Source organism: Cuculus canorus, chromosome Z (assembly GCF_017976375.1).
Source record: "Cuculus canorus isolate bCucCan1 chromosome Z, bCucCan1.pri, whole genome shotgun sequence".
In the NCBI taxonomy this organism is placed as follows: Eukaryota; Metazoa; Chordata; class Aves; order Cuculiformes; family Cuculidae; genus Cuculus; species Cuculus canorus.
Window position 1 is genome coordinate 48,605,405 of NC_071441.1, and position 144,179 is coordinate 48,749,583.

The window sequence follows — 144,179 nt, forward strand, 5'->3', positions numbered from 1 at the left end:
TTTAAAGAATAACACAATATACCCACATATGGCAATACCATTTTCAAGGATAATCCATAGTTTCATTTACATTGTACTCTTTGTAGATTCTTGTTACATACAGCAAGCAGATATATATAAACAATTATAGACTGAGTAGATAGTTTCTGCTCTTTTTGCGTCATCTTCCCAATGTTTCTTTAATGAAGACAAACCACTTCTTGCTGAGATTGCAGACCTTTAAAACTACACCTTCTAAATTTTTAAACACTTAGCTATAACAACTACCACAATTTCCAGGCAGAAAAGAGTGATGAATTACAACACATTACTGTGCATGTAATGATTGAGCATAGCCATGGTTTTGTAAACACCAGATTTTAAAACGCTAGAAGAAAATCATCCACTAGCTTCCCAGTTTACATAAATTATTAAGCATTTTAATGCACGATGTTGGAAGTTAATTTTGTGAACTCCTCTATACTTTCGCCTCAGTATTCTTCATTCTCAAACCTCCAAAGTTTAATATTTTCTCCCAGGTCACTCCAAATACATTGTCCGTCCCTTTTTTTTGAAATTATTTTAAGTATTATGCCAACAGAAATGCCAATGACAGCATTTCTGGGAAAACCCATCTCTCACAAAATTTAAAATATTATGTTTTAAAGAATATCCATACTGATATGATTTAACATTAAGACAAATATTTTAAAGTTTTAAGTTATTCAACCAGACACCAGGATACAAAAGCTACTGCAACTGCCTATTTAAAAAAAAAAAAAAAAAGGAACCAGACATGCTTTCAAGCAAATGCTTAGATTTTGCTGATTTGCTAGTGAGTTAATGAGATTCCTTTCCAGATGGGTAAAAATGAAAGTACAAAAAGAATCAAAGGTGCAATGCCACCACGTCTTTTCAAATTCTTGAAGAACATGGAGAATTCTCAATTTTGGTGTTCTTCCTCTGTTTGAAAGGAGCTAGTAGTTACATTAAATCTGAATGGCTAGAGCTATTATGGATTCACACAAGATATTTCCTCAAAGATAACTTATTATGAAGCAAAGTATAGAACATCAAGGCAGAACGTACATGTTGTTTGTGTGAATAACCCCTAAGGGAAACTTAAGTTTCCCACATGGTATCTTGTTGCAGTTTGCTGCTGCAAAGCACAGGGTCATGAACAGTAAATATGTTTGCCTGTTTTCTGCATTGGACATAAGCACACTGATACCAGAGGTCAGGAGACTAAAACAACACTATGGTTTTCTATTCACTCTATTGTCCAACCCTTCATAAACGAAATATATACTACCAACCAATGCTCATGTTTGGCTCATTCCACGTGAGAAGAAGACACATCTGTTACTACAGAAAAGCCTTGTATATAAATGTCTTTTTTATATATGTAAGGGAAAAAGGAGATGATGCAATACCACTGTTCACCTGGCCTAGTGGGCATTCAGATTTTTTCTGTCAAAACCATACATCGTCCAGATGTACAGAGTATGAAATCTAGGAAATTCACACAGGTCAATCTGTGTGTTCATTTGGTGGTTTATTTGTGCACACACCAAATTGGATTATGCAGCAAGACGCCAGCTGTCCAAATGAAAACTAAAAGCACAAGTTTATCTCATTTCTTTCTAAGCACCCACCAACTGCCAAAAGCACTCCCTGATGTAAACTACTCCAGACTCACTGGTTTCCAAACAGAACCTAAATGCACACAAGACCTTGATGATCTTTGCTGGAACTCAAGACTACCTAACAGCTGCAAGTGACTGCTCTAAGTAATTACTCCCAGCAACACGAGAATAAACAGTCTCTACAGGAAGAAGGCGCTCTGCCAGTGAAATATTAATGCATTTTTAGGCAGCTGCTGTTTGCCCTGAATCTTGGTTCAAATTTTCTTCAAAGTAAGACTCCTTCTGAAGGTTCTGTACCTCTACCTGTTTTTACAGATTAGCAACTAGAGTGGCACGATCTAGAAACGATTTCCTAAATCTTCAGCACTTATTCAGCTAAAGCTCATAATAGAAAACATCTTTACATTTTTCCTGTTTCAGAGAGTATTGCTTATCTATGGCTATTTACTTTTGTAGAACACCACCTGTTCATAGAAATATGTTACAATTTCGTACAGAAATCTGTTCATAACCATAACTTCTTAAGAATTACTCTTCACTGAGCTTATGAGCAGATTTTCCACAACATCATGGTATTCCTCATCCCAGATGAATGCAGCTACTTTAGTGATTCTCCAGCACGTATCTGCTCTTCAACAGTCACTGATTAGGCATTTCAAAACAGAGGCATCTAGCATCACACAAACTGGTATAGCAATTTGAAAGGCACTAGCAAAGATCCTCCCTGCAGCTTTAGCAGCATAAGCCATGAAGAAAAGCACCCAATTACGTACAAAATCACACACTACGGTATGTCTCCAGCTAAGTGAATACAGAGACATAACCCAGCAGTGGAGCAAATATGAAATCATCATAGACAAGCCCTTGTTCATAGACTGGACAAAGTATCTGGAGCTAGTTTAAGGCAGTATTTTTACATTTCTAATGTCGTTTCAGTGAAACAACTCTAATGTTAAGAGCTTTTTAAGTAGAGATTATTCTCACCAAGGGAAGCAATTTCTTCAGAAGAATTTTCCTTTTGACCAACATTTACTATAGTACTGCTTGTGTTCAAATTGAACCAAATAGTCTTCACTTAAGAAATGTTTCAAAGCAGCCTTTCAAAATAGCAGAACTTCTATCTGAAGCAACGATAAAATGTGACGGACCTAGCTGCAGTCACAGTATGGCAAGCATACTAAAAACAATGGTTGCAATAAGACCCTCTAGAGTTTAACATATATGAAGATCGGGGGAAACTGGTTCACTATTTCAGTGGCGCACTCCTTTTCTGCACAGATGCAAGGGTATCATGCTTCCCCATGGGTCACATGCATGCAGCCTGTCTGCATTTGTGACCATGTTCATGGGAAGTCACTGGGGTCAGACGTGTGTTGTGGCATTATCTGAACTATCAGGGCAGATCAGTGTTACAGTTTGAGAATGGAAAGTCATTTTGGTCTTGATTAGGAAATAGAGACAGAAGGCTTTCTGAGAACAAAGTCTTCCAAAAAATCTGGCATATCCATTTGTTCTCAAGCATCATTTCCATGAATGGGTGGGCCTCTAGTTGCTTTTACCAATCTCCCTTCATTTCATGCAACAGACCAATTGTCCAGTGAAAGAATGAATTTGTTTGTAACACCCGGATAAAGATTTTGTTTTCTTAATCCCTTCGTTTTTTTTCTGTCCTTCCTGTTCAATTTATAGAAATATTTGTTGCAGTGCTCCCTGACTACAGAATTTAGCACCAAACTCAACTGTCTCAGCCAACTACCCAGCTTATCACATAACACCTCTTGCTACGTGCAAAACTACTGTTTTGACAGCGTAGAACTGGAAGGCTCATTTTGCCTTTGATCTTGCGATTCCAACAAAAGTGCATATAGATTCACTTACAAATGGTAGAGCAGAAATCAGTATGAAGTCTGGTTTTCCTCTCCACAGTGACAATGTGCAACAAACAAATCTCACTAGCAGTGGAATTTACATAACAGAACTCAAACTAAACGGTGGTTTGTTCTTGCAGTTTATTTTCCTACAGTAGACAGGGTCAAAATACTTTTTCCCTTGATCATGCTGGGAAAAATGGAATCCTCTTAGCTCTACTCAAGAGAACAATTGATAATCATCCTTACTGAATGGCAATGAAATATTAGCATTTCCAAACACCTAATACTAAGCCGAGGCAGCTCCACTTGATCCCGGGTCTCGGGCAAAGAGGAAGTATTTTCATATACACAGGCCTTTAAAGACTAGTTTAACCTTAAGCATTGTTCTAAATAAATTTTTGCATGAAAATCAGCTTTTTGATTTCACAATGGGCTCTATGCTCATTAAACATTTACATAAATCCTGAACACCACCACCACAACAGCTAGTAGCTTATATAATCAGAGATCTGACCTTAACCCTTCAGATACAACTTCTTACATCTTCAGTAAAACAGAGTAAGTGGCCTACTTTTAGGAAAAATAATGACTTAACAGCTTCCAAAAATTTCAATATATTTACTAAGTCAATCTGAAAGGCAGAGAGAAGTGTGAATAGCTACAGAAACAAAGGATTAAGGTCAGTGAAAAATGAGCATCATTAGAATTACTTCTGTTCTAGAAAAAGTAGAGCAATTCTGTCTCGGTGCTATTCTCCTCTTTTGAACTCAACATTATCACATAATTCTCTACGATTTCTAAATTTTAACAGTGAATTAAATTTAACAGCGAATTTCTAAACTTCCCTAGGACAAAGTCTCCTTAAAAATAACCAAACCCCAAAACTATTCCAGTAAGTTCTATTAACTTTTATGATTCAATATTTAAGTGTCTGTTTCCAAAAAAAACCCTCAACATTTTCTGATGTAGTAGTTTGACTCTGGTACATGCAGGCACATGGTACGCTGCACAGACCAAGCAAACTCTGAACCATCAAGCACATATGAAATGCTCCCAATCTACACCTGAAGCTGGGTTTTGTCTCGCTTTCACTTCAGATCTGAGGTAAGGCAAGGACAAGGGGTGACACAGTCAGGACAACATCTTAACTCTCACATGCAAAGAACAAGAGACCCGTTTTACTCTTCCTGTGAAGCTGTTTTTGCATAACTTTGGCACCGTACACCAGCTTATGATTTCTTGATGTCAGCTTTTAGGGAGGCATTAATCCTGCTAAAAATTCTCTATATTATTTACAAGAGTACACATGCCAGAAATACATTTTGGGGGAAGAGTGGCATGAAAAACGCCATGTTTACATGCAAATATGTAATTGCTGTTCACACACACACAAAAGTAAATGGAGGATTTGCCTACCTTATGAAGGAACTCTGACTCTGTAAGCTAAACATGTAGAAGCATCAATACTCCATTTGATATTTAAAACCACTTGGGCTGCTGGTCCTACTTTCCTTCCAAATCTTCCTTTCAATTCTGAAGTGAAACGAAAAGTGAAGAGATTGTGCTTCTATGCACAGAAAAAGATTACACTGCAGTTATCAACAATGCAAGCTTTTCTTACCTGTAAAGACATTTGCTGACGGGAATTCAGATGAGCTTCCAGTTGCTTAAGAAAGTGTGTTTCCACTCTCCCCAGTCAACGAGGCCACTGGATCTTTTCTTTCGGTCTCCTCCTTAACAGCACCTTGTCAACTGCAACCATACACCTTGCAGCAACAGAAAAATGCACCATCTGAAGTAAAGGAAAAAAGCCAGTTAGCATTTACATATCAAGGTAAATTCATCCTTTCCTAAACCTTCTCACCCAAGGGATTGCTCCCTCATATTTGAAGAGAATTATTTTTATTTTGTTTGTGTACCAGAGCAACCTATAACTTATTTGTAGTAGTGAGAATTTATGATCTTCTGAATTTATTCAGTAGGGTGCTGCTATAATTTTAGGACAGAAAAAAATTAAGAATACAGACTTGTTTGAGCTCCATTTCAGATCAGACAGCAGAAAAGAGCACACAGCCTTGGTGAAAAACGCTTAGCTTGCAAGCTGATGTTAGTAGTCAAAAGGAGAGAGAAACGTACCAGTGTTCAAAGCAAAATGATATTCTCTTATCCTTCTGCTCCCCTCTTTTTCTTGGAGTCTGAAAACATCATACAGGCAATGCTGATATACTAATGTAACGTTAAGAATTCTGAATGTGAAGTAATGTTTCTTCCATGAACCATTGCACACAAAATATCAGGTCCAAGCTGGAACCGACAGTACATAGGCAGGTAAAGCTGAGGAGGTGTAAATCCAAAAAACTTCCCCTAAACCAGCTTTGCTTCATTTACTAAGAAAAATCTTGATTTTTAAGATGGCTGATAGAGCTCAGCTCTTGAGCAGCTGTCTGGATTTACAAAGGACATTGCAGAATGTGTAACATTTGGCAGCACCCAAAAACATTTAAGGGAAACTAACAAGAAACTCCATGACCTTCAAAGTGAACGGCCATTCAGTGTGAGCACAACACACCTGCTCATCTATAGACAAAGGCACCTGAACAGACAGCAAGAATAGATAGATAGATAGATAACAGATGATACTTCTATGGCAGCTTGGAGTTACTCAAAGTAGAGAAATGACAGTATGAACACGAAGAAAGATGTAGCTATCTTCCCAAAGCTTTGGTGTGCAAGTAGGCTTATTCAGGTAGAAAACAGGCTGTCAGGAAGTCTGATGGAAGACTCACATTGGATATCTCTATTTCCTACACTTCACAGCCAGACTGAGCTGTTTATAGACCTGAAGAGCATATCTTCTGGCTAAATAAGCTTCTATAACCAAGTGCAGACCTGCTCAATTAATCCCATTTGTTACCATCATTTTGGTGACTTCCACAGCATAAAGCGTGCATTCCTGGAGAAACAGTAGAAGCATTCAAAGTAACTTTCTGAATCTGGACTCAACTCTTGATGTTCCATCTGTCCCGGTGGCTAAATGAAAGCAGATGACGACAGGATAGGTCACTCCCAGAGCTTTCTCTCAGCTGTGGACTCTCAGACTGCTTTGCCTGAAAGCATGTAAAATCCCAAATCAGCTTCTGGTCCAAAATCCTGCTGGTACATGTTACCATAAGTACTGCTGGATTCTACCAAACATTTGAATACGTAAGCTCACCCAACTCTCCAAAGCCCTTTCTTTTAAAGGGAAACTTGACACAGTAGATTCATCAGATTACAGGACGGTTTTCCAAATGGAGTAATAGGAGCAAGACAAAAATTTTTTTCTGCTCTCCATGCTTTGCACACATTTCAAAGAAGCCCTCTATCAACTCATGGAACTGCTGAAATTTGTCATCACAACTTGAAAACTATTTTAGGCTTCTGCTACCTTTGCTTTTAGTATTTTCACATCCTTTTTTTGCTTTGCTTCTGCTTTTCTGGAGAAGCTATCTTCATAGCAGGAAATTAAATACTCATGTTCCCTGAAAATGCAAGAACAAGCCAAAGGACTAAGAGTAATCTTTGAAACAAGAGCTAATCAAGCTCTTGATTAGCTTCAGACATAACCTGAATTTTCAACAAGTTTAACTCTCCTTTTTAGTCCAGACATGACCCTTCTGTGGTTCCCTCTTCTCTTACCCCAGTTGTTTGAGGGGTTGGCCATAAAATCCCTAAGGTACCAGCTTCTGGGTTATAACAGATATTTGTTACGCTATTTAGAATGTGGAAGACTGTATTCAATCAGGAAAGTAAGCAGCAGTATTCAGGAATGAGTTTTCACTAGAAAGTATTCTCTTGTTAATCAGCTATGGATCTGTTTAGGTAAGTCCTGTATAGGCAACTTAATGGAAGTAATTTGAAAATTAATTTTGCCCTTTCTGGTCTTGTCTGAAGTCTGTAAAACATACAGCCTACATTCCTGTTCTGAAGCTTCTTCTCTGTAACTTGCACAGATCTATTTGCATGGCTTGGATGCACAATGAATGGGTCGGTTAATAAGAGATCAGATCGGTAGGATGGGGCACAATACACCTCACCGCATATGTGGCTGCTGAGCGTTAGCAAAATGGATGGGAATCTGAGAAAGCCTAAAAGTCATTTTACTAAATATCTTGCCCACACAAAAGTGCCCATCATCCTTCACAGCGAGCATTACACTTACTTACAAAATTCACATTTATAACATATCTGAGTTTGTGGCAACAGAAATGGACACTGCAGCTGTCTGCAATACAATCACAAAGTCTGCGGAATCATTACTTCTCAGAAAATATGAACTGCTGAACAGGGAATACAGGCATCTTGTAGTGAAGGGTACAACTGAGCTGGTTTGGATCCATTAGAATAGTGCCAGTTTTAGTCAAGGACAGAAAAAAATAGTTTGCCACCACCTTTATTTTGTATGATGGCACGAAGCACAGATACCAGTAAGAAATTGTTTCACTTTGACCTATCTCCACCTTCTTTACGACAGAATAGGCTGCTATGGAACACCCTGCAGTTCTAAAAGTTAATGCCAAACTTCTGAGACAGGGAGACATCAAGGAACTGTGAACTAGCTTTCAGGGTTGCCTAATCTTTTATTGCAGAATATTGTCTTTCATACATGTTGGAAAATAGCCCTGCTGTATCAGCAGCTGGGTGACCTGCAGCAGCTTTTATCATCAGGACATCTATGTAAACACTGCGACTTAGAAAATCCTTGTGCTCAGAAATACACGTGCTGTACTAAGCAAGGGTCCTACTGCATAAATGAAAACAATTTAGTAGGAGTTGTTTCAAATTAAAATTCAGTGCTTCTAAGGTTTTTATATAGTACATAGTGTAAAATCAGTATTCTACCTGCAGTTGTAGTAGCTTTCCTTGCAGTACTACAGGGTCACGAAAAATGTCATGTCGACTTAAATTCACTAATGTATAGGAGCCACATGATAATAGCACATTAAAGAAGGAAAATAAATATTTTATTACCTTCCTACAGTTTTGCTTGTTTATTTTAAAGTAGCCTTAAAAATAGAAAAAACTTAAAACATTTTACCTGTTCCCATTTATGTCTCAGAGCAGAATATCGGTCAAAACTAGAAAACAGACTACTTACAAGATAAGATAGTAACACATGAGACTTCATAGCATAAACGTAGGCAACTTCTTAACCCACTGAAGTCAGCTGTCTTGCTTTGAAGGTACCTGGAAGTTTACAGCGCTTCCTCAGTTTTGGTCAGTTACTAGTGTAGGCAACAAGTTAAGCTTTTCGGATTACAACTCTTCACCTCAACAGCACATTTCCCATATTAGCAGAGTGCACCTGTTCCACCTCCTTTCACCAAAAGGTTCTATCTCTCCCTCTGCTTTGTTTTAAGCCCCTTGGTCCAGATGACCTCTGATGTGCTACCCTTATCTGATCTGCTGGCCCAAAGCATTGGTCATCACAGCAGTAGTTTTGCAGACAGATACTTTTACAGTAAAGTTTAATTAGGAAAATTTGAGCGTAAAAAACTCATAGGTGCATTCTTCTTGGTTTTCCAATGCACACACTGAAGTCCTGTAATCAAAATGCCACAACTGGACAGACAAATCCCAACGTAAAAGAAGGTACAAGCAGTCAGATGAACAGTACTGACAGGCATGAAATAGCACAATTTTACCCATGACGATTTCAAGTTGCATTAATTTCTCAAACTATTAAAAAACCCTGATACTCAATGCTAATCATAAAATAAAGCTATACTTTTTTTTTTTTTTTTACATTAAGTCCTAACTTGTTGCTGCTTTTCAAGATTTAAGTCATCATTCCTACACATTCAGCCACCTTCATGCACTGTTTGAAGTGACAATACAAAGGAAAAGAGATATTAAATATCAGTCAGACCTCCTCGGCAGTACAAGTAACAGTACCCGACTTCTTTGTATTCAATAACCCCTGGGTGTAATGCAATGAATACACACCATGTACAACCACAATGGACCGCTGTCTGCTTTAAGAAATGCATCTTTTTAATTCACACCAAGAAAACGCTTTTCTGTCAAAGGCAGGCTCTTCCAGACATCAGTGGGAAGTGCACCCATCATGGCTGGTTTCATTGCACACACCTTTCGCAAAAGACCACACAAACCTCAAGCCTGTTTCTGTGGTAACGAAGCCCTTCAACAAGTGCCCCAGCTTACACTTATGCCCCCCAGTTTACAGTTCACCCTCTACCAGGGTCATGCTCCCAGTTTATCTACTACTGTTAGTCCCACACAGAAGTACAGACTTTCAAAAGTAATTAGTCTTCCTCCAAACCACTTGAAGTAGTTGAATATTTTCTTCCTCAGCTTTATCACAGAACTTTAATATAGTAAGAGAAGTACTACCTGTACATAAATTTCCATCATATTCCCTTAACTCATGAGCTCTGACTACCTAGAAGTTCTCAGCTACATATAATCAAATCTCTATTTTTCAGTACTGACCTTTCCTCCGGGCAACTACAATTGTAACTGATAATATATATTGTAGTTCCTTGACTGCCTGCTAATCTGCAACCAACCCCCAAACTATAAGCACTTTTGATTTTAAACTGAAGCAATTATGTAAACACATTTTGTCCTCATTTCCATTTAACTAAATAATTCAATCATGGCCAGTTACACTGTCCTCAAATTGGTTTAAAGTAGAGAACTAAAACTATCCTTCCATGAAAGGGTACAAGCAGAATACATAGATGTCCCTGCTGGAATACAAACTCCAAACATAGCCCTCTTTTATGCACCTTTCCATTACTCAGGCCACCAACGAATATAACTACTTAAGAAGTCATCAGTACACACATTTTCTCTAAGTGAATATAAAGACTCGTTTTGTTAATACTGGTTGTCTTACATCTTGAGGTACTGTTATCTGTGATGTTCACTGCCTTATGATCCCATCATCCAATAAATTCAGCTATCATGATAACGTGATGGGAGATGCTCCACATAACCGATGCTACAGGGTTTTATATAAAAAAAAGAATCTCATCGTAAATATGCAAGAGAGAAAGTCAAAGAAAATAGTTAAAAATACTGCACTTTTGGAATTGAAGTCACACTAGCGGAAATTCACTCCCATTCAACTGAGCAAAGCAAATTAATTTAGGAGTATATGTACTTTAAAATGGGAAGAGACAGCTGACTAATTTTTAAAGAATTTGTTCAAGAGCTGGGGAGGCAAGTGAGCAGCAAACTAAGGTTAACTGAATATCCACTCAATTAACAGAGCCCAGAAATTAATGCAGTAATTAAAAGGCAAATGGACACTGCAATAAAGAGCAAATCCTCCCCTCTCCTCTGTATTTATCCTAACACATTAGGGCATTAACCTAGCTACACAGAACAGCAGTCTGTTAGACAGACAGCAAATTAATTTTTACTGACTGTGTGTAATGACCCTCACTTATTACATCAGCCTAAGCATTGAGTCATTCTTCTAACACCAACTGAAAAGACTTGACACTAATTCTAATACAACAAATATGGTACACGCAACTCCTTCTAGAACCCTAGGCGAAGTCAAAAGTAGCTCAGAAGCTTTGCAGGAATCTTTCAGACTGCTTACCCGTTGAAGCAGAGGACAATATGGCAAAAGACCTGCTCGTGACACTGTTTTCCCTTCAACTTTGTTTATTGATGTACTGAACATGAAAAAGTACAAAGGATCCAAACACAAAAGAAAACATGTACAACCTCTTAAATACTAAACAGAATATATTTTCTATCCCAACAGATGTGAATTAAGTCATACTATACAACTTCAAATAAATACCAGCCTTATATTTTACTAAGTGCTCTGATAAACTGTAAAGTGAAGCCCAATTTACATGCCTTCTCATCAATGCCATTAGTTGCTACAGTAGTATAGGAAAGAAGCATGTAGCTACTGTTTTCCCCACATTGGAAAGTTTGTGGTTTCTATAGTATATACAAATTAATGCAGAGGATTAGCTTTAACAACCTAAATGCACTAAGAACAAGGAATTGCTCAGGAAGCCAATTGATTTTAATAGCATTGAGTGGGTCAGCATGAAAACTCGCTTATTCACTTTAGCACGCACTTCACAGTAGATGTACTGTACTATACTGAAAAATTTATAACTACAATTTAAAAGAATATGAACCAAAAGCAACCGCAAAGATAGTGTACAACTATGTTATGCATAGAACATTGCTTTTTCTAAGGGGAAGCATATGAGCATCTCAGTTTATACAAAAAGCAGGACGTAACTACAGTTGTCAGTGCATCCTGGTGAAGGCATTGAACCCCCAGCTTTTTTTAAAAATTTAATTATAAGCTAGATGCTAATCAGAAAATATTCTGTATTTTTTCCTTAAATTTTTTCAATACATGGCAAAGACTTTTCCTATTTCCCCAAATAGTGATTTAACATTATACAAAGTCAAATTTAAACAGCATACAGGTATTTATGGGTTTTGTATGAAAAATGTAAGGAAATTTGTTCAAAACCTATGTTTATACTCATTTTTACCACAAACATATTTATAAACGAAAATGTAGCATCACCATAAACAGCTGAAGCTAGACTATGTACAGACAAAAATAGCAACAGATCTGGTGCACTGTAAATTCAAGTCCTCAGGACAACAAAAATTAATAAGCAGACCTCAAGTAACAATGTTAATGCCATTTACAAAGGAAAAACTTATACAAAAACATTCAAAATTGAACACCACTTGGCAGGTAACTTAAATAAACTGAAACTGAAATTAGCTGAAAGGTTCAAAACTCAAGGTCTTATTTACATTACACAAAGCTCAGGTGTTAGCCTTGAACATAACTTTCAAAATACCTCCAAATATACCCAACTCGGGCCACTTTTGCTGATTTGTTACTACACAAACCGTGCTCAATGTCTTATCTTAAGACAAAACAATTCTTCAAACAATAGCTAGTACATCACTAAACACCATGAGCTCTATCTGAAGGGAATTCTTTAGGAAGAACAGATTTTTTTTTTCCCCCATCTCTCAGTATTTTAAGTTTCCTGCTTGCTCTTATAGTCTTTTTTTTAATTTTCACTTGTTTCAAAATCACAAATTACGTGAGCCCCCTATCACTTAATAACCAGGATGATCTAAGACTCCACTGATGATGACAAAAATGAAACCAACAGTGTATCCCATTGACTCTACTTCTCAATACAAAGGTCTCACAAGCATTTCTACATCATAAATCTTTTCTAAATTTTCCCCAACAACTGCAAGTTTCCTGGTAAGTTTTAAAAGCTCACTGGGTGTCATATGAAGAGATTTCTCAAAGTATTCAAGTCAAAATATTTGTTCCAGGACCAGTAAAAAGTTTCTCCAAATTTTTTTTTTTTTTCTATAAAAATAGATGCTTTTTTTAAACCCACATCAAAGAGGCTTTTATCTCTTTGGCAAGGTACTGCTTTACGAAAAGTTCTCCAGTATTCTTACAATAAGCTTTTATAATGTGTACCCATTCCCCAACCCAAATGATAATTACAAAATAAATACTGCTTATAACTTTATAAATAAACGTAAACTTCAAATACTTTTCTTGAACAAGAAAACAGCAATGCATTATAATGTAAATTAAACACAAGGCAAATCAAGTAGTAACAAAAAAATCCAACTTAAGTCTAACACAAAGCCTCAATGTTTACGGATAGGTTAAAGGCAGTCATGTAAAATGAAAACTTCTTCCCTTAGCTGAAACATTTTTAAAAGGTCCACCTTCTTCAAAGAAGGCAATAGAGTATGCATTGTGACAGGCAAAAACCCTGTACCGCTTGTGAATATTCAAACACAGAAGTTATTTAAGAAGTTTTAATTCAAATATTAGCAATAAAAAAATCTCACATATTCTTAGGACGCTAAGTAGTCATTTTATCCCCATTTCCACACTGACATACAACAAAGGCATTTACTAATGCATAAAGCGTCTTGTAAATTGCCTTTGTTGTATAGTTTTCATGTATTAATGCACTGAGAATAACTTATTAGGCTTTGTGCGTTTTGTTTGTTTTGAAGGAGACCTGCAGTACTCTGTCCCCAAGGCGGTATCCATTCAGGCTGGCTATTGCCATAGCTGCCTCATCATAGTTTGTCATAGTCACAAATCCAAAACCTTTGCACTTGTTCGTGTTAAAGTCACGGATGACCTTCACGTTAGTTACTGCTCCAAAGGGTCCAAACATTTGCCAGAGGATACTCTCATCAGCATCAGGGGCTAAGTTGTACACAAAAATGCACCATCCAGTTCCTGCATGTCCAGGGATATTAATTCCAGCCAAACTGGTCATTCCATCAATGGTCATTGGAGGAAACCTACTAAAGAATGGGGGAAACAAAAGAGAATCCTGAAGTAGCTGTTCACAGAATATCCCAGCAAAAGAAAATTCAAAATATAAAAAGAAAACTATACAGGACTTTTCACATCATGTTAACATCACAAGTGTTCTTCCCACCCCCCCTCAACTGCACAAGTAGAATGCAGGAGGAACAGTGCTAAGTCCATCTGAAATGAAGCAGCATAGAAAAACAAAAGAAAACATGCTATAAAAATAGCGAGGATTACTAAGATATTTGAAACAGCAATTCTATGGAACTGCTACAAATGGTTCCTCTCCTCCATGCACAATGCACCAAAATAAACAACTTCAGTTGATATATCAAAACGCAAAAATCCAACATAAAATTTACTGAAAAATTAAAAGAGTTCATAAAATAATTAAAAATTGATTATTATGAATCTAATAGTCCTTTATTACCTCTTCACTCCATAAGCCATGTTGAGCAGATTGTCCAACCTACAATACATTTAGGAAAGTGTTCAGTCTTGAGAAACTTCCATCACTTACTACCTCATGCAAAAGTAAATTATCACCACTTAAAGAGCTGTGGCACCCTATTACACCTGATACAGCGAGTGAATACAAGACAGATGTTCTTGTGCAGTATCCACAACCATTTCAGAAAGTCAACCACTATCGCAAGTTTAGCCTAAATAAAATACTGTTAGCATAACGTTACAAGTCAGCGACCATCTCAGTTAAAATTTTCAGGTCCTTAACTTGGTTTGGGTGCTGACTGGTCTGAGGCTTCTGACAGTTAGCTGACGAGAACACTCAGACAGATGCAAGGCTTCAGAGTAGTAACGAATGTTAGAACATGAACTGCAAAAAAAGATTTTTCCTTTTCCTACTCTTCCAGAATAAAGCGTTTTTAGCATACACTCATATATTAGACACTAAGTTTACTCCATGTTTCTACCTTCACCTTCCCAGAAACTGCTAAACTGTAATATGCAACTACAACTCTAAAGTCCTTGGAATTATCTAGTGAATACCTGGAGCATGCACTGCTTACCAATACTATACATCACATCTCTTAAGTTCCTTAAAGTGCTTTTCTATGAAAATTTCTGCCCTAAAGAAGCTCTGGTTTCCTCGTGGCAAAGTCCAGACATGTGAAGAGAAAGCCTTGTTAAAGGTTCTTGGGCTCCACAAAATATGAGATTAAGTAAAAAGTTACACTTGATTTAGCTTTTAGCTTACAGCTAACTTGCAGATCTGCACCTTACCATGATTTCTCTCCAGTAATTAGCTATAGGATTCTATGAACCATTACTGGTATGCAGAACCCAAACTCAAATGCTGCAGTAGTATAACTACACTCGTGCTCAGAAAAACCCCTTGAAGTAGTATTTAGTTTTGTTTGCAGCTAAGTAAAGGTCTCGAATTACAGAGCATGATGATTCTGCAGCAAGCAGGGTCCGTAGGGTGCAGTGACAAGAAACCAAGCCAAGCTGCTGATCTCATCTCTCTGGTGACCAATGATATGACCCAAGGGAATGGCAGGAAGATGTGCTAGAGGTTTAAGGTGGATATCCAGAAAAGGTTCTTCACCCAGACGGTTGTGAAGCACTGGAACAGGCTCCCCAGGGAAGCAGTCACAGCAAAAGCTTCAAGAAGCATTTGGACAATGCCCTGAAGACACACGGTGTGAGTGTTGAGGCTGTCCTATCCGGGGACAGGAGTTGGACTTTATGACCCTTGTGGGTCCCCCCTTCCAACTCAGGACACTCTATGATTCTATGCTTCTACTTAAGTGAAAAGAACTTCAGGTCTTACCTAAATATCAACTCTAATAGAAGTCTAAGAATTTTTACAAACCACGATAAATCTACCTGAAGTATCAGTTAAATAGAGATGCTACCCCAGCCAGCATCTGAACACAGCTGAGTATCTGGGAACAAGTGAGCTGATGAGAACTCAAGGAGTCAGCAGCCCAGACTTGCCAGGATATGTTGAATGCTACAACAGGCTGTACAATAGTTCCTTCATGATCTTATTTTAAACAACGCACTTGGGTCCATACTGCAAGTGCAACTTCTGCCCCTTTGCTCTGCCTATGGAACAATGGTAAGTCTACGTTTAAACAATTTGCAGCACCCTTCAAATTAACCTTTTATTTCCTAGGGAATGGTAAGAAAATCCACCAAATAATGAATAAAATTGCTTATTCCTTCCTTAAAGGCAGAAAGCCTACTCTAGCGCTGGCCTTAAGACCTGCAGGACATTTACAATGCACAAAGCTGAAAAGCTGAAGAAAAAGAATTTTGAAGCTTTCCTAGAAATGCAGTCTAAAAACTCTGAATGTTTGGCCTAAAAGTGAGTATAACCAATGCAGAGCTTTTGAAATTTGGTTCAGGCTCTTTGAAACAAACCATCAGTTTATTTTATTGCTTGAAAAAATAAAACAGAAACTGTTTGAGTATATTACTGTTTAACACATTTCAGTCACATAGCCCAGGGTAGAAAGAAACCATCAAAATCACTGAAAAAAAAAAAATATGAAGTACTCATGAATGTAGTTAATATTTGCTTAATTTTGTTCTCACCATCTCTCCTTCTCAATACACTAAATATCACAGGAGACTGTACGGCCATAGTTTCAAAACAATGGGAACACTATGCACAAAATGCATGCGGAAAAATAATTGAATCATCTTCATTACAAAAGTCTGTAAAATGAGACGACTAAGTGTGGCATGCAGGACTCAGATAACGACTAGGAAAAAAACCTGAAAGCCATAAAGGAGAGGAAAGATAAGGGGAAGGGAAGAGGAAGCATGGCATCCCACATGGCCAAGAAGAAAATTGAATTGCCTAGGTCAACGTTAACTGAATCAATTTGCGCATTAATCAATGATAATCTAGGAAATTAAAAATAACCTTTAGAAAGGACTTTCTTTTAGTGACTGCGTAGAAGAAACTGACGTAATCTCTGTTTAACTCTACGTTTTTAGATGCTGAAATGCTATTATCAATAGGATGGAAATACATTTTTCTGCTTATAGCCATTTTGTAGGAGCATAGCTGTAGTTTAACATTTGCATGTTTCCTCCACACACAGAGATTTGGTAGTAGGGAAGGGAAAGAGTGGGAACAAAATGGCCCCTGGGAACATATGGCTTCCAGCACAGTTGCACACAAGTATCTATTTAACTTACCTAAAACGTTGAGCCTGCTGAGCTAGAGGTGCAGGATATCTTCTGTTTGGAGAATGGTACAGCTGGGAAAGGATGGCCTGATTGGTTTTTTGGCTTGGATTGTTAGCAAACTTTACAGTGATGGGCTCTGTGGCACCTGGAGGTTTCTGGCCATTCAAGCCTTTGATAGCTTCTTCTGCTTCAATTCGCTTGTCAAATCGGATAAACCCTACGCCTCTTGATACCCCTGCACAGAGTGAAGGTAGCATGTAATAATTCTATCTTGATATAGAAAAGTTAAAGACAAGATGCAAGAGGATCAGCAAGTGTCTATTGAAAGTCCTAGGAACACCACAATTCAGAAATTTATACTGTGGCTTAAATATAAGCATATTAAGGTAGCATTACTGGAACCAATTAACAAAGTTAGTACAGTCAACACTAGCTGCATGCTTTGTTGTAGTGTACCTAAATCCACTTGCAGGCCCCTTGTATTTTGGTTTGTGAATAAACAGACAAGTTAGATGATTGTGCTCACTTGAGAAAGACATTAAGAGATGTAATCTGTTCATACAGAATGGCATTTTAAACCATCAAAGTGACAATGAGCAGGCGTAAGAAAGCTTTAGAGAGTCACATGTCACAGCTTCAACTTTGCATTTTTCACATCAGTTTGTGTCACAACCTTATTATTCATACCGCTTTGAGTCTAGCTCTTCAAAATTACTACGGAGAAGGACGGAAGAAGGCTTAAACCTGAAGAACTGTCTAAGCCAGAGAACTACTATGCACATATCAGGTTCTGAGTACTGAGAACTGCAGTACATATTTAAAAGTTTACATACATTTAGTTATTTGGTCCATTAGTCGAATCCCACCATTTCTATGCATGAATACACAGGAACATACTGTAAACAGGAATTTATTGCACAAAGACTTGAAATCTGACTTGTGAATTTGGTGCTTCTACATGTCAGTATTTGGCCTTCAGCTTTCCTTCAACTGCCTCTATATGCTTTCACTAACTCACTCATTAAAAACCTTTGTATTATATGCCAATACTGAGGTTTCTGTTTGTATCACGGAATTTGAAAGGAGTACATACAAGGTCCTGTACAGGTCAGACAAACCAACCATGGCATGCACAATCCTTTTAAGACCACTTGAAAACTTTATGACCTCCTACAGCTGAAAGCTGTTTGTTACCCATGATGGCATGCAACTTTGAAATGGTGCAACTACTGAAAGAAATCAAGCTAGCTTATTGTTCAAGGAGCAATTAGTTGTGTAAATGAATTTTTACCCTACATTCCTAGTTTTTTTTGAATGATGAGAATTTGTAGAGTCCTGCTTCCTTTGTATTTTACTTTGCACACTCAATACTTCTGTCACATACTTGGCATTTTGTTCTACTGCTTACTTTTGGAACTGGTTTGCTGGAAGCAGGTGAGGCAGCAAATTAAGCTCCAAGATCAGCCATCTGATCCAGCAAAGATACATGCATTACTGACCAAGTTTGAAGAGCAATCATGGAGTGTCACTGACAACCACTCATTGATTAAGACATACCATAACAAGACGACTAATCTGCTAGAGCTTAGTTCTTTAAGGCACTGCTAAGCACAAAACCTATCTGCTCCCAAGGAACTCAAAGTTCATGTTCTTCAGTGTGCCCAAAGTTAATGAAGCAACCTTGGAAACAGTTTTAACAGCAAAAGGGTCTATTGTAATACTAACTTTGCAGAACCAGCTGTGCATTTCTGCATTAAATTGTATTTTTATAAACAAGTGTTTAATAGCATTTCATGAGGTGCACAGGGACTATTTTCACACAGCAGCTTGGAAAGGAAGATTACAGCACCTGTAAATTTATTACAAGCCATGAAACAGGCTTCAAACCTGCACCTTCAGGGTGGAAATTACTCAAGCTGGCTCAGTAAACTCCACAATCTATTTTAGTCCATGCATATTTATGAATAACTGCAGCAGAAAATTGCATTTTCTGGCCTACATACACCTTTCATACACTCTAGAGACAAGACCATTGTACTGGAAGGTGAAATATTTCATAAACTGCCAGTCCAAAAATGACAGGATGTGCAAAAATGCTCACTCACCAGTGACTTGGTCAACCAGAATACGAGAAGTGATAATGCGTCCGTATTGGGAAAAGAGCTGTTCTAGTTCCTTCTGGGTCATTGTTTTTGGAAGTCCACTAACATACAGATTCGCATCTCTGATAGAAGCGGAACTTGGTCGCGCATAGGAAACCTTAAAAAAAAGTAAAAGAAATAGAAATCAAACACTTTAAAAAACAGTTGAAACAAGACAGTATCATTTGTTCTGAGATACTGAAAGTTTTAAGAGCGGCCAGAAAAGTTACTTGCGAAGTTAGTTGGGGCTTTTTTTCGGTGTTGGCTTCTGTGAAAACACTGAAAGAATGCAACAGACCATGCAGGAGAAGCTGACTACTTATAAAGACAAACTGAAGAATACCCAAGAATGTTTTCCTTTTAAATATCAATTAAAAAAATAATTAAAAAATACAAGGGATAAAGATTTCACTTTGGAAAATAAGTAAAAAAAAAAAAAAAAAATAATCAACCACAAAATAGTCCAAAACTCTCAGAGGCTTGCAAGCATTTTTCAAGTGCTGTGCTCTTTATAAATGTGTTAAGCTTGATATCAAATGACACAATCATTCACTACGTCAAGATAAAATCTGCTACATTACTTTTACAGGCCTAAGAACGAACAGGAGAAGTCTGAATGCAACTTGCCTTTCAGCTGTTCAGGATCTTTTGCCAGCTTTTTCACCACCATAGAGTCTTACAACCAAATGTGAAGTAACTGAGTTTCTCAGGTCCTTTTGAGCAGAAGGTTTTTTACCTGCTTACCTCAAAGTGTCAGTCAGACTTTATTTATTTTTTTTTCTTTTAAGATTGTCTATTAGATTCTTCAGCCCTTAGATACATGCTACAAAACAGCAAGTCAAAGAGTTCAACACCTCCCTTTGAAGTCTGTATAACTGGTCTATCCTTATTACAGAAAAGATGAGAACAAAGTATCTGTGCTTGTGGCACAGGACACCACAAAATACTTTTATTTGAGGTTTCCACAGTACAAAACGCAAAGTTAAAAAGGAGCCTTGTGAAATGGTCAGATTTATCTCCTTTCCTCCCTGTACTGCAAGACCAGCCAACTCCTGGAAGCTGCAACTTAACTCTGTAAATCCATCTTTTCCCTAATCCTTTGACATTTCTTTTCAAATCCTCTCCCTGACTCATTTCCATGCAGACCAGCAGACCTTTAAGACTCCTGTGGAAGCAAAACAGAAGAGGCAACTGAGATACAGCACCTCTGAGACTAAACAGAATTACCATGAACATAGCTGTGATCCTTAAGATGTTCTACCATGAAGCTTTGTGCAAGTTATCTTCCAAAGCTGGCTGAAAAGACCTGACCTACAAAACTTGTAGCTAGGTTTTCAAGATAATATGCTATCCAACTCTGTAAGCCCCAGAGCTTTGCTCTTTAGCATGAGAGACACAGAAGAACTAAGGACAACTTAGTGTTGAAAGTGCTTGTCTCCTCCCACATACGCAGCTGGGCACCCCAGCCTCTGCTCCTAGCTTAGATTTTTTATTTTTTTTTTAGTGAAGATGTGCAAATTTAATACTAACAGAAAACGTGCCAGTATTCAGTTTCACAGCAGGAATGACAGAATTTCCCAGTTTCCATAGTTTCTTTCAACTCCAGTAAAGCAGCGCTGAAGAAAATTTTATTCTCCACTAGAGCTGAGCCCACTGAACTAAAGATTACTTAGTCCTCCTTCTTCTACACTCCTCTTATTTTTTTTTTTTTTACTAGAAATACGCACTAGAGAACTGTCAGCAGAATTGCTCATGAAAATTACCACCAAGGTGCCAGGCCAAAAGCCACACACTTTTTAGCAAAAATGGATTCAGTCTATATGATGCTAAACGCAATAAAACCAACCAACCTAAAAAAATACTCCACCAAATACTAAAAAATATTCCTGACATTCAGTCACAGTAAGAATTTACTGTAGACTAGCTGAGAATTGATAGACTCCATCTTCTATTATGACTTCATTTTTGTCATTTAAGACACTCAACATAAGATTACTTCTAGAAGACAATATCAACTAGTAACTGAAGTCACATTCACACAGCAGGACTTAAGTGCCTCTAACCTGCCACAGGAACCCTCTCTGTAAGAACAGGAGAAGTAAAAAGTGATTATGGACATTCTGCAGCCTCATAAGGAATCTATCCATACACTAAGCAGTCCCCTTTAAATTACAGCAGTGATGGAATCTTGTAAACTACTGGAAACAAGACACCAGATAATAAATGCCTCAAGAGTAGTAGTTGTGTTCCTGCACCTGACAGAACACTTTTATTTCCAAGAGGCTTTCACAAGGTAGATGAGATATTTAATAGGTCCTGCAGAAAAGAGAAATCCGTAATTCTGACAATTCTTGCCTATTCTTTAAACATGCATGCTCACAAGCACTTGGAACAGGTTGCAGAACATAAGCCTCAGAAACTCCTTTCAAACAGGATGAAAAAGTCCGTATGAATAGAATACACCAAAGGTCTGCCAAAACCCAAGCTGTGCCATGGTGCTACTGTTTTCCCAGGCTCCAAACCATCCAGACTTTGCTCTAGAAGTTGTACTATAGATGTTGATAAAATAGCTCCATTTTGCGAGCAACTTAATGAAGTAATTGGACTTGCCACCCATGCGAAATGTCAAAGTCATTCTGATTCAACATGTTAAACAGAATAAAACAGAAGTAGTACAATGTCAGCAGAAGTGAGAGGTGTGTTCTTTCATAAAGAAAGAGACACAGATAATCAAAGAAAAGTCTTAAGCCAAATAAGTGACCTGTGAGGCAATGCTTAATACCTGAAATTTCTTTCCCTCATGGTCAATGATGCCAACATAGGCTAGAAGCAAATAACTAATTCACAAGGTCTGCCTCATCCGCAGTTCCAGTTCAGTAGTGCCGAGAATGAAATTAAGGTTCTTCCTTCTTACCCATGTATCACCCTGATGGACCTCCCTGGTGACAACCCACAGCCCAGCAGCACAGGTTTGGTTACCACAGTTCTTAAAAAACAGGCTGATGGAACAGCTTTATAGGTCTGGAAATGATGCTAATTTCCCTGCCCACCATCTCCAACGACTGAAGGATCACCTCCAAGCCAAAGATCCATTCTAGCAAGGAAGAAATCAAGCAAAGGTGCCTGGGGGCTGTTTTGCAGAATCAAACCCTATAACCCAAAATGAGTTATAAAGCAGGTATGTTTATTTCCAGCGCTGGGGTGCAAGGGGGTTCTCCTCCTAGCTTGCACACCGTATAGCTTAACAAGCAGCTACTTATAGTGTAAAGGTATACATAGGTATAAGTGCCTACTACATATTCACCCTATCCCCGCTTCGTATTATAATTAGATCTGGAAAGTTCGTTCCAGTCTTGACCTGCATAGTGCCTCCTGATGGTCGCTGGCCAGGGTCTTAGGGATGAAGTAGGAAGTCTTCCTCGGGATGAATATATTTCTTTTTGAACTTTGCGCAGACTCAGTCTCCTCTGGCTGTTTTCAAACTCCTGAACCAAATGCAGCCAGCCTTCTGCATTCCAATGCCTACTTATCAGTAAACTGCTGCTAGCTAGTTCCTTCATTATCAACTTCCAAGGTCTTCAAGGCGAACAACGCCAAGCTCTAACGAACGCTCCCAGCCCCCTTGTCTGCTTTCACACATCAGGGCCTGCTTGGATGAAAAGTGGTTAAACTCCAACATAAAAAAAAATGTGAATAGGATGTGAAAGGAGAAATATGTAAAGTTGTGTCCAATCATGCATTGTTGATGTTAGGAAAGTTAAAGCCCACCTAGACTTGAAAATGAGAGATCTAGAGTGCAACAAAACAGATCTGCACAAATATATTGGCAGAAAGAGCAAGGCTGGGGAAAACACTAACTCTGTGCAGAACATGTCAGGGAAACTGCTGACTAGGGACACAGAAAAGGACAGGATGCTTAGCACTTTCCCTCCCTTGGTATTTACTAGTACAGTTGACTTTCAGGGTTCCCAAGCCCACAAGAGAGTAGAAAGTCTCGAACAAGGAATACTAATCCTCAGTGGAAGTTGATTACACTGAGGAATATTCAAACTGGACAAACAGAAATCCATACATCCTGAAAGGTTGCACCCACAAGTGCTGACAGAACTGACAGATGTCTTTGCAAGGCAATTCTTGGTTGTCTTTGAAAGGTCATGGGGAACAGAGGAAGTTAAGGAGTGGATGGGAACAAGTATCACTGGCAAGAAACTCTTGCTCTCTGAGAAGATGATTGAGTAACTAATCACAAAAATCTCCTCCAGACACATGAAGGACAAGAAAGTGACTGGAAGCAGTCATCACAGATTTATAGAGGGGAATGTCTGACCAATCCAAAAGTGTTCAACAATGACATGACTGCCTCGGTCGACAGAGGGAAAACAGTTTTTTATCTCAGCTTCAGTAAGACTTGAGTCTTACCCATACTATCCTCACAAAGTGCACATTAGGTACACCCACATGTACTTATGTACATACTAGATAAGTACTGAGTAAATAGCAGTTAAGTGGGACCGTGTTGTAGACTGAGTACTAGCTGAACTGCCAGGCTCAATGGGTTGCAATCAGCAGCATTAAGTCCAGTTGGAGGCTGGTCACTGGCCTCCATCAATGCTGGATCCAACACTGGTTAACATCTTCACCAGTGATCTGGATGATGGGGCAGAGCATACCCTCATAAACTCCACAGATGATAAACTTGGAGGAGTGGATGACAGGCCACAGGGTTGTACTACCACCCAGAAGGATTCAACCACAGAACTAGGCAAACAAGAATCTCAAGGAAGTTCAACAACAGGAAAAGCAGGCTCCTCTCCCTGGGAAGAAATAATATCATATATCAAAACATGGCTGGGAACTGACCGGCTGAGAAGCAGCTTAGCAGAGAACCTTGGGAGTTCTGGTAGAGACCAAGCTGATCATGAGACAGCAGAATGTATCCAGCAGAATGCACCCTCTATTCTTTAGAAGAAGAATTCAAAATAAGACACTAATTCGCAAAGCAGAATTCACAATGCTGGATGCATACTGTCACATATCAAGGACACAAACTCACTCAGAGGGGAAATCCACAAAAAATTTTTGCTAACTTACTGTAAGTTTACCTTGCATTACAGAATTGGTATCTATCAAGCTATAAAACAGTATCAGCAAAACTCCTCTCACCTTTCCTCTGTCGAATGAGTACAAATTCTTTCACACTGGTAGCCAATCCAGCAATGTCTACTGCCCAGGCCTTAGCTGGTAAATGCTACTTGGAAGAGAATTTGAAGTAGCAGTCAAGGTCTATACTAAACACAATTTAAAGACAGCAAGTAAATGAAAATATCTAATCAGTAAATACTCTAACTACAAGTTCAGCTTCAGCATCAAATCTTTTAAATTCTTCAAATGTGTTTACAAGGTATTTTTCACACCTAAGAAGATACTTTCCAGGTAGGGTAATCTGTGATCCATGCATTCTAGTAACTATTTCTGTACCTTAACCAAACCACACTGGAATCTGGGCATATTAGCCACAGGAATGACATACATCAAACTGAAATGAGTACTTTGTTACTACTATCCAAACACTGTCTCTAGCCATCTTGCTAAGCACCAGAAATTCTGGACAGACAAGAAATCTGAAAGACATACAGAACTTCAGAAACCCGAAGTAATCGAAGCCTGACTTTCTCTGGAAATGCACTAACAGTGATCTGTGATTACTGTAAGTCAGGATCATCAGAGAAAAACAAGCACACCATATAAGTTACAGAAAAAAGGGAACTAATTCCCACGCAAAAGAAGCTTGCCTGGAGTACGAGATATACGGTTTCTACTCATTATTGATGTCAAGGTCCAACTACTTCATTTGTGATAGTTTCCAAGCAGAGACTCTCCAGATTCTTCTCCCTACCTGTACTCTGTCAGTTTGCCCATTCAGTAATTACTTGCCAATAGTTCTAGATTGAGTCTCCTCAAAAACATATAGGCACTGAATTAATAGCTGTGCTAAAATATTACTTCCACAGCTACTTCATCAGGTGAATATTTAATAGATAAACATTAAGGTTACACAACGTCAAAACCACTGAACATAATGCAAGTCAAGAAGCTGCCAGAACGCCTACAGTTTTAAATATTTAATGATGACACAGTGTACAACACTGACACAGCTACTCTGTAGACACCAACTTAAAAACATTTTAACTGGAATTTTCCACTGCAGTTAGTGGGAAAGACATTTGTTTCTACAGACGTAATCACCACACCATCAAATTCAAGTATTTTCACTGCTTTAGTATTTCATTTCTTAACATCAAGATGAACTGATTTACAACTTTCTAGTCAAAACTGTGGAAGTCTGCAGAGTGAACGAAGAAGTTACAAAAAAAAGTGTCCCTGTCCCTACAAATGAATGTTTTGGTATCTCACTACGTGGTGCTATCTTGAGACATCTCAGCATCATACCTCAATCCTTATCTTACAGCTTATTAGTAGTACAGAGATCAGAGTGTTTTTATTCCCTGCAACAACCTTAGGAAAAAGTATTCTTAAATTATCTAAACACCTCTACTTAAAGTATTCATGCAAGACACTATAACTGAAATCTTTAAATGTTACAATTGGGATCTCAGTAACTGCTTACTTTCACTAACTTCCAGTGCAAACTTTCATCTTAGAACATGGTTTGCCATACCCATAATATCCAGTTTTTAGAATTAATGTTTCAATGGGAAAATAACAATCCCAACAAAACCCCAAATAAATTACCACCCAGTCAGATGAAAATGGGTTCAGACTTCGTGCAAAGCAGACAGATTTATATCAGGAAGAGGAATAAAGTAGGAATCTGTAAGCACCCTTGGCAAACACAATAAAAAAGGAGACATATTTCTTCGGTTCTGGTACAGGAATGTTAATCTACCAGTCAAGTGTCCTTAACTGGAACTTAAATTAGTATATGAGATGCCATGACTAATTCTTCTTCTTAACTCGAGTACTAGTACATAGATGCTGCAGCACACAGCAGAGTCCGGGTCTCAGCTGTCATTAGCCAGTAATAAGTGACCTGTGAAGTCAGTAAGCGCCTCACAAAAGGATCCTCCAAAACTGTAGGAAACAGGAGAGCTGCACTGACCAGGGGCAACAACTAATACAGAAGAATATTTTAAAATTTACAGTTGTAAATATCCTTGCCTCTTTAAAAATAAAGAATACTTAACTTGGAATTAAAGTACAAAGAAAAGTTAAGAAAAAAGGAGCTCAATCTCCATACGTTTTCCATTTTCTGCTTTTCACTTTGATAGCTTCAAAGTCCTTCTCTTTACACTTTGCACTCCTAATTCTGTTCCGATAAACACTCCCTCCCCACTCTGCCCCACTAGGAGCACCACAAATTTCAGACATCCAATCAAAAAACCAAGCCATACCATTTGATACTTCAGAGGACAACAGTACACAGGATAATATCCAGCTCTCCACAGGTATAATACGAACAAAAATAATCTCAAAACAGCAGCAAGTTTTAAGAGTTAAGGTGAATTTGTTGACACATTTTCCTTTCTTATGAAGGAAACAACTATACTTCAGTTTCTCCTTGTTTGTGTCTAGGGAGCCACTACCACTGACAAGAGACACTGTCAAGGACAGCATTTGGGTCTCTCCCATTACTCATTCCATAGACATACCTTATAGAAATGCACAAAGCAGATATCCATTGCCACTTAGTTATCTAAATGGACTACTTTACAACCTTTCAGGAAAAAAAACTATTACTGTATGGATGAAAGACACCCAGAAGCAGCATTTAAATAACACAAAAAAACCTTAAAAGCCACTAGGTTATTAGAGGACAGTTTTTCCACTGAGTTTTTTTGGTGCAAACCTGCTAAACAGCCTTAGGGTGGGTGAAATGCATTGGTCTAGGGATCCTCTGTCACAGGAAAGGGAGAGAACTCCTGCAAGGAACTCAGCCACAACAACACAGCATGGCTGGAATCTGAACAGAAAACAATAGTAGTTGCTAAAGGAGACGTAAGCAGATCTTGCACCTCACTGTGACACACTGCGTTACTCAGAGTGGTTAGGTATTAATGAACAAGTCTGTGGCTGTAATGCAGTTTACAGGAAATGACAGTGATATGCTTTCAGAAGTGAATCCTCCTCTCAATATTATTCAGCAACATCAACAACAAGCAGGAAGCCATAGCTAGTTAACTAACATTCGAAGTCTGAAGAGATTTGAATTTTAGTGAAGAACAAATTTTACCTGGGGCTGAAAAGGCATGTGTGGGGTAGAGAAGAGTTTAAAATGGAAATGCTGTCAAAGCTTTAACTGTAAAATAACTAAAAGATTGTATAATTACCATTTATATAACTCCTGCAGAAATTTAAGGAAAAAAACACACCTTTGCTTTTGTTCCAAGACAAATTGTTCTTCTGCCTCAGATGTGCTATAGCACTTAAATTTTACCCTAAGAATACAGTCCTGAGGTATTTAATTACCCTGTCAAGACCTCTAAATGGTCTGGCACAGTGCCGCTTCTCTCAGTCTTTGCTGATTGATGGCATCAGTATAACTCAGCAGCTTTAATTAAACTTCCAAATAGGATCCCCTTTTGCTACTCATGAGATCAATGTTCTGTAGTGCCGGGGCGAAAAAAAAGAAAAACAGAACAATTGAAAAAGAGAAGGTTAGAAAGTTTTCGCTCACCTTCACAGCTCACTTGCCTCACAGATTTTTTACACATCTGGTATATATTTCATTGCTCCCCAGGGACATTAGCTAATGAAAAAATTACTACAAAAAGTGACACTATCAAAATTTTCTTCTACAAGTATCAGTGGTGAAGGCAAGAACAATCTCAACCTTTTTCATACTGCATTAACTCAAAAATTAAACTACCATTTTTTTTTCCAGCGTTTTGTTATTTTCCATTAAGTATTTTGTTCAAGAGTACAATCACAGGTCAAAGCTGATAGAGGTAGAGATCTTGAGCAGTTAAGTTATAAGATTAATTCACCAAACTGAATTTTATTGTAATCCTAAGTACTGATTCAAGGCACTGAGTGAAACTGGACTGCATAATGCCAAGTTCTAAGAACACTGCCACAGAGGACACTAATCAAATTGCAGAATATCACTCCCAAGTCTTCCCTTGCTATGCTGCAGCTCTTTGGACATTTCTAAAGCTGATAACTCAGTATCAACTCGTCTACTGGGGTCATTAACTAGCTCTTCTCATTACACTGCTTTCTACACTAGGGCAGGTAAAGTGATGATGGCAAAGTAGGGTATCTGTCCTTGTAGCCAAATATTTTGTCAAGGTTCATTCCAACAGGAAAAGCTGGCAGAGCATTACAGGTTAAATTTGATTACTTTATATTTTAAATATATATAAAGCTATAAGGGAGTGGGAAGAAAATCTACACATTTGGTACTCTGAATAAGAAAATTTCTTAACCCTCTATTCCCCTGACAGGTGATAATTACCATGTGAACACCCTAACAGTCCAAAGAACTTAAAAGAATGAAACCTTCCTAAATGTGATTTTTAAGAAGCACTACACTAGGTGAAATACAGCTAGATAATCAACATTACCTTATAAAAAAGGAAAACTTCTAGGCCTTCAGCCTGGACAAACTATTTCTTTTCCAACATGTATGTGCATGCATGTCTATACACCTATCACCAGCATTAATGAGAAAACTATCTGCCAGATCCTCCACGCAGAGGCTCTGCCACTTCAGGCCTCCTCACACTGGGGAGCGGGAGACAAGACAGGGGGGAGCTCCCCATCCCCAGTTCACCTTGCGAGGGCTGAATGAGGACTGCATTGCTGCCATTTGGGGCGTCCCCTTGACAGCTACCATCCACAAAAGACTATTTCAGTCATTCAAGCAGTCCAGCATCCACAGTGAAAAGCCAAGCAAGTTTTCCTGTGTCCTCCTGCTGCCCCATATAACCTAGCTAAAAAGCTGCATCCTGGTCAGCATCTTGCATAGCTCAATGCCATTTGTTCGTCCACTCTCTAGACAGTGAATCTTACTACACTTTCTTGCTAATATCAAACTCTTACACCAAACTGAAAGATACTCCTGTTGAGAAAACCTTACAATAAATTGACCCATGTCTCTTTCTTAAGTTTTCCCATAACCAGGGGAGGGGAAGCCACTGAAGATTTCCCCTCCTAAACAAAACTCAAGCTAACAAATATGCACAGAATTTTCTTACCACTGTGTGTAAGTCAGTGACTCTTGCATGGTCTGCTCATGAATTTTCCACATTTGGGAAGAACTGATGTTTCTAGCACAACTCAAACAAAAAAAGTGTCATGAACAAACAGGTAAATGGAAAAATCACTGCAGGCACAGCAATACATCTTTTCACTGAGTCTTAAACAGAACAGAGCCAAAGCGTTCCCTTGTAGTAGCTTCTTCCAAAAGATAAAAAAAACCCCAGAAGATGTCTTCCCTCTAGATACAACAACTTTTCAAACTAAAGTTGTATAATTAAATAAAGGCAAAACTTCACAGGCTACCTGAAATACAAATAAGCCTGTTTATGTTGCAAATAAACTAGAAATTACAACACAGAGGGCATCAGCTAGTAAGTGTATGTATATTCCCAAGCAGAGTGGGGTTTAGGTATCTAACACATCTAAACATGCTTTCAACATCAATGCATACCACCCCACAGTTTAAATATTCAGGTCAAAACAGAAGGTAACACACTTGGCATCATGTGAGATAAGACTAAGCCTGCTATATCTTACTTCGGAAGTACAGATCTGAAATTTGGCTAAGATACTTTGCAAATAGTTCAATATAAAGTATTCCATACAGCATTCCACTGCATTATTCTTTTTAAAAAAGGTACCAAGTAATAGGTTTTAATATTACTATTTGTGCAGAAGAACTTATGCCAGCATTTTGCAAATTCGCCTTTTCCAATATATTTTTATTTCAAGAAAATAGTAGGTGGCATCCCCTTCTAGGAATCACAGAAATATATCCAATGGCTAATAGCCTAGTACAGCAGCAGCGGATCAGAGGTATGCATCACGGCCCCAGTCTAGAACATCACACATCAGGATCGGGACAATTCCCTCCAAGTGGGAATGCTCTCAGTTCAGCCATAATGCGAGTGTCCATCACTTAACCAACAAGGTTCCTTCTAGGTTTGCAGACCAACAGGAAACAAAATACTTTCAATCATCCATTCTAGTGAAGTACTAAGCTTTTCTGCAGAAGTCCCAGAACAGTGCAGAGAGAAGAAACACACTTTCTTTTAAGGTCAGAATATCCACTAACATTATTGCATCATTTTTTCATATGAAAGTATATACAAAAATTTCCATAACATCCGTTTTCTAAAGGTGAACGCAAATGCAAAGGTTGGGGTTTGCAAAACAGATTTATTAGATTTTTTCAATCTGAACTTTCAAGTCTGGACAAATAGGAACACTGTGGTCTGTAAACTTTAAGTAGTGTCTGTAAAGGTTCTAGAAATGAGATTTTATAAATGACTCCCTCCACCCTAGATGTTGTGCCCTGGGGCAACAAAAGCCTCAGATATCTACTTTACTTCTGCTCAGTATTGCCTCCAGGCTGATCTAAGGAATACATAGAAAAGTACTTCACAGTAGACTGGGCCATTCTGTTGGTTGACAGATAAAGACAGATGCTCTTGGTAAGTCTTTTAAATCACTGCCATACAGGCACTTAAGTTCTTTTGGCACTAGAATCAACTGTTCGATGTACAAATGCCAGAGTCTCAAAACACTGGGGGCTCCCCTAGCCTTTTCCCCTTCTGTAGCATGAAAGGAGATACATCAGCCTCTTTAAGCAGCATCTCAGAAGAATTCAGTCATGAAAACATGGCCTGAAACCCAGCTTGTGTCTAAGAAGGAAGAACAAGTAAAGAAGGGAGTAAAGCAGCTTTTCCCCTCAAATCATACATGCTAACTGAGAAAGATGCTGCTAAAGTTAAGTAAGGCTGAATGGGGGTAGCTAGAGTTTGTATTTTACCTGTAACAAGAACAAGCAACATTCACAGATACTTTCTTTTCAAACTAAACAGATGTTGTCTTTACTTTGGTGATGAGGTTATCATTTTGGCTTGTGTCAACTCTAATGTTTGAGACTATCTTTAGCTAAGGAAATCTAAAGTACAAATTCCTGTAAACTTACACATGAACTTTAGCCTCACTGGGTCACTGTCTTGATATTGCGTATAAATTACAATTGTTCTTTCATGTCCTGGGAAGGCAGGGAAGGGAAAACACCAATGTCATCACCCAGATCTGTCTACTCCATTTTCACTTTTTCTCTTGACTTTTTTTTTTCTAATCAGTTTTTAGTTGCAGAAATACAGTGACTGTTTGCATTAATCACTTAGCAAGGTTAAAGAAGATTAAGAATTCATGTGTTGGCAGTATAAAGTCAGTCACCCAATAGTCCCATGAGGAATCACTTTGATTTGGGAAACCTAGCTTGATTCTCTATCACAACATTCTTTTTTGCCTGGCTATGTTGTCACTGAAAGTTCAACTTACCACCCTGGACAGACGTTTTTTTATTTATCCACTTAAGGTAGTAAATGCAAAGCTACAGTGTACCTGCAGTCTACTATAATGCAAACCCATCCTCTTTCCTCCTACCACCCAAAAGACAGCTTCAAAAATCACAGAGCAGGGAATGACTTTCCTTAATTTTTCCACAAAGAAGAAAACAGGATAGACCTCCTGTGGACAAGATGTCTGCCAGAAGCACACAAGAAGCCTTCTGCAGCAAAACATCCATCTATCCATGCCATTCATCCATTATTACAGTGAGCCATGATTCACCTTTTGTTAAAGGCCAGTATTTGTTTCGAAGTGTGCATTTCACTTCATTAAATCTAACGAAGCTAGAAGAGGCAAGGCATTCTAACCATAATTACTGCCATCTTATTTTCATTTCAGTCATTCTTAAGTAACTCTGCACTGCTTTTTAGGTTCAACCTTTTTAGAGATGAGCTTTATCTTATGGTTCAAACATGGTCCTAGTTAGAGGGCAGTCAGTATCTGAGTGATCAGCTAGTAAACCCTGCTGTTTAACGAGAAAGAATGAACTGGTTGGAACAAGGATCGCCTTCAGGCACCAACACCTGTAAAACATGTTCAAAAGCCTGCATTCCCTGAAAAACTTTATTTTATATCCTTTCTCTCAAGATCTCAGAGCCCAGAAAATTGCTTAAATGGAGTATCCTCACTCTTCTGATAATGGAATAAGATGGTAGATGAGAAGAAGTAATTCTTCAGATTTCTGTTTCTAGACATTCAAGAAACAGAATGTAGTAAACAAGATGTGCAGGAGTTACAAAGCAAAAAAAATCCTCATGAATCCCAAACATTAGCGACCTAGAGACTAGAGCCCCAGGAATCCAATAATTCATAGGTAACCAAAGTAGGTTTTTCACCATTCGATTTCAAGGATTTTTAAGAAGAACAAGACACTAGCAACCTAAAAAAGGTACTATTAATAAGCAAGTTATACCATCTTCTTCAAGAAAGTAATGAGGAAGCACATACTGCAGTGTTCAGATGATATGCAATATTACATACAAGGCAATTTTCTCTGTTAAAACAATCCAAGTTCTCATCTAAATTATTCTCGAGTGCATTAAAATAATAAAATTTTTCTGTACTTAATCATAATCTACCTCTCTAGATCAAAACAGACTGCAAAGCACTAACCAGCTGCTTATGGGGAAGCCAGTCTCTTCTACTGACATTAGCAGAATACTCAAGTTACACTTGGAAAGGGAAAAGAAATCGTACATCTTACCAAGAAGCCAAAACATATCAGTTTCATTAAATCATCATTAACACTACATACTTTTATGGTTTTAGTTTGAAGTCTCAGTCCATTCAGTGTGTTGATAGCTTTTTCTGCGTCCTTTGGGTCAACGTAGTTCACAAAACCGTAACCCAAGCTCTGTCCTGGTTGAAAAGAGGAAGAAAAATGATCATTAGTACTACAGTCCTGTGCAATGGAGAACTATTAAAAACCTATACAGACACAAGGAGCAAAACTTGCTTATATTAAAGAACAGCATCTGCCCTAAATAAAGTTAAGGATCAACATCTATTTTTTTCCAGTATATTTAGTGTTTAACTAGCTTCCCCCTCTTCCCATGGACTGCAGTAAGTTCAACACAGAACTCATAATCAGCGCAATGAAAGGACTTAAGAACTGCTGTACAAAACATATTCAGAAGTTTTTATGATCTGTTAGACTAGAGGAAGTGCAGCAGCTTTGAAGTTTAAATTTCAGGACCAGTGCTTGAAAAGTTAAGTGTGTTTCAAATACACTTCAATATCACAATTTGGTCCAAATTTGAAGCTAAACATTTCTACAGATGTCACTCACACACCAAATAAAGCCTATCAGTAATAAGTTTAAAGGCTCAATTTGTTCTTGTATTGAAGACAAATGGTTATTCAGATGACAGATGGACAAAAAAGCATTTTAAGTAGCTCTTAATCACTGAACCAGAGCCCATTTCTAATAGTGTATTCCTTCCAAGCATTTCTTTAATTAAACACCTGAAAGTTTAGCAGTAGTCATCTCTTGATAACTTTAAAACCTGAAGTAAACCACCCTTAACTAGCTGCCTTCAGCACACTCCTTTAGAAACATTTTTGGTACATAATAATGCAAATAGGTAGAAAAATTTAACACAGCAAAAGGATACCATTTAGTAAGAATACTATCCTTCATTAACTTCGCCATTTTCAAAAACATTCTCCGTAGACCTTGACAACTCTCTTTTAGAAACAAAAATAAGGTCCAAAAACCAGGTAACAGGCCAAAAGAAAGCATCTAATAAATCTAATTCATAAAATACTACTTTGAAAGATTAGCTTGGAGAAAGAACAATATAAAAGGATAAAAAAAAATTACATAAACCACAAATGATAAATTCTTTTATTGCCAAAAATAAAAGAACCTATGCTCTTTTGTGTTCTTGTATTGTAACTAAAGATGCATGTATTAGATAGCATATGAAGCAAATAAAAAAAAAAACCTGATGCAAGGTTTTTAATTCATGAAGACAAGACTGGGCTTAGTAACAAGCCCATCACTGCTAGGATTCACAATTTTGCACATATCAGTCTACCACAGCACCAGAATTCAGAGGATATTGTTACCCCCATTCTTCTCAATCTCCTCCTCAAAAGAGCACAAATACAAATAAATTGGCTAGATGAAGCTGTAGAACAGGTTAATATACGCAAAGTTATTAACAAAAGAAGAAAAAAAACATCCAAGACCCAACTGGACAAAGCCCTGAGCAATCTGCTCTAGATAAACCTACTGTAAGTAGGAGGTTGGACTAAAAGTGCCTCCAACCTCAGCAATCCCGTTTCTGTAACTAATAATATGTAAATATGCAAAAGCATTTATATTTATTTGCAGCTCCACCTTGATATACCTAAGTTCCTTATCCTAAAAATACCTTTTACCTTATTAGTTTGATTACAGTAAAGCAATTTCTATACCTGTCACCTTCATCACTCCCACTGTCTGCAGAAACTCTTCCCAACATCTTTAAAAAAAAGGAAATTAAAGGAATATCTCCTTCCGTGCACATCTTTTATTTTAGTCTTACCTCCTAATACAGAAATGCTGATTTTTGGTGTTATTATTCATCTTGTAGGAAGAAATCCATTTAAAGCACAAGACATCAAAATCTTTAAGAGAAAGCTATTTCGTGTAAGGTGCTCCAATACACTATTCACTAATTCCAGAGTGAAGAGCAAAAGATGCGCACAAATTATTTCTACTACACCTTTGTTCGTGTGATCTGTTTTTGACACTGTGAACATCCAGACCACTGCAGCCAAAGAGCAAACCAGCTGTTTCAAAGGATATCATTCATGGCCAGTTCTTCTGCAGGCATTGTCTTAGTTAAGCTTGATGAATATTAGTAGACTAACCTGGGGAGCAGTACAAACAAAATCTAGCAATTTATTCAGGATAACCTTTAACTCATTTTTGAAGGTTTGTTCTGCAATTTTGCAATAAAAAGCTTTCACTGTGGGGTTGGTGAAACATTGACACAGGCCATCCTGAGGTGTTGGGAAATCTCCATTCCTGGAGATACGAAAAATGTGACTGGACATGGTCCTAGGCAACCTCCTCAGGGAGAACCTGCTTGAGGAGAGGGAGCCGACTAAATTAGCTCCAGAAGTCTCTTCTGCCCTCAGTGATTCTGTGAATGATTTTTTTATTTAATTCAGTGTTGTTTAATTTGGCCTATCACCTAAAATTCAAAGTTGTTCAGAGCTGACATCCCAAATGCCTTATGTATTTGAAGAAGTTAAGAAAACGTAAAACTTCTTGGAGATCAAAATTTTGCCTGAAGATTAATGGTTCTGTTATACATTATTAATAATTTAGAGTAAAACAAAATATCACTTTCTCCACAGAAGCATGTAAGAAAGATGAATCTCTGCTCTCAACAATTCAATTGGAAATTGAACATGATTTCTGGAATCAGTTGCTTGCTTCAGGGACCACTCCTAACCCTACTTGCTTGCTTAAAGGAAAAGCTTAAGAGGTTTGCCAGTTCACACACAGATAGCTGAGTTTTAGAAAATTCAGACAAGCATTTGACAAAATGCAGGAGGAGCAGCTATTTCAAACAACCCATCAGATATCCCAATTATTGCCAAGCATCTCTGACAGCTGGTAGCTTTTCTCACTTGGTGGGAAAGTGTCAGCTGGGTTACAAGAACTTAGAAGCTCAGTTCTTCCTAGGTGTTTCACTAAGGTACAGGACTTGGGTCCAAAATTATGCTTGTACTACTGCAGCTGTAGAAGCCAGAGAGAAGTCCCTTGTGATTGTCCACTTCAGATGAAGAAAGAACAGTGTACCCAGTGCACACTAATTTTACTCAAATAAGATTTGAGATGCATGGCCATTATAATTCAAACAAGCTATGCTTCTGTGCAGCTTTTTCCCCTCCTCAATGTCTAAACCTGTCACTTTCAAGATAAACCAAGTAGAAGCTAGATGCAATCACACCAGATCAGCCAACAATTAGATAGCTACAAAGAGGAACTTTGTTATTTAATAACTCTAATGACTAATTTGTATTGCCTGAAGCCAAAGATGAAACTGAACACTGCCAGAAAATAGTACCTCTTCTACACCAAACTCCATTTATCAAGACAGAAGTCTCCTGCAGAACACACACTTCTTTCCAAGTTCTGTAACACACTAGAAGTAGATCATGCAACCGAGTCCACAATGGAATGGTGAAAGAAAGTGAATACATAGCTGTCCACATGTTAAAATAGTCCTCAGATTTAACTTAACATCAAAAAGTAGCTTAGTCTCCTGCTGGTTTATGACAGAGGCAGCTACATCTGGCTCTTGCTGCAGCTTCATTTTTCCAACTTAACACCATTGTCTGAAAAATCTCTGACAACTCTCCAGGTTGGCTGTCTCGGTGCTCTGTCTGTATGTGTTAAGGTATTCTGAATACCCAGTTTCACCTTTCCTAGAGCTTCACAATTATGACCTACTCAACCTCAACATAGAAAGAGACCACCAGTACACATCAGATATTTACTCTATAACTCAGGTCGATAAACAGTATTCAAATTATCTTATCCTATGGAAAGCAGTGACTTACTTTTCTGAGTTATTACTTGTGCCAGTAAGAAGGATATACTCACCCCCCCTTAACGGGAATAATCTGCTCATTTGCAGAACTGAGCAATAATTCAGAAGTTACATGCTCGAACTACCAGTTGAGCTCTTCCTCAGTAGTTCTTGCAGCCATTTCATAGCACCGTTTAAAGCTCCTTCTATAAGCTTTCTACTAAATTTTATGCTTGAGACACTATAAATATTAGGCAATATTGAGGACAACAAAACAAGTTAGTGAAGTGACTGGTAAAAGAAAACACCTGAAAAGTCAAAATGACAAACGGATTTGGAAGGAACGGGGAAAAGAATGAAGAAAAGCAATTTGACTTTAATTTTACTTCAATAAACTAAAAAACACCCCAAAACTCATACAGCAGCAAAAGTGCATCTCAAAAGCCTGTATGACAGCAAAGGTCTTAAAGCAAAGGTTATCATGTGAAAGTTTATATTGTTAATTATGTTTTGTTTAACTGGCACTTGCAACAAACTTGGAATTCAAGTTTAAGTGGCAAAAAATCCTTTTATTCAAGCACCTCTTTAAACCCAGGCAAGCTATATCCATGACTAAGCAGGTCACTGATCAGTTTCCCACCTCTAAGTACACAGCCTAGGAGAAAGTATGAGCTGGAAAGCAGTATGCTTTAATAAGGGAAACTGTTCCATTTATGTTTCCATTTATGAGCTTCGTAAATATTATTTGACCACCATGTATAATAACGCAAATTAGAATAATTACCTAGATAAGAGCAAGATACCTTTTGACATAGTCAATACATGGAAAGGATTTTGAGTGCAGAGGCACAAAAAGTAGTTTCAAGCAATTTAATCCTGACGACCCTTTCAAACAGCTACTGAAAAGACCAAGCGGAGATCCACACACTCACTAGAAAAGTGTAAAATGAGGCAATTTTAACATTAAAGAAGCAAACACAGAACACAATGATTCAGTATTCAGGAAATAAAAGTAGACAGACTGCACAGTTCAGCAAAAGACAACGTTTCAAGTGGGAAGAGAAAACTAAACAAGTAGGAATGTATAGCCATGGTCATAGTGCTCCCACTGTGGCCTTGAAAAGTCACTTTTTTCTTTAAAAATGCGCATGCTATAATTGACAACACTCATCAGAGGAAGAATCACAAGCTAGTTCTACCCTGCTCAAGTTTTCACAAGTGTTTACTATCAACAAAGCCTACACTGCACAGAGCTGTAAAAGCCCCAAAAAATTCTGTGCTATATAACAGAGAAAGTCCTGAATGGATGCTATCCACAGAAGAAACCGTCATATAAAGTAGACATGGCAGAAGTGACAGCTGTTGTCCATTCCTTATGCTCAAAAGTAGCAGCACTATTCTTTAAAGCAGAATACAGCCCTTTTAATATGATCGGTAAGCCAACATTTTCCTCTTCCTGACAACAAAAACATCTAACTTTAATAGGAATACTCTTACCCTAGAACTCTTCCTACCTGAAAAGATTCCTTTTATTATTTCCAGTAACTGCTGCAACATTTCTACGGAGAAAGATTATAAAAATATTATAACTGAGTGGTGCTGCAAGAACCAAATTTTCAAAGTATAGATTCTGATGAAGACTTAGGTTGGACTACAGAAGGTGTGACACAAGTGAAAAAATGACAAACGGATCAAGAAACTTAAATAGATGCTTATCAAAATCCAAGACAAGTTTAATTTTTCCCCTAAAGTAACTCAGAAGGATTGTGGGATTAAAAAAAATGCATCACTACACTGTGTTGTACATTTCCACGAAGCACAACTATTTACATCATCTAAAAGAGGTTACTGCTGAATTACTGAACGCTTAAAAGCTATTACAAGCTAGCTCACTTCCCTTCATCACCATTAATTACTTATACGAACTTGGGGAGGAACAGTGGATCTGAGAAGATGATTTTTCCCACTGCCCTGTTACTGCTCAAATTATTCATAATGGAGAGATACGCAAGAGGGTTGGTGATGAAAGAAAGAAAACCAAAATAAGTACTGAAGCTGTCTGAACACTGATGCACCTTACTACCCAGGAAAGTCCTCTGCTGGAAAAGCATTCATGCATGGAAACACCTGGTTGCACAGAACAGCCTATGTGTCCTGAGGCATCCCCCAGTTCAGTGTTCGGAGACTAGCCAGCAAGACTGGTCACATAAGAATAGATTGTTCTAGATAGGATAATTAATACAGTGTTATCAACTAGGAGTGCAGATCAACAGGTTACCCATTTTCCTGCTAGTTGCCATAGTCAAAAGGCCTCAGCATGACATCCAATTCCACAGTAAATACAACTTATCTCCTCCATTTGAAGGGGAACCCTGACATCAATTTCTTGTAGTATCTGCTGTCATTCTCAGTTGCATACACAACCCTCTCTCCTGTGTTATCAATTTATAGACCATATATTCTGATTATAAGATGAAGCACAATTCTTTTTCTAAATTCAAATGAAATGTTCAAATTCTAAAATGTGGTGGCGTCTCCTTGCTATCATCTGCCTACAGACTGACAGTTTTAAGGGCTGGACTGTTAGTGGTGATTGTCTGTCCAAGGCAGCAATTTATACCTCAACTGGACTGAAGGCAGCACTTGTGAACAGCAACAAGCAGTTACTTAAATGCAGAATAACATGACAAAGCTTTTACTCAGATAATCTATACATAATTATCACCTCTTAGTATTTTGTTCTTGTTGAGTATTTTTTACTGCATCTTCCAAGCTTCCTCTTTCTCAGGGAAATCCAGAACTTCTTTCAAAACAGTAAACAACTACACCTGAATGTAAGAAAAACTTAAAAGACATTCCAAACTGAATTATCTACCCTCACCAAGCCTGCTTTCCTCTTTCAAACAAACCTACCTTAAGATTCTCCTGTTATGCTAAGGAATCACACAAACAGTTGAACCAGACCATTTAGCCCAACCAACCCAGGCCAGTACAATTAAGGTGTTTTGAAGTCTTTTCCTTTCAATGCCCCTGGGAAGTGGTGTGCCTGACAACCTCTCTTGCAAGAAAACGTATACTCGCCAACCTTCGTTTCCTTTTCCTCTTTGAAAGCAGCTGCAACAGCCATAGACAGTAGCTTATATTCTAAAGCTTTAATATACCTGCTATGTAACAGCTAAATTCCTCCATGCTGCACCTCCAAAGAGAAGAACAGAAAAGAGCACTCAGATGAAATAGCTTCCTTGAAGGCAAAGTTGAAGAGATCATCTCCAATTACTACAACCATAAACCTGGAAAATGGGTGAAAATAATAAAAACATAGTACTACAGCACGCAACAAGAGAAAACTTCTGTAAATAGACATACGCAGGATTCTGTCTGTGTAGCTGCTCCCTTCTGCAGTGGCCAAAGAATGACTGCATATTTTACAACAGACTTTGGAGTACAGAGTGGCTGAAAAATGCTTATGTTTTCCACTTACAAGCTACCATTCTGTCTCAGGAGGAACATTCCCTAAAGCCTGTAGGCACTTCAGGACTAAGAATAAATACTATTTCAGACATAAGTGCCAAAGGCAGCTTCTTTAACAGCTCTTTACTCAATGCTATCGGGCTAGATGCGTAGTAAGAAACAGCACAGTCATCTGAACTGTGCAGTCCTGTTAACAAGACTGTGTCTGAAAGTGGTCAAGTGTCATTTACAATCTGTTACACCTTATAAGAAAAGCTTGAAAGGCAGACAGGTATAAGCTATAACTTAACATCTGTTAAGTAAGCCCTTTCTGAAATACTGTGAGAGTTTTATCACACAAGAAAAGTCCCTGTGTGGTTACAAACATACTGTGAACTCAAGTGCAGCATTTTCAGTAGTACTGCAACACTCCTGAAAAAGAATGCATATTGTTTTCTGCATAACATCATGATTGGAGAGCACCTGACTAGTGTGATAGTTTTATCCCATGACTGATTAAAGCATCTTGGTAAATTACTACATTTTCTTTGGATGTTTTTTGGGCAGAATCGTGATGTCTGAACCCCAGAAATTTCTGCCCAATATCAAACCTACTTATCTTCTGCTCTTGAAGTCTCCTGCTGTCCAGCTGTCCGCAGAATGTGTCCACATGATTCTTTTCTCTAAATAGCTATTGCTGAAGACCATTCTCCTCCATGCCTGACTGTAAGAATCTCCTTTTCCCAAGGACTTTATCTTTGCTTGAGCTCAGAGCTGACACTTTTTTCCAGCACTGCTTCATTAGCACACAATGCTATTATCACCAGATGACTAACAGGTCACCTGCAACCCTGCAACTTTGGTAGCTGAAGAGTTTCTACTGCTGCATTTCTTCCCAGGGTCAATACTTGGCATTATATCAACATGCTCTCCTTACTCGCATGAAGCAAAACACTCGCCTTTTAACAATTCGGCAAGATTCCTTTGAAAGCCTGGCACACCCACCACACGAGGGAGCCCTTGGCTGCTATTTCCCATCAGAACTATCGTACACCCAGTGCAAGTTGGGCTGAGCAAACTACCTTCTGGAGGTGATTGTTGACTGCATTACCAAAGTACCCAGCAAATGCTGCATCTTGCCTGCGATTCTTCAATATTGCTGCGAGGTCTGCGACCAGAGAGAACGGAGAACTATTTCCGGCAATTCCTTTTTTCTCCACGCAAAAACCCCACACAACACACCAGCACAATTAGAGCAAAACACTACCATTAGCTCAGCTCTGAAAACTTCTTCAGTATGTGCTCAGCTTCTTGTAAGATAAGACCTGAATGAGTTCTATGAAACAAACTAGTTCATTTTAAGGAGCAGGCTGAGCTAGGTTTTTAAGTTCCACCTTCCTTTGTCCAGTTACTGATCTAATTAACAGGTATGTAATGCAAGAAAAATGGTCCCACTTACCTGAGTGTTAGTGCTAATTCTTACAAGAAAAAACACCCAACACTGTCATTCAATTTCTAATTGTCATCCTGATATGCTTATTGAATAAGAAGCAAATAAACCTCAGAAGAACAATTACACTTTGTTACTAATACATCTGAAAACTAATACATACCACTAAGGTATAAAACTAATTTCCTAGCTTAGTACAAATATTTCCCACACACTGATCATGCTTGGGAAAATAAAAAAATCTCAATAGAAAATAATATATATTCACACATTTACCTTCCACCAAAGGCAATCAAAAAGCTATAAAGTAAGCAGGCATTTAAAAAAAATCATTTTTTTCTACAGTATTACCATTCATTTCAGTATAGCCAAGTTTTAAACTTCTCAGGCTATTTTAACTTCTGCACAAATGGTCTTATTGCAATATAAGAAATTAAAGGACTATAACCAAAAATAACTACAGCATCACACAGAAGAACATGCTAGTTTTCTGACACAAGCCATGCAAAAGCTCATTTTACATCAAAGGCTATTTTCAATAAACTAAGCAGAAGTTTGTTTAAGGCCACAGGTTTCTGTCTGTGTGTATGAATTTAATTGATAAAGGTCCACTACAGTACGGTAAGAATAAGTTAGCATTATATCTTCGTAAACTGGACCAAGTCACATTTAAAGCAACTTGACATTAGGCTTCATTCTGCCTTTCATCCTAAAGTTGCAAACACTGGTGGATGAACACTCTTAAAAGAAACACACATGACAACACTACAAGCTTATATACAAAGACTCTCATTTGAATTCACCTCATGGACTTCAGTAATTTTCCACAAGTCTTCTAAAATTTCAGAGGGGTGATGTGTTCCCCAACCAGCACACAAAAGCAGAAGTCACGTTATGTAAGACACAGCGTTATGTAAGATCAACCTAAAAACTGCAGGTAGTCACAGCCTACAATGCCCTGAAGGCAAGCCAGTTATGCCATGGGATAGATGAACAGCAGTTTTGGCCTGTAGTCCAACTTCAAGTGCAGGAAAGGTTTGGTAGTTTCAGATATAAGAGTAAGAAACGCTCAAACCTTTTGTTTATCTGGATTTGCAATTAGACAACAGAATGTTCTACAGTATGCTAGGTTGACTCTAAAAGGCAAGCTCACAGGGCATGCATGAGCCAAGATATGGGGGATAATAATTCAGCTTTTTTCAAAAAGGGTCCTGTATCTTCATAAATTGCCACTGTCAACTGCATCCAATTTAGCCACTGAGATTGCCGCAGTATTGTTTTGACGCCGTATACAGCTAAAACCACACCCCCAGACATGCAATTCAATTAACTGCAGAACTGTACCTAAAACTACCTGTACATAGCTCTAGTCTCTCTAACAAGAAGGGCTAATGGATTTAAGCACAGAATATTGTCAGTGTTGCTTTCTTCTCATTTACTTTCAATATAAATTATTGTTCAAGTATCACTCTCCTTTGAAGTCTGCATTAAGGCTTAAACTGCATTTTAAAAGCAGCTTCAGCAAAATGAGGGCAACAGCCTAAGCCACTGAGCAATCCTCAATTCAACTGCAGTTTGCTCGTAACTCCAGTAGATGGATTCTAATTACTGAACACATCATACAAACCACTGAGCTAGCGAGCTAGGCAACTTGCAAGAAAACACTTGTCAGCCATGATCACCATTAGATGTCAATATTCGATACTGCGACACCTCTCTCTCCTATAAAAACTTTCTCACCATTTTGCCAGATTCAGAGCCACAGTTAAGCTGCAAAATAAATGAAAAGGATCAAACATTGATCAAAATGCATGACAGTTTATCCTGCCATATAGTAAGAAGATTATGTCTGTAATTAAACAGCTACTAACAGAGCTGTAAGTTACTCTAAACCCCAGAAATTTCGCTATGAGAAACAAGCTTCTTTCTTCTCAGCCACGTTTAACTCTATCCTTTTATTAACTTAGGGCCATCTTCTTGCCTTACTCCTTTATATAGTTCTTCTTATGCAAGGACCACTATCATCTGCTGTTTCATCAACCCAAGCTTGTTGGTATTAGATACAAAAATGAGGGTGCAGCTCTGGTTCTTCCCCATTGCAGGCAGAGAAATTCATGGGCAGGGGGTATTGCGGATGCCAAGACTTACATGAACCTTATCAAAAATGTTCAGTAAGCCAGAAGAGACGCTAACTAAGGGTTATTAACAGATACACCACATCCAAATAGAAACCTCAACCCTAAAAAACACAGCTGGAAGCAGAGACTCCATGGGAAGCTGCATGCTTTCATACAAACAGAACTTAATAGGGAATTTGCTTATTAACACTACAGGAGGTTGAGCACTAATAAGCCTTGCCTGTTACTGCCTCTCATATTCAAATATAACTAGTGACAAACACAAACTGCTTGAAACAAACAATAACCGACCTAGAGAGTGTGCCTTCTTACAAAATAGCTTGTCATATTACAAGTAGGAGCTCCTTACTATACTAAGGTGAAAGTGTACTACAGAATTTTCTACTTCAGTTACTTTTTTAAAGCTGGCTTCACCCTTTAATTTTCACTAGTATTAGTGGCAACGTGTTCTATACAGTTGAGAAGTAATATCTCAAATTGCAGTTGCTTGTATCCTTGTCAGGAATATGGTCAGCAGTGTTAAATATTTTGCTCTATTGTACCACCTGGTCACCTTAAGTAAGAAGACAGGACAAAGCATCTTGTTCTACTGCTGGGGTGTTCAGAGGCATGCAGTAATTTGTGCATCCAAGTGAAAAACTAGCATGACTCTAATGCAACTTCCTAAACTTCACATTAACACATACTATTGTTGGGGTTTTGTTTCCTTTTTCTTTGAGACTATCTGCTACTCAATCTCAAGTGTTTTGAAATACATCCTGGAATGTGCTATGACAAAAAGTCTGCAAACGCTTTCCCCACAGGGCACATTTTGCAAAAGCTTACTTGCAGTGTTGCTTTCAGTCTGTGGGGGATTTTTTCCTGGTCTTGAACTGGTGACTAACAAAATGATAAGTTGTTGTCAAAAGGTAAATTCTTTCCCCACACTAAGTGTTAACTGTCAAGTCAAAAAATGTCCTTGCAAGTATGTCAGAGAAATATCCTCCTTTCATTTTTAATAGCTGTGACAAACAAACAAGAACAACTACTGATCTTCAGTACTGAGTAATAGAAACTAAGCCATTTCTCACAGCAAAGTTCTTCAGGAAGGAAGCTTTTTTTAAATTAAAAAAAGGAGTAGGGGGATATAATCACTGAAAATTGCTGTAGATGCAAGACCTCATAACAACCGTGCAGCGACATAAAGCTTCAAAAGCACTTCAGGAAGGGCTGCGCCTTAACCATCATGAACCCATAGGTACCAGGAAGATCAAGAGAAAAAAGCAACTTTTATCTTCGATAGCTCAAGAAACTCAGAACACAGGAAAGAAATCAGATTACAATTCTTTCTAGTTTAATCAGTTCTACCAGTCAGTTCTCAAATAAGAAAAAGCAAAACCAAATTAACTGAAACAACTGGTCAGTGGTGTGGAAGGCTTGAAGACAACATGGCTGTGCCTTTGATAACTCTGGGAGTTGATAATTTACAAACATTCTTAAAGGAATCATAAAATCAAATGCAGGATCTGAACAGTATTTGTCGGTTATTATACCTGTACAAGTGAATTCAAGCTACTATGTCAATAAAACCAGAGGCTTGCACATTTTTCTTTTGTTGCCTTTTACAACTTTCTACCTAGTTCCACTCACACTTGACATACTCCAATAAGACAAAAAATTCATAGAAAATAGTGTAATAAATAATTTTCTGTGGTTGTGCACTAAGAAACATCATGTTAGCCAGGCAAATTTGTATTGCAACAACTGCCAGGCGAAGTATACCATGACGAAAGAAAATAAAATGCAGAAATAAAGTGCTTTCACATAGCAAGATTCCATATAAATGTATGACACCAAAGGAAGTTCCTTGGACATATTTAAGGTCTTGCTTCTATAATGGCAATAGTCCATTACGCATTGAAGCAGCTAGTATAAGTGTGAACCAATTAGGACCACCCGCAGCTTGAAGTCTTCCTACTGCTCTGCTTGTGGTGGCTGAGAAACAGCACCAATTTTTGTAGGGATATCTCAGCGCTTACAACCCACAAGACATCCTTACCAATGAAAGCGCTTCAGGGCATGCAGGTCAGTAACACTGCTACCCAGACTGAGACAGACTTCACTGAAAGACACCTTGATTACTATAAATATGTTCCATTAATACCACTGCACAGTTACCCTGCATGCAGTGATGCCCATCAAAAGCCTTCAAATTACTCTTAAGTCTCTTAAGACAGTTTCTACTACAATTAACATTTATTCAAACAGCTGGCTGAGATTCACTCTGACATAACAGCAACACATACCTACAAGCACGCACCTATGAAGGAGTGAACAGTGACAGGACATGTCAAATGCAAGCTGGGGACTTCCAAGCTGGAAGCAAAAGAGTATTACTAAAGCACACAGGGCATCCCACATGAGTAGAGGACCAGTGCCAAGTTGCAAGACTCACTTTCATGGGATTCTTGAAAGCTACTTCAACCACTGCCAAGAATGAATTTTTTCTACAGAAAAATGTGAGAATGTATATTGCATTACTCCTCATCAAAATGCACAGTGCTTGCTGAAAAGCACAGTGATTTAATGATGTTCTGATTCACTACAATCGGAGATCCCTAATTATATTTAGCCTTATAAAAACAGTTTCAGTTTTAAAACATTATCCTTGCTTCCCTGCTTATGCTCTATATTGAGATCATCACATGAATTCAGGTTAATATACAGATGAATAAACTATTTAACCACTTTAAAAATAGTTTGTTTCCACAATGTTGGTAGTAAGAACAGACTAACTAGGCAACTTCACTGAATCCCCGGAACAGACCATGCAGGTTTAGTCAAACTGGTTTTTGCTACCTTTTTGTTTTTAAAAACAAATTTCTGAAAACTCAAAATGGTGTCATGCCTGCAAACGAGTGAAAGGCAAGTGGATGGAAGTGCAAAGACAATCAAGTGCTAACTTGAGTAACACAAGATGAAACAAGTTCCTTCATTTCCACTTGCTCGCATGACTCACCGTCAGGAGACATGTAACATGTAATAAATTATGCAGTTTACTATGAAAAAGCACAGTAAATGCTGTTAAGTTTTTTAATAACATTAAATAGCAATATGTAGAATCAGAGAAAAGTAACTATAGACTAGAATATTAACAGGCTTCAGACATGTCTCCATTAACAGTGTGCTGGATTCACATATAAGACTTGTTTGAACACCTAACTCCCTCAGGATTATTCCTGTAGTCCAGACAATAGGACAGTATTCCAACCACCAGCTAAATAGGGCAACGCTCTGCTGTTGCTCTTTCTTCCAACAAGCGCAGAGTTCAAAATTGCCTTATTACCTTTGTGCTACATAACACTTAGTCCTTTGGACACATCACAAACTGCATTTTAGCAGGTCCAGAGTTCAGAACATGGACTATCTTGAAAACCAAAAAGCTGATGTTAAGAACAGCCCTTCCCTGCAAATCCACCCCTACAAAACCTATATTTCAGGGTCTTAAGTATATTGCTCCAGAGAAGAGATCAGTCACCATATATTTATATAAATTTGCTCCAATCCCACTGGGTTTTTATTCTTGATTTCACGATTAGTCAAGGTCTGCAAAAGTCATTCTGCCAGCAAGATACAGTTTGCCAGGCAGTACTTTTTGTACACATCCCTTCTCAAATATGAAATTGTCAGGCTGCCAGAACCCAATTCCTTAACTCAGCACATGACTAAGCAGCAGCTAGCAAAAACACCTGCCTCTTGCAGGCTCAGCACACCACAGAAGAGCACCCACTTTTACTAAGTTCTCCTTTAGCTTCCAAACCGTTCTATTCTTCCACCAAGAATGCACAAATGCAGTAACATCTGAAGGATTAATAGTGGTATAGGACTGTAAACATTATGCATTAGGAGGAAAGGCTGAAAAAGAAAAACCTCAGGAGTTTCACAAAAAGAGCAAAACTCTTCTGGAAAGTGGCAAAACTGTAGTTGTCAGCTCATTCATGTGGTCCTTCCAGCATCAGGCACTTGTGCTGTATTCCCAAATACTTGGAACTCCCACTACCACCCTCGAAATTTTAATTGTCACGGGAGTCCTTAAAACTTTCTCCACTACAGAAAAATAAGTCAATTTGCAGACTAAGCCACTCCACAGATATGCCATACTATTTGTTTCCTCTTGCTTCTTCTGGGGACACAAAGAGAAAAAGAAAACAACTTGCCTACCTCATCTCCATATACAGTACTTTGAAGTGGCAATAAGTCTGGAGTCTCGGATTAAGGCATATTTTTTTCCCCATACTCTTCAAAGGTTAGTTTAGGTGCCCTAGAATTAGCCTTACATTAAGGCAAGTGAAAGATTTAGGTATTAAGAGTAAGCTAACATTGTTCAAAGCAACAGTGACAAGAGACTTAAAAGAAACTGCCTGCCAAGGCTCAACAGAAAAATGAAATCTTATAAGTTCATATATAGGAAAAGTCAGGAGCTTTGCAATAGCACTGGCAAGGGATAAGGTTTCCAACAGCTCTGCTCTTGCAAGACACTAGGAGTTTTTGTACTCATATGTTATAGAAGTACAGAAAATTATAAGTTAATTAATTTCACACATTGTAGCAGCCAGTCACTCTACACACCTTCCACTGTTTCCACAGAATACACACAGTAACTTTCCCTTTATTACAAGAAGATTGCTGTAGAAGTCACAGCAAACCTAAGAGATCACAAAGAGATCAGTATTTCACTCATCCTCTGCTGAGACAGAACACTTACTTCACAAAAGCAAAAACCTTCTCCATCTCATAGCCTCAGCTGTTTGGGCAGACTACAGTTCAGAACTGTCACCAAGTGTTTCCTCAGACCCTGCACTCGAGGACAGTAGCCAAGGATCTGACAGCATAGCGCCTCCTAACATTGTACTGACTATACATATACATTGCATACACTGAATCATGACAAACGTTACCAGAACTATTACTGCTGTTAACATAAGCTAAACTCTGATGACCTCATGTCCAACTCACATGATTTGTGTCTTATGACCAACAGAATCCTTTGCATTTACCATCATAGTTCAATGAAAACAAAGGACATGCATAAGAAATTTCACTGTTAACAATTAAAACTGTTTCTGTACAAACTTTAATTGCAAACACGCTGCCTATAGATGCATCAATTTCCTGGAAGTGTTACACTTCTAGGCATAGTTTTAGAACTGCAGTTCTACACATTTCCAGAGCTGCATGCTGCACTTAGCATCTCTACTATATACAAAAAAAGTAGCTAGATGACAATTCCAAATATCTGAGAAATTAGTACCTGCACAGGGCAAGATTAAACATGCACAATAAAACAAGGCAGATACACCCGTTGTCATAAGACTGAAGTTAGCAGAACAGGAGAAAATAATATCCTTCCCTTACATGCCTGATCATAACACTGTACCATTTCCAGACAGTAAAAGTATATCAAATTTAAGGATCACATAATTAGACATGAAGAATTTTACTCTGAGAGCTTATAATGTTGACCATGAAGAAATCCCACCACAATGTGACAGGTAGACTTAACGGTGATCAGCAAGAATGTACCAAAATAGATTTTCTCTTTGTCCTCAGGTTTAGAATGCAGGAAGTTTCATAGCAGGAAGCAATGAAAAAAGAAACCTTGAGGTGGGAAGCACCTGGCTCGTTACTCTAAATTGAACAACCAGGGCTTCCCAGCTACACAAGTCTATGGATGCAAAATACTGTTCCAGGCTATATCTCTGAACACGCTCAGACTTATTTTCTAGACAGTACAAGCAGGCATATTAAACTGCAAATGAAGCCTACACACATGCATTATTACCAGTTCAAACATACTCTGTCAACGACAAGAAGAATCGTCCTATCAACAAACAGGTTCTCTTTGAGAGACCCAAGTTATGAATTTTGCAAGCATATAATTATAGTTAGAGAACAACAATACAGAAGCTGTAAAGTCAAGAAATTCTCCCAAATTGACATCTCATCTCAGCTGCTCTCTGAAATGAGCATCTGAATTCCACAGTTTCAGTATAGCTAACAACTCTGTAAGCACTCCTGGGCAAATGACGAAAATGCAAAGGCTTGAAATCATAGAGATTATCCCACAATACGAAAAATAAGGATTTATCTTCCACTAGTGCAAACACAATTGTACGTAAGATAGGGCACATTAAGAAGAAGTGCAGACTTTTATATAAGGACACCATCACATCCATTGTCTTCTTTACCTAAAGAAGTGAAGTTTCAGAAAAGTATGTCTAAAAATGCAGTTTGCCATATTAAAGGCAAGTGTTCATACTTAAGTGATGGTTACTACTGTTCCTTGCATTTCGTCAACAGCTGCTAAATCCATCTGTCTTGTACAAGCAGAAAGCTTGTACTTTTAAGTGCTTGAACCGGGGCAGTTTGATAATTAAGACCTCACCCCATTTTACCCTCTTCCCTTATTTTTAACTTAGTTTTTGTATTTATACATTTAACAACAGATTAATAAAATGTCATCTACTGCTTTTAAGTATGTACATGCACTTAAACTACATTAAATAGCTACTTAGAGCAGCTGATAAAAATCCAGTTATGACGCTTTGTTGAGACCAGCCTCCGACCTACTGTACAACTGCAGTCAGTTCATGTGGTAGTTTTGTACCTTGCATTTATATACACCCTCATTAGCCTAAAGAATTTAAGAGTTAACAGACTCCAAAATATCTGGGCACAATGACTCATTCCAGGCAGATTCGCTGGTTAGCAAGTGAGGGTAAGTGACACTCATGCCCCACTTCTTAGATGCTGCTCTTGTCAATAGGATTCTCACATGAGGACACTCTTGGTCAGCACCCTTTAAAGTTTTCATTACTTTCAAAGTTTAATTCCTCAACTTCCAGTAAAACAACAGAACAGCAATCACATACTTAAATTCCTGCTGGCCACACTCTGCTTTTTTTCAATTAGCTGAGCAAGTAAACTCCCTTTCAGCTACCAATGACACCCCAAGAGCAAGTTGTGCCTATGAACTGTATGCTTGGAGATGATCAACAAGAACCTTCCGCAGTCCAGGTTTCTCCCCTACCTCCTTTACAACTCAACTGTTAAAAATCAGTAAGACAGACAAACTTCATGTTGACAGTACATTGTAAGGAACTATTAACAACTGGTTGAAACAAGTTATTTTAAGCAAATTCCACTCCATGCATTACTAAAACTACTAGAAACAAAGCTTCATCAGGCTGCTCATGTGAAATGAAAATATATAGGGCATAGAGCGCTTTCTTTCCCTCCAACAGGCTTTCCAGAGGCAGGGGAGGCCCACAACCTCAAATTGTCACAGGTGCAGAGAACTTTAAGGAACTGAGGCACTGCTATAATGCAGTCTTAAATACACTTTAGCATTGCAGGTATGACCACAAGACTGAACATTAAATAACACAATAGGAGACCATTTGGTTCAAGTCCACAGGATATTCTGACAAATATTTATGCCAAGATGGCAGCAGCTGTCCTTTATTCTCCTGAATTTCAACATATGGCATTGTGGAACCAGGATGTAGCAGGCTTCCTCATGTCAATATTTACCAGAGAATCACAAAAGCGGAGTGTGGTCTGGGACTTGGACACTACCTGCTGATAGGGATAGACAGGTTAGAATTCCTTGTTTTCTTCATCAAATGATGTTTCACTTCTGAAAAAAGGTTGACCAGCACATTCTCACTTCATTCATCCACACAGGTATTACCAGATTTCTCAGCATTCCTATACTGGAGAAGTCTCATCTGCCTGGCAAACAGCTCTCATTTCCAGCATGTCACTTCACCTTCACCTAGCCAGAGGATGCATCCAATACTGATATGGACCCAGCTTTGCCCCTTACCAATTCTCATTTGCAGCTTAGCCTGTATGAAAGTATATTTCAATTTCTATGCTCCCCTGAACTTTTCATCAATTAAACATATTCACCGAATATCTAGTACTCGTGACAGTTCACTTAAGATGAGAAAAAAGTTTTTTTAACACAAGAATTAAATATAATTCTGAAATTCATTCAAGAAAATGAAAATTTTCTTTCCAAGAACTCTGTAAAAAACTTAAAATGAATTGGAACAGAACTGGAACTAGGGCATTCTCTTCTTGGCATCCACAAACACAAGGCAATCTTGCTCCAGGCTACTTAAATGGCTCCCAAGGCAGTCACAAGGTCAGGAAACTTGTTTCTCAATCTCGTATAAATGAATTAAACTAAATAATAAACTGAAACCTTTTGGAGTAAGACTGATGCAGTGCTCTCGCTGGCAGCTGATTGCATGCCTTAAAGCTGAGGAGGTGGTCTCTGATAAAGGAGAAACATCAACTAAATCTCCAGTATTTCCAACCCTGGAGTTCTCATGTACTAAGAATGTAATTTAAATTCAGGATTCTTCTATAGGCATCACTCTATGCTATACAGAAAACATACCTTAAAATAAGAGGTCTGCAATTTTGTCTTGCTCCACTGACTCTCAGGGAAGGAGTCTTTTGACATTAAGTAGCAGCAATGTGAGCTTTGAGCACATCAAGACTATCCTGTAAGCATGAGGGCAATTCGCACATCCATCATTAAGACCTTAAGGCTCACTTCTGTGTGCCTGCAGCAGCCTTTTAATTGGGACAAGCTTGTAATCCTTAATCAATTTTGATAAGGAATGCTAAACATGTGAACTCAGACCTGCAAGACAGAGATAAACACTTTGAAAGAGCTGCCCCACTAGCTGATCAGGTACCAGTTTCATCTCTGCACTCTTGGAACAAAAGTTCAGTAAACAACTAAGTAAAGCTCCTTCTGTTTGGAGGCACTGAAGTCATTGCCTATAGAGAAGACAGGCTGAAGAGAGCAAAGCACGACATTAGACCAGTCTAGTTTCTTTGCCACCTACAACCACATTCAGTATTCTTCACAGTGAAGAGCATAGATTGCTTTGAGATTTGGTCAGCTCAGAAGGACAAAAAGCATTCGTTTATACAGTAGCCAAGGCTTCCACCATGCTGAAAGAGGTTATTTTATAGATTTAATTCTTCCACTACCTAAGGTCCTGAGAGTAAGCCACATGCTATGGGAAGAAATGCTGGTTATTCAGATCCAATGCGGAGGCAAAGCAATCTTCAAAGGCACAGAAGTCAGCCAGAGGCTATTCAATAACAAGGAGGCCAAAGGATCAGAGTTGGGTTTTAAGGAGCCTCTTAGCATGACTCATTTTGTATCACTGAATGGTCCCTACCTCAGAGAGCGTAAGTTGTTAGTAGTCACTAACTGAAGTTAGGATCAGCCATGAAGCATGGCCTAGTCAATTCAAGACAGAATTGTATGTTCTAGCAGCTTTATTTTCTTTTGTAAGATATACTCTTCAGGCAAGATTCCCTTGTTTTAGGGGAATTTGCTCTCAAATTAACGAACTGTAAATAGTCAGAAGACAAAAAGATCAAGACTCAAAAAAAATCCCCTTCTTGCAGTCCCAGGAGTACAGCATCACCTCTCTAGGTCCCAGCATGGACACTTCTCTTCACTTTGTTTGCGAGGTACCTTAAATCAAGTAGAAAACTGACTGATACTGTATACAGTTGAACAGCAAAAAGTCCAAGAAGTAGGGCTTGAGAATCTGCCTTGTGGCTAGAGACACAAGTGAAGTTTAACAACATAACTATTTAAGAGATGAGTATTCAAGGACTGTTATCAAGAGTGACAAATGACAAAAATATCCCTTTATACATAACAGGTTATGCTGACACCGTACGCAAGTAAAAAAACTTGTGTATGGTGTGACACATTTATGACACAATCACAAATGCTGTGTCCAGCACACAGAATGATGATAGAAAAAGCATCCTCAGAAAAAATGGTGATTATTCAGCATCTTCACTAATGGCGTTTTAGCAGAATGCATGTCTGAGCACTGTCAATTAAACTGCTTTCTATTACTCAAAAAAAAAGTACAGACTGTAGGAGATTAGATGGTCAAATTCGTGAGAAGAGATCCCTAACTTAGGTTAGGCTGCTCACCCTCATCAGGTGCAGATGAACTCAAGACTTAGGAAATATTCCCCTTGGTACCTTTGCGTTGTCATATTCTCATTTAAGCGTTTTCCTTGTACTGATGACACACTAGTATCTGCAGCAGTGCAGGAAAAGGTGGCACTCATTTTCTTCTTGCTAGAGGAGCAAATATGCCAACAAGACAAGAGAAGAAAGCATACACTGCATGGCAAAACCAAGTCCTGTCCACCAGTATTCACATATACAGTCAGCAAACAACTCTACAGCACACTCAAGCCATTAACACAAGCATGTGTAGGGGCAAAAGCCACACAGACTGCATTAAATAAAGCTTTTGTCTTCCCAATGCTGCTGCAGTGTAATGAAGAAGTTTTTAGTGGGAGAAACTTGTCCATGTTCTGCCACTACCTTCCTGGTAATAAATAAGTATTGGCTTTCATCTCTTAAACCAAACCATAGAGAACACAAAGCCTAGGCGAGGAGCATTTTTAACAAATGCAGAAGCTAACCATCACATTCAAGAATTGCAACAAAGAACATAAGTTAAAGATAAAGTATTCTTGACAGCTGGATATTTGAGGACTCTGTAAAAAGAAAAAAAGGCAGGAAATGAAGTACTTAAGTCAGTATTTCTGAACGACTTAATGAAATAACATAAATGGTATATCCATGTTTTTTTTAATTTCAGAGAGCTTATAGTTGAAAAACAGAGCCAAGAAACTGAACTTTGCTAGACATCCTTTCATTCTTCTTTTAAAGTGCTGGCATCCAACGGGTAGTTCTTTCGAAGTTAAACAACTTGTCTAAATACATACAATCCATTCACGAGCTGTTTTACTAAAGTACAAACAGAATCTATTACACTGCAGTTCATACTTGCACTCTCAGATAGAACACACTGATTCAAGCATACATCCCAAAGAAACTGCTCGAGTGCTGCAATGCAAAAGCAGCTTTACCTACAAAGCTGAATAAACAAAGTCTACCCTCTTCCCAAGGTACAATTTTAACTACCTACATCCCTGGAAAAGGAAGTTTTGCACTGGCTAGGGCTAATGAAGCCACAACTCAATGGAGCTGAATAAAAACCTCAAGGAAACCTTGTATAAACATCTACTTTTCCACATCTGAATCTTCTTTCCAAAGACTCTAAAGCTAAGAAGATTTAAATACCCTGTTTACATTCACAGCACTCATACAAACCTGGATGGACTGCAGATACAGACACTTAATTTTGGGGTCTAGAATCTAGGTAACGATGAACCAGCAAAATCAGCATTGGTTTATTCTGCCTTTATTCCATGATTTAAGAGAACCATAAAACACCATCTGACAGCTCCCTGCTTGGAAAATGAGAAGTTGCAGAAAATCCCGAAACAAACATACCTGTTATTTTGTCTCTAACAAGTTTGCAGGATTCTATTTCACCAATGCTGCCAAACAGACTTTTCAGTTCCTCTTGTGTCATGTTCTGTGGAAGGTAGTTGACTATTAAATTGGTCTTGCTGTCTTCTGTGTTCCCAGAATCAACTGGTGATGTGCAATTGTTTATGGTGGTTGAACCATGGGCTGTGTTATTGCAAGTTGGCCCATTAGACAGTTGTGTTTCCATGGCAGCAATTACCTGCTGAAAAAGACATAAAACAAGAACCATCAAAATTCATATTTCACCATCTATTAGGACGGTCCATGCAATAATTTAAAAGACCTCTCATTGTGCAGAAGTGGTACTGTCAGGGTCACATACTGCATCCGTATGCAAACCCTCGCCCCAGTATAAAAGGATTTTAACTGTCACTAAGGCAATATTTTAAAAACTTACAGGTAAGTAAAATTATCACTAATATTTCCAAGGAGCTATCTCAATTAAGTTAACACTCAAAGCTAGTTTTCCATCCTCCCCAATACCCTTCATTTAGGGGTATCAGTCTTTCTTAGTACAGAGATTAATCAAACAGAATTGGCCTGCTGCAAGAGTAACCAGTTCTATTAACTTCAAACTGATAACTGAAATTATATGAATTGTAGCTTTTAGAGTGATATTATTTGGTTATTTTCAAAAAGAGGGGGCTGTTAACTGAATCCTGAGTTTTTTCTCATAAGCAATAGTAGAAAGTAGGATCAGTAACTTAAAGAGATATTTAGAGATATATGAATGTGCTGAGATGGAAAACAAACTCTTAACCTGAAGGTCAACTTTCTGTTACAATAGGTTGGAAATAGGTTTCTAAACGCTTTTTTTTTTTTAATTAAAATGACAATTCCTTCTCTCCCCTGCACCCTGCAAATGGTTAAACCTGCTGCTTTAACTTGATTCACTTTTAGACATCAAAATAACAGTGATCACCACTCCAGGAACTACTGTGTTTTACCCCAAAGTAAATGACTGTATGATTGCCAGACAGAGGCAACCATTTGCAGAAGCACCAGAACCTGCCCACAAACTACCACACATCCAAAAGGCTCTTTACCATCTCAGTCAGTCAACAAACAGTTAATAGTTGAGAAATATGATGGATTTTTAATGGCAGCCTACTATTCAAGATTTGGGCAGCCTACTCTGTTTGAGACTAACTATATAGGACAACGTCCAACAGAAAATTCTATAAATTTATTCTCCAGTAACAAACATTTCAACACAGAAGCAAGACTCAAGAAGTTACATTAAAACAAACCCAGCAATCACTGAAACCCAACCTCAGACTTAAGTTTCTAGGAGTTCTCACACAAAAAACCCTATTGTAAAATCGCAGTGTAATGTCAGGACCTCTGGACATCTTCTGTCCTAACTCTCCTGTTCAAAGCAGCAGATGCAATCAACGAATACCCAAATCAGGTCAATTGTACTCTGAGTTTAAGTATGAATTTCCTAAAAACACGAGAGGGGGTAAGCTGAGTGTCTTAAACCACAATTCTGACATCACTGGGAACACATTTCTATCTGCATACAAAAGTTTTTTCCAAGGGTAACTTACTTCAGCACTGTGCAAAAAAAAAGGTCTATCTATTAAGAACATCTAACATAATGTGGGAGCTACAACTGAAACAATGTTTTCTTCTATCCTCCCAAACTCCAAGGGGTAACCTGCACCTGGCACTGTAATGAAACAATTCTGCTGAAGAGATGAGAAAGTTAGTAATCCCAATCAAGAAAAATTATTTTTCAAACACTACTAAGTATATCTTTGATATACTAGCCACAAATGCCGTGCTCTGACTGAGGCTCTCAAGGATTGCTTTTATCCCTCCCTCTTTTACTCAAATTTAAAGTGTTCATTGATCAAGATTAGCAGGATTTAGCTCGGACAACAAACAATCCTGACTTAATTGCACGTTTATTTTCTCATTCAGGTGGCAAGAATGAGATCCTAAGCCAACATTCAAGTGAACAGCTGCAGTAGCCTGTGTGTGCTGAAATTACAGCATTTATCAGCTATACAACCATCTGCTCTGTATAAAGTGATACTAATATGTTTTACAAATAATGCATATTCTATTGATAGGTTGAATGCAACTGTTCATAAAACACAAAGCACATCTTCAGCAGTTACTAAATATTTTCCACCCAGAAATAGTTTAAAAGATAAGTTTACAGTTTTCAAACAATTTCTTAGAATAAGATTTGTAAATATATTTTTAAAACAGTAATCATAAACACAAAATATACAGATTTTTAAAGTTACTGCTATTTAGTAGTCAGACCATACCAAAACCATTTTAGTATACTCTTCAATTATCCACCAGGTGTTTCAAATTAGTACTAAAATCTAATTGACATAAGAAAGGCAAGCCACTGCAGTATAATTTCTACAGGAGATCACCATATTATAGAAAAAGTTGTCATGGTACACTAGTGTGCTCTAGGCTCTCACAGAATAGGGACACAACCTACAGCCTAAAACGAAACATAGAAAAAAATTAACATTCCAAATGGGAGATTAAAGAGTTTGGTATGGCCTCAGCACAATTAGCATGTAAGAAAAGTAGCCTACAGAATTTAAGAAAAATCCCACAGACCCCAGTCCAAGGCTCTGCTGCCCACGAACCACTTCTAAGCAGAGAAGCCACATCACACAGTCTGACTGCCATGTTAGTTTGGAGTTGCCGTCTGCAATATGGACACAAAAAGTACCGTATGTTAGATTAGCAAGATAATGCAACAAATCAGTTTGTACAAATTTACAGTAATTGCATTTATATTCCCAGCACGTCCATGCAGTGGCTTAATTGGATTTGAGGCAATTCCAATCTAATCTTTCTAAACTCAGCTCTAAAATTATTTTTCTAACATGAAAAAAGATCCTTATTTTTAAGAGACGATTTAAAAGATACTGTTAGTGCAGTCTTGTATCTACCCTGGAAACTGCCCTCCAGAATCACACCACCCCTAAAACCAACTATACCACAACACAATTTTTTTAACTTTTCAGATTCGAAGGAAGAAGAAAGAAAGAAAATGTCATGAGTTGATTTTCCGTTAGCATCAAGATGACCATGCACCATTAAAAACCAGCTCCCCTTACATGCCTTTCCCAGCCCACAAGGTGACGAACTACTTTGCTAGAATCCAATCTGTTCTTAGAACCCTTGGTTTAAAAACTAAGTAAACTAAAATCTTGCACAGATGGTATTCAGTAAGGTTCCTTGCAACAGCTGTTTAATAGTACCACTGGATGTACAAGTGGCAGTAGAGTCAACGATTTCTGAAGCTGAATAACTGCAGCAAAATACACAAGAGGTACTTCTTTGTAAGGGTATTCTTTTTCCTCCAAGCACACCATTGTTTGTTTTTAAGATATCACTATGAAGTTGATTAGAGTTGAATTAAGCAGTGCTAGGAGGATACTACAAAAGCTAATAGACCATTTACACATGATTGCAAGTAGTCTAAAAGTTAAATATAACCACAACGCTGGCAAAAATAGGGAGACTCTTGACTTGTCACAGATTGAGACTGGTGTATATCCAAAGATCATTCTGTCTCCTGGTTAGCAGATGACTTAAGTCTAACCTTGATTAAAGAAAAAAAAACACGAGTCAGATTTTGGAAAGCTGCTGCATCCGGGGTATATAAACACATACTTCTGAACAACTTCCCTTGATTTATACCACTGTAAATTAGTCTTCATTTCAGTTTGCTAACAAAGTCCATACAGTCAGCTGACTTCATGTTTGGGTTTTATTTCTAATTTAGGTTGATAAAGACCTTTAGTCACCTCTTTTTAAGCAAAACACTGAGGCTTTAGTATCAGCTGCAAGCTTGTGAGCCCTTCTAGCCCTTCTCTCTGGTCTCAGCCCAAAACCAATGTCAACCCTGCACTTCTGAAGCTCTCCATTGTACAACAGGCTTGTATGTTCGATGAAATGCTTACTACTTAAAGAAACACGAAGTATGAACTGACCTTAAGTCCAGGAAAGCTTCATTAAGGAGACCGCATTAAAGTAGCAGTCTACAAAACTGTGTCCTACCGAAACTATAGAGATATGTATAATATGGTTTTCTTTGTATCTTCATGGCTTTCGGCAAAAGAGCATGATCTGATAGTTTGCTTCCTGTGAGCAATGGGCTGCAGATGGAAGACTCCAGCAGCTTACTTTGTGCACAGTTCTCTGCCCTCAAGCATCATAGCACTTCTGAAAAAAGCTAAGAGCACCTCTCAAGAAATTTTCACTGAAGTGTTACACAAGGTACTCCCAATCAATGTACCAGTCAGTTCTCCAACTATCACATCTCAAAACATCTCAAAAACATGTGTCTACCCACTTATCTTAAAATACATTGAGATTAAGAGAACAACAATTTAAGTGATGCTAGAAATCTGTTTTATTTACAGTCCTGACTGGAAGCAGAATTGAAGATAAGGCTTTCAGTTCAGCAGACTGAATGGTTTCCTTTGCTAACACGCAGTAGATGGGAGCCAATAAACTTCCTTCTAATGTGCCAAGCACAGTTAAGATTTTAAATTCAAACACTCAAAAACCGTTTGTGGCATTAACTGAATCCCAGTTGCTAATTAGCTACAGCTCAAGTAAACCATGAGTTTGCCTAGCAGAGAAGCAACTAGGCTTTTTTTTTTTTGAAAGACCAAAAACATCTGGAGTTATAAAGCCATATGGTTTATCTGATTAGCTCTAGTTGCCACAGAACAGTTCCAATTATATCAACAGTAGAGCTTTATACGAGAGCTTTAGAAAAGCAAGCAGAGCTAGCAAGATGAAGACCTGCAAAACTACAGTCACCACAGTCTACTAATTTTCCCTGCAAAAACAGGTTATTTTGGAAAGTAACACATTCAATTGCTCATGCTCAGCTGAAAACGGAACCTGAGGCTGGATACTGGCAGGGCTGAGGCAAAACCAAGGTGAGGTACAAAACAGAAAAGCCTTCAACCATTGTTACCACCTAAGGTGCATGTCCTAGAGAGACACCTTTAGTGCATCCGATTTTGGTCCAAGTCATTTCTACCACCTACTTGATTTGATTCATTTCTGTGCATACCTGTCATTGAGGAGAAAAAAATTGCATCATATTTTATATACAGTTTTACCTCTATTTACAGACATTACACCAAAAGAAATCACTGCACAGATGCCTGCCCTGGTTAAGCTATATGAAGTTTAATACAGAAAAATCACCACCTTGAATTTTACTGGCTCGACACAGACATTAAACATATGCCTCCTCCAACAGGTTACCACTGTGCAGAGGCAACTGAAGCTGGTCTCAATGGTCATGCCTGATACAATGTTCGTGAAGACCCACCTGAAGATTTACAAACCAGGAAACTCTGAGAACAGGTTTCAGAATTCAACATCTCCTCTCCTGGGTGCAGACAGTGCAATGGAAGCACAAAAGAATCATCACAGGTTGCTATTCAGATAAGCAGATGCCACACATTTTGGTTTTGTAACAGTAAACAGCACAATAAGCACAACCCCATGGCTGAGTACAACATCCTTTATCTTCTGGATATGAAGGTCTAAATCAGAACTTTAGTCTCAGCTTGTAGTAAAGTCAGTGAACGGTAATAACCCTGACATAACCTAGATGTTGAATTTTGCTTCAAAATACAGGACTCAGCAAAAAAAATTAAGCATCACCAAAAAACATGTAAGCACATGGCGATTTGTGCTTTGAAAACCTGCAATTCTTAATGCCTCCTCTTCACATATTTTTATCTTTACTGAAGTGTTAATTTGAAGGGCTCTTTTTTACTTCAAATGGTCAAATAGTCTGAGCCTGCATAAAATTTCTGCATACTCAAAAAAGCTGTAAAATCTGAGATAATGGAGGGTGTTGAATACAGAACATGCAGTAATATTACACACACTGCTAGAATGTCTTTAACTTCTTAAAACTTCTTTATAGGCGAAGGCACATATAGGCCAGAGAACATCTCTTCAGTCAACAGCTTTGCTTATCAGAACAAAACACTGCTCACCCTTTCAGTTTCCCTGTAGGAAGGATAGTTATCAAGGAGAGCCTGATGGTTACTCTGATGTCTACATGTTAGCAGCATATACAGTGCTTGCTGAGTCTGCACAAACAAGCTGAACAATGCTAAATTCATAGTCTGTTTTTTTCACTGTTATTTCAAAACAGCATAAACCAGCATTTCCCCACCAGCAGACACTTGCATGTCCATTCATTTCTATCAATCCCTGCATTACACTAGTGAAAGTATCTGTAGCACAAACTAGAATAGGGTCCAGGAGAAAACTGATTATGCCAAAGGGAAGCAACCAGAAGAGTACCTTTTGATTTATGCAAAGTTAAAAGCAAGAACTTTGTGATACAATATTGATATCAAAAACCAAAAAGCCTCACAGAAAACTCAGAATTAGCTTCTGATAATAAAAGCCTCCCAGCATATTTAAAGTAACTTAGCTAGTTGCAGCTCCTTGTGTTTACACTAAGAGGATCAGAAAGCAGACGAATCCTAAGAAACAATAAAACACAAGCACATAGCCTTTCTAAGGTGATAGGTTATAAGGGAAACCTTTTCACACTAGTTCTTCTATGAATCATTAAAGTAATAGCAGAACAATTCTATACCTGGGCCTCAACGGCACAGTGAGAAAGTAAGTGAAGAGATGGACAATGCGCATTAAGAGTCATATGGGATATAACTGAAATTATTTTATTCATCCTTGTGATTGTTGCTGCAGAAGTTCAAGCTAGACACACTTGCCCATTCCAGGTAGTCAATGAGAAGACAAAAGGACAATTACAGACATCTGTGCAAGAAACAGACATCAGTATATAGGCATGAATTCTGCTATTGGGAAAAGAGCCTGACAATCCTGCTGACTGTGCTAAAAGAAGAATAAATGGCAATTAATCAACTGAATGTAAAAATTTACAAGAAATAATAAAAATATATACACAGACTAAAAAAGTATCTCCAAACTGCATGGAATGCTTTTGGAAACACTTAGCATGCCTCCAAATGCCTTAATAACTATGCCATGCTGATGCTGCTAGTGTTTTAGGAAAGACAGCATAAAGATCCGCATACAGTTTGGGTACAGCAAGGTGAGGACATTGCTTGACAACAGCGTAATCCAGAGACCATACAGGAAATCTGTCTGACAGCAATTAGTAGTTACATCATCAGCTGGGATAAACGGAGGGAAACATACAAAGTAATTTAAGCTATCATAGAAATTATACAAAAAATAGGAACTCCTACCGTCTTATGCAAAGAAATACTCCCCCTCTCTTAAGTCATCAGTTCAATTGAGATTCCAATAAAGTAAAACTATTTTTTTGTTCCTAATTATTCGGGTCAATTTAGACACATAACCACTTCTCCCAACGTAACAACTTATTCCCTGAGCAAGAGAGAATTAACATGGAGCATTAATTAGCTTATGCACAAGATAAAAGAAACCAGCATAAAGTTATATTCTTCCTTTTCACTGTCCCCTTTAAAAAAGTTTAAGGCCAGCTTAGGGGAAATGATCTCCTTTGTTATATTTGATATCCTAGCTAACTGTCAACTTGGGCCTGTCCGAACGTAATACAGCTGATTTCAGCAAGAGTTCTACCAAAACTACCACTGGATCATACAGTCGCCTGAAACAAGTGGCAAACTTAAGTTTTGAACAATTCCAGACTTGATCAATACTTCACCACCATTGTTTAAAGGAAAGATGTGCTCAAGATTTTTCAAGTGCATCCAATCGTTCACAAAATCTCGCCAAGCTAGTTTTTGCTCTTATTCATTCAAACACTTGCACATACTGTCTCAGTCTCACATGCTATCTCCCAGCCTCCTAGCTAAGTGCTCTCCAGGCAATATACTTCTGTCAAATAGTGTATATATCCTGCAAGGAGTAACAGTATCTTACTGCAGAGTTCCCCTCCAGCCTTACACAGCTGTAGTCCTCTTGAGCCTACTGAGAATAACAAAAGAAAACAGATTCAATGGGGCTAAAGGAGACAACTTGAGGACTCTTCAAATACAGCATCTCAATAGCTTGAAGTGCTTCCAAGTCAATACCTACTTTTAAGCACACAACACCTGCTTCAATTGAACTGGCTATGATACCTACTTCAATTTTTCATCATTTACATTGCTGTTCCAGTTGGGCTGTGTAAAACTTCTCCCTCTTTCAACACTGCATTTACATCCTCCTGCCCCACTGGCATTTCCAAAAGCTGAAGTTCTACCAATAGCCAGGAAAAGGAAGCAAACCAGGTTATTCTGACTATGAAAACATGCCCACGTTTAAAATGGAAAGTTACAGAACAGCTTCCTGATGAAGAAACTTCACGTGTCAACTTCAAGGTCACCCATGACTCCATTTACTTTCCCATTTCTCTCCCTGAAAGTGAGCATAGCTAAAAGGTTTTGTCCCTCAGACATCCAGCTTTCCTCAGTGCAACAGAGGGCCCAGCAATGGACAAAAGGACTTATCTTCCAGGCTGCAGAAGACAAGGTTAGAGGAACACTTCTACTTGACTGAGTTTTCATGGCTACACTCCTCTTGCTCACAGCTCCCTGGAAAACTGGAGAGATGGTTGGGCCCAAAATCCAGCAATATCATAGACACTCCAGAAGCACTGAGTTTGCCATGAACTCAGCATTACAGCAGACATGACAGCAAACAAACTACCTGAACAGCCTGGGACATGTTGTCCAAAATTACCTCAGTTGCATAGGATCACACCTCACAGATGTTAAGCACAATTCAAATACTAAATGCCTGCCCGCCTTCATTGATGAAAGTAGCACATAAGGCAAAAAATACGTATTTGTGGCATCAAATGACTGGAGCTGATCAACGGTTTCCACAGCTGGGCGTAATGGGTCCGAAGAGCAAAAGGAGTTACATTCAAACCAAAACACTTCAGTCAGCATTTTCTGCCCTCTTTAGTCAACAGCAACTTAGACTTCACTTACAGCCCTATGAGCCTTCTACTACTTCACTTCTTAAAAAGATTAAAGGTCATCCAGGAAAGTGTGAAGACATCAACAAGTGATTCTTGTCTGACAATTCATTATGAGATCTTCCCTGCCTGCCCTATCAGAACAGTATCACTGTGGTTCTACGAAAGCAGCAGACTTCCACTACTAAATGAAGAAAACTTCTTTATCCTACTACACCATGACTAATGAATAATGCAACACAGACATAACATGACAGATCCCTCTGCTGTACACTGCAATAACTTATGCGCAGAAGTTTTTGTTCCCATAATCCAACTGAAAATGCAGAGAGAGGGATACTTAAGAAGCATTCCTATTATAAAATAATCTTGCTCCTGATTTCAGTCAGCACAGGAATCTTATCCAAGTCTTAAGTCTTCTGACCCTTGTGGATTGGAATCACTGCACAAACAAATTCAAGAACACAGAAACACAGTAGCCAAGAAGCCAGTACCCTTTGCTAAAACTAAGGATTGGATATGTCAATGTTAATGCTACTAATCATTTCCCTATCATTGTGTCCCAAAAACATGAAGTCTGAGGCTAGTTGGCTTCCACACACTCCAGCTCTTTCTCCTGACTTTTGTTCATGGAAAGGCATACCTAACCTGTCTTCCACCCTCTAGTGTTTTCCAGTGCTCCAATTTCCATTACACAAAGATATCACTATACCGATTTTAAGATACCTTTGATCCTCACATGGGTTTTATTTGATTCTTATGCTTTTTTGTTTCATTTATTATCCTATGCAAGGTGTTACACCCAAGCCTACTAAAACTTCAACTTGATGTATTTATGCAGTAGACACTACTACTATGTCTAACCCACTAAACATTGTATATACATATTACTGAAATCTAAATCTTGTAACAACTTCTAGATTAGCTAAATCTCTTCAAAAGCTGACTCCTCTGTATTAGAAGATTTATTATTGCACCAAAAAAACCTGAAGGAATACCCAATTTCATAGTAGAAGTAATTATATGCCGAATTCAATAGTGAGAGAACAGTAGTTACAGAAGCACATCAATGCAACAGAGTTCGCAAATACATCTTTCATACAATCGTATCTTTCTGAATTTATTTTATTCTCCTGTGCACCTCTTCAAACCTTATTATCGAAGGAAACATTCTTGTTTACAAAAAAGTTGGCAAGAAATCTCAAAATAGCACGACACTAAGAAAAAAAGTCAGTCCAACAGCACACACCTCTGAATAAACTCATACTCTCCTGCCCTGTATCGGTGCACATCAAGCACTAGAAAGTCTCCTATGCCCCAAACACCTCCCTGAAATACACACTATGAAAGACAACCTGGACAGAGAAATCAAGACATACAGCAGCAACCAAATTTTACTTTGAGAACATCAAATGCACACTACGATGCTAACCCTACCTGACTTAGGGCATCTTTGCTTCGTATACCGGACAACCTGTACATTTTTATTACCACTTCACTATAGCAATGCACTGACTCTGAGGCATGGAAGAAGGGTAACTGCTTTCACTCAGCACCTAAGCTTAAAATCAGGAAGTTAAGACCTTGCTTATCTCTAGCACCCTTTATAGCAGACCTGACAAATCATGTTATTTGCCACAGTACCCAAAGGCTAACCTCTCAAGTGCTAAAGAATACCTCAAAATAAACCAGATGGTGGATTTTATGCTGTGACATGCCTCTGACATGGAGCAAGGTATGCACGTTTGGAAATTTTTGTCTTTGTTTCATAATGAATTACTCCCAAAATAGCTACAAGTCCACTTTCACAAGGTAAACATTATGCTTGTGGAGGGAAGGGAATGTCTTTTGAAGCAAAGACATCAATAAATTAATAAAAGCTGTTCAGAAACAGTACACATCTTCCCTCTTGGCACTTTTACCTTGCAAAAAATGATGGCAGTCATTTATACTCAATGTCCTGAAGTGCAGGATACTTACACACACACACACTTTACTGGCATCATGGAAAGAATGTGTTTTACTTCAGCAGGAAAAAAATTAAAACAAAAGCACTGGAGATACGCTGACCCTGTTCACAGAATCATAGAATCACCAGCTTGGAAAGGACCCACCGGATCACTGAGTCCAACCATTCCTAACAGTCCCTAAACCATGCCCCTAAGCACCTCATCCACCTGTTCCTTAAACACCTCCAGGGAATGTGACTCAACCACCTCCCTGGGCAGCCTGTTCCACTGCCCGATGACTCTTTCGGTGAAAAATTTTTTTCTGATACCCAGCCTGAACCTCCCCTGGAGCAGCTTCAGGCCATTCCCCCTTGTCCTGTCCCCTGTCACTTGGGAGAAGAGACCGGATCCCTCCTCTCCACAACCTCCTTTCAGGTAGTTGTAGAGAGCAATAAGGTCTCCCCTCAGCCTCCTCTTCTCCAGGCTAAACAACCCCAGCTCTCTCAGCCGTTCCTCATAAGACTTGTTCTCCAGCCCCTTCACCAGCTTCGTTGCTCTTCTCTGGACACGCTCCAGAGCCCCAACACCCTTCTTGTGGTGAGCGGCCCAGAACTGAACACAGTACTCAAGATGCGATCTCACCAGTGCCGACTACAGAGGGAGAATAACCTCCCTGGACCTGCTGGTGACCCCATTTCTGATACAAGCCAAGATGCCATTGGTCTTCTTGGCTACCTGGGCACACTGCTGGCTCATGCTCAGTCGGCTGTCAACCATTACCCCCAGGTCCTTCTCCTCCGTGCAGCTTTCCAGCCACTCTTCCTCTAGTCTGTAGCACTGCATAGGGTTGTTGTGCCCCAAGTGCAGGACCCGGCATTTGGCCTTGTTCAACCTCATGCTATTGGCCTCGTCCCAACAGTCCAGCCTGTTAAGATCCCTTTGCAGAGCCTCCCTACCCTCCAGCAGATCCACACTTCCACCCAGCTTAGTGTCATCTGCAAACTCACTAAGGATGCAGGTGTTGTCAAAAGGTATCACTGCTATGGAGAAATCTGAACAAACTGTTGTTGTCACTATTAACGTCCTCTCCGGTATCAGATATGGATTCTCACTGTCATATAGGATCATGCATTCCCACTAAATAAACACAGGAGTCCCAAACAGTTTAAAAAGGCAGAAGTTACACTAAAGCAGTTCACTGGTAGTTAAACCGCGACAGATCCCATTTCCTAAACTGTGCCATCCAGATTACATTGGAACAGATTCTTCAACAAATTATAACAGAGCTTGAAATAGTGTGCTTCATTAGGTGTCAACACTATCTACTTCTAAAAGAAAGCTTGTCAGGAAGAAAACTGCTTATTCCACACTATTCATTTGGACAGGCTGTTCATTTAACTGCTACCCACATTTTAAAGCCAGGCATTTAAAAGAACAGCGTAACTAAAAACATAAGGACACAAGCATAAGACAAACAATCATCACATAGGCGTAAGACAATCACTTTCTGGAAAGGGACACATAGTCAGAATAGCCAAAATCTGAAAGAAGTCAGTTACACAACACACTATATTGTCTCACAGCCAGGAAGCAACAATTTTTCCCTTTTTGCACTGTAGGTAACTACTTAAAGGCATCACATTTGTTTTTCTAGAAGTAGTGCCATCATTCCACCTCCTCTTCTGCTATGAAAAAAGAAATCAAAATAATTGTATTTTCCACCTACTTCCTAATACACAGACCTGCATCTCTAAATCCTAAAGCTATCAATGACCCACACATCTCTTTCTGAAAGATCAAAACTGTATTTCCTTGTCTCATTACATAATTACAACATAAAAGAAAGAACATCAGTTGTTATTTTTAAACCAGCTTGGAAGTTAAAAACGATGTTCATCCATTTACTTCAGTCTCAAGGCACATTATGCCATACTACATTAAATGGACCTTTCAATCAATAACCAACTTTTAACCTTCAGAGTTTATTCATGGCTTTTTAAAGTTTTTTGGGGAAAGTAGTAGAAAAATAGGTTCAAGTATGCTTCCTAGCAACAGCAGTAAGGAAAAAAATTAAATCTTTCTCAGAGAAAATCCTGCATAAACATTGTACAAAATACATGGTCACTGCAAGTCAGTTCTGCAACACAGTCCCTCAGCTGAAAGACCTCTAAGTGCTACTCCTATACATAACAGGTGAAGCAAAAGCTTTAAGAGCTCTTTTACTCTAGGCAGAGTAACCATATTACAACTAGTTCCCTAAGGTTAGCAGTAGTGGTAAACTTGTTAATGTATAGGGAAAAATTAAAACAAACACTGGCTTGAGGCTCACGAATGTAGAAGTTAATTTAACCATACCAAAGCTCTGGAGCCTTGTGTTGCAAAGACTTTTGAAAGACAGTGTGCTGGAAGTCTGGAGAAGTTAGTTATAAACCTACAAATCACTTTAGAGAAAAATCAATATCATCAAGAGAGACAGCAACAAAATGAGGATGACATTAGGATACCACACAAATATAACAAAGAAAAGCATCCTTAAGGACCTGCCATCAAGCATCACCTGACTGATGATGGAAAGAGCTTGTAGTATAATTTCCAATTTGCAAAAAGCAGACTGGTGGCTCATCTCCCAAACCCACCACAAACTGCTAGCAGAAAAATACCAGATAGATTACATACATTAATTATAACCTGTGCCACACAACTGTGTGTGCAAGTATAGATTTTGCTTTCTTTACTGTAAGCCTTGCAAGGACTTGCAACTGCTTGTATACAACAGCTTACTGGAAAATAGACTAAGCACTGGTCAAGTATCAAATGTTTTCTTACTTCTCTCAGCAGTTCATAAATTCCCTACAGTAGCAATAATGACAACTAAAGTAGGGTCTGTCAGGCATATCTCTAAATAACCTCCATTTACGCTACAAATCCTCAGTAGGTTCCTAGAAGGTTAGACAACTGTGACAGACAGGCTTGAAATTGATAAAAGTCATGTGTCAAGATTAAAATAAGTTGCATATTTTCATTGGTGCAAGATGAAGTTTTTCACTTTTTGGTTTTATCTCAGATCTAAAACAAATTCAGTAAAAACCAAACAGAGAGCGCTACCATACCCAGACCTATTAAATTCAAAGAAAGTAACTCCTTTTCCTGTTAGATCTGTGGACAATTACAGCAGCTCTCATTCAAAGCCATATGACAACTTCATCTAATTGAAGAAACAGCTAAAAATGTTTAGGCACAGAAAGTACTTAAACACAGAAAGGTTCTCAAGTAGCAGAGGCTGTCCTCACAATAAAGACATTCCATATGGTAACTATTTTTAGACTGCTAAGTATCGGAGGTTAGAGAAATCACATGGGTGCCTCCAAACTACCAGCTCCTGAGCTGATTTTTATTCTTCATATAAAGATAAGGCAAGTTAGACTAATTTTTAGAACTAACATAGCTCAAACTCAAGAACTGTGCCACCTTCAAAGTGGATTTGGGTTCCATAACTAAACATTCTTTCTAGTAATGACCTCAAAGGAAAGCAAGCTTTTTATTTTTGAAAAGAATACCTACATCATTAAAAGCAGATCAGCTAGTTCCATTTAAGCTATTTCTAATTCACTGTAGCTGCACCTAAGAACAACAAAAAAGCTTATTACTTCAATAGAAGTGACACAGCTGAGCCCACTGGCTGAACACTCTCTAAGTTTCTGGCATCCTGCAGTTGACTGTTCTCAGTATCAGCTACTGAACCACCTCTGTACTGTGGCTAAGCATGTAAAACCAAGCTAGCCAACACCACTTCCCCCACCTGTGATCTCCTGGAAGCATTATCAGGGTATGCTATCTGATACGCTCAGATGGCTGCCGGCAGAGAATACCTGCGTTCCTTGATCCTTGAAGTACTCACCTGCTTAAAACATTAAAAAAGACAGAAGTCCTCCTTCTAAAGGTAACTCATACATAGACTTCAATATTGGAGCTTGTAATTAGACACACAGAAACCACAAACTACCTGCAGAATTTTCCAACAACTGACTATGGGAATATCAGGTCTTCATGCAATTTGGATAAATACTAGATAAGAATAGATCCATGCATTAGTTCTACACACAAAAAAGAAACCTTTAGGGATTCCCATGTAGAACTATGTAAAAGCTCTATTAAAATGAACAGAAGTGTAGAGCACATACTGGCTCAGTGACAGACCACAAAATCAAAGATTTCAAATACTGTCAGTTCTCTCCACCAAGAACTCCTCAAAGCTGAGCTTCAGTAGTTTGTTGCTAACAGCTGGGAGTCATCAACTTGCCTTTAGTTTACTAATATGCTTTTATGAAGATATTAAGACCAGGGTTGCATCAGGAGGTTCACTGTATCACCCTCCAAAGTTCTACAAGCCAGTCTTACAAAAGCCTTTTGATCTCCAGAATGCCTCCTGACAGTCATTTGACTGCAAGTTATCCAGTCCGAAACAGAACAGGACATGAAATATGTAGCTCTGAAGATGTGCTTAGTAACCCAAAGCATTCAAGATTATCTTAAATACATTTACTTCATCCGTTTTCATCTTCTGTGTCAGAAAGCAAAGAAGGAAGGAACAGATGTGGTGCAGGAGGAGCTTCAAAAGCTACTCAATGTTTTCAGCTTTAAAATAGACCAGTCGACTCCAGGTGCTTCAAAAACCACTGTCTATACACAAAAATCAGTAAGATTAAGGGTGTCCCTTCCATCTCATAACAGGGAAGTGACAGTTATGCTGAATACAAGAAACATCAGTGTTTATCCTTGACAGCTGCACTACCTGTTTCACACTAGCACTTAACACACAGATTCACAAATCCACTGAGAAGACACAGTGAGGGAGGGACAAAAAACATTTTGTTCCATGAGTTTTAACAATAAATCACTTATGTTTGTGTGACAGAAAGGTTTGATCTTTCTATTTCATTAATCAAAGAAAATACACAATTAAGTCAGCATCCTTAAATAAACCCTTCAGAAGGAAGCCAGGTAAACCTCAATGAAAACTAGTAGATCAACCTCACACAAGCCGTAACACACAGCAGCAGTGCCTTTAAGCCATCACCCAGCTGAAGAGATGCTGACAGGTATTTCAGAAGCAGGTTAGAAAGCCCAAGCACTACAGCCTAAAATTAGGAAGACTGCTTTCCCCAGAGTTGCCCTTCTATTTCTCTTCCCTTTTGATTTTTCACAGAGCACCAAAAAAAAAATTTATATTCTATTCATCCAGAATTTCAAAAGATAATCTGTGACCGCTAACTGTTCAGCAAAGCAGTTCCTCAGAGTTGAGGTACAACACAAGTAGCAATTTCTTTCCCTACCACCCCCCACAGACTCCTAAAAACAGCAGAAAGTGTTGGATGGGAAACAGTCTTTGAACAGTAAAGCAGAAAGTAATCTAAAGTGGTAGGGAAAAGAAAACAAAAACAGAAGAACTATCCTTAGTTACAATATTTTAAAAAACAGTAAGCAGTGCAGCCTCCCAACTGTCACACCAGTCTGTTACATTCTAATTTGCTTATGCAAAGTACAGATTGTTATATTTCACTACAGAATCCACTACACTAAGTGGATTAGCTACAGAGCCTAACATTATTAGCAAGACTCTTCTCTGAAGCACTAAAAAGAGGTATGATTCTGGGGGTGGATTTTTGCATTTATTGAGACAGGTGGCAGAAATGAAGCAGCAGGAATCTTTCAACAGACCTCAGAAAAGGAGTAAGTGGTAGAAGTAATTCAGCTGGCTGAGAGAGCCCACTTGACGAGCAAGTAGAGAAAATTGGAATCAACTGTTTTGCAAGCCTATCGCAACTGGATTACCTAACCCAGAATAAACTGCAGCACTGTTAACCTGCCCCAGATTCTGTTCACATCAGGAAGCAATCTGCTCTTGGGACTGCTTGCTCCTTCTGGTTTTCAATGTGTATGTGCTGTTGTATCACTGAATCACAAAATCATAGGCTCTTGGGAGTCCATTATGGAGGGAAATGCTCTTACTACAACCTCCACAAAACAAACTTTTTCACCCACAAAACCACGTCCCCCAAACACTGGTGGGTGATGCACAATACTACAAACCCATAAGAGTATCAGTTAAGTTTTTCTAGCTAAAAACATGTACTCCTGAAAGCCTTTAAAAAAAAGTGAAGACTCAACACCTCAGCTTTATAATTAGTACTTACAAGAAGCAGCTTCAAGAAGAGGAGAATATCCCAAGTCAAAAGTGACATAAAATGTTAAACCGTATCAGTGCCAGTTAAGTAACAATCGTGAGAAATGAGCAAAATCTTTATCCAGCGAGCTCTAGGATGCTGGTGCACAACATTACACAGAATCAGTATTTCCAAGCCTTGTATAATTGAGTGTTTTCTTTCACCCTTTAGAAAAAGCTACTGTTTTTAAATCCTTAGTCTGGTCAGATGTGTCTCGATAGCTTTTAGGAAATAGCTTTCCATCCTGAGACTGTCAGTAGTAGATTGGTCAATCAAATCAGTGCTCCTAGAAAAATTATGCCTCCGTCCTGTCTGAAAACCTAGATCATCCACACCATACTTCTACTCTAGCTAGACAGCTTTGAGGGTCTCTCTACACTTAGTAAATAGACAGAAGTTGTGCTAATTGATAGCCTAATGTCCTAGGGAAGGACATTAGTACTTAATCCCAGTATCAACTGTAGACACCTGCAAAAAGCAGAATTCAACAATTAAAAAAAACCTTAACTTGTTAACTAAGTTTGAATTCTTGTAGAGTTCATAATACACTGAACACAAACAAAAGAGATCTGCCACCTTTAAGGCTCATTTTGCAGACCCTGCTGTATTTCAACTCCCACAGTTGTTTCAGCATTAACATCACCTGTTCTCCAAAAGAAATTCCAAAGTTGAAATTCAGCTCAATAAAGCACCATATACACTATTCTTAGAATATCCAACTGACTAAATCACAGGATTTGGAGCATCTGAAGCTGGAAGTGATCTCTGGAGATCACCTGGTGCAACCCCTCTGCTTGAATAAGACTACCTAGAGCAAGCTGCCTAGGATCATGTCCAGATAGCTTTTGAGCATCTCAAAGGTGGGACACTACCATCTCTCCAGGCAACCTACAACAAGAGTGTCTCCTGATGTTCAGACAGAGCTTCCATTTCAGATTGTTCCCACTGTCTCTGGCCCTGTCTCTTGGCACTACCAAAAAGCCTGGCTCCATCCTCTATGCACTCACCCTGGAGATATTTATACACATCAATGATATCCCTCCCCTCCTCTTCAGGCCTAACACTCCCAGCTCTCCCAACCCTTTCTCATAGTAGAAATGCTCCAGTTCCTTCTTAGTCTTAGTCTCATCACCCTTCACTGGGCTCCCTCCAATATATTCATGTCTCTCCTGAACTTGGGAAATCAGAAGTGTCCACCCTTAGGCATAAGACAGTGAGAAGCTTAAGTAAAATTTGTTTCATTTCTAAAAACTAAATACAAACCTACCTCAAGAATTTGAACAACAGCTAAAACAGCAGGAAGTATATCAACGGATGTGAAACCCTGTCCATAAAAGACACTACTGGCTAGCAACAGTACTTTACTAAAATTTATACCATTCATACAATGTGAAGCAGGAGGCTTCAATCCTCCACTACTGCTCCCCAACAATTTCACCATCAGAGCTTTTTGTTCAAGTTTTGAAATTATTAACTTATGAAGACTGTTTCTCTTCCTAAGTAATGAATAATTTTCTAACTTTCCACTGTGGACAAAAGTCATTTGAAGCCTTCACCTGTCATGTTAGCTTGAGTATTTCTTGCTTCAGTGGCCTGACAAGGAACCAACAACCCAAAGATCAGAACCAAGAAAACAGCTATGCCCACAATATTTTTACAAAATGTTTCCTTGATGGGCAGAATACAGAAATACCTGATTTTAGCCATTAACAATGCAAACCCCAGATACTATTATCTAGGAGTTTATGTTAGAATACGGTTAAGGCATTGATCCAAAATCTTGTTTCCCTCACTTGTGAGATGCTCCGAAAGCATTTCTTTCATGCATGTTACACAACAGTTCCATCCATAACTTGGGCACTGTGCTGTCTCAGAAATTGGCAATGACCCCTTGCATTTTTACAAACAATACACACATGAAAAGATGTAAATCATGAAGACAGAACTCCCCCATAACCCTGTGGTTAATAATCCAGGGCACTATCAGGTGGAACACTCAACAAACTTGCAGTTCTTTCTGCTTTTCGAAGTTCCACCTCCAAATCTAAACACACTCAAAAGGCAACTTTATTTACACCTGAAATTTCAGAAGTCCAAGCTCTATCGTATTTGCACAAAAAAAAGGGAATTGCAGCTCTGACAGTGATAAGCAGTAGCCATACATAGGCATCAAAAGTTACCGATAATTACCAGCGTCATCACTTTGTCTCAAATCTAAAGCAAACCATTTGCTTCCTGGCACTGCTCAAAGAAACCCAAGGCACAAGAAATGCTGCAACAGACAACCTGTTTCTTCAAGCAGGTTTCCTTTAATCTTTCATACACCAGTACCAACAATCTCACACAATTCTGACAAGTAAACTGTCAGATAAGACTTCCAAAAGTTTTCCTTCATATTCTCTGCAAAAAAATAATCTCACTTCAAGAAAAGCTACTTTCATTTGGAGACAAATGGAGTTCAAAAATAAGCAAGTCCAGCCCAATTTTTATTCTAGCACTGAAAAAATATTAAAGACTACCTGCTTCTCTTCAGAAATTGTGTGCATTCAACATCAAGCTCTGACACACCAGATACTTATCCCACACACTGTGCACTCTACCACCTGGTGTCTGAAGAGAAACTTGACCTCAAAAAAAAGAAACTGTGCCAGGCTATGTCACACTACATCAACTTTAGTTTTCCTGAATTACCACACTTTCCAGTCCCTTTTTAATAAATCATTTTTTTGCTTGATTTTCATGCACCAAGTGTTCCACTGCCATTCAAATTTGTTTATACTGAATTTCTTTCAATCCATTAACTTAGTGAGTTAAACCCTTACCTTCCTCCTTAGCGCAATCTGTCATACAAGGGGGTAGCACTGTCTCACATTCAGGAAATCTCACATATGTGATTCAAGATTATTGGAAGTGCTAATAGGCAAGAGGCACAAACCAGTTAACTTCTCCTTAGCTCATAGCACACTTTGTTTTTATGCAGATTGCCAAAGTGCTTTTAATTCTATTTTCTCTTCTTTGCACCGCTCAGCTCAACTGGTATACAGGATACAAAGTTTTGGCATGGAATGAAGTTATTTAAACACTGACAGTTATATACAACCTAAAACAGATGGCCAGTTCTCCTGTGAGCTTAAGACTTAAAAGAAAAAGCCATGCAATTCTGGATGTCCTCCCTAGGCCTGTTTATTTCTGATAAACTTAATGAGCCTGCCAACAGCATTTACTGCTCTGAAGCTATAGGTCTAGTAGACTTAGAAAGACTAAGTCACTACTGTCCTCTACCTTCTCATCACCATCTTCTACTGCATAAATACATGCAGACATCTGCTGTTTCTTCTACTCCAAAGAAATAATTTGAGTGAAAATCTGTTAAAGCACAGGAGTTCTTATTTGTGCCACAAAAGCTACGCTGTAAAACACCCATAGAATCAGCCAACATAAGTGTTCCCATCAAGGGCAGCTCAAACCATACAAACTTGCTCAAACCATACAAACCACAGCTCCAGTTCAAACTTTGGTGCACTACGGGCAAAGATAACTGAACGGAATTTTAATTCTTAGGATTTTTCTCCCACACAAAAAAGGTCCATAATCTACGGTATTTTCTATGAAATCATCCCAGAAATACAAAGAGATACAACTAACCATCATGCCTTTGATATGCTATGACATTTTCTCCCACAGATCTGGTCAATGACTAAGCTTGTCAAAACAGAGCTTTTTACAGAAATTACACTGAGAAGTACTAAAAAACCTTCTTGCTTAGCACAAAGACTTATGACAGTTTATTGCCAGTTCCATCATTAGTATTTTTGTCCTTTATTTAGAAGTCATTCAAATTAAGAGCAGGAAATGTTTAAGTTTTTCAAAAATAGGAGAGTGATGCTGGAGAACTGGCTCAGGAAAATAAGGAATATATTTAGCTATTTCTGGAACAAGGTTGCAGAAATTATGTGGAGAAAGTTGCAGCAAGTGTATCTTGAGATTAAGCAATAGCTTCTACACACTCAAAGACAGCAAGTTCAGTACACATTTACTCAGTCATCAATTGCCTTCAGTCTTCATTGGTTTATCAGATGCTGCTGCTGATAAATAATGCACTTTACTCCCCTTCTGCAATGCTAGAGTTGATTTTTTTCCCCATGTACCAACAACATAAACTACTGTTTAGATAGTCAAGGTTCCTCCCCTAAAGGTCACAGACAAGAAGCAAACCCTAGTTATATTTGCATCTTGACACGGTCAAAAAGACCCTCATCTAGACCTCCTACCAGACAGGTTCTTTTAGGCAAGTCTTGAAAGCAAGAACTGAGCCAAGTCCAGAGCTTTCCAAAACCAGATCTCCAGCAACTACTATGTCCTTCTCACGTAACTCACAATATGGTAAGCAGGTTATGGATAAAGCAGTAATTTCAAAAGGAATACTCAAACATGCAGTCTATACCATAGCAAGTCTCTAACTACAGCCTGCACAGCAAACTGCTCTTAGATAAGATGGAAATCACAGTAACTTCTCAGTATATCGGATAATTTGTTTGCAGTTCATTACTTCATAACTCTTTCTTGATGATGGCACCAAGTGTAAAAAGGAGAACTAAAAACAGCCAGAGAAAAGGAGAACTAAAAACAAGCTCTTAAAAAAATCAAGCACTTATGTCTTAATATAGATGAAAAAAAAAAACATTCTGAGCATTTTTTTAAAGTGCTAGCAAGTTGACTGATTACACAATGGGTACCTCTAAACGCAGAAGTTAATTCAACTTACCAGTACTGCTAGAGACTTAGGGTCAACCTAAAACAAAGGAAGGCCAGAGAAAATGTGGGCCCGAGGCTGAGTGGGGCAGGGAATCTGGTGGCAATGGACATGGAAGAGGCTGAGATAGTCTATGTCTTCTTCACCTTGATCTTCACTGGTGAGATCAGTACAAACATCAGATGTAGGTGAGAAGACCAAGACAGACTCTTTTCATAGGTATTCAGCATCAGGAAACCAATATATATTATGTTTAAACATGAAAACTTATTCCACAGCGAACATGGAGAGGCATTGAACAGAGTGCTCTGGGCAAAGCAGGAGACATCCACAATCCAACTGGACATTGTGCTGGACAACCTGCTCTCGGCTGCTTTAAACCAAGGGAACTAGAAAATCCCCTGAGGTACCTCCCAACCTCCGCAATTCCAAATAGCTTCAATCGTCACTATAACAAATTAACTAAATGATTAACTAACATAACTTTGATAGTTCTTAATGGGCTAAAGAAGCTAAAGTGTGCAGTAGAGGGCTGTTAACCAGTATCACCAGCTCTAGTCCTGAGAACAGCTTTGAACATAAGCAGAATACATTAAGCCTGTGTCTTCTTTTCCCACAACTGGTAAATGAGTTACTGAGAAATCTCCACCATCCATAACGGATGGAAACTTTTGGATCCATCATGTAGTCATCCTACTATTCTACCTGCAATGGTCACAGTTCATTTACACTACATTTAATTAACACTCATTAACATTCAAATACACTTGCAGGTCCAGGAATACATTATGGTACACTTACACACGAACTTTTACCTTCCACAATTGTGTCAACAAACAATGTTTAACAGGCAAGATAAGGCAATGAGAAAGAGGAGAAGATACCTAAGAAGTACCTAAGACCTAAATTCCAGGCCCAAGGTCACACTATTAGTCAAGTTTCAAAGTAGTACTGTGATTTAATCCACATGAATGATGGGCAAAAATAAGACAACATACCACTCAACTGTCCTCTGGATGAGCAGATTCCTTTAAGGTGTCCTTTACAGGGAGTACCAACAGCAAAAGAAAGGATATACTTGTGTTACTCAACTGACTAGCATAAATGGGGAAAGAATTCAGACACATGAGAATCCAGAAAAATTTAGCCAAGTAGCATTCAACTTCCAAAATATTAGCACAATATTGCTTATTATGCACTCAGATTACAACTCTATGTAGTCCTCCACTTACAATGCAATTCCATTCTCGTTTATCAGATAAAATACTCTACAAGTCGCCCCAAGACCGTGTTCTCAAGAGTACATTAAGGCATTCCACCTCTGCTCATCACAACCCATTCTGTGTGGTAAGCACCACTTCTTCCCCAAGCTTATAGCACTGCCACTGTTAACCAGCTTAAATAGGTAAGTAAAGCAAGACCTGTGTAAAGCCAATGTTTCTTTCAAGAGTCCAACCAACACTACTCTTACCTTCAAAGGAAGTCAATGCACCTAGTGATTAACAGACTTAACAAGGAAGTTTGAGAAATAAAGCTTGATACTTCAGAATTTTTTTATAAACCTCAGATATCTCCCCAATTCTGTTCAGACATTTCTACTGCACTGTCTGCCCCCTCAAGGCTGTTTGTGACAGCTTCCTTAACTGGAGACAGACAAGACGTGTCATGCCTTTACAGAGGCTTCAAAACTGAATTGTTCAATGTTAAGGAATAGTCATATGCAAGCTATAAAAAGAAAAGAAAACACACTTGGGAATGAATTGAAGCATAAGGAAATTTCCTTGAACAGCAACTATTGCTTCATCGACTGCACAAGCTAATCACTGTTTTGGCTTTCTGGGATTTTTTTCCCCTCCACATATCAAATCTTGACTATGGAATTCTCTATAAAGCAGAGTCTCCACTGTCATCTCCTGAAAGCATTAAGTTTTATAGCTGTATTATACTGAAACAATTCCACTTCCCCCCTTTAATTTTTCTTTGCCTGGAGCACTTAAGATTGAATATATGTGTTCTTCCGTTACAACAGCATTTGCAGTGCTACAAAGCACCTCCAACTTTTAGCTAGAAGTTGACATTGGGTTTGCTTTTCACCCATCACCCTCCATCCTGATGGATGCCACAAGAAATTTCAAGACACCGCTTCAAAACGCTGAAGGACAAAATGACTGGACAACAGTTCAATGATATCACTAACTAAAGTTAGCCATCCTCTAATTGCTTCTAGCCCAACATCTACAGTTAACCTGACTTTCACCGAATACCTACCCCAAACTACAAGAGTCTACCTATTTAGCAGAACCATAACTAGATAAATTAACTGAAGCTGAATAAAACTAACACTATCCTTAACTCTACTGGCTATCCAATGCACTTTTTTTTTCACGTAGAACATTGTTTAGAAATGACACATACATTATGCACAAGAAGGAATTAATAGCCGAGTAGAAACATTAAACTGATGAACAATCCTAGTGTTGCATAACTACTGGTCCTGGCTTTCCTAGTCATATCAGTGTCTCGGCTCACACTGAGGGGAAAAAGCTGACATCAGAAACACAACGTACCAGAACTAGCCACAACTACTCAGAAGTGGCCACTTCTACTTCCCTAACTCCACAAAGAGCTTCGTGCAGGTGAGAACTCCAGCACAGCTGCACATTTCACTTCTTGATTCATCTTACATAAATTCAGCACAAGATTAACATGAAAAAAGGAGAATAAGGCTGATATTATGATCAACAGCAGATTATTGCTACTGGACTGAAAAGTACACAACTGCAATACCAATTGTTTGGTCACTGGCAGGAGGCCCTGTGATGAATATGGCTACCTGATGTCCTCACAGGTTCTGCCCCTTCCGTAAGTCAGACAATATTACATGTAAAATAGACAACTTCATACAATATCATACCTTGCTTCTCGCAAGAGTGGAAACTATGTGAATATCAGGTCACCTACAACCCGTAAGTTAATATAATCCTTTCCCTACACAAATATTTGTGAGGTGGAATAAGGAGGAAGGAAAACATGTACAGGTCTTGCACCACTTCCAAGGATGTTTTACTGATATGGAGCAATAGTTCTGGAAGTCTTAATGGTAGCTACATTTAGCTTGAGCAAAAGTACTTTCATAATGCAATAAAAAAAACACAGCAAAATGTTGATTAGCCAGCAAAAAGCTGAAGCTGTGCTCTGGCTACACCCACACAGCACAATAAGTCACAAGCACTTCCTAATCAAGGAACAGCAAAGCAGTTCAAGGAAAATATACTGCAGATAACTGTGGTGAACTGTGCTTTTAGAGGAAGAGCTACAGAGATTGCCAGCTGCTCACAGTTAAAGAGTATTCCAAACACTACTCTCCTTAATAAACTTACATCACCCTGGTTCACTCCAGAATCTGACCTTGAAGAAAGACTATTTCTTCTTAAGTTGAAAGGTCTTTGGACTGAAAAGACACAGGAAATTTCAGGTAGACTTCTTTCGAGTAGGGTGATCCAGCATTCTTTTACACAATTCTGGGTATCATTTGGGAAGGATGAGTTTGAAGGTCTTGCCAAGATATTACAAAGCAGCTATTGTGGCAGAACAACCTGTGAACATCTAGTCACAAATTAAAGATTAAATAAGGACATTGAAGAGTTTCATCTGACTACTATAGCTCTGGAAGTTTTCTCCTTCTCTATGACACCAGTCTATTTCCAGCCTCCTCACGTTTCCTTTGTAACTGTTCACTTAACTAGATTCAGCAGCTTGGATAGAGGAAGATTCCCCACATCATCACTGCCACGTTTTGACTATGTAGCTGACTTCTGCTGGTCCCACCACAATCTAGTCAGTCTATTTCACTGGAATGTGATGCATTAAAACTATTCTCAAGATTAAATCCTGAGCAGTAGGCTTTTCCCAAGAAAATATGGAATAACAGATCAAGACTACCTCACTAACTCAATTTTATTAGACTGCAACATAAACTTTGGTCAATATTCTAGCTCTACAGTGCTGAAGACAGAAGTGCCACATTTCAACACCACAATGAGCAGTTACTAGCAGTCCCACATAAGTAGTTTTAGATCCATTTATGTCCTCCCATTTAGAGAGAACAAGTTCTTGTTCATCTTTTAAGAGTACATCTATCTGTAGAAAAGAACAATATTTTTGGTTTTGATTTGCACAGACAATCCCAACTGCTAACAGGGATGAATGGCCATGAGGTGGAATGCACTAGAAGTGCAGTTTTGCATACTTATTTTTAAGTGCTTTTAGAGATTGCTCAGATGAGTTGTGCATTGCACCCGAAGGACTGCAGGCAGTAAAGAACATATAAGTATCAAGAAGAAGCCAAAGCACAACCATTAGCCTAATATTGCCATGTTTTCCAATTTTCCATAATCCTCCAGGTAGTTTACCTGGCCTTCATGACCACTAGTGTATGTCCCACACAAGACACCAGGAAAGGCTGCTTTAATGTGTATTCCACTCCTTCCTACCTCAAAGTCCTAAGAAAATTGTCCACATCATATTGCAAATTAAATCTTCTGCTGCAGAGTCTAGTAAACGCAGAACAAGAGCAGCTAGCTACTGTTAAAATACTTGAGCCAGGGGCATTCTCAAATACTTATGCTCCCGGCCTCCCACTACAGTCCTTCGTGCTCAGACGAGCTCTTTACCGTGTCTCTGCATCCTAATCCCTGTGAGATCACTCAGTACTACAGAACACAGAAAAATGGATAGCAAGTAAGGCACTGTTGATACAAACAACAGGTAACCAGTCAGCCCAACACTGTTGCACGAAAGGTATGTTGCTTATACCTGCCTCTTCTCCAACATTACCAGCTCAAAACCAGAAGCAGTACATATAAGAAGCATTACTGTGAGAATGAAGTGGTCATAGACAAAGCTCTCAGATTTTTGCTTTACTAAACAGAAGTCTCTCAACTGCATAAAAGCACAGAGAAGCAGATAGTCCTTTGTCACTGTACTTAACTATACAATGCCACAGTCACTTCCACAAATCAAGAAGCCACAAAAGAAGTAAGAGTTACCTCAGAAGAACAGGGATACCCAAGTCTTAACACACCTTAAAATAATCCAGATTTACACTATGTTGCTGTAAAAACAGGTTTATTCTGATCACTACAGTGATCTTCAGCCTTCTGACTCATTAGCTACATTTTTCTATATTTCATTTCGCCTCAAGCCACATTTTCTTTCTTACTGCACCGAAGACAAAGGTTGATATTGCCCACATGAAGCTACCCTGATCCATATGGCACCGGATGACCCAACACTGAAAATGTCTAATCCTGGCCAAATCTCAGGCACATTCTCCTAGAAGTGTGCCCAAAACCCAATTTGCCATCTGAACTAGTACAAATACCCAAAAAAAAAAAAAAAAAAAAAAGCTGAACTCCACACTTACTCTGAGTTGTTGTAGCTTAGCTTCCACTTGGCACAAACTGCGTCAGTATTTGCCAGTAGCTCTCTCATGACTTCCCTCTTATCCAGAGAGAGAGGATCACTAACATTGCCACTCGGAATACCCTAGCTATCAAGGGATCCTCATTTGGCTGTGGCCCAGAACTGCTCTTAGGGATTTCCAGAAAAGCTTTGACATCCACCACTCTCAAGAGAATGGCTCACACAGAAATATATCATTTTAGCTGTAAGAGGGCTCTGAAGAATACTTAAAATCTAAACATGGAGCCTGTGTGCCGCTGGGCTGATCCCCACCAGAAAAACAAGCTCAGTCATATCACTATTTATTCTTTGAATAGGTCAGCTTACACAGAGGAAGAGTCAACCAAATTCTTTTCTCTCAGTAGAGCAATACCACACAGCCTCTCAGAAATAGTAAATATTTGGCTCTACTACTATGCATGAAAAATCATGAGGAAACACTGTTAACTGATGATAAGCATTATGTGTAAAGCAGACTCATATGGGCAGCTACCCACATAGTGAGTAACAATACTAGCTGTCTAACTGCTATCTCATAAATGTACACTCTGAAGGGGAGTACAGGGAGAGAGTGTTGAGGTAGTACTACAGTTGTTAAATAGTGCAAAGGACTCAATTTCACCTTGAAAGGCACTCATACGAAGAGCCAATAGTTTCATACTGTGCTGGCATTTCTGGTTATCACACTGTATTAGCTCGGGTTTGTCAGCTTCTTCTCTACAAAAAGAGCTTACATCACAAGAAACTTTAAGCTACAGCACATCTTCCAAATCAGTGACCTCTAAAGAGCACAGGTGACAAAGCACAATTTGATACTGACATCTACCTACATTAGCCTGTCCTTCTCATACAATGCTAGTTAAAGTCGGACACAGCAACTCAAAACCAACCAACCCCCTAAAAAAGATCTTTTAACCACAAAGGCTTCGGTTACTAGAGTTGAGTTTGTTTATTCTTTCTATAAGCGTCAAACCGAAGTACCCTGCCATGCCTCAGTTCTCTGTTCAATAAATGCGTTTCACAGGCAAAAGTGGTAGATCACAGTCATTCAGACTAGGATGAACTTCAGGATGTCTCCAGTCTGACTCCCAAACCAGAGCAGGCTCAGTCAGGTGGTCGCACCAGGCTGCCAAAGGCTTCAACCTGTGTGGGCTGCAAATCCTCCAAGGAGCGAAAGAGCACCACTTACCTGGCCCACAGGCCCACTATCCAGCTGTTCCTGGGGAAGTCAGGGGTGGGAAAGAGGTTTCCCTTATCTCCAACCTTTCAGGCCCTACTCAGCTCACTGCTCACCAGGGCCCACAGACTTCTCCCTCTAGTCCTGCAGGCACCGCTGCCAGGTCTGACTGTCCAGGACAGGGCTGCACAACGCTCCTGCCTGAACTTCACAGGGCCTTTGGTAGCCATTTTCTCGCACTGGTCCCTGTACCTCTGGACAGCTGCGCAGCTCTTGAGAAAAATCAGTTACACCCCTCAGGTGCTGCCTGCAACCTTGATGAGGTTTAGTCTTCTCCCCTTCCACAGGTGACTGGAGAAAACAGTAAACACAATAGGTCAGAGTCCAAGACCTCCACTTTTAACAACTCTTCAGGAAGATCATGGATTCTACCAGTTTCCCTCCTATTTGTCCATCCACTTAAACCTTCATATCCCAAAGTTGTTAAAGATTATTTCCAAAACCAGTCTGTTCCACTACAGTTTACAATGAGGCTCCCCAAATAATACTTACCGCACTCACTTCTAATAGCGGCAAAACTTGCTTTTCTCCAGTCATCGAGACTCTTCCTGATCTTCCCAGTCTGCCAAAAATGTAACAATGGCATCATCTAAATAACCTCTGACCCATGGACACCAAATAATTGAGATTTCTAAAGAGAACCCAATCCTCTTCTGCTCCCAGCAGCTCTTCTCCTTGCTCCCTCTCCCTATGCAAAAAGGGCTCAGAAAACCCTGTCAGTGAAGACTGAGGCAACAGAAGTATTGGACATCTCACAGCCTTGTCTAACTGCTGCAAGTAAGTCATCCATTCAATTCAGCACCAAGCCGAGACTCTTTTTTCACTTTTTTTAATGCTGCATTATTGGTAGATACTCACCTTGTGGCCCTTGACATCTTTCACTAACTGTAGCTACGCTCTAGCTTCATCATCCCTTTAGCCACTGACAACACTTCTCCTTTATACCTTGTCCTCACTTCCATCCCCTGTACTGTATTCAGCCATGAGTTTCCTGTACAACCAAGCCTGATATGACTTTCCATTTTCCTAAGTCCACGAACAGCTCCATGCAACTAAGCTGCTCTTCCAGAAAAAGGATAAACTATCTTTCCCTCTCTTTCCAAGAGGGACTGTATCCCTCCGTCATTGGAGAGCAGTCGCATGAGCAGCCCCATATCTCAGTTCCGCCAGAAGCTCCACAGTTTTGATCTACACAAAGATCTCTGACTCTCACTACTTGTCAGCTGGGCTGCGCATACTTGTGTACAGGCACTCAAAGTGGGCTTTCTTTTGGCCTGCTTTAGCCTTCCCAAATGTACTCTTATTCCTATACTGCTGCCCATATTTAGAGCTCCAACCTTCATTCTCTTCATTTAACTGCAAGCTATTCCTTCTGCACATCTCCACCCACCATATCAACTTTAAAGTCCTTTCCCCCAGGCTGGCAAACGCTTCGGAAACCGGACTTACTTGGTCAGCAGTCCTACATCTCTCTCTCAGTCCTCTAAGAGGAACACAGTGCTGTAAGAGTTAAAATGCTGTATACGACACCAGAACTCTTGCCCTTCAACTGCAGGATTGCAGTGATCTCTGAATCTCCCATGTCCTGTGATTGTACCCCCAGAGCTTGAGGCCTGCTTGATTTACTTCAGTCTTCCCTTCACTGCCTCTGACCACAGGGATAAGCGTAAATACCGGGCAATTGCCCAGGAGCTGGACAAGCCTCACCAAAAGCATAAAGCTGGATAAGCCTCACTAAAGCACACTGGATCTGACAGTAATGACACTCCCACAACAGCATATGTGTAAGGCAGATGCCCATCCACCTCACTGAAGTCAGTCTCTGACCACCACCATCGACCTCTGCTTCTATACAATTTTGCTTATTATGGCTCTGCATTGACAGTGCAGTCAGATCATTATTCATTCATTTTCCTGTTCATTACCCTGTGAACAGGACACAGGGTAGCAACTGGGATTGACCATCAGTTTATTCCAGCCACTTGTTGAGGTAGACTGACCAGCAAACGGACTACGCATCCAAGTATAACACCTAATACCAACACGCTTATCTCTTTCAAAGAGGGGCTCAAAAGCTCAAAAGAGGGGCAAAGGCCTAGCAGGGAGAGACTATTTATGGTTTGTCAGTGCTGGGGAGGGATGACTGCATATCTTTAATCATGGCAATGAACACAAGACATTAACAGTAACCTAGACTGGGAAAGGTGGTAGGACGAACTTCAACAGCCTATTTCTTTGTTTATCAAAACAGAAGAATGGTGCAAGTCATATGCCATGCAACTATTCCCTACCTAAAAAAAAAATCAAAAAAAAAAAAAAAAAATCAAGGTAACTTCCAACTTCTGACTCCCTTTTGGGAAGAACAGGATCTGTGTCTCACAGGCACAGGAATACCTGCTCCAAAAATACTTAAAACTCTTTTATCAAATGCCAATATGAATGAAGACAAAACCCAAAAATCTGCTGTCAGGTCAGCTACTTGTACAGAAATACATTTACCAGCTATCCTGCCTTGGGACCTACAATACTCAGACTCAACCACTATGTCTTCCTGCAAGCACAACTTGGAATACAGAACAAAATACAAAGCCTTTCACTAATAACACTCCGGATGCACATTCCTAGGCCACTTTAGAGCCTGGTTATTCCTTGTTAATTAGGTGACCAAGTTTGGAGAAGGAACACAAGCATTAGAGCAGGCATATCTAAGTTCAGAAGCCTTTTAACACACAGCTTAGCCATCTTCACCCTTACATATTGTTCTGTTTAGCCAACTATTCTGGCCACCAGTGTACTGCAAGTCTTCCCAGAAATTCACTGCCCTCTGACATGGACTAAGCTACTGACCTGTGACCAGCACTGGGCTTGCCAGACACCCACCCAGTCTCCAGCAGGACAGGGGGAGAAAACAGGATCAGAAAGCTCATGGGTCAGAAAAAGAAAAGGCAATCATAGAATCATAGAATAGTTTGGGTTGGAAGAGACCTTAAAGATCAAGTCCCAGCTGCACTGTGATGGGGACACCTCCCATTGGATCAGACTGCCCAAAGCCCCATCCAACCTGCCCTCGAACATCTCCAGGGAGGGTAATCTACCAATTTGGGTCATAGGCATAACAGACTTAACTTGTGGAAAGTTAATTTGGTGTATTGCCAATTAAAATGGATTTAGCCACAGAGAAAGAAAAGCAATAACAAAATGCCTTTCCCAGCTCAATTTAAACCCTCCATTCCAAGCTCCTCTGCCTCCTTCCCACCATTCCCAAGCAGGGCACAGAGGAAGGGGCTTTACAGACTTTCCCCCTGCTCCAGCAAGAGCCCTCCCTCTCCATATCCAGCAGCTCCTTCAGGAAACATCCCCGTGCTGCAGCACAGAGCCTTCCCCAGGCTGCCACGTATGCCTCGGCTCTGTGTGCCGCAGCAAGAGGCCTGTGCCATGGCCACCTCCTGCCATGCCGGCCCTGCGCCACAGCTGGACCTCACCCTCCCTTCCTTTGACCTCAGTGCTCGAAGGGCAGTTTCCTTGCTCCGTTTGCCCCTCATTCTTCTCCAGCTGTGCATCATCGCCTTCTCTCTCAAGCAGCTTCTCAGGAAGACAGTGCAAGCTCTACTGGCAGGCACAGGTGGCTCCTGTGGCAGTGAACACATTGGAGATCTGGCTAAATGCGGCAGAGTTCACCCGCCTGTACAACCCTGCCCTCCACAAAGCCAAGCAGCCAGCTCTCATCCAAGTCCACACCCACAGGCGGAGGAAGAGGAGGCAGACTGCCTCAAAGTCTTCCTTCAAGTTTCCTTGGTCACTGCTTTCCTGGTGAAAGGGGAGGAGCTCAGAAGATGCACAGCCATTTATGAAAGTGCCGAGACCTGGACAAAGCTCCTGTTTCTCAGCCAGCACAGGGCTACACAAGTAGTTAAGAATTATTTTCCTGAGGTCCAGCACCTCATCTGGGTGCCTACCAACACGTGAAGTCCTCCAGTGACACACAGCAGAAAAATCTACTGGACAAAGCTCATTTTCCCCATGCTACTTTGGCTTCAAGCTTCAAATTCCTCATACAGAGCCTGAAATAGATCATTGTGTTTTCATCCCCCACAGGAAAGCAAGATCCACTGCCCCTAGAATAGTGTCTCCTCCTCCAGGCCTCCTCAAACTCAGAAGAGCCCAGAACACTTCCTCCCAGCAGCTGTCACTTCTCCTTCAGCATGCCTCATGGGGCCTGAACTCTGCCCCTGCTCCAGCAAGACAGCGGCTTCACCGAACAGTCTCTATGGGAACCGACACCAGCTGGTTAAAAGCAAGGCATGTCCAAATTCACCTGAATCCACTTTACCCTTAAAGCTTCAGATGCATGGGGGGGGCTTGTTTTCCTGGAGCTGGGGAAGAATAAGGGGAGGCCAAAAACTACCTTCTAGAAATCCACATACAAGAATAAGCAAGGAGGCAGCCTGGTTCATGAACTATCTATGCAGGGATATGGGCAGAGAGGTCCCTCTGCTAGGGGAACAGCTTCTCATTATTTAGTCCCATCTAGTTTTGGGCTACCCACAAAGCACCCATTTTTGAACAACAACTAGCAGCAGCAAGAAAGGCTTAGGCTCTCAGCTAAGGTTGCATGGCACAGAACGGATGTCAGTCACCTGTGGGCACTTTTCTTGACCCATTAGCTAAATGCCTGGCCTAATACTTATTTTGGTTCAAGGAGGTGTGGAAAATCACTCTTCCAAGTTAGAGGATACAGTGGATAAATTTCCCTGGCCATACTCAAGACCTACAAAAAATACGATTCAGAATTAAGAAAAAGAAAAGTCTTCAATAAAGCAGGGCAGAATCCCTGGGGTGAGTAGACCATCAAGTAGCATAAGCCTTCAAGCAAACATTTTAAAACGTTTGATGTGCAATGTTTATCGTGAGAGCATGATGACATCACTGAAGTTTTGATTTGGAGGTTGTCATTGACTTAATACTGTAGTAAGTGTGCAAGTAAGCACCATCTTCCTCAGGTCAGGCAAGGTAAAAGCAGCTGACAGGTATTGGAAAAAGACAGGACATCTGGGAGCTAGGACTCATGAGATACACCTACTGTCTTGCTGAGTTTTCAAAAGGCATTACAAGCTACATAGAGTCAGGCATACCTTCACAGATGCCCCAAGGGGATGATCAGCTTCACAAGTTCTCAAGTTTTGGCCACAGACACCGTTCAAACTATTCATCTTGCATTTAAATATGAAACTCATGTTCAGCCCTTTGCCACATCCACAATACTTCAAATATTTTTGTTTCAAGAAATTGATATTTCTATTCCCATTTAGTCTCATTGTACAACTTCCCTGGTTTTCCACTGAGAACTAAAAAACCCTTCAGTTCATACACATCACACATGACACCTACCATCCACATTCAAGTGTTCACATTTGCCTAGGTAGTATCAGATGTTGTCACCATCATGCCGTACCTGAGTGTAGTATTTCTTATTCATTGATGCAGGTCAATGAAAGTCCTGCATATACACACTGCACTTGATGGGAATTTACTCAGTTGCCTTAATTTTGCCTACAGCTCTTCCTCATAGCGGATTTTTCAGATATACAGAGATAAAAGCAGCACATCCTTCTCAAGCAATCATAAAAAGCCATGTAAGTCAGTTTTTAAAAGGGCGTATCAACCCAATTTAACAAACGGGAGGACAGATACTATTAGATGGTCATTAATTCTTAGAAGCAGAATATTTGAGCAAGTACTAGCAAGAGCCATTAAAATCACGTCCCCAGTCCTGGGCACTGTGACAACACATACCAAGATTATGTGAGACTAGTATGCCGAAGAGTAAATTACACCTGGTACTGCACAGTTAAATTAAGTCAAAAAAGGGAACTTCTTACAGAAGCTATCAACTCATTTTCTGTTCTCATGCACTGCTTCAAACAGGAAGCCTGGTGCATTTGTTCATTCTATGCAATTCATACCAGAGATTGGTAATTTGACAAAGCATTTCTTCAGAAATGCTGATGTCACTTGTTTCAAACCCCGTATTTTGAAACACGTTTAGGTAATCCTTACTCCACCTGGTTACAAACATGCACTCTTTGAGAAGATGAAAAAAAGGGCATATCCACAAAAGAATGAACAGAAAGTGCTTTTGCCACAGCAGAAGTCTTCAGTACCAACTCCTTTTCTAACAGGTACTTCTGAAATACTAGATTATCAAACCCCAAAATTAGTAGTGGAATCCACATTTCTTCTAATGTTACCCAACTTACAAAGAATGCCCACCTCAGACTCTGCAAGTCCCCCTCAGATTCACACAAGGGTTTGGGTTGGAAGTAACCTCTAAATACCACCAAGTTCCAATGCCCCTGGCATTGGCAAAGACATCTTCCACTACATTAGGCTACTCAAATCTTTCTCTGTGCCACCTGCATTATACCACTCAACATGGAAGCAATCACTGTCTCATGAACATTGAGTTACACAAGAAACCTTCCACACAAAAATATTAACCCTACAGCCCAGTTATTATTCCAGCAGAAGAGATCTCTGATCATCAGTCCTATATCCAAAAGAAGATTTGGTCTCCATCAGGATCAGCAAGTTTTATACCCTTCAGCTGCACTGGTTCAGAGGAACTTCACTACTAGCACCACTCTCCGCATAAAAATAGCCCAAGCATGACTATTTAATTTTCTTTCAGTTTGCTCAACTCTTACAGAAAAAAAACCCAAAACTGCTACTCAGTTGGCTAATGAGGCTGTAATTCTCACCTTGCCTACCAACATTTCAGCCATGGATGCATTCCAAGGCAAGTGCTATTGTTATGTCAAGCTTTGCAGCTTAGCTATCTGGATCCAAATGCAGCTTCTAAAGTTTTCCTCACTTTATGCACTTCACTTCGGCAGCATATTTCCAGTCCCCTTCAGAATGGGTGCTCAGGCCAGACTAGCAGCAGCAGTTTTAAGTCAGTTTTGGGTTATAGCTCCAAGTGTAAGCACAAAAAGAAAAAGTTGAACTTATTAACAAACCTAATTTCTTCTATCTAATGCAGGCATGCAATACATACATACTTTGTTAAAAGATGCATAAGATGTTTTAGAATTATAACTTTAGTTGTCCCTCTTTTGGAAAAAAGAGAACATATTTTAATGCATATTTGAGTAGAAAGCAACCACTGCAGGAAGTCTGATGAAATACCCAAGCATGTTACTAGAGATAAAAATAATATCCCTAATTATCACAGGTACTAGGATTTTAAGATTTAAATTCAGAAGAATTGAAAGCCCTTCTTAAATCAACTGTGATATGCAAGTACTAGTGTTCATCTCTTCCTGTTAGTTATGTTTGCTAGTTCAAGACTGGAGATGAACAGTAGATACAGAAAACTCTGCCTTTCAACTGGGTTGATGCATATTAAAGTTAATACTAATAGCTGAATAAAAACAGAAGTCGCAACACTAGCTTTTGGCATTTCAGGAAGACAAACAAAATGGATGGCACCAAAACAAAGACTCCATTACGAAAATAAAGTGGGAACATAGTGAAGGCATGTTTGCTGCTAGCATTCTTGCTGTGTATTACCCAATTCAGTGAAGTGGCTACTTCACTGAGTATGTATATGCTCAAAGCACATTCAAAAGTCCAAACATGCCCTAACAATCTCTTCCTTTGCCCTAACAGCCACAAAATCTACTCCGTCCTGCACCCAGCTTCCTCAGAAATATCTTTGCATGAGACCAGGGTTAAGGGACCTCCTCCTCCCCACCACGCATGCACTTCGAACAGGGCCACTTCCAGCAATGTTGCAGCAAATATAACTACTTCTGTAACTAAATATGCGTGTTTGTGCCCTACCGGCTATCTATGAGCTATCAAAAGCTATTAGGCCATCCAGCACACTCTTCTCCATGGGTGCTGCTTAAGTCCAGGCACAACATTTCTGCAGTATGCAAGAGACAAGATCACAACTTCAACAATGCATTCATAGATACCCTAAAAAATCTGAAGTTAATCACAGACAAGTGGAGGATCACCCTGCGCTGGTACCAAAGCTAAAATCACATGCCACAAACACACACAAAACAGTAACTGCCAACAGTAAGGCCAAGTTACAAGCACCAGGCAGACAAAACCCTTGCCCTTTTTCTGATGTTATTTCCTCACTTTTCATATCCATCAAGGCAAGCCTAAAATAGGGAACTCGATTTCTTAAAGGGTATTCTATAGTTTCACTACTAAAGCCACACATAACCATGAAATCCTTAGCTGATGTTACCTACATTAAGGTATATTAACAGTAAGCTTCCCATATCATCACATAGAAACAAAAACCTGCAGCTCTCTGCAAAAAAAATGTTAACTGTCCAAATTTCATATATGGAGACACAGCTCTAGATTCAAGACTCACAAAATCACACAGTTTTCCCTACCACAACACACTTAGATACCATGAATGTTAATGCTTGGAATGCACCCACTACTCACCTTGAAATTTAAGAGAAGGCCAGTCCCAGGGGCTCCCTTTGAGATGTTCAAGCCTCATGACACACAGGTACTGTTTAAATATCTACAAAGCCCATCAGAACCAACAAACACCTCATCCTGGTGGTTTCAGCCTCCCATTTAACCTCACTCCAGATAATATGGTAGAAATCTTCAGCAAAATAAATATAAGAAACAATAGGCAACTAAAAAAAAGCTAAAGGGAAGCTGACTCCAAGTACCTCTTCTGACTGTCATTCTACTTCTAAAAAAATGCATAATAATACCATTGACAAACATATCAGCAGGATAATAAGCAGAGAGGCTACCAATAGAGTAGTTAAGCTTACACTAGTTTTTGCCTTTCCATAGCTGTATATCCCTCTCTCAACCTTAGAAATTGAAATGAATAAGGCATTTGTCTACAAATGCTTATTTGAGTTTTCTGGAGATTAACTCTGTTAATACATTCTGTAAAACAAATCCTACTTATTTCATTTCTGTCATTAAAAGTATAGATTAACATCAGTACTGTAGCAATCATGCACTGGCAATTTCATTCCACAAAAGTATTCATATTTAACTGAATAAAATTTAGCAAGTACTTGGTTAAAGAAACTCACCCCGAGAACTCGGACAGCAAATGCAGCTAGCACAGACCTACAGAAAGGCTGCTCAACACATCAATTCCAGGACGCCTAGAACAGCCTTTTTGAGCTCTGTGTAGACTGTTTTATAAAGCATTTGAATGTCTAAGTTTTTCCTACTCTATCAGTACTCAGGTATTAAGTATTCAAAAAACTGCACATACATACTGTACACGATGTTCTAGCAATTCAGAAGCTGCACAGCATATAACATTTTCTAGATCTATGCCATGACTAGCTGAAGACCAGAGGGAGCATGTGGAGTCCTTAACACCATCCTACAGTGTCCTCAACACTTTAGTAGTAATTTTCTAGCTTTTCAGTTACTTGCTCAACCATTGCAGGTTTACTGGGATGTATCAGTTTTTGCTAAACTCTGCAAACCAGGATACTTATTCTTGCAAGGTCTTACTGTCTTATACAGTCTAAGCATCTGATAGTACAGTCTCCGATCAGCAGCAGCACCATTTGAATCACCAACAACAGGACTGTACGAAGGAATGCAGAATCAGCATCACAACTGTTTTATGAAGTGAAGCAGAAGACTGCTTAGAATAACTCATTCTGATCCTAGGCTAGTGCACTCACAAGAGTGAAGCACTGCTGAGACACTTGAACACCTAACACTCATCCCAACTTTCTATTAGGAAAGCATAGCTTTTTCCAAAGCCACATTATGTCCAGGCTTACTATAATTATCAGAACAAATGAAAACCCCTGTTGCTTAAGTACTGGAGTACCATGAAGAACCGTGGCTCAAACAGAACACAATATGACACCAGCTGAAGTTTCATCTGAAAAGCTTCTGCTTGTTCTCAATCTGCATCTTTCACAGGTATGCAAGTAAGACCTTCCCACTACAGTTTTTGTCATTATATAGTTACTGCTCCTAAAATTCCAGATACTTTGCCAGCAAAGTCAGATTGAGATTTTGAGCTATTTCAAAAACTTGATGCGAGTTTAGAATTTTTAAATAACTTTCAGAGATAGCGAGCCTTTAAGATTTCTACTGTAAGATAGTTTTATCTATTTCACTTAGTTTTAAAGCTCAAAAAATGAAGTCATCTTTACAAGGTGTACTTTCTGCAGAGCTGTGTTCCAAAAGGCCTAAGGAAAACAGCAAGCACCTCCAAATACAAGGAAGACCAACAATTAGCTATTCTCCAACCACAGCTTCTGTCAAGCTTAGCAAGATATTTAGCTGCTCAGTAGCAAAACACTAGATGCCAGGAGTCCCTACAAAACAGCAATGCCTAATGGGCAAAAGCAGCTTGTTCCATATTGGCAGTTTCTCCAAGCTTCACTGGGAATCAATCAAGGAGCCTGTCTCTTTATGTTATTTTGCCACTAGAAATTCAAGATGGCTTCTTAAATTTTAACGAAAAGGATTAGGCAATAAAACATCTTGATCTAGCCCACCTGTTGTAGCAGCTAAAAGCTGTGACTTCAACTCTATTATACCAGCTTCTCCAGCACTAATCCTGCTAAGTAAGTCAAATTTACACAGGCAACTGATTAAAAAAACATGTAGTGGCTTCCTTCAGAATTGGAACTACAGATGTTAAAACCCATAGCACCATCAGCTAAACCTGCTGGATAGTATTGTGATTTTTCAATTGATTTGGAGGCTGTCAGGAAAAGAAAGCTCTGTGCACAAAAGCAACATTTGCTCACTTTTCAAGTCTTGGCAGCAGCTGGGAACATTCACTGCTCTCTGAAGATACTAGCACCTATTAGAAAAGCGTTACAGCAAAAGCAAAGATGGCTTTAAAGCAAGATTGAAATGTATATCCATCACAAATTGAGTTTATCCATTAGCTAACAATTACTTTTATCGCTATGCAGAACATCCCTGGAAAAAATATAATCCAAAAAAAAAAGCAAGACAGCAAGAGTTTTACCTACTAAAGCAGTATTTTAACATCACTGTTACTTGGAAGGAGCTTGTACTTGCATCTTTTACTTGCAAAGTACACCTCTGCAGTGGCATTCACTTATTTTAAGAAGCACAGAAAAGCGTAAGTATTCCTTGGGCTTTTACAACGCTAAATCACATCATCTACATCTTACTTAGTCGCCAAATAAAGCAGTTTTAGCTTTGTCCCCCCTCAGCTCAGTCTGAGGTGTGGTAGTTTACAACTTTTGAAAAGGTAAAAAATAAATACAACAAAAACAAAAGAATCACACTGATAAAATAATGTTCTCCCCCTCAATGAAAAAAGATGTTTACAACAAATCCAGGAAGAAGAATGAAAATTGATGTTCATATTGGGATAGGAAAGATGCAATAAACTTACATGCAGAAATATTTTGCTAGTATGAGTAAGCCCACAGTAGGAAGAGATTTATGCAAATATGGACACATCGAAGAGGCACATCCTGTCATGAAGACGGATTAAAAATCTCTACTGCATACAGAAAGAATCAACCACTCCACCAAGATAAAAATGTAGGAAATTAAGGTAGTTACCGCTAAGCGGAAATCTCACTTCAGGTACAGCCATAAAATATTTGAAAGGAGCATTAAAGATGTGCTTTGTCAGACTTTTTTATAATTGTGATTTAATTCTTTAGCAGCTTCAAGGTCACTTATACATGTCTATAGTTACAAATACTCAATATATCACAGCAAAAACTTCAAAATGCAGCATTTCTCTCTGATTAATTAATATCCCATTTTAAGCGATGTGCAGAATTAACACATCTGTATTTGCAAACCAAAGGATTTATTCATAAGAGCTATAAAACATATTACAACTCCACTCTTAAAAAAACTGAACGTAATTTCAGGATTCAGAAAATACGGGATGAATACAGAAATGCAAAACTGAATCTCTACTTAGCACCCTGGTGCCCATTTTCTCAACGGAACGCATTACTATTTCCAGTAATATTTTCCAGACTCCAGTCTAATTTAGCATTGGCCATCAAGGCAGAGATAAATGACGAAGTCAAGTGGGGCGGAGTTCTTTAGCACAAATAAAAAAAAACAACAACAATAAAAACAGGAATCATTTTCCCTTCAAGGAAATGTAGTAAATGTAGTAAAACACTCAATTCTTATCAGGCATTGCTACTTTATCAAATCTCACTTGTAAGAAAACCAGACACTAAATAGCTACTAAACCATATTATCGAATTTAGTCTTCAAAATTCCATATACACAGCAACTCATTTTAGTCTTCCGGTCTTCTACTGCAAAACTACTTCATTTAGTTTGTGTTGGGTATTCTTTTGTGGGTTTTTGTTTTAAACGATCAGTTCTAATGCTCTCACGAATTATTCCTGTATTTAAAGGTATGTGCGGAGGGCATTACAGAGGTGAAAGGGACACCGAGCTGCTCGGACGGGCTACTTTATCTTCAGCGCTACGCAGGTGAAGCGAAGCCACCATGCACACAGCGAAAGAACGAGGAGGCTTCATCCCTGCAAAGGCGGGCAAAACGCACAGCCTCGGCAAAGCCCTGGCAAGGAGGGGAGATGACGGGGCGATCGCTCAGCCTGAGCCGCGCCAAGTGGGTGCGAGACCCCGCACCTCCAGCACCGAGCACCCCCGGAATAAAACCAAACCGCAGACAAACGAGCCCGTGCCACCTAGCCGAGGCCCCTCAAAATAACCTACAATACTACTTTATATAGTTTTTATTGGGTATCGGTTTGTGGGTCTTTGTTTTCAATGAACATCAGTTTTAAAAGCTCTCGCGAATGATACCTACATTTAAAGAGACGCACAGAGGGGATCGCAGAGGTTACAGGGACCCCGAGCCGCTAGGCTCCCTGCCGCACCCCGGCGACTCCTAGACCCGCTGCAGCCCCTCCACCCGCCGTCGCGACCGAGCGGCGCCGCGTGTATCTCCCACACCTCCCCGCGGGCGCTGCGCCTGGCGCTCCGCAGCCGCACAGGTGTGCCGGGAGGGGCGGGCACGCCCCGCGACTCTGCAACCTCCTTTGCAGCAACAAGCGACCCCCCCCACGCTCTTTAACCCGCACCAAACTGGTGCCCCCGGGGCTCAGACAAGAAGACGGTGGCAGATGCACTATTGTGGGCACAGGCAATCCGGTCAGAGCAAGGTCAGACCTAAACAAGAAGGAAAGAGAGGTTCAGCTTGCGAAAAAGAATGGGAGCTGTGGCTCAAGTGGTAGGCCAAGCGAAGGAAATAGGTGGGGGAGAAAATCGTTCAGAGGATCGTTGCAGACAAAACAAAGGGTTATTGAGAAATGTTTTGTCGGGAGAACAGGTGCTAAACTTGCCCAATTAGCACTACATGAAAACGCGGGGGGGGGTGGGGAAGGAGACATGTTTAATAAATCCTAAAGCGTAAATCAAAAAGCTGTGAAGGCCCATCAAGCAGAAGAACGGAAGGAAGAGCCCTTCAGAGAAAAAAAACCCAAACCGCTGCAGCAAGAGGAAGCCCCTCTCCATGCAACGCCTCAAACACCTTGGAGTTTGCAACCCGGAGTGCAACAAGCCGACACCGGCGCAATGCCACCCCCGACAACAGTAGGGGAACGACAGCCTCCGCACACGCCGGGTTTTCATCCCTTTTCGGGGAGTGGGGGCACACACCCTTCCCCCCCCCCGGCACCGGACCCGCTTTTCCTCCAAGCGTGCCCAGTTGGGCGTCCCGCTGCCCTTCGCCGGGATCGAACCGGCTCCCCCACCTCCCCCTCCGCCCCACCCTTCGCTAAACAACCCGGGACTCCGCTCCGCTCCCCGCGGAGCGCCCCGAGGAAGGGAGCAGAGGAGGGGTCCCGCTGCCCTGGAGCTGCGTGGCACACACCGCACGCCTCACCCGCTGACTCCGACGCTGCCAGTGGTGCTGCACCCACCCTGCCACACAGCCAGAGGAACGGGGCGGTGGCGGGCTGATAAAAGCGCCCACCGCCCGCCGCTTGAGTGACGCCGCCGGAGACCACTCAAGGGCCGCGCCCCCGGTCCCAGGGCGCTCCCCCGCCGCAGCGGTACAGCCCGGCGGCCCCGCCCCGCAGACACCGAGCACCTGCGGCCGGCGGGGAGGGGAGCGCGCCGCGCCGAGCGGAGCCTCCCGGCCGCGTTTAGTGGTCGGGTTGCCGTGGGATCAGAGGCAGCGCGCCCGCGCTGCTCCCCGTCTACGCGGCTTCCTGGTAGTCTCTCTGCAAAACACCGAAACGCGGAGGTACCGCGCTGCCTCCTCTCCGAAAGGGCGAAGCCCCGGGCCCCCCGCGCGACGGGGTGCATCCACTGCCACCGCCCTCCCCGGGTGGCCGTACTGGCTTGGAGCCCCCGCGGCAGACACCAGCTGCTGCGACAGCACCGTCCCGGCGTCTGACCGGGTGGGGACTCCCCCTCCCGCCCTCCGCCCCCGGGAAAGCGCGGCTGCCTAGCGGTACGCAACCCTCCGAGTCTCCGTTCCTCCGGGCCCGCGGGGAGCGCGCCCGGCGAGTGTTTGAAGGGGTGTCACCGGGAGACAGGGGTTCCGTCCCTGGAGTCTACACAGTTCGGGTCCGTCCCGGCGCTGCAATGCGCCAGGACGAGTCAAAATAAACCGCCTCAGCACCAACATCATCCTTCTAAACGAGTAGATGGATGACATTCGTCTGTAAATGTGCCTCACTTCTATACTTCTCTAATTAATTTCCCATGTGAAATACGTAGGTAAGAAGCGACGTGATGGGCATAAATTAATCAACAATGGCAGCGCTCCGGGACAGTCCTAGCCAGGAGCACATGCTGCAGCGCCAGCGTTTCCGACAGCCTACCCGGACTCCGCCAGCGCCGCGGGGCCGGGAGTCCCCGCTCGGATCCCCGCGGCTGCGGGGTGCAGGCTCGCCCCGTGCGCGCCGGGTCCCGCGCCCCCCGCAGCACCACGGACAGAGCTCGGTGCCACAGCCGCGCAAACCCCGCGCAGCGCCCTGAACAAAGGGATGCGCCCTCTCCCGCAGCGGGTTAACCATGTCCGCGGCAAGTCACGATCCCACCCCACCCCGAAGGTAACCGGCTTCTCCCAGGGGGAGCTCGCCGGCTCTCCGCACCCGCTGACAATACGCGCCGCGCGCTCTTCCCCCGGCTCTTTGTGCGCCCTGACACGCAGCCGACTCCCAGCCCCGCGGGAAGCCAAGGAACGCCGTGCGGCTAATGCAATTAGGCGCGGGGGGTCTTATCCCGGCTAATCTGCAGAGGCAGGTTTATCTCCTCAAAGCGATACGCCACCCTCCGCCCGCCGTGCTCCGGGTCCGCTCCCTGGGAGTCATCCGGAGCGGGACGGGCGGGATGGAGTCGGGAACTTGGTCGCTGGGCGAGAGCAGGTAGGGATGCGCGGCGAGATTCCCCCGGCTCCAGCGGCTCCGCTCCGAGGGCAAGGCGCGATGTGGACGAACCGCCTCATTCGCCGCCGCAGGAGCGAAGAGTGTGTTAAGCGGGAGCAAACAGTAGGTAAATGAGCGCAATTCTACACAGCAGGCACCCCGGCGTTCGAGTGGACCCCAATCGCGTACGCACAACCACGGAAAGAATCGAACTGCAACTTACCTCCCTCTCCTCGGCTTAAAAAAAAAAAAGTAACGGTGCAGTTCTCCCAATAAAGAAGAGTAAGAGGCAGATGGATAGTTCTCTCAAGACAACACACAAGACCTAAATTGGGGGCAATTCTAAAAGGAAGCGGGGGAAAAAAAAAAAAAAAAAACACAAAAAAAAAACCACCACAAAAAAACACCTCTCCCCCCCTCCCCCAACAGTCCAACACTGGGGAAAAAAATCCAAAAGGAAAAAAGAAGGATATTAGAAAATAAAAAAGGGAGAACTCGGAAAGAGAGAGTGACAGGACTACCCTCCTTCCGCAACCTAATCGAACAAAAAGAGAGAAGGGAGGGAGAAATAAAGGAACAAAGAAAAGAGGGATGGAAGGGCGATGGAAAGAAAAGACGGTCGGTCTCTCCCTGCCTGCCGGTCCCTGCCTAGCGGCTCTCCGCCGGAATCAGCTGCTGCATAGCTGGGGCCGCGGGGGGAGGACACGGTGGGGTGCGGTGGGCGCCGCGCCGTGCCTTGCAGGGAGGCGGACCGCTCCGCAGATTTATAGCGGCCCCGCCGCCCAGCTCCCTGCCCGCCGCCGCGCTGGGGTGCGTGCGGCTGCGTGCGGCGGCCGCGGGGGTACGCGCGGGGGGCGTGTGGCCGTGGGCGGCCCCTATCTCCCCCTCTCCCCCCCGTTTCCCTCCCCGCACCGCCGCCCTACCCCGGCGCCACGCGCGGCAGAGCCTCCGCACCCCGGCGCGGCGTACGCTGCGGGCGGCGCCGCGCGGCCCCATTGGCCCGGCCGCCGCCCGGCCGCCCCGCCCCCGCCGCGCAGCCGGCCGCCCATTGGCCGCGCGCGCCGCCACTCCGGCGGGACCCATGGCGCCGCGGTTCGGGCCGCGCTGCGGCGCGGGTGGGCCCCGCGGGGGGTCCAGCGGGCGGGCGGGCGCGCGCGCGCCTCCCTCCCTCCTTCCCTCCCTCTTTCCCTCCCTCCTTCCCTCCCTCCTTTCCTCCCTCCCTCCTTCCCTCGCCGCGGTGCGGATGGCTGTGGTCGCAGCGGCTCGGGCGGCCACGTGGGAGCGGGGCGGTGCATCGCGGGGCGGCCCGCGAGGCCATGCCTGCCCACCGGGTGCTGCCAGCGGTGTGCCCAGAGGGCCGAGGAGGCCGGGGGCATCTTAGCTTGTGTCAGAAACGGCGTGACCAGCAGGTCCCGGGAGGCCATTCTGCCCCTGTACTCGGCGCGGGTGAGACCGCACCTCGAATCGTGTGTTCAGTTCTGGGCCCCTCACCACAAGAAGGATGTTGAGGCTCTGGAGTGTGTCCAGAGAAGAGCAATGAAGCTGGTGAAGGGGCTGGAGAACAAGTCTTACGAGGAGCAGCTGAGAGAGCTGGGGTTGTTTAGCCTGGAGAAGAGGAGGCTGAGGGGAGACCTTATTACTCTCTACAACTACCTGAAAGGAGGTTGTGGAGAGGAGGGAGCTGGCCTCTTCTCCCAAGTGACGGGACAGGACAAGGGGGAATGGCCTGAAGCTCCGCCAGGGGAGGTTCAGACTGGACATCAGGAAAAAATTTTTCATGGAAAGGGTCATTGGGCACTGGCATAGGCTGCCCAGGGAGGTGGTAGAGTCACTGTCCTTGGAGGTATTCAAAAGACGGCTAGACAAGGTGCTTGGGAATGTAGTTTAGTGGCAGATAGGAATGGTTGGACTTGATGATCTGAGAGGTCTTTTACAACCTGGTGAGGCTATGAAAGCAGCCGCCTTTCCTTCCCCTTCTTTTTCTTTTCTCTTTTGTATTCTTCACACACGCACACTCCACACAGTTTTGGCCATCATCATGGCCCACGTGGGATTTGTCTGTTGGAGAGTGGATGTATCAATGAGTGATATCTCTTGTGATAAACATTCTGGGTGGAAAGAGAAGGGAAAAAGGAGAGGGAGGGAAGGAAGGATGGAGGGAAGGAAGATAAAAAAGGAAAGACAGGAAGGATCAAATGGAGGAAGGGAAAGAGGAAAGAGGAAAAAAGGAGCTTTTATTCGTGGGATGTCTTGCATAGAGAAGTGTTCACAGAAAAAAAGGTTGTGCTGTGTGAAAGAAAGTTCTGCATGGTGCTAAGAAACACGCCTTATACTGTTTGTCCCTTTGTTGCGCTCAGTTGTAATGTCTTTCCACAATCTGAAGTGTTTCCTAGACATGGCTTTTCTTTTGTCACTCTTCTGACACAGAACACACAAGTGTGCATAATGTATTTCCAATAGGAAAGCACATACACCCTGCAGAAAGGAAATGCTTATTTAGAATATTCTGGTATTTGCCTATAGCCACGCACAAAAATGAAGAGGCATGGGATTTTGCATAGAGACATAGTGTTCCTTGAGAGTGTCCTTGAGTGTTTATAAATGATTAATAAAGTGAAAAAGAAAATACGCTTCCTTATGTATTGCCTGTTTATTCTAAAGTCTCCCTGTTGTACCACTGTGACAATAACTGAGTGTTACACAGGGCCTGATTTTAGATTTTACGTAATTAGTTATATGCTGAATGTGTCTGATGTTCTACTAGAACACACAGTGCTTAAATTATTTTTTACAGTTTATCACCAGTGTTCTGAATCAGAAGCACTCTGAAAAAAGTGAGTAACCTCTGATGTGCAAGTGCTAAGCTAGCGGCTCTAAGGATTGAATGAAGAGCAGGGTAGGTGTGGCTACTCCCTCCAAGCTGCTTTGTGTGATGTCTTCACACAAAGTTGGTGAAATTGTCTATGTAAACTGTCTTTTCAGCAGTGTCTGTTGATATCTGAGAAGGGTCCTCTTGAGCTTATACTGTTGTTTGGCTTATGTCTGATCCTCACTCTTATCTAATTATGGCAGCTTTTACCTTTTGGTACGGGAAAACTGCTTCTGAAAGTCGCTGAATGAGACTACAATTAACAACAAACTTGCTCATGCTCTTTATGCTGTAGGTGCATACATCAATAAGCTTTATATATATCCTTTGGGAAAAAAAAATAGTGATTTTTTGTTCTAGGCTGAATTTTGGAATGTGTTAGAGCACCGACCAATTAGAAGACATCTGTAAAACCTGTGCAGTGTGTCTTTGGAATTAGTAGATGTAATTGTTCATTACTTTCTTGCCTCATACAGTTTGTGCTTAATATGTTTAAGCAAACAGTATTCTTTAGCAGAATGCCAGCGATGTATGAGAAGACAAAAAGAAAAAGAAAGTAAGAAAATACATAAGCTCTCTGAAATTCCTAAGCAATTCAATGCATTGACATCCCTCCATTAAAAAAAAAACCAAAACAAAAAAAAAATAATAAAAAAAGTTATGGAAACATGCAGCTGTTCTTAGAAAGAAAGAAACTTGGCTTACGAGGAAGCCAAAATGTATGACACTAGAAGTGTGTTTTTCTGAGCTTAGAGGAAATTAAAGGACTTTGCTCTCAGTAGCTTTCCTGTCACATTTGACAGTCAGGACTCTGATTTCACTGTCCTCCTGCTCCCCCTCTGAAAGTAACGGTCCTCCAGCTGTAATTAGTGTCCAGCTTTCAGTGACAAATGCCGAACTTTATGCATTTGATTTCGAGGCTTAATTTCTCTACCAATGATGCACGTCTGTCGTGTTTGTCAATACTCAGTGCTAAAGTGAAATTAGGCAGAAAAAAAGCTGTTAAAGTGAATTGTCTTGTCATCAGCCCTTGTCGTCTCTCGTGCATTTTCAGCGACCCTTGATACCGGCAGTGGCTGAAGAAGGAAAGCTAGTATCTCCCCTCTCCCAGGAAAATCATATTTTTCTGCAAAGTTCCCCTTTGCTTCGGTAATATGTCTGGAAAGAAGTATTTATGATTAGCGGTAGCTAGCTGTCTGGACACAGCCTTAAGCTAAAACGTGTGTGGTTTATTAAATAGTCTTTGGCCATGGGAAAGCTAAAAGGAGGAGGGTACTGCTTGTTAAGGTGTAGTGAACACTCTGGCCGGGACTGGGAGTTCAGGGAACGGTAGAGAAAGCGGCAATTGCAGTGTGCTGGCGGAAGAAGGTTTAGCAACTAGCATAAAGTGGGGGATGGGGGAAAGAAGAAGGTGAGAGGTGGAGGCGGAGGGGGAGGTAAAAAAAGAAAAAAGAAGAACTCAAGCAAGCAAAGCCGCGCTTCGCCGCTCCCTCCCGGAGGGGTGGGCCGGGCGCGAACGGGGCGGCCGCGGAAAACCGCCGCGTCAGCACCACGGACAGCGGCGCGCCCCGACGGTGCGTCCCGGACCGCTCCGCCCCGCGGGCGCAGGGGCGCCGCGCTCCGGGCACTGCAGCGACCGAGAGCAGGGAGCCACGCGGGAACCCCGCCCCTTTCTTCCTCTCCCCAGGGACAATACCCCCTAAGGTATGTGATGTGACTGTGGGTTGAATGTCTTGCAAGTGTGTGTTTGCTCCACTTACTTTGGCAAATAAACAGTGCTTACTTTGGCAAATAAACAGTGTTAAGCATAAAGGCTTCAGAGCAAGTCTTCAGACGCTCCCTGGTACAAAACATACCTGTGGGGACTCTGCATTTCAAGTGTAGGTGTGTGATTCTTTCATCTCCTTCATCTCTCAGACTTGCTGTGGCCATAAGGCACGGATATTACATAAAAGTACAATAGTATAAGCACTGCAATCGAGACTGCTCTACTCTTCTCTAATCTGTTATGCAGCAATGTCTGAGTGTTAATAAAAACTATTTTCCAAAAAGCAGGTAGCATTTGGACAGGGAGAGAAAAGGGGAATGTTTCACCTTTTTCAATTGAGACTAAAAAGGTATCTTAAAACTCAGTTCTGCACTGGCTAACTACAACTGCTCGGATTTTCTGCAGGCAACTGTGGAACCTTAATCCAGATAAATAGCTGGATAAATCCATCTGAAAGAAACTGACTGTCTATTCAGATTGTTGTATATTTACTTGTTTCCTACTGTGACCAGGCAAAGGCAGATTCTTGCAGCACCGTGGCTTAGGTAGCTTCTCTTATTGAGGACTTGAATTTCCAGTGGTGTGTAATGCACATTTAATTGTAAAATATTAAGACTGTGTCAACTGCCAGTCAGTGGCTGCCACCAACCTCTTTTGTGCTTGGATCAAACGTTTGCACAACAGAGAAACTGACAGCGTCAGGGCACAGTGACAAAGCTGTAGTTTGCACTGAAAGAAAACTGAGGCCCAGAGAGACACTGCAACTACAGGAACAGCTGTCTTATCAGCACATTGCAGAGATGGAGATGGCTCAAGAGGTCCTCAACAGATAATGACTTGAATAGGTTTGCAACGCGCCAAACTTCACGCTTGATAAGACCAGCCCAGTGTATAGAGCAGCAGAGATCCAGCTCCATTCTATTTTATCTGTCCTGTAAATTAAGAAATTGAAATTCAGGTGGCACAGCCAGCATGTTGCTGATAATCCAGTCAAGTAAACCGTCATTAGGATGTTTTCAGCAAAGAGAAATAGGTTTCTCTTCCTAGATGCTGCTTTAATAAAAACACCTTAACATCCCCATGCCAAATCACTGTCCCAGCAGTACCTGAACTAGGATGGAGGTTCCTTGTCTATGTCACTGTTGTGACATGTCTTTGAGTCCCAGAACAAACTGTCCATTTGGCTGTCAAGTTCTCTACGAAGGACAAAACATTTCCACTTTGAAACTGCAGTAGCTTATATTGAATTCCCATTTCCTCTGCAGGAGAAGGAACTGCACTGTGATTTTTAATAAAAAACAGTCAAGCTCACATTAAAGCACACACACTCAGTTCTGTAACAAACAGAAGCATGTACTTGTGAGCATAGAGAAACAAAAACTAATTGTTGACGTGAAAAGGATTTTAATGACCTTTGGAATTATTCACTTGATGGAACATAAGCTAAGACATTGATGAACACGCTAAGACATTTTGTAGGAACGGACAATCCTGTTATAAACTGTGGGTTTTGATTGACTAATGGTATCAAATTAGAATACTGTAGCTCCACCTTTTCCAGCAGAAATATTTCATTTAGATCGTTCAGCTTACTTTTGATTTTTATTTTTTTTTTGAGAAAAGCCTTGTTGAAAATGCAATTAAAAGGAATCTGGATGGAGCACATAACCTGAGGTCACAGAGCATTGTTTTGTAAAGAAGGGATGGCTACATTCACTTAACTCCTTGTGATTGATTCCTGAAAAGCCAGGGTGACTGTATGGGCTTGTAAGCTATTATGTTATCTAATTTTGGCCATTAAGGCTAACTTTCCATCTTCTCTGGATAACAATTTAAGACAAGGTTAATTTTATTTCTTAGGGAAGACAAGTTGCTGGGTCCTTATGCCAAGAGGAACTTGAAACCTGAACAGAAACATAAAGACTACCCACTCAGACTTGTTAAATGGAGGGCAGGGAGGTGACACTAGTTCTAGCCTCCTGATAATCTAACTACATATATTTGGCCTTAGCCTGTCACTTAAACATATCTGACAGTGGGAGCTATCAAGAAATGAGAGGAGTAGTAAGGACCCAGAAGAAGATGTATTTCTTTCAAGTGTTAAGAAAGTAAGCTTTCTCAAAGTCAAGAGGAAAAGCTAAATCGGGTGGGATGTTGAAGGGGGGTGTCTTCACCATGTGTACTTTATTGGAAATACCTCTTTGCTTGTCCCTGAAGCTTGAGGATGTTTCTTATGGCATGGCAGAAAGTAAGATCACACTGACTGTGAGAGATCAGAAGGCAGATGTGGATAGGGTCAAAAGTACTCAGTGACTTGGGTGGACTCTAGTTTTAATACATACAAATCAGTGCCACCTGGGTATTCCAAAAGCAGAAAACCACTTGTTTTTTAAGATGCATGTCAGTAGTTCACAAGTAGATAAGCAGTTTAATGAGGGTCACAAATTAGAGAACTACAACAATTTGCCTTTGTCCCTTCTGATTTGTGGGGCATAGGTAACCAGAGCCTGAAGTGATTGATACCCTTGCCAGAGAAGATGTGAGCAGAAATAACCTTGTGTAAAAGAGACAATCAAAAGCAAAAATGTAATCAATACTTTCAATGCTGTTTGTTATCCAAAAATAACAAGTACTTTTAAGTTCTCCAGTGAATCATCCCAAATACTGTCAATTCAGTTAGATTAGAGTTCCACCATAACAATAAGGTTCTCCAGGAAAGAGATATATGGTTATAAACTTACTGCACTTAGTATATCCTCTCATGGTATTAAAGCTATAGGAATATTGACTTAAAAGATAGATTTTACTTTTTCAAAAGCATGTATTTATTTTCATTTATCGAGGGAAAAGCACATATTACACAAAGACAACTTTTTTAGTATGCCATCGTATTTCATTCTGACAGCATAGTGCAGTAAAATAGTGGCTGTTGCTACTATTATTTCAAAAAGTCCTTATAAATTCCAGAGTGTTTGTATAATACATAATTAGATAATTTTCACATAATCAGATCACATGCGTAGTAGATGGATTTTTTTTAAACCTTGTAAAGCAATCCTTTAAATACATTCCACACAGTTTTAAGTATCAACCTGAATCTTTTGCTTTATTCCTGTAAGGTAATACAAATCCAGCTGGCAATTACAATTCAGTAGAGGTACACATGGTATTCTGCTCTAACATGTATGGGTAGGAGTTTAGACAGTAGTATATTTTCCTCTTCCTTCAAATAAAGTTCTTTTTTTAACGTGCACCTACTATAATTTCTCAGTGGTGGGGAGTGAATGAGTATTAAGTAATATTAAATGTGGTGTTTTTTTCTTTGCAGTATATTAAAAAGCAGGTACCTCCTTTGTCATATGTACCCCTTCATGCTTGTCACATAACTTCACCCAGTTCTTCACACTTTTCTTTCTATATTATATGTATAACACAGTTTGTTTACAAGGAAGCGGCTCAATATTCAAAAGCAGTAGAATTAGACTTTGCTGATTACTCCTTGCAATTACTAGCTCTGAAGATCAAATCTCACTCCCAGAAAGCACTTTTCTTACTTACACTGATCATCAAATTTTACTTTGAAGAATCAGGCAAAAAAATATCTAAATAACTAGATTTTCTTCTTTATAATGTCAAAATTGCTCACTTGTGGATGACTTATTGGTCTTTCACTGGTGCATTGGTGCTGGCCTAGTTGTCTTGTCTTTAATTGCTGAAGGTTTTGTTTCTTATACAACTCTTTTTTTTTTTTTTTTTTTGCACCAGAAGTATTATGCACAGCTCTATACTACTTTGATTCTGCTGGAGATGAGTCATCAGCAAAATCCAGACCATAAATGATCATGTAGCTGCAAATATCTAAAACGTTATTCAAACTATAATAATAGTGATGTACTGACTATAATATGGTTTCTTGGAATAAAACGTGATAAAATTACAGCAAATTATTCTGATGATGTCACAGTCATTTACTCATTGCTGAAAGTTCTCTTGTATGTCTGGTTATTAGGTAGTATATACATACTGCAGGATGTGGTTAGAGGCACTATTTTATTTGCTTTTTTAAAAAACAGAGATTCCAAAAAAAGGGATACTACTCAGTCTTATTTCTGCTTGTTAATTCAAAACAAGCCCCCAGAATTACAGCACTAAATAGATGTGCTAAGAACAAATTGTTGGGCAAATCCTATTTTTTCCTACAACCACAGCATATTGCATAAGGCAGAGAAGTAGTGTATGTTGATTTTTTAAAGTTTGCAAACCTGCATTGCATTCTCATGGGATAAAAAGGAAGCACGGTGTTAATTCAATTACTGTAAAAAGAGTATACAAAATTATATCTAGAGAATAATTAGTGCTAATTCCCTGCCAAACGAATGGCTGCATTGAATAAGGATGGACCTGTGGGAGTATATCTTTTAAGGTCAAGATAGTATTTCTGTCCATGTTTTGGAAGATGGAATATAGTGAATGCTTATGAAAACTGTGGACTGCAGCAAGCAGAATGCTTATAAACATTTGGTGGTTAAGAGCTGAATAGAAAATGATCTCTTTGGAACAGAGGCACTTACCAGCAAGATAAAGCTCTGTAAGGATAAGTGGCAAGTGATTGTGAATTTTAGAACAGTAAGATAACAATCAAATGCACAAATAAAAACCAGAGAATAACAGCAGTACTGAAGATGATGTTGTATGATTCTACTGTGTAATACTAACAAAGTCACGAGAATATGATGTTGCAAGAATGAGAGATCTCACTCTGAAGTAGTAGAAGGAAGAGTGTGATCTGAAGGACATACATGAATGCATTTCTCACTTGACATTGATGAAATGAAAGCAGAACACTGTATCCAGTTGTTACATACTTTAGGAAAATTGCAGAAAGCCCATAAAAAGGTGTTTAAAAGTACAGGTTTAGAAGACATGAGCTATGAATACAATTTAAGTGCAAATTTACTTAGAAACGGGAACAGTGACAAAGAATACATGAAATGGCTTTTAGAAGTAATCAGTACTGTCAGATAATTATCAAAGTCCTCATGTGATTGTAAATTAAAAAAAAAGGAAAACTGCTTAATTCACAACAAAAAAAATAAATCTAGATTATGAACTGGAAAACGTTCTCTAAGAGTAGTTAAGTACAAGACCACATTACTTAAGCAAGTTTCTGAAATTCAAAGTTAGATATACATTTTATTTTTCCTCAGAGAATTAGGAGAGATTATTAGATTTCTTCAGGCTCCTTAAGGATTTACATTTCTGACTGATATAATTCCGACCACCAAAATGACTAAAGTTCTGCATAATGCTTTTCCCTTTTTGTCTTTTATATCCGCTGAATGACTGAGAAAAAAAACACCACTAAAAACAACAACAAAAAACCCAAAACCAATAAAGAAACAGGTCTGATAGGCTGAGGAAAAAAGTTGTAAAGTACTAAACAAGCTATCTACACATTTTTCCTCTTTTCTCAATAAACATTGAAACCAAGCAAATACAAGTCTGATGTACAAAGCTACTTGCATTCTGGCATTTTTTCCAGATGAATTCAAAGACTGATTTTTTTTTTGATCTCCTAGACTTCTGTATTCAAAGTGCCTTTCAGCATTTGGCTGTTGATTTTTAATTTACTTTTTTTTTGGTCCACTTTAAACATGGGAGTCGAGAATTAAGCTTGCTGCAGGCAATCTGCATTCCTAAAAATCATGCATCCTCTCCTAATTCCCATCTGGGCACTTAAAAATGGTGACATATTAACTTACTAATGAAAACTTCAGGCTAAAACCTACTGGGTCAGTAGCATAAATGCACATGCCTACCAAATTCCATCTCTGTGAGAAGAAAAAATGTACATTTTGAACATCATTATCAGATATTATCAACAATGCTAGGTATTCCCCTGTAAATTGTAGAAAGAGAAACTACAATGCTTTTTACCTTCAAATATTGAGATCCTGAAATATATATGATTAAGGTCTGGGATTCAGTTTTTGTGGTACAGAAATAAGTCCTAATTCCTAATGATAGGAACTAGTTTCCAAGGTGCTTTCTTGATAGTGCAAAACTCTACTAGATTTTCCTTCCAAATATTTCCACAATCATACTCAGGTTATTTTCTCCATCCTTTACAGGAAATGGAAGATATATTATAAAATAAAGCTGATTTATATTGTGATATTTAACACAGAACAGAAAGGAAAGTCATGTCATGTGTCAAGAAGCTGTAAAATATCTGTCTTGCTACTAAAATTTTAATTCCAAAACTAAGACCTGCTTCCCTCAAAAACATGAGACAAGATCCTCATTTTCAATGTTTATGAAAAAAAGATGAAAGCAACAAAACCAATTAAGCCACAATTATAAAAATTCCTGTAAAAAGGATCTTAATCTTCCCATCCACAGCCCTTTTCCTCTTCTTCCCTGCATGGCAAATGTTGGAATTGACAAGATTTATACCAGATGTATTTTTTCTAGCGAGCACTTAATCAATGCTCATAGCTGCTATAGGAAGACAAAAGGCAAATATCAGGTTCCTCTCCAAATAATTATTTAATACTTGCTGGCTATCCTTGTAAAACACCCCTATAACTGTCATTGTGCATTCAGAGCAAGAGTATAATAATTGAACTGTGAAATTTATATCCATCTTCTCACTTTATACTGTTCAGACACATGATATTTTTCTGCCTTCAAAAGGGATCTTTTTAGTTCTTCCAGTCTTTATTTTATGTATTCAGATCCCCTTGTTTCCTTAGCATATTCAAACAGGCTAATGCTTTTTTGTATATTTTATTTTGACTGGGTGGTTCAGGTCTCAAAAGCCTACTATGCAATTAGTATGCAAATGAGCATTTTGTGTCATGCAAATACATTGTAAAATGTGATGTTCAGGTAGTCACTTAGTTTGCAGCATTTTTTGTTTGGAATAATTACATTTGCCATGGAAAAGTAAGACAGAGGGATGAACTATTTATAGCTTGTGCCTGTGTAGTCAACAGAGTGTATGTCTTAAGACAATCAATATTTAAAGGCATACGCTTATTATGCTGCCCACTTATATGCTGCCCACTTCCACAACATGGAAGGCAAAAAAAGGCAAAAGAGTTTCTCATTACAGCCTGTTACACAGCATCACCACCTCTTGTGCCATAACTTGTTGCTTACTTATGGCAGTGCTGCATCACCCAGCATCTGGAAGGTATGGGTGGAAAACAACCAACATCACCAGCTGGATGGGCTATGAATGCCAGGTCATGCAATGTCTTCTCAATGAAGAGAAAGCTGAAGTATTCAAGAACAGGAAAATAAATGACTGAAGAAAGTCATTTAAAGTCATTAAAGATATTTAAATTGGGAGAGATTGCCTTGTTTCCATGAGAGAAAGTGACAATAAACAAAGACTCTGGTTATGTGAGGAGACACATAGCATATTAAAGAGAACTATTACCCTGGTTAGGCTTGGGGCAGAAGAGGTTTACACTGAGAAGGTGGACAGGTGTAGGCTGAATTCGGAATAGATCTTTTTAATTCCTCAGAACCAAAATTTTCCCCTGGCACTTCATCCTCAAGCTAACAAAAGACGGAGGAGGCTTAGCCCTTCTTCCATCTCCAGAGCACGTGAAAATAATTGATCAACTTCTGCTGTTTGTAGAGAACTACTAACATCTCCTGTCGGTCCACAGGTCTATGGCTTTCCTGGTCCTTGCTAATATTGAGACAAGGAGAAATGAGTTTATTTGAAATACGAAAGGTGGGGTTAGTCTTTACATAATGGCTGCTTATCTGTCTTTCCTTCCCATGTATTCCCTCCCCCGACTCTGTATTGTAAAATGCTGATTCAGCCATACCCAATTATCGTCTTCAGTAGTCAAAATGCTTTGTCTAGAAAGAAGAAATAACTACGGGATTTTATGCTTGTCTGGTTTTCCTTAAAAACAAAGATACAAATCCATAGTTTCCATAGTCTCAATGAGTTAATAGAATGTTTTCTTCCTTGCTTATAAGTTTCAATGCTGTTGTGGAAAATGACTTGTCATTTCTGTTTGGATAAGGCTTAGGAGTAGTGTTGCAGAACCATAACACTGTGCAAACTTCAACAAATACTTTGTTCTCCTTGTTATGGTAATCTTACTGAGATAAATGGAAATATTTATAGTGTGTGAAGTCAAACATGCAGAATACGTCTCATCTACTTAACTGCCAAGAACTTGTATTACTTATAATTTTTCATGAGGTAATTTTTGTACTGTATGTAAGTGCTTTTCTCAAGTGGTTTAGCAATGTATACCAAAAGTGCCATCTCCTTCATTTTGCAGTTCCATATGAGAAATAAAACATTATTGTTACTTTAGAAACCACTTTAGTAATAATAAGTCAAATGCCTTAATGTAAATTATAATAAAGACTTTTTTTAATTGCTTGAGTAGCAACATTCTCATGAGTTGTTCTGACATTATGTATTGTGAAACGTCTCTTTTTAGTCTTACAATGCTTCCTTTAGGTTTCCGAGGAAAGAAGAACCATTTCTTGCCTTATATTGTTTAACTCCTATTATGCTGGTAATTTTCAGTTAAGGCTTCTTTATTCTTGCCTTGGTTTTATTATCGTTATCTATAACAAATTTTAATTTTCTGCACTTTTATTTTTACAAGTTATAGAATTCTGCAAAACCACTTGAGAATAAAAATAATCATACTTTTTAAATAAAACATCCTCAACCACATATCTACTCAATTTATATTCATAGCTGTAAGTACTAAAGCATCGTCTTCATCAATTTCTTTATAATATCACAGCTAATTTATTAGTGTTTACAGGTTCTGTAAGAATATTTTCCAATTCTGCAAATTTCTGTTCTCAATTAAGCAAGGCAATCACACTAGAAGCAGGCAATGTAAAGTTAAGATCAGGTATCTACCGTGAATAAAGCAAAACTGAAAAATAATAAAAAGAAACTTGTTGTTTTCCATTTTAACGAGGTACTCCTAACATGAAAAATTATATTTTGCAATTCGTTATGTAATATTCTAGTTTTGCACAACTTTCTTTCAATGCTTATTTTGCATACATTTTCAATACCTTCCATGTTTATTTACCTTAAGATGATAATTCTGAATGATAATGTAACAAGAAGTAAATGTAAGGAAGTAATTACAGAAGTTGCATAAATACTTTCCAGCTGTAGAATCTAAGAACAGTTTGTTGGTAAAAGTATGTAATGTGGCTAGTTTGTTATAAGGACTATGAAGTACCATTTGCCGTTGTGAAATGCACTACCTATCTGTGTCTGAGTGATTTGACAGAACACACATTGTTATGCTATAAACTCACTAGCACAGAAACACATCTGAATAGCTCAGGATGCAGATATGCATTCAAGCTACAATAGAAAAGGCAATTAATTTAGAACTTAGATATAGCAGTTGACTTATTAAACCATATATATAAAAAAATAATAATAGTAATAAAAATTATCTTTATACAGTCTGCTTTCCTAAAGCCACCTCCCGCTCTTTTCCTTGTTAAGTGCATAATATTTTGCAAATACAAATGTGCATTCCCAGCAATTGGACAACTGAGTCCTAAATACTCTTAGAATTTGATTTAATATAAATCTGTATTAGATGAGAGGGGATGGAAGGCCAAGCAAATAAGTAAAACTTTGAGATAGGATTCACAGCTCAGGATTCTGATCCCTGTTACTCTGGGCTGAACTCTTTGATTTTTAGGCAGCAGTGACATAATCAATCATTTCTTGACAATGAATGAAAAATGGGTGATAGCTCTGATAAACTCATGCATTAAGTGTTTTTGTCATCAGTCACCTATTCTTTAATTGCCTTACAGATAGGATGGGTCTGTGTTGCCATTCTTCTTTTCCTGATCAGCTGCCAAGGAAGGGTGCTGCTGCAGCCTTTGGAGTCCTGTTGTGCCAGTGGGACAAGGGAGGGTGGAAAATGCAGCTCAGTTCAGACAAAAGTGAGGAGTTTGTGCTGAAACAAGGAAAACAAAGAAGAATGTAGAGCAGTACTGAGCCTCCAAAAAAAGTAAAAGAGCTTTTTCATCTGAAAGCATTTTTCAAAAGGAAAAGCACCTCTGCTATAGCTCAGCCATATGGCTACTGTAAAACCTAATCCAGGTCTACACGTGGTAGGGACAGAACGATCTTTCCTCTCAGGGGTAGATCTTGCCACTGTGGCTTCTGCGTTACATGGGAGACTCTACTTGGTCCCATGGGACACTATCTGGAGGTGAAACTGACCCCAAACTGTTAGTCGTACAGCTGCTCGAGAAATGAGCCAGCGATGTTCTGGCAGCCTGCTACCTGTGCTCAGGGATTTGCACTGCCTGCCTTTTGGTCTGGAGGAGGTGTTAAGCAAACTGCTGATGCTCACAAGACCTCATTATTTCACAAGGGTGAGTGCCTGACTCCCAATACTGTACCAACAAAACTGCAATCGGTGGATGTTTCAGCTCTGTTCTCTCTATTTGAAACAGACTCTTATTTTCTCCAGTTTGTAGGCCCTGCAATTTTTCGCTTAGATTATACTGTCACAGCCAAAGCACAGTAACATTCTGGACAAGCTAGAAACACATGAATTGATGGAAGTTTTGCTTCTATAATTGATAGGAAGGAGTTTCTGATGGTTGGCCAAGTTTAACATCTGCTCTTAAATAGGTATTTAAATTTGAGAAATAAAAATCCACATTCATCCCTCTGTGAATTCCTGCTTTTTTCCTGGTCATCTCTTTGGCATAAATGTGTCATGTAGCAGACTAAAGCTGTGAAAGATTCTTGCTTTCTTTCGCGAAAAAAACAGGTTTTCAGACAGCTGCCGCAGTCTGTCTTTGAAGAAGAAGCTGTTGATGGTACTGATTTTTAACAGGTCTTCTTGAGTGGTAAACTGTGATTTATACAAAAACATTATACTGACTGCTACCATAAAGAAAGCAGCAGAGGACAAATGGCAACACATATGGTCAGACTTCTGTAAATTGCAGGACCCTCACTTCAGAGAATAGGTAGGAAAAAAAATGTTTACATTTGTAAGATTAAGAAGACCTTAGAAGATACGTGCAGAAATTTGAACGTGTGATTTTTTTCACAGGTTACATATTCCTAGGTCTTGAGAAATTTCTGTGCCTTTTTACTACTGTTCATGCCAGTGTTCATGCACTGCCAGATACTGCAGCATCTTGGTGCAATTCACAGGGAGCTGTTCTTCTCTGATATTGTCCTTCAGTGCAAAATTTCTCCATAGATGTTCTTAGAATGGAATTAAACTGAATTTTTTTAGTTAAAGAAATTCCAGAGAAACCTTCTGGTCTAGCCCACATCACTCCGAACATCAGGTGCAACAGATATGAAGAGTGAACCTTTAATCAAAGCTTGTATAACTTACCTGTTTATTACTCTTCTTTAGTCTTTATGCTTGTGCCTACTGTAACCTCCTTTCCTCCTCTTCCATGTTTCTGCTTTGATTTCTCCTTGTGTCCTGTCAAAGTCCCCTGAGACCCTCAGGCTCCTTGTGTTCTCTCAGAGCCCCTCAAGCTCCTTGTGTCCCCTTGGAGTCTGCTGAGATCCTCCAGCTCCTTGTGTCCCCTCAGGTTCCTCACACCCCCTCAGACCCCCCAAACCCCCCACAAGGTTCTCACACCCCCTCAGGTCCCCTCTGCACCACTCAGGTCCCCTCAGAGCCCCCAAACCCTCAGCCTCCTCCTGTCCCCTCACGTTCCCCTCAGACTCTCAAGCCCCTCAGGCTCTTCAAACCCCTTTGGGTCCCCTCAAGCCTCTCAAGCTCCTCACATCCTCTCAGACCTTTAGGCTCCTCAGGTCCCCAAACCCCTCAGGCTTCTCGCATCCCCTTGTGTCCCCTCAGAATCCCCGGAGACCCTCAGACTCCTTGTGTCCACTCAGACCCTCAGGCTCCTGTGTCCCCTCGGAGTCCCCTGAGACCCTCTGGCTCTTCTTGCAGAGAGGTCAGACCTTACAAGACAGCTGTCCATCTACTTTATGTTTTGTCATCCAGAAGTGGCCCCAAATTCAGTAGAGACCACAGTTATCTTCTGTCTCTGGATGCTAGCATTGTATTTCAAGCTGACACGAAGGGTCTGGTCTCCTAGTTGGCAACACTATTATAGCACTGGCTACATTTCAGTGTTTGAAAGGAAAAAGCCTCCCTGTTTTAACACCTCCTGTTATCTTAGTAAAGTGATGTTTAAATAACTGAACTATCTTCAATGAACTGTAGTTGCCATTTTCCTGCTTCTTAGTGAGATAAAATGGAGATAATTACGAAGTGGATGAGCAGGTTTAATGAAAGCCAGTTTCTTTTGGTATATTCCTGAAGCAGCAATCATCATCTGTTTGGCTTTTGAAGAGCAACAATTATAATCACTTAAAATCCCAAGGGGAACAAAAATAGAACTTAGATTAGCATATAAAATATACAGCTGGATTGGGCAAGCCTATAAAAATCTGGGAAAATCATTCTAATTTGAAAGCTATTCAAAATCACTAGCAAAATGAGTTCCAGAGTATTTTACATGTTTCTTCCTTTCTCTTCCTTTTCAAAGTAGTAACATAACAACATTAATAGGATTTTCCTAAAACACAGAAATGAAAAAGTAATGCCAAGATAGAGACTAAGTAAAAAGAGGCTAAAGGTGTATTTTCAAAGTAACAGATAAGCTTAGGTATCATAACACCATCTTTAGTAGGTATTAATCTCCCAAAGCTGTGACATAACTGTATTGAAAATCCATGTGCTGTACTCTTGATCCGAAAAATAAAAATATTGCTGAAACAGTTACACATTTCAGCTTTATCAAACAACTGAGCAACCACAGTACCTAAAGGAAATTAACAACAGACAATAAAGTAAGTTGCAAACAATGGCATTAGCTGTGTAGCATAAAAAACCTGAAGCTTTCAGTGGTCATTTTAGATGGTCATTTTTGTAGCTAACACAAATTCAGCAATAAGTAGAGATACTTGTTCTCCTTACACTGCAATGTCCATATTTCAAAATGTTAGGTAATAATGTGAGCTTCTGCAAATAAATCTTAATTTCAGAACACTATGAACTCAAAAGATAGAATTATTTTTTTAATACTACCGAATATGTCATTTTTACTTGAAATGCTAGGTATACTTAGTTAAGGTTAAATAAGACTGTGCAGCTGCAAGTCCAACTTCTTGCAAGATTTTTTTTGTAGACAAGAACATGAGCAATCAGGATTGCTTACTATTTGTAGTATCAAAAAAGTGCAAGCATATATTCTTAGTATGTTAAATATCTCCTAAAAAGACACTGTCTTGCAAACTGAAGTTTATACAGTAGGGTGAGAAGATACTACATGAGAAGTATGGTGAGAAGATACTACATGCTTAGAGATTTTGGTACCAAAACCAACCAGGTCTTGAAAACACAACTGTGTTTTCCATAAGGAGATCTCTAAAATCATAATATGGAAAATACAACCATAATTAAAGATTGCACAATTTAGCTTCTACAGTATTTTTCACAAAAATATTTAAATATGGCATGTGAAACTCCTGAATATTTTTTTCTGCGTTGCTTAGCCCTTTGATAAGCATCTTGAAGCAAATGTCTGTCCTCCCTGCCTCTTGCACTGCAATTTTCTATTGTCTTGCTTTCACCATCTATCTCAATATCAGAAAAAATTTATTGTTCCATTATCCTCAAATAGATACTTGTTTTTATATGTGTAACTGTGATTGACTAACCATTCCTTCAGATGCCTCAATTTCCTGAATGCTGTGTTAAGGCCAAAAATTACAGCACACTACTCATCTTTTCTCTTGCTTTAAGGTAATACAGAGAAGACCCAGTAGGTCTTTCTGACAGTCTTCGCAAACCATCTGTTCCGTAATCTGCTTGTTTTGAACAACATAGTGTACCATGGGATGCATCACAGCACATTCAGTTTAATGTGGAATCCAACAGTCACCCCAATTTTAAAGAAATCATAACTGTAGGTGGAGCACTAATCGTGGAACCAGTTTTGTTCTTGTTTCTTCCTGCTCCCCTCTCTCCCTCCCAAACTGTCCTTGTAATTTTTTTTTTATTTAATTTTTTTGTCTTGGCTTACATTTATTTTTTAAATGCTATATTTCAATACATATATTAAAACATCTTACAGCACCTGAATTTCATGTCTCAGCCTGCTTTAATGAACATTCTGTAACTAGAGAAGCAAAATAAACTCAATGGGCACTAAGACCTTCATAGAGCTCAGAAGAATTGAAACCTTGACTTAGTGGTATATATTAGGTAAAACTAAGCATCCTGTGCTCCCTGGGCCTCAATGCCCACTCCTGCCACTCTGTTTATAAATTATCACTTCTTCAGATTGCCTGAACAGCTAGTAGGGCTACAGGAACAAGAAAGTGAGAAATCGTGCCTAGAGGGAATAACCAGCTTTACTTCAGACCTTGCTGACTCCAGCAGCGAAGACACAATGTAGAAAAAATAGTCACTGAAGCAGGAAACACTTTATTCATATTAAACTGTGCTGTTGTAGGGGGGAAAAAGTGTTTGAAATTGGAATATTTATAGATTTATATGCTGGGGCTGTATGTGACCATACCTCTTGACTTAGTTAATATTTGGACCTCATACTCGAAAAAAGACTTCTCGGATATGTGCCAATTTTGCACTTCTGAGTGCATAGACGAGTGTGTAGATTTCATTTCTGGAAGAGAAATAAGTCATAGCTCCCAGACTGAACATACACATCTGCTGAACAAGGGAAGGCAGTCTTTTCATAACCTGAGAAAAACATTGGGACCAACATCACAACGTTACCATAAGTCTGAGCAATACCTTGTGCATTTCACAAAAACAACTTATCTAGCCATAAAAACGACTTACTTTGCACTCAGCAGAATAATACCCTGGTCATGTTAACCACGATTTTTATACCTGTAATTTCTGCTAATGAATACAACTCTATTTCTGCTAAGGTAGACTAGCCTGACATTTTTGTCACAAGGTCACCAAACAACACCCAGGGCAAGCAGTACAACTTGTGAAGACAGCTTTCAAAAAACCCACAGCTTTGACAAATAATGCTCTCTGCTGCCTAAATGGTTCAGTTTCAATACAGATTCTTCCTTCACATTTACTTATGTACATTTTCATCCTAATGCCAGAGGTCTCTGAGTGCCTGAAATCTGAAGTACTGATCTTAATGTCACCCGTACATAAGAAAAGCAAAACTTTGTTTTAAGGATTGAGGTTTTAACAGACTTAGTGCCTTAAAGCATAGTTCCTAAAGTATGTGTTTTAAAGTGCTTTGCAATTCTGTGACCCTTAAATGAATTAACTTAAGTTTATATCTCTGTAAGAAATATAAGGCGTGTATCCATGCAGGTACATCTGCCAATACCCTGTCATAAATACAGAATGCAAGCAGATTTGGGACACCTAACAATATTGTTGGGAGCATCAAAGAAATATTAATTTCTCTAAGAGCACTTCTAAAGTTCTTTATAGGCATGCAGAATTATTTGCAGCATTTGGGTCAATAGCTTTCCTTGCATGAATTACCAAACATTCAAAGCAGGGAATTTAACTGGCTTTAATAATAGTTGTCCCCCAAAAAAACAGATAGCTTCTAAACAAAGCAGTGTGATTTTTTTTTATTTTTCTTCATGTAAAATCTTAGAAGGCAGAAGTCTTAAGCATGCAATTAACTAAGCTTAAAATCTGTAAGGTGCTGAAGTGACTTCCTGAAGATCCATTCTTTAATGTTTCTAACACTTCTGGCTAATAGTCATCTGCATTCGATAGAAAGATAGAAACTTTGCAACAACTGTGATTATTTTTCCATGACTTCCAGTCTGTTCTGTGAAAATTGACAAATGAGTCTCATTTAGAACTTTGATTCACAAAATTTCAAACTATTTTCTGAGGAGAATCATTATTCAAAATTAGTAATTGAACTAGTAAGTAGTTCAATATGAAATCATACTTTGGTTATCTATGTCTGCAAAACATAACCTTGAAAAGTATCACAAATCAAGACCTCATGAAGTCATACAAATACTTCTGCAGATAGGAAAGCATTTGAACTGTGCTTTGAATTTGATGTTAATATCTTTCTGTATAATAATTATACAGTAGCCCTTCAAGATAAAACAAATGAACAATTATATTGAGATGCTAAAAAAGAGATGCTTATTACCTTGTTTTCTGAGTGTGTTAAGTATAAAACTATTGCTGTAATTAACTTTTTTCTTCTAACAGAATAAATGTCCCATAACTTCTGTGCATTTGTGGCTCTTGATGTCTAGCATCTGACAGGGACTTTCACACCTTTTATGTGGTTTTATGAGGAACTAATCTCAAAGCATCATTTTGAAACTCCTGACTAAGCAGAAGAGGATGCCCAAGAAGCTTCAGGCAATCACATTTCCTTTAAATTTTCAAGAAAATCCTTAATATTTGATGTAGTTCTGGTTCTTTTTCTGTTGCACTTCAATTTGAATTCTCATTTTTCACACTAAGGTTGGACTGGGAAGTTAGAAATGTGATATTCACATGGATCAGAGGAATTTCCACTCATTTCCTATTCATCTGCTGTAAGGTGTGTACATGGGTTTCTCACTCCACTTTTCCATACATTCTTCAGGAAGGTAACATACACAATGTGTTTGCATGAACATGCAGGCTTTTTTCCTAGGCATTTCTAATCACAAAACAACATAAAATCTTTCCTCTATCATCTTCTATCCAGACTATCAAATTCTTCACCACTGTCAAGCAAAATGATCTTACATTCCTAAATCTCCCTATTTTCTTGGTTGTCAAAGCTTTTTATCAGCAGTTTGGGTTAAATTTGACCTACCGCATTCTTAGCTTTTTGTTTGTTTGGGGTTTTTTGTTTGTTTTTGGTTTTGTTTTTGTTTTAATGTCCAGTGTCACTAATGCATAACCTGTGGTACCTCTACAACCAGATGTGGGCAAGGGTAGATGAAGATGCCCCCTGCACTTCTACACCGCTGCAGAACAGGTGGGCTCTGAGCAGGGTCCACAAAAGGGCTGTGTAATTGGTGGGTGGTTGCTGACACCGAGGCTGAGTGCATCTGTTCGAGAACTAGTGAGAAAACACACCAAGGGACACAGGTAGGTCTATCTACTCCCTGCCCATGAAGTTGATGGCATTTGTGGAGAACATCTGCAGGAGTGAGTTCCTTTCATAGTACTGAAGTTTCCAGACAAATTCAACATTTTTTTGCTCTCGGTGCTCACTACTTTTTTTCCCTGCCTATTTTTTAAAATATACTGGAAATAAAGGGTAAGTGAGCCATTAGTGAAAGAGACTTCAAATTACAAATGCTTCTAGTACTTATATTCTGTGTGTTTGCTATAAAAGGAAAAATATTAATACATGTGGTGCATCATTTCCTGGGAGAAACAGCCTGACTGAAAAATATCAAAACTGGCTACATAAGCATGTATACAGTTTACTACTTGCAGACTATTAGATTAGTTCCATTAACTGCAGCCAGTGCAGGGTCAAACTCTGCTGAAGCTACTTTGTCTCTTAATTTGTCTTTGTCTCTTAATATTTGTCTCTAACAAATATTAAATTTGTCTCTAACAAATATTAAACTGAATGTACTCTGATACTTATATTTCACAAATTACTGACTTCATCAAAGGACAAATAATACTTTCTAAAAGAAAATAAGACGGTTTTAGGCAAACTTATGCTGAATACTTGCATGTTCATCTAGCTGTATCTGCAGTATATATTAGTCTAAATATTACTGGTTTTGAATTTTTTTTTAAATAAGACCTAAAACTTGTTTATTAAAGATTAAGTGATCTTAGAAAAAAAAGCAAACCAATATATCTGTCACTACAGCTAGAAGTCTATAGCTTCTTCTTACCCATTGCAGACTTCACTTATTATACCTTTTTCTTTTTTTCCATCTAGTTATAGACTTTAGGCTACATCTAAGTTCCGATCACTTTCAATAATAGACAATAGCTGAAAAGTGTTATCAGAACAGTGACTAGATTTATTACTGCAGGCAATTATCTCTACTGTTTTAAGTAATGGTGAAGTGAAATAATACTGCCTTACAGCTATTTCCATAGAAATGATTCTGATATCTGCAGAAATAAGTCAGTGCAAGTTAATTATGTCAACCATACAACATAAAATTGAATCTATTGTTAAACGTTACGACGAGGAAAGTTACCTCAGGTAATCATAAACTGAGGGAACTTCCTTATTATTCCTTTAGCTGGCTCAAGCAGCTGTAAGCAACCATTCTTTAATGATAGTGGTATGATATGAAATAAAACAGAAAGGAAGTGAAAAGGAAGGGGGGCGAGAGGGAGGGAGGGAGGGGGAAGAGAGGGACAGGGAAAGAAGGGAAAGGGAAAAGGGAAGGCAAAGCAAGGCAACGGAAAAGGGAGGGCAAGGGAAAAGGGGAGGCAAGGGAAAAGGGAAGGCAAGGCAAGGCAAGAAAAAGAGAGGGAGGAGAAGAAAAAACTGAAAGAAAAAGAGAGGAGGGGAGGGGAGGGGAAAGGAAAAGAGAAAAGAAAAAGGAAAAAGAAAAGAAGAAGATAAATGAAAGAGAGAAAGGAAAAGAAAAGAAAAGAAAAGAAAAGAAAAGAAAAGAAAAGAAAAGAAAAGAAAAGAAAAGAAAAGAAAGGAAAAGAAAAGAAAAGAAAAGAAAAGAAAAGAAAAGAAAAGAAAAGAAAAGAAAAGAAAAGAAAAGAAAAGAAAAGAAAAGAAAAGGAAAAGAAAATAGAAAAGACAAAAGAGAAACCGCCAGCAAATTGCACTGCCCAGCTTGTTCTGTGAGCTAGTGCTCCTCAGGGGTGACATGGGGTCCTTTGCAGTACAAATACATCTTAGAGTGTGCAAAGGCGCTGTTTTCAAGGCGACCCGCGCGAAGGTCGCAGGCAGCTGCACCATCCCGGCCCCGCCCTGCCCAGGAACTGCCGCATCCCTCCCGCAATGTCACCGCGGCGGCAAGGCGAGGGGCAGGCGCTCCGCCGCCCCCCGGGGGGCGTGGGAACCCGCTCCCATGCGAGGATGCTCTCCTCTCCTCTAATCCACCCACGGTGCTCGCTGACTTACTTTTTTTAACCCGATGCCAGAAGAAGATACAATAATAATAATAATAATAATAATAAAATACACTTACCATTCTGACCTCATAGTGCTTTGTCATGGGCTTAGGGGAAAAAAAAAACCAAAAAAACCAACAACCCACAGGCACAGAAACACACACGGTTTATGCGTTTTCAAACTTAGGGTCAAAGAGGGTAGCGGGGAAGAATTTCCAAAGTACATCTAGAGATCACGACACAAGGGGGGAGCGAGCACAGCAGCCTAGACTAAGCGCTAACCCGTTCCTCCACACCAGGCAGGAGAAACAAGGGATGTGGGTGGAGAGGAGTGAGTAGAGGGGAGGGATCCACGCTCCCATCCGATTAAGAAGCTCCCGCCTTCGGAAAGGAGAGAAAACAAGACAAAAATGAACAAAACAACAACAGCAACAACAAAAAAGCACAAAAAAAAAACTTCAAAAAAAACCCCAAAACCACACACACATACCCAAAAAAACCCCAAACAAAAAAATCCCACCCCTCCAAAAAAGAAAAACAAACAAACAAAAAAAAAAAAAACCAAAAAAACAAAACAAAAAAAAAAAAAACAAAAAAAAAGGAAAGAAATAGGCAAACTCTGCTGTCAATTGCCGCGAGCCGCAGTATCCCTGCCATCCACAGCTGTCTAGGAGTCCCATCAGATCTGAACATCCCCGGTTATTTCAAGCTGCCTTCTCCTCCTTCACTCAGGAACTTCCTTTCATGTCCTTGGGTTGTCCATGGAAGACATGAGCCCCTTTTCTAACGGTTAATTCCTGTTCTTAATTAGTTCTTTGCTTTGTGGCGTAAGTTTGGATTAACCATTTGAGATGAATCAAATCAAAAAGAGCTGGTCATGCAAGAGATAGTGACTGTGGATGCCTGAGCACTGGAGATCTAAAACATGGTTGGTCTGTGTTGGCCTGTGGGATTATGATGTTCACTTCCTTATCTGAAGTGAACATTTCGTAGGTGGTAAATTAATTTTCCCACGTTCCCAAAATCTGCCTGAGACCTTGAGCATAAAACTCCTAAGAGTGGGTGTGCCTTGGTCACTCCAGAGGCTCATTTACATCTGTTCAGAGGACAGATGACTCTGTAACTCTGCTCCTTGGTTTTTTTTAACCTCTTCTTGAGCTGATCTGTCGCAACAGGCAGCTGTGGTGCTGGTATTGCTGATGCTGCCGATTTGGTATATGATATTATACCAGTCAGAGAACTTGGGCAGGAGATGGGAGGAATTCTGGAATTCATTGTTCATCTTGGCATTCTCAAAGTCACATCTCCCAGCTCCTGCCAAGGCTAGAAAAATTACCAGTAGGAACTACTTAACTTTTTGTTGAAGCTGCGCTAGCATGCTGTAAGGATTTAAAAATCAGTGGATAAAAAAATGAGAAAGAAGAGGGAACATAACTATAACTTTGTTAGCACACATAGGACAAAATTTCTCTCTCATCTCTAACCTTAGGATTATTCTGGGAAATTTTTCAGCCTAAGAGTAAAACTGTTGAATGTTAATTTCCGAACTACTCTTCTGAAGCATTTTTCCTGTGTGCTCTTCAGGGACCTTGTATATCCTGGGGTTTGTGCTGCAAAGGCATATGGCTGCAGAGCTGCAAAGGCATATTCTGAATTATCTAGTTCTTAATTTTTTTAAATTCTTGAAATTCCAGTATTTACCCTAACTCATCTTCTATTTTTTCTCCTCCTATGAAAAACACTACAAATATACTGTTATTAACATTGCTGAGATGCTTGTATCTACTGAAGAATATTGAAGAACAGTTTGTGTACATTAGCTGCATTTCTCAATGCCTGAGCTGGAGAACAGAATACTCAACAAATTCTCAAGTAATTTGTTCCAAAAATGATACTTAGAATGCATCCTTAAAAAATATCATAATTCTCATGCCTAAAAATATATATCATGGGCTGACTGTGTAGCAGCTGTGACTGAGAAGTCTGGCTCTGGGCCCTACTTATGCCAGAGAAAATGAGAGATGAGGGCAGAGTTTAATGTTTTCTGGTAAGCTATTACTGTGGCCCCTACAGGAATCTGTATCTGTGAGCAGAGAGGTGACGCTTCATGTTTGGAGAAAGTCGCATTCTACCCCCAGCCCGCATGGAAATGTTGGTCTGCTCCTCCACAATGGCTCATTTTGAGATGTATTTCTATCCTGCTTTCTATCTTTGGCCAGTTATAAGTCACTGCAAATTAGTGAATTTACTCGATGTTTTCTGGAATTCATGGAAATCAGGATGATTGCATCTTTGGAAAAAAGGAGTCCTTTACACTGATGAGATTTTGGTGCCTCCAAAAATGGAATGAATGAGAAAAAAATGTAATTAAAGTAGAACATTAGAGTAGATGGTAAAGATTTCTGGTTTTTTAGCCTACAGATGCACTAAGAAATGCGTTTGAGAAAAAATTGATCAGAAAATATACCACTGATTTGATACCATGGTCCACAACTTCCTGACTAACCTTTTTTTGTTCTACTTACTGAAGGTTGTTCTTATTTGTCTACAGTTTCAGTGGATTTTATACCAGGTTGCAGGTAGCTGAACCTGACTGAAGTATGTACATAAGGTTTCAACTCTTGGGTCATTATAATGTCTGATTATGAGACATTTCAAAGCCAAAATCCTTCTAACAAAACTGAATCCTCTGGTTGGATATCTGTCTCTAGTGTTTCAGCAGATTTTGTGCTCTCACAATCTGTGTTTTTAGGTCGATGTTATTTATGTAACATATGACAAACAAAGAACAATTAGTTTCTCATTAGTTGCTAGGCAAATGTCTTGCCCTCAGATTTTAATCAGCCAGTGCAAGTATCATCAGAATATAATATATTTGCTACATTCTTCTCATTATATCCTCTAGAATAAGGGCTAATATTTTTCATTTGAGTTCATGTGTATGACTTATTTTTAGATCTGACTTACTGAGTACTTATTCTTTCCATAAATACTCAAGGATTTTACTTAATTAACAGAATTATTTAAAAAAGTATATAAGCTTCTGTGTTCAGTGTGGATTTGGGAGAAAACAGGTCTTCATTCTGGACTCTCAAAAGTGAAGATCAATAAATCATAAATGTTTGGCCTTGGCCTTCTGCCAAGATGAGATGAATTAGGCTTTCTGCTCTATATATTTCTTGGCACATGACTTGACTTTGGTCCGCTATCCCCAGTGTAGCTGAGCTGCCTTCTTAAGTTATAGCTACACCTGTGGCAGAGAAGAATGGGAGTCTTCTAACTGAAAAGACAGGAGTTGGCTTGTTTATTTCAGTCTTTCATTTGGGGATTCTGTATAAGCAGTTTCAAAATTTTCTCTTCTGCTCTGGGGCCTGGACATATTTAGGTACCATCTGGAAAGCAAGATCAGAATAAAGTATGTAACTTTTTTTCTGTTTATAATGTCTTACTCTAAATACAGAAGTACTCGACTTTTAGCAGTAGGAGATACATTGTGTCATCAAACGGTACCACAGAGAGCCATGAAACCATTGAGTTGTAGTATCTTTGTGTCAATAGCTAATAATTCATTAGCGTTATGTTATTGTGATATATTCCCTCAGCTTCATGATACAAATGGCATATCACTTAGTTTCCACTCCTTCCTTTCTGGATGTACTGTACCTGGCTGTAGATGTATTGTACCTGGACTTTAGTAGAGCCTTTGACACCATTTCTTACAGTATTCTGCTTGAGAAACTGGCTTCCACTGGCCTGGACAGGCGCACCCTCTGCTGGGTAAAAAAACTGGTTGGGTGGCCGGGCCCAGAGAGTGGTGGTAAATGGAGTTAAATCCAGCTGGAGGCCAGTTACAAGGGGTGTTCCTCTGGCCTCAGTACTGGGTCCAGTTCTGTTCAGTATCTTTATCAATGACCTGGATGAAGGCATTGAATTAGTAAATTCGTGGATGACACTAAGCTGGGAGGAAGTTGTGATCTGCTGGAGGGTAGCGAGACTCTTCAAAAGGATCTGAACAGGCTGGACCAATGGGCTGAGACAAATGGGATGGGATGAGGTTCAACAAGGCCACGTGCAGAGTCCTGCACTTGGGACGCAACAACCTCATGTAGCGCTGCAGGCTAGGGGAAGTCTGGCTAGAAAGCTGCCTGGCAGAGAAGGGCCTGGGGGTGTTGATCAACAGCCAACTGAACATGAGCCAGCAGTGCGTCCAGGGGGCCAAGAAGGCCAATAGCATCTTGGCTTGTATGAGAAACAGCGTAGTCAGCAGGTCCAGGATTCTGCCCCTGTACTCAGCACTGGCGTGGCCACACCTTAAATCCTGTGTTCAGTTTTGGACCCCTCACTGCAAAAGAGACATTGAGGTCCTGGAGCGTGTCCAGAGAAGAGCAATAAAACTGGTGAAAGGGCTGGAGAACAAGTCTTATGAAGAGCAGCTGAGGGAATTGGGGTTGTTTAGCCTGCAGAAGAGGAGGCTGAGGGGAGACCTCATTACTGTCTACAAACTACCTGAAAGGAGGTTATAGAGAGGTGGGTGCTGGTCTCTTTGCCTAAGTGACGGGTGATAGGTGATAGGATGAGAGGGAACAGCCTCAAATTGCACCAGGGGAGGTTCAGATTGGGTGTTAGGAAAAATTACTTCACAGAAAGGGTGAAGAGGTGCACTGGTAGAGGCTGCCCAGGGAGTTGGTTGAGCCACCATCCCGGGAGGTATTTAGAAGACAGTTAGTTAAGTGCTTAGGGATATGATTTCGTAATGGACAGGTACATTTAGACTTGATGATCTCAAAGGTCTTTTCCAACCTAGTTATTCTATGATTCCTCTCCAAGCCCAGCTGCAAAAGGCAGTGAGAGATTCAACTCATTTCATGTCGTCATGATGGTTACAGAGATGCCATATTTCCTCACAGTCCTCTGAGCAAAGGTATTTGGTTTCTCTCTGTTGTGTGATGTTACAATGGCTACTGTTGTGAACATCCACACCTTCAAAATCATTTCTTCAAGGAAGTGTAGGGGAAAAAGTATACCAGCAACACTTTTACAGAAGATTGTACCTATTTTTGTTTGGGAGCACCTGGGTATGAAGTGTGTTAACTTTCATTTTGATCCTTCCAGCTGCTGTTCTGTGTCAGCCATCCTTGCAAATATGTAGTTTAAACTCGAAAAGAAATTTTCACTCAGAAGGTGAATAGAGTTGAGACCTCTGATGAGAGTTCATTTAGATAATGGCTGATACAATGTCTGCACACCCAAACTATGTACAATTTGAAAGATTGCATTATTTATCCATTGTAACAATTAACAAGAAGCATGTGAATCATGCACTATATCTGAGAAATAGCTTTGCCTTTATTTCTCACCTTTTTCCACTTCCCATCCATTAGAAAAAAATGGGAATGTTTTTAATCTTACTGAAAAATAACTGTAGTGGTTCACTCCTTTTTATCTAGTTGCATGGCAAAGAGCTTTTTCTCTCTTTCAGGAATTGCTTAAGCCACTGTGGAGGCTGGTCACTGAACAGAAGTGGAAGCAGGATCATTATGAGGACTACAGTTAGATATATGCAGTGATGCATGTGCAGTGGTCACTGGGAGACTGTAGTTGCTGGCAGCAATCTACCCTGTTTATCACACTAACTTGAAGTAATCTTAGGGGGAATGCATACTTCTATTGTTTTCTTTTGAACAAGATAAACTTACGAACATTTCAATGAAAGATAGATTTTTGGAAGAGAAGTCCTTGCCTTTAGGCAAAGAAGGATTTAAAGACGGATAAGTAGACTGATACATTTGTTTTATTTCAGTAACACAGTTCAAGTGATTTGTTTCTAACATAAACTATTTTTTACTTCCAAAGTTCCTTTCACTCAAACATCTCAGTATTAATTTGATTCACTGTCTTCTTGGTCTTGTGAGATAAGTGCATTTTTACCATACATTTTTTAAATGACTAAACCAAGTAAAAATAAACCAGAAATTCTATTTCCACCATGACTAGAATTCCTGTAATGAAAACCTGAAAAAATGAAGAATTTCAAGTGATTTTACTGTATACTAGAAAAATGTGATGCAACATGTCTTTGCAGCTGTACTTCATTTTAAGCATAAATTCTACACTCCTCCCTTCCTCCTCCATGCCAGCTCCTGTTGATGATTCAAAAAAGTATTGGATATCCTTAAAGGCTTCGGGAATATGCACAGAAAATAGAGAAAAACAAAGAAACAAAACGTATATGAAACCCAGTATGGGTACAGGTGTTAATTTAGCTAGTGAATTGTGTTTCAGAAGTTCCAAACAGAGGTAAGTACCAGGCCATATGTGCAAAAATGTGTGTATACAAACCTTCTATCTCATGTATGTTTTATGACTATTTGTAATAATAAGAACTGTCTACTATGTGGAGAATTATTTGATGTAGCATCAGGAAATATTACCACTAGATTTAAAGAAGCCAAATATTCTTCAGAAAATATTACTTTTGAATTAAATGTATTTAAAATTTCTATGGTTTATTTGTGATTAGACTTAATTTGGTAGTTTGTGCTGACAGAGGGCACTTTGGTGAAGTCAGGCTTTTGAACACACTCTGCACTGGTTGACCAGGCTTTTGGGAAGGACTAAACCAAGGAGAATGTACACAGATTGAATGGATGTAAGTGGTTAATTTGCTGTGCAGGATGTTTTCATGTTAGAATAGGCACCCAGACAGAGTTGGAAGAATGCATGTAATACATTTCTGGTCATATGCCACATGCAAATCTGTCTCTATATCCCTTCAGCTGTAGTTTCACTGTATCTTGATAGTTGGTAGAAGGAAGAGCTCATGTGAACCCATGGCCTCACAATCTGTTGGTGAAATCCTGACTGACTGTCATGGGGCCAAGATTTCCCATTTCATTTCAGACCACAATAAATGAGGCTTGTGAGTGCAAGTGAATTCCTACATGAAACGGAACACACAAGAAGCAGTGCTGGGTTTTATGTGAGAGTCTGACTGCAGCATGTCTTTACTGCCAAGCAATAATGTTATGAGTAATGTAGTGAATAGTTACAAAATGTGAAGAATCAATAACAAGAGCTATTAATTTCCATTCTCACCTCAGACTCCCAGTCTGTGATTATATTTAATTCAAAAATCATATTTGCGGGTAAAACAGGAAGGAGGGAAAGTTACTTTTTTTCTCTATAGACTGCAAGAATCACTTCATAACCTGAATGCTTAACAAAATCCAGAAAGTACTCTTCACAGCAGGTCGGCAAAGTAGCTTAATGTGGAAGACAGTGGGCTTGCCATGCATAGATAGGAGGTCCTATTCACTAACTTAGTGTGTTAATGTAAATAAATGCTGTACTGTTCCCTGTAGACCAACTTTTTCGTTTCCACCTCAAATTAATAGCCTAATGACGCTTCAGCTCTCTGGCTGCATCGTTTGGAATTACTAAAATGAAGAATTTTTCTCTATCCAGAATTCCTTTTTTCCCCTTCTTCTTTGTTATAACTATCAGATTTTCTAAAGTAGTTAATGAAAACTCTGAATTATTTAGGCTGGGGAAGTGTAATGGAATTGGCAATACATAAATTCAAAACATGATTAAATTTTCATTAAAAGTCAAAAGCCTTTTGTGACATTTTAGTATGAGCATTTAACTTTGTAATGGGTGATAAAATGTTGTTTTCACTAGCATTCTCCTTGGATCTGGATTAACAGTTTTTTTAATTACTGCTCTTTTCTTAAAAGCACATTCCCCGAGCTTTTCCCGTCCTTGTGATGTCCACAGGTATCTAACTGAAATCAGCATTTACTTCAGAGGTGTCTAGCACACTAGTGTGAAATGGTGATTTGTAAATGGTGAGATGGAACGTCAGCTGCAATGTGTTAAAATTAACAACTAAGATAACGACTCTTATCTTCTTGTGCCCCAGAGTCCTTAAGATTAAATGCTCAGGTATGTCCAGTCTCTGGTTGGGATTAATTGTACACTACCCCAACCCCTTCCCCCCCGGATATGCAATGAGGTTTCAGGAATAAGGCATACGTGTCATTTCATGGAAAAACTATGAATATGAAGGCACACTCTGTCTATATAAAGTTCTCTGAAATCACTGTTGGGAAGAAGCACTCTGAGAACAAATCCTGAGTCTTCTCCAGCACTGAATAAAAGAATACCTGCCTTAATAGTTAAATTTCTTTGTTTCAAGTGAGTCAGGCAGATGCCTGAGGAGATGCAAGAAAGCAGAAATAGGGTATGACTTAGTTATATTGTGATCATTGCATCATATGGATAGTTGCATGGAATCACTAGTCTGCTGCCGGTTTCCCTGTCCCATACACATGTTGGGTAGAAAATCCCTCATTGTCTTTGTATAAATATAGGTGAGATTGATGAAAAACATAACCACCATGGGTGCTGCTGTGCAGTGACTTCTGAGGATAGGCACAACACTGCTGCCATTTCAATTGCTGCTAGTTCTAGCCATGTCTCCCAATTCAGACATATGAAAGGTCTTCACAATGAAAGCAATATGCAAAAACCTTAATCAGAGAAAATATTTTTAAGATGTATGGAATAAAGAATGTGTCCAAGTTTCCTTAAACTAAGAAGCAACAGATAACCTTCATATATACCTAGTAAAAACAAAGCAAAAGGTAACCACCTTTCCTTAACAATTATAATAATAATAATATATAAACCTGTGTGTTTAGTATGCTATAAGGTTGTCTTGCATGTGTCATGGCACTATTAAGCTATCAGTATCTAATTATGCAGAATGAATTGTATGGTGAGAACAGTCTGGTTATTCAAAACATCCCACCAAACTTGGTGTTGATAACTGAAATAGCATTGAAATACAAAAAATCGATCATTATAACAGGATTAAATATTACATTTTGTTCCAGAAATAATGCAAAGTAAAAGGAAAAAAGAGGTAAAAAAAATAACTATCAAACCATAGATAATTTCAGTGGTGCAAGCCATATCATTTTACAGACAAATGATACATTATTTACTTTTCTACTAAGGACTTTATATAGGCAATTTGCAACTGTGGCTTGCTAATAAATTTTATTTGATCAGTTTCTTCACTGGTGAAATTTTATGTAACTTATGAATTTTTATATCTCTTGATAAAAGTAATTATATGTATTTTCCTATTTTGTTAACATTCTGGCAGTTGTACTGAGAAGTAATATCTGCTCTCTCTGATGGATAAAGTTGTATTGTAATTTACTGTTGCAACTCACAACCATTTGAGAAAATGTAAGGGTTTCCACTTTCTAACTTCAGTTAAAAACAAATGATGCTGTTGCTAGTGGTTTTGAGATCCTAGTAGTGACGGTGTGGGCCTCCGTGTTTGTAAAGACTATAAATGTGTGTGCAAAACAGAAGACTAAGAACTGTGTTTCTTTAATGATATAGTCCAAGCAAGTATTTTTCAAGAGCTGGATAATACATCAGAGACTGTTTTGAGATTTCTAGGCAGGAACTTAATTGTTAAAAAAGATAGACTCAGAATTCAGTAAAGGCTATTTTTCAGGACTAGGAAGGTGTTATTTCTTTGCTGCTTCTGTTTTTTTGGGGTTTTTTTGGGTTTTTTTGGCACAGTTTTTAAAGTGCCCATTGGATTTGCTGCAATCAATACTTAAGGTTAGGATTCATTTTGACGTAAGCAATATGCAAATAATACCAGAATAATTTTATTGCCTTCTCTACTGATTATGATTCTGCTGCCTCCTGGACAAGAAACATCACTGCCATTTCACCTTGCTGGGGCATTTGTACAGGAGTACAGGAGACTCACTTTCATTCCTGCTAAGTAATCTGAATCCCTCCTTCTGCCCTGATTTGCCAAGGGGAAATTAAAGAGACCATGCTAGGGTTTAGCTAGCCACACTGTCTCTGGTTTTTATCTGTTGCTCCAGAAATTCAGTCTAAATGGGTTTCAGTTCTTGAGAGTGAATTTCTGAATATTTCTTCAGTTAGATTTGGTTAGAATATAAGTGATGATGAAAGTGCATGTTGGCAGGAGAGTTGAGAATATGACTTAAAGAGGTGCTCTCAGCTAAAAGGAAAAATGAAAACAGGAAAAATAGACCACAAACATGTTTCAGAAAGAAGCACGCTAAATGTTGTCCATCAGTGGTAGAACATATTAATGGCTTTAGCATAGATTAACTACCAGAGGTACTACTACCTGTCAATGTTCTTATGGTCTTCTGCTTCACCTAAATGTCTGCTCTGTTTTCCCAGATTGGGTCATATGATTAACTGTGTATGTAATTATATAATGTTACATTGGCAAAACAGTATTTGATATATCCTTTCACTACATGTTTGGAACATAGGTAATGAAAAATTGTAAGTCTTTTACAAGTTTGAAATAAACATGAACGATATCAGAAATTATTTCAGAGTTTAACACCAAAAAGAGTGGAAAGATATATGTTGAATTTTAGAATTGTTTTCTCATAATCCTCTTAATTCCCAGGTTCTACTGAGAGAACAGAAACAGAACAGGACCAAGCGCATTAATTTTGCATAAGTAAGTAGCATGTTACGAAATTGCTTTTGCTGTTCAGTGTGGAATATTCAGACATAGGGCAAGCTGTATAATGGGTCACTTCCTCAGTTCTTCTGCATGTTAAAGCGTACCACAGAAACATCTGTTCCTACAGAGTTCATTTTGAGGGGGTGTGTTTTAGTGTGCTGTTCAAGAGGTTTCGTTCTTTTATTACTGTGAAGAGGTTTTTGATAATTGTGCTTACGTTGATTTCCTGCATCCTACATAGGTTCTTGTTTATTTATGTTTTCTTTGGAATATACATGTATTTTATAAATGATAATCAAGTGAATTTATGTCAAAGAATCCTAGTCAAAAGGAAAAATTAAAGTTTTTTTTTTTCTGTGATACAGTATGAAGTCTCTCAGTATTTATTTTTCTTCTGATGTCCTTACCACTCCATCACCTCAGCTGATGTTTTTTATACTTTCTACTGCTTTGGAATAGCCAAAGTCTGTCGACTTTTCAATAAAGTTATGTTGGATTATACAAAAAGCTGAACTGATCCAATTTAAATCACTTATGTCACGTTATGTATTCTGAAGATGAAATATTATTGTTCAGTTTAAGAAATGATGTTTTCTTTCTCCAGATTTGAGCAAGTACACTCTGGACAAACTGTTGTCTTTCAATTTCTATAGCAATATTTATTTCTCTGGGGCAACAAAGCTTAACACAGCCATATACAAAAGGCCCCACATTAATTTAGATTTTATCCCTGTGACTCTGCAAAATCTACCAGTGCGGAGATGTGATTACAGCTCAGTGGTTCACTTTATCTTCTGTCATTCAGCACTGCAGAATGGGTGGTGCACACAATGTGAAGAATGAATCAGCAGCTGCTTTTGCTGACTTTGTCGACAATAGTAATTCCTAGAAAAATTATTCTGCAAGGTTTTGGTCATAATTGGCTAAAGACAGGGAGATTAAGAACATAGAGGGTTAAAGAACAGTGTGGATATCATCTGTATTTACCTGTGTTGATTGAACACCTTTGTATTTATGACTGCTCTTAAATGAAATAGCTTAATATACTGAAGCCATTTGGAGCTCTTCTGGTTAAGTACAGACCTGAACAGATCAAAAAAGCTTAATTAAGGGCTATATTTATGTTTATAAATAACTTAATTAAAAAAGTCACACCTTCTGAAATCCCTGTTTCTCCACTCTTAATATTGTGACATTAATTTTAACAACCAGACTGGTAGTATCTTAGAAACCTTTGGGGCTTTTGGAGAACATCCTAAGGTGTGTATTAAAAATGAAGAGGTTTTAGTATCTCTAAAAGGTAAAGGCCTTGATGTCCCTGTAGAAGGAGACCTCTCAACACTAACAAAGACATGAACTCTGTTTCTTAATTTTCCATTATCCTCTGAATTATGTTTGTTTGTTTGTTTGTTTTTAAAAAAAGCTTGCATGGGATACATGCCATGTTCTACCAAAATAGTCAGATAGTTAGGAAACTGCAGCACCTGCAAGTTGGCAGACGCCAACCTGTTTGTGCCACTTTTATTCCTACCCACTGTTTTTATTTTGGCTCGTATATTGCTGCTGCCATCCAAAGTGGTGGTAGTAATTCAAAACAGCTACTAAAAAGCATATTTATTTAAATCTGTCTGAATTTACACTGTGCCATAGCTAGAGTTGGCAAGAAACCTCTCTGTGAATTCAAAACTCCACACTTTTAGGAAAATTATTGTAGAAGTGTTCCCATTAGAGACGGAAGATTTTTTTTATATCACTTTCTACGTAAGACTCAGTGTTACCTTTGTCTTAGTTACAGCCTCATGAATTTGTACAACTTTAAATATACCAATAGATTATATTTGTTAATAAATATAGATTGAATTATATTTAATACGAAAATCATGAGCCTGGGGAAAAATAAGCGTTAAAATTAAAATATATGCTCAGCGTATATTATACTAGTTAAATACTTCTGGTACTAGTTATAGATTTATATAAAAAGTCAGACATTACATCCTAGAAGCAGAACACAGCTAGCTAGTTGTGGATAATAAAACATGCCTGCAATCTCCCTTAACACAGCTGAATAGATGCCAAAGAACCTTTGCTCACTGTGGGAAATATCCTCCAGTTATACTTGTGTTGTGGAAGATTGCTATATAATTGTGTGAAAATCTCTCCAACTTTACTTATTAGTCCTACTTCCTTCTCAGAGAGCCACAAACGTGCACCTTTTCACAAATTAAGTCTTGCATTGCACCAGAGAGACATAGGGTCTTGTTCACTTTGAAACTGCGAAATATAATGCCTAGTATTTTAGGCTTAAATTTTGATCTGTCCTTTAGTGATTGTCCTCATTTTATGTTTATTTCTCAAGCTTGATGCCTGTAGGTCATTACTTTTCTGAAGCACTGAATGCTCACAGACTCTATAGCTCTGTATGACCTTTGAAAACCATACTCTAAATCCACTTACACAGTGGCTGCTTCTAAAAATTTGGTCTTACATGACTTTTCAGACCTAACATTTTATTCCTTTCAGTGATATAAATGCTGTACTTTTTCAGCTTGCATCTCAGAAATGTTCAAAGTTGCCATGCCTCTGTCCCCTCCCAAAAGGGAAATTGTAACGCCAACGTCCTGCAGAACTGAGCTTGTAGTAACTCTTTCCAGGCTGCTTCCCTGACGCTGTTAGATTCATCCTAAAGGTTAGAAGAAAAGTCTGTGCATTTTAGAGACTGTTAGTACTTCAGAATGCTTATGCTGCTATGATTTGTACTTCACACAAGGTGATGTCTGATGTGCTGTTAAATCAAGTTACTAAAGAGGATACTTCAAAACTGAACCCTGAGTAACCAAAGTTTACTTGAGCCAGTCAAATAATAATGAATGTCTCTTGAAATTGCTGGACTAATATGATACAGTGAAGAAGGATGGAGCTCTGTGTATCCATTTTGAAAAGGTGATCTGCATTAACACTTGTGTTCACATTCATATTTGTAGCTGAAGCACTGGTGAGTTGGTTACGTTAAGTATAGAGGAACACATGATGCCTGCTTATAAAATTTGCAATCCTTTTAAAGCCAAGACATCGTGCATCAGACTGTAAGTTGCAAGGACACAAAAAGGATATAGAGAAAATAATGAAATTTGGAATTGGTAGGGGGTAGCAAGGTGACATATAACATTCATGGAAGTGAATTGCCATTGGTTTCCTCAGGTGCTGTGATATGATCCACTGTTACACATCTTCGATGCTAGAATCAAGTGAGCATTTTTATTGTTTAAAAATATTTTTCTCCAAGTATAGCCCTTCAAGCTGTTAACAATTCCTCACGTATTTGTTGTAGTTGCTTTTCTCAAACAAAATTCTCGCAAATTTTATTGTGGAAAAAAGTTCCATTGACAGCTCTGAGACTTCAAACATTGGCTGTTTTCCCATCAAATATCCACCATGACTGGGCAATAATGTGAGTGAAGAATATTTGTTTATGATTTTTTTTTTTAGGATTTTATTATATTTTAAAGAAAAATTGAAAACATTTGAAAGTCTGCTTTTGTCTCCACATCTTGGGGACAAAACCTTAAAAACAGTTTAAGGACCCAAGAACTTCCCATTTTTCTAGACTTTCTGGTTACTGCCAGTTTCCAAGCAGTTTGCTGCAGTTTCATACCTCTGTGATTCCCAATAGGATTTGTTAAATTGGTATGGCGTCTGTTGGAACTGATCTTTATCAGTATGAGTGACGAATTTGTAGAAACAGAAAGACAGAATCTGCAGGATTCATTTGCTCTCCACTTTGTTATATGAACAAGAGTCTAGTGTTTGACTGAACATACATAATAACACCCTAATATCAAAGTATCCAGAATCAAAATAGCATAATTTCTAAACTGTTTTGCTCAGTGACCATGTCCGATTCTTAAGAGTGGCTTCACTGTTCTGGAGGTAATTAATAATTAATTGCTGTTGCATATAGGTTTGCAAAAAAAAAAAAAAAATTCTCTGGATTTTCTCCTGGTGTTTAGTTTAAATGGAGATAAGAGTTGGCATGACAGCCTCTGCTGAGCAGTCAGTGGGGTTGGTGGAGGTAGAGATGGGATTTGCTGTGCAGAGTCTTCCTTTTTCTTGATAGCCTGCAGAAAACGTGAGTGCCTAATGATGGTCTCCATGCAGCATCTGATACTTCTGGCAGAGAAGCATATGGTGCGGTCATGCATGTACGGAAACAGACAGAGAAATTTTTTTTTCTTCTTTTTGTTTGGAATAGTTTTACATAAAAGATGAGCCCTGATGAGGAATATTCCTACACTTAGATATCAGAGACCTGGACTGAGAAGCAGAGAAATCACACATTTCTTACAAAAGTCAGTATCAAGTATTTTTAAAAAAACATGGAAAAATTACCTCCAGACAGCTTTGGAGCAAGAAGATTCAAACTGTTTTTCTCAGGAAAATGTTTCTTCATCATCTGCCAGTAGCCTAACCCAGGACAATTGCATTGTATATCAAAACCTTTCTTTAGAGGACCCGTTCTACTCTACCTACTTTACACAGCTGCTGACTGCTGTTTGCAGACTTTTATGTATCATGGTAGTCTACAAATGGCAAGAAGCCACTGGAAATTCAAATTAAGAAAAAAGAAAAATCTATAAACTTTCCATTACTGTTTATTCATTTTCTTGCCATAAAAAGGCACCCTTGCAAGTGTAGGTTACATGAGTTATAAATAACATCCGTGATTACATTTTATTCAAACTGCTCTTAATTATACTTATTAAAAGTAGATTATAGGTATCCAATTTAAAGTAAGATAATCAGTTACTTATTAAGGCACTTCAAATTTCATATGCCACCTATATACAATAAGGCATTTAGTTGCTCCTACATTTATTCTGTTGTGTTTATCTGATTCTTATTGTGTGAAGGAGATATTTGCTCTATTTGATTTTGGCTGTATTACAATGAAAGTTAAAAAATTTTGGAAGTGTAAGAAAGACCTAGATAAAAATAAAACACCTGCATCTTTTTTATTTATATAGGTTGGCAAGAAGTTTAAATGAATAATTCATATATATTTATGCTTAATTTTCACATTTTGTTGTATTTGAGTAATGGGTAAACATTTGTTATTCTAAAGGCAGATTTATATCACACTGTTAAAGCATGGGATGCAGTATTAGAGAATATTTATCTAATTTGTCTGGATTATCTTGAAGGGAAAACATAATTATCAAGGAATAAAATGTTCTCAGTCAAGATTCTTTAATAGTCCCAAAATTTTTATATGCGGCCACTGTAAAAGCAATGGCTCTAAGTTCTGAAGGTGAAAGCAAGCACAGTAGCCAGAGTTTCAAAGCACCTGTTGTTTCTGACATGGTACTGGACAGAGAACAATGAAATTGGCACTTCAGTTAAAGAGGATGATGTGCCCAGGCCAAGCATAGGGCAAATTAGCAAAGCTCTGTGTAGAGAAGCTTGCATTATACCTCACTGCCTTATCTGCAGGTAGAACAGGAACCATTTTTTTGCGAAGTGTAGCAATCCTGTGCTTCCCATGCAATCAGTAAGTAAACCATCACAATAAAGGGAAATGGGCTGAAGGACTGAAAGAAATGTTTCATCCAGTCATACTATTTATGACTATTTATGAAAGGTGACATTTTATAATGTGTGTTGGTAACAGAAATGTGCAATTACTTATCTCCTTCTGCTGGGTTGTGGCACTGCCCTGCCTGCAGGGAGCCTGGGAGCAATGAGGCTATGAGAGCTGGAAGGATGGGTGCTGCCCAGGCTCTGCTGGTTTCTGTTGACAGGTACAAAGGAGAAGGCAGAAGATCGGTTGCCGCATATCACAAAATAAATGGGATTATCATGTTCGCACACAGAACTCCTGCAGCACTGTCCACGAGACTCAGAGAGGAGTTGTGGGGAAAGAAGGCACCTACAAAATGCATTCATACCTCTGATGATAATTGCAGCACTGGAGGCTTCTTTCCCATTGTTGTAACAGTAGAGGGCTGTAGTTTTAATTTGTAGTTTAAGTTACATACTATTGTCGTATCACAGGGACTAGAGTTTTAGAGCTTTAAATATTTTTCTAAACAATTCAGTTTTCTTGGCTTACTTCAGAATCACGGAAAGAGTAGGCTTGCAAATATTTTAGTAGGGTGGTTACATGCAGACAAAGATTAGATCTCAAGGCACAATAGATTTTTGCTATATTATTCAGTATCTTTGTGATATTCCACTGTCACTAGACAAAAGATCTGGATAATAATATGACATCTATTCAGGAGACAACAATGCAATATTCCTTAATTGTTCTCACTTGTATGCCACACAAACCTGCATTTAATTTTCTTGCCTGTTCTGAAAATGTGGAAAGAAAATACTATTTAGATTCAACAATGCTTTTAGTGCTTTATCTGTGAAATCTACATTTTTTATTTGTAAAATGAAAATGCTGAGATAACCACCTAATTTTTCCCATTCAGTGAAACATCTTATAATCTCCTGATTCAAAGCGTCAATCTTAATATAGAAATTAATTTCTCCTTATTAAAAAGGCAAAATTACTGAGTAAAATACAAACTGTAAAAGGAAGCTCTTCTATTTTCAATCTGTGGAGTCTACAACCTCATGTTTGTTTTCCCAATGTCGGTGTGAAAGATAAACCAAGAAAGACGTGGAAGTATATTTTCTAGCCACAGCACATTTTGTAAGTGGTATTACATAAGTAATAACAGTTTTACATTGTTTCTTGCTAAACTGATATGAATGAAATGGCTTATCATCATTATTTTCAGATTTTAGAGGGAAGCCAAGGTAGAAGGGTGATGGTTTGCAGGACACCACACTGTATATTGACAGCAAATCAAAGATTAAAATCAGTGCTGTCTGGATTCCACTGTCTATCTCTATGGCCTTGGAAAAAGGTCACAGGATCTTCCAAAGAGACATAGAATATTTCTGCCATAAGTTAACTTCTCACTTCACAAAGATAAATTTATAACCAACACTCCATATTAATATCAACTCCATAAAGCCATTCTGGACACCTTTCAGACAACCTAAGGGTTGTTCACCGAACACATACTGATGATGTTTCTAATTTCAGTTACACAAATAAATAAATATAGTTGTAATAAATATCCATAAATACATGAAGGTGTATATATACATTAGTAAAAAAATTAACCAATAATTAAATCTTCACTTGCTTGCTTTTGTCTCATAGAGGAATAAGCTCTTGCCTGTAGGAGTCCATTGTATTTGAAAGATAACTCAATTTAATTCCATCTTTAGTGCAGTAATACCTTTCTGTTTCATTGCTCATGTTCAGAATATGGATGTTCAAGCTTATTGTTTATTCAGAACAAGACTTAATTAAGATTTTAAGAGTAGTGTTTGGCTACATTCCACAGTTAGAAATTTTCAACAACAGAGAGTCCTTCATTGGTCAAAGATAACCAAGACCTCCAGAGTGAAAAAAATACACTTTACCTGGATTCATCTTCAAGCTACGTCTGTCAATTTTAAAATTTTGCTTCTATAACATACTGAAATTACTAATAGACTCTCAAAGATGCTCGAATTTTTCAGTAAAATGCAATTTTTTTAATATATAATTTTAGCTCCACAAAATCTAATGAATAAGTAAATATTTTATTTACTTCTGCTCAGGCAGGTAGTGTCATGTGATTAAACAAATAACCAAATGTTGGCAGCAGAGTGTAAACTCAAAAGCCATCAATTGCTCAAATCAAAATTTCAGAGTATTCATCAAGATTTGTATCAAGTCCAAAGCCAGCAGGACATAATTCCAGGTGTCTGTGAGCCTGGTAAGATGTTCTTCAATGTATTACATTAAATTTCCCATCAGAATTTCAAAGAGTAGGTGCAAATTAAGGAAACACTTTATATGGAATTCCAGTTTTCACAATGGGGTGCATGATCTTTCTGCATACCCTTTGCTTACCCACCCAAAAGAGTGCTTCCTGCCTTTTCCTGGTATTTTTCACTGCCGTACTGCTATGGCACTGAAGTCACAGCAGATAAAGAAACTCTTTGAGAGTGTATTGTCCTTATCATGTGATGGTAATGAATAAATCAAGTGGTGGAGGTGCAGGAGTTCTGGCTGATCTCAGCCAGTTCATGAGCAGTGTCATGAGATTGAGAGCAAGAAAGCATGAGTGAAAAAGATATAGAACCATGTGCCTCTTGCACACTGCATCTGTCACATAAAGTCATGGTAAAATAAGAAGCCTTTGGAAAAAATATCCCCACCAATAAATGAAATAAATTAAACCTGACAGATCTTAGAAGTGAATAAAAACATGATCAAAACCTGCTGTACTACCTCCACATGAGTACCCCTATTTACCCTTCTGTGCTTGCAACTGCCAAGCGCTACTCCCAAATTTGCAATGAGCGTTTACAGACAGTGCCATAGCTTTGCCATAGATCTTCTTTTTCCAGCTGTAGAGTGGAAATAGTGCAGTAGGTGAAAATACAGAATATAATCCTAACCATGCAAATGTTCAGGGTTAGGTGTTGGAAATTAATTTATGCAAGCAAAGCCATTTGCAAGGTGTAGCAGTGTTTACCACCAAGAACAATCCCATTGATTTGACTGGACTGAGGTCATGAAGACAGCGAAATCAAACCAATCAAAACCCAGAGAGAGGGTTATGGTGTTGTCTTTTTCAAAACCTCAAAATTTTAAGGGGTGTTTTTCCTAAGAAACAGCAGCATGGGATTCATTTACTCCTGACAGAGTGCTTCCTTTAAGGCTTTGTAATAATTGTAATACTTACAGCTTCAAAAAGCCAGCAACTACCTGTCTGTATTGTCAATCCAGCACAAGTGCAATAACATTTAGATGACAAAACATTTATCTATTATTATTATTTTTTTTTTTTTTTTTCTAGTTCTGGGATCTGTAGCTGCAGCTACAGCAGGAAAGGCCAGACTTTTTCAAAAGGGTTTGGAAAATGATTCTGCTCCTTTTGTAGTGAGTAGTAATTCCAGGTCTAATAAATAATAAAAAATGCAGGTCAGGTTTTAGATCTAATCCTAAAGTGATTTTTTTTTAATGTGCTTTGCGCGGTTTAGAAGGTTTCTGATGACTGTGTGATTTTAACGTTGTTACATGAAGCTGTTCTTAACGCTTCTGCTATTTTTCCTATCTTAGTGCCTTACTTCAGGCTTAATGACTAAATATGTGCAATAAAATTATACCTGTTTTTTTTATAATCTGTAATAATATCACTGGTAATCTAGGTGATTAAAACAGTCTTTTTTATAATTGTTACATGCAGATTGTGTAAAGGCAGTCTGTACTCAGGATGCTTGTTTTGTTTTCTATGAGATCTATTAAAATGATATTTTATTTCCAAACAGTACACAGACTGTTGGCCAAAGCTTTGACTAGAAGGTATGAATGGGTTGTTAACCATTAGGCTTGGACCGGCATGGCACAGTGTGAGCTGACTGTGTTTGAGATGATGAGACATCTTGTGGATTGCAAAGGCTTTCCCATCACTTGGCTAATCATTACCTGCTGGTCCGTGTTGTGCTGCTCTCTGTTCTGCTGCACGCTGTGCCACTTTACTGGGAGAACTGCTCCTAACAAAATATGAGCTGATATCTGGAGAGAACCCTGTGAACTAAAGATAAATATGAAGGCGAAAAGATAATATGAATGCTGTGAAAATGATTAAAGCATTTGAAAGGCGTATACAGACAGACGATTCAAAGAGAGACTTCAAACACAAGTTATGACTAGAGAAATTTTCCCACTGTGTTACTGGTATTTATACTCCAGTTGCTGGGAGCACTAATTCAGGAAACTTTTGCCATTGCTTACAATAATAAAGGCTTCACTGTTATTAAAATCAATTTAATTTATGCTGCAGAAATCCCCACGCCCCTTTATTTTCACTTCAGTCTTCTGAGCCCCAACCCAATCAACACAATCATAAAATGGAGCAGGCTCCTTTCTTTAGCTGCACTCTGCACAGGACTGTGGAAGCACTTCTCTATAGTGGTAACTTAAGGTAACTTGAGGGTAATGCTTTCATACAGCATTTTCTGGAAGCTGTGAAATCCAATAGCATTTGGCTCATCACTCTCTTAAGTCATGATTTTACAGTTGCAAGGTTGCTATAATGATGCCTTCAGCTTCTGCATAGTCGCTGAGATGGTTAGACACCACCAGAATTACAGTTTGTACAATCATTTACAATTATTGTAAACGAAAAATAGGAATCTACTGTGCTAGGATAGGACTGCATACAATATAATCAGCCATTGACATGGATGAGGTTTGTAAAGTAGCAAGGGAAGATTGCAAGGAAGATTTCAAGGCTTTCATGACTGTGTTCAACCAGAGGAAGAAAGACAGCTGGTTGACTAGAGCCAAGAAACAGTCCCAGAAAAACATTTAATAATTCTTATAATTACAGAAGAACCTGTACAGAAGATGGCTATCACCATGACCTCATGAGGCTCAACAAGGCCAAGTGCAAGGTCCTACACCTGGGTTGGGGCAATCCGCAGTTTCAGGAATGGAAGATGTGTAATGCTCTACA

At 39.4% G+C, this 144,179-nt stretch overlaps 1 protein-coding gene across 13 annotated transcripts; it reads right to left on the reverse strand.

Moving 5' to 3' along the window:
* Nucleotides 1-11,170: 11,170 nt before the first annotated feature.
* ELAVL2 (ELAV like RNA binding protein 2) lies at nucleotides 11,171-100,282 on the reverse strand. Of its 13 annotated transcripts, none has more exons than XM_054055224.1 (8): nucleotides 100,228-100,282; nucleotides 57,899-57,989; nucleotides 55,268-55,508; nucleotides 33,045-33,148; nucleotides 19,145-19,298; nucleotides 17,049-17,274; nucleotides 14,305-14,343; nucleotides 11,171-13,864 (listed from the first exon to the last, which is right to left on the reverse strand). In XM_054055224.1, exons 2-8 carry the CDS (start codon nucleotides 57,968-57,970, stop codon nucleotides 13,534-13,536), a joined length of 1,167 nt encoding a protein of 388 aa, XP_053911199.1. In that variant the 5' UTR covers nucleotides 57,971-57,989; nucleotides 100,228-100,282; the 3' UTR covers nucleotides 11,171-13,533. The 13 variants fall into 13 exon arrangements, with proteins under 13 accessions (XP_053911199.1, XP_053911204.1, XP_053911205.1 ...); XM_054055229.1 differs by having other exon boundaries at nucleotides 55,268-55,505; nucleotides 100,228-100,243; XM_054055230.1 differs by lacking the exon at nucleotides 100,228-100,282 and adding an exon at nucleotides 99,528-99,679 and having other exon boundaries at nucleotides 11,171-13,861; nucleotides 55,268-55,505.
* Nucleotides 100,283-144,179: the final 43,897 nt, after the last annotated feature.

Excerpts from the sequence above, each read along its gene's own strand:
- ELAVL2 (XM_054055222.1), bottom strand. The coding sequence starts at position 57,951 with ATGTGGCTTCTCTGCTTAGAAGTGGTTCGTGGGCAGCAGAGCCTTGGA. Across the intron at positions 33,149-55,267 it reads TGTTAGAGACAAAATAACAG|GACAGAGCTTGGGTTACGGT; the intron begins GTATGTTTGTTT and ends CTTTTCAACCAG. Across the intron at positions 13,865-14,304 it reads ATGGCTTATGGAGTGAAGAG|TAGGTTTCCTCCAATGACCA; the intron begins GTAATAAAGGAC and ends CCCATTCTTTAG.